Source organism: Podarcis filfolensis (genome assembly GCF_964270895.1).
Source record: "Podarcis filfolensis genome assembly, chromosome: 3".
Lineage (NCBI taxonomy): Eukaryota > Metazoa > Chordata > Lepidosauria > Squamata > Lacertidae > Podarcis > Podarcis filfolensis.
In genome coordinates, this window is record NC_139606.1 from 115977557 (window position 1) to 116120916 (window position 143360).

A 143360-nucleotide genomic window follows, 5' to 3' on the forward strand; every position below is an offset into this window, starting at 1 on the left:
CCCAGCTCCTGCCAATCTAGCAGTTTGAAAGCACACCAGTGCAAGTAGATGAATAGGTACCACTGTGGTGGGAAGGTAAACGGCGTTTCCGTGCACTCTGGCTTCCATCACGGTGTCCTGTTGCACCAGTAGCAGTTTAGTCCTGCTGGCCACATGACCCGGAAAGGTGTCTGTGGACAAACGCTGGCTCCCTCGGCCTGAAAGCGAGATGAGCGCTGCAACCCCATGTAACCGTCCAGGGGTACTTTATCTTTACCTTATACAGTATAAGGTTTGGGGAGAAGAGAGTGTGGGGGTGCGTGGGGGGAAATCTATTTTAACCCTTGCTGGATCCAAGAATTAGAAGGCACTGTGGCATCATGCAGCCCAACACACACAGAGACACAAACTTTCAACACTAGAAAAAGCTTATAGCACTGTAGAACTGGAAGGGACCCAAGCGGTCAAATAGTCAAAAACTCCTGCCATAGGAAGCTTGGTCTTCCACCAAAGGTCTTTAGTGGCTCCTTGCTGCATGCTTCAAATGTACAAAGCAAAGCAGAGACTCTCCTCTTTAAAGACAAGCTGTCATTTCCCCTTTTTTGGCCAATGTGTTGTGGATGCTAACACAACCACAACTCATGCCCAAGAAAGGACCCCATAGGAGGCTTGTGGGGCAAACATAGGAATTTCCTTTTATGTACGGTCAGAGCAATTTGGCCCATCTATTGAAGTGTTGCACACACGGGCTTTCTGCATGTGAAGTAGATCCTTTATCACTAAAGAGGTAGGGTTAGGAAGCTGGAAATAGGTGGGGTTTTTTTGTTTTTTAGCAAAGATCTATAGCACCCGTGGAATTACTAGATGGGTGAGTGTGAACAGCATCTCCCCAGCACTGCAACATTTTGTTGCAGGTGCAGCTTAGCCTGGATATGATACAAACGGAGGTGCCCTGTTGGAAAAGTTCAGTGTTTGCCTGATTCAGCAATCTTCACGCAGACTAGACAGTCAACAAACTCTTTACTCCGAAGGTTAAATTGCTTGGCCTCCCCCTGCCCTTCCCGGGAGATATAACTCAAGGCCTGAGCTGCAAGATGTTCAAAGGGCAACCCCCCCCCCATGTCATCAAGTGACTGGTTCTTCCAAGATGTATGTAACACAGCAACTTTCTTTCCCCTTATGAAATGCTTGAGTTCTACACTATTCAAGAATATAGAATATTTGGCAAACTAATCAGAGCGCTCTCAAGGGAAGCTGCAGCCGTCCCAAGTTTTGTCAAAAACCAAAGATCGAGGGGATCCACATTTTGCAGAAACTTAAGGTCTGGAAAAGCAGCCAAGGGAGTTTGACAATCTGATTTTTTTCTTTTGGAAAGATGGAAAGTGGCTCCAGTGGGTCCCCCCATGGAAAACACATGCACACAAACACAGCCATTAAGCATAAAAGGGATCAGAGCCAGGATAGATGAGGGCTTCCTCTAGAGTAGACCTGGGGCACCCGTGACCAGCCAATGCTGCTGGCTTACAAGCCTCAAGTGGCCATGTTGGCAGGGGCAGATAGGAGCTGGGAGTCTGCAGCTAGGCCACAGGTTTGCCAGGTCTACTCGAGCAGCCTTCCCTAGCCCGATGCGTTCCAGATGTTGTGAATGGCAACACCATCAGCGCCAGCCAGGGCAGCTGTAATCCGAAACATCTGGCATGGAACAGCCTAGGGAAGGCTGCTCTAGAGGAAATGGGCCAGGAAGTGAAGATGCAAAGCAGAAGTGCTCAAACTGTGGTTGCAGAATAGCCAAGAATATCTATACTCAATGCTGCTTTTTTTAAAAAATAAATAAAATAAATTGAGGCTGTTTTGACCAGATGTATTGAACAGAAAAAACAGCTCCTGGCCTAGGAATGATGATGCATTCTACTGATTGTCCTCAAGTTATTTTCATTAAAGGGCCCCATCTCAGCAGCCTGGCCTCAGACCTTTTTGAGACACAATAGACGTTCTTCTCCAAATAAGAGGTGATTGAGAAAGACTGGTCTAAAGCATTCTCTAACTTGGTCTCCCAGATGTTGTTGGACTACTGCTCCCATCATCCATGACTGCTGCCTCTGCTGGCTATGGATCATGGGAGTTGTAGTCCAACAACGCCTGGGAACCTCGAGCATCTTAGAACAAAGCCAGTTGCAGGATCGAAAGCGAGTGAGCCTGCTTCTCAAATGCTGACCCTCAAACTTTATAGACTTTTGCACCAACCAGAAGCAAAGAACTTGCCTGTCAGTTGTGTGCATTTTGCAATCCACATTCCACATCCCGTGAAAACAGAATCCTGTGAAAACACTATGTGTTTTGTTACTACCACAAAATCCCTTAGCTTAGCTTCTTACAATATAGAAATCTAACCTTTAAGGTTTGCCAGAGGGGTCTGTGGTGGGAGAAACATGTCAAAGGTCTACTCATTTATTATTGAGTGATTGATTGCTGGCCTCGGTTCAGTATACCTGAAGGAGTGTCTCCACCCCCATCGTTCTGCCCGGACGCTGAGGTCCAGCGCCGAGGGCCTTCTGGCGGTTCCCTCATTGCGAGAAGCAAAGCTACAGGGAACCAAGCAGAGGGCCTTCTCGGTAGTGGTGCCCGCCCTGTGGAACGCCCTCCCATCAGATGTCAAAGAGATAAACAACCACCTGACATTTAGAAGACATCTGAAGGCAGCCCTGTTCAGGGAAGTATTTAATGTGTGATATTTTAATGAATTTTTAATCTTTGTTGGAAGCCGCCCAGAGTCGCTGGAGAAACCCAGCCAGATGGGCGGGGTACAAATAATAAATTTATTATTAATAATGATTAATGATTAATTAAATTGATACACCGCCCTATACCCGGAGGTCTCAGGGCGGTTCACAAGCAAGACCACAACATATAAAATCAAACCAAAAACAAGAACCCAATAACACCCTTCCAGAAAAGAACCACATTCTAAAAGAGTGTTGGATGTCGACAGGAAAATAGGCTTCCAGGTGGAGAGATCAAAATTAGAAACAGAGCTATTGGAACCCAATACTAAGAATCTATCAAGAATGTATAACTTGCTGTTGAAATGGAATACACAGGATGAGACGGTTAAATCAGTTATGATTAAATGGGCACAAGACATCGGTCATAACATTATGTTTGCTGACTGGGAACAGTTATGGACCACCGGTATAAAGTTCACGGCATGTAATGCCTTAAGAGAGAGCATTATGAAAATGATATATAGGTGGTACATGACCCCAGTCAAGCTGGCAAAAATTTACCACACGCCCAATAACAAATGTTGGAAATGTAAGGAAACTGAAGGTACCTTTTACCACCTTTGGTGGACGTGCCCTAGGATTAAGGTCTTATGGGAAATGATTTATAATGAAATGAAAAAGGTGCTTAAATGCACTTACGTGAAGAAACCAGAAGCTTTTCTCCTGGGCATGGTAGGCCAATTGGTGTCAAGGAAAGATAGGACGTTTTTTATGTATGCTACAACAGCAGCAAGAGTACTTTTAGCAAAGTATTGGAAGACACAAGAACTACCCACACTGGAAGAATGGCAGACCAAGGTGATTGACTACATGTGACTGGCGGAGATGACGGGCAGAATCCGTGACCAAGGGAAAGAGACGGTGGAAGAAGATTGGAAGAAATTTAAAGTTTATCTTAAGAATTGTTGTAAAATTAATGAATGTTAAAATGTCTTGGGTAAAGCAAAACAGAATTGCAGTGACAAACAATTGGATATGAGAAAAAAGATTTAAAGAAAGTGTTATAAGTAATTGAAATTAGGGGTTGCTGGAAAGATTTAAAACAGGGATGCAGAAAGGGGAGGTATGGGGAAGTCGTTGAAAGAAGGTTTAAGGAAAGAAAGGTTAAGAAATTATACGTGTTTATATGTTTGTTTGTTTGTTTGTTTATGTATTGTGTTGTTTTGTCATTTAATATGTGTTGAAAAATCAATAAAAAAATTATATATATAAAAAAAAGAGTGTTGGATGTCAGTAATATCAACCAAAGGCCTGGCTAAAAAGGTATGTTTTTGCCTGGCACCTAAAGGTGTATAATGAAGGCGCCAGGCGAACTTCCCTGGGGACAGCATTCCATAGATGGGGAGTCACTGCAGAGAAGCCCCTGTTCTAAAACAAGCCGGGGTAAATCCTTGGTAAATATTAGAACTTGCTGTGATTTCTAAATAAGCCCAACTCAAGATAACCACACCATGGACTCTTGTGCTTCTTTGGTCGCTGAATTTGAACAACTTGAATAAAAACGGAAGAAAAAGAGAGCAGGAGGCTTCATCGCAGTATTTTTTTTTCTTTCCCTTTTTACTGTCAAAATTCACAAGCAACAAAGAGGCACCTTCAAACACTCTAGTTAAAAAACACTCTATGTCAAAAACACAAAAAAAGACGCAGATCCAAACAGGTCTGCGGGAAAGAAATGGAAGGAAAAATATATTAAGACAGATTCCAATGACAGACTTGCCGGTAACCAGTTCCTCCAAAAGAGGAAGGAAAAAATTAGAGGTCTGGAAACTGTAATTTGTTAGATGCTTCAAAGGTAGCAAGTAATTGCTTTCTAGGTGAAATCTTCTGGCTCCAACTTCAGCTTGCAAGATTCCAAGCCCTTCTCCAACAGTCCTGGGACATCTATGAGTTCTCCCGTTCCCAAAGGGCAAGGAAATAATAACAGCAGCATATTCCATCCCACTGCGAAGGGCATAGGCATCCTTGGAAATCTGCTCTTAGTTCTCGCCTGTATGGACGTATTCCTCTGTGGCTTTCGACACGGTGCTCAGGTACTGCCAGCTCAACGCAGCTAAGAGCATCACGCAGGACAGGTAGATGGGAGAGTAATGGGTCCGAGAGACCAGGGCGCCGCTGGGTAGGCTAACGGATCGGACAGAGGCAATGATCTGCTGTATCTTGCTGGAGGAAGGATCTGTACTTGGGATCTTCTGATGGATCTGTGGGAGAGAAGAACTAGCTTTCACTAAGGCAGCATTCATCCAAACAGCTCTGCTGTTATTTATTGTAACACACCAGAAGTGAAGTGGCCACATTTTATTGCCTTAACACACCAGAATCAAAGTTAAGGTAAAGGCAAAGGGACCCCTGACCGTTAGGTCCAGTCGTGGACGACTCTGGGGTTGCGGCGCTCATCTCGCTTTATTGGCCGAGGGAGCCAGCGTACAGCTTCTGGGTCATGTGGCCAGCATAACTAAGCCGCTTCTGGCGAACCAGAGCAGCACACGGAAACGCCGTTTACCTTCCGCCGGAGTGCTACTTGCATTTTGACATGCTTTCGAACTGCTAGGTTGGCAGGAGCGGGGACCGAGCAACGGGCGCTCACCCCTTCATAGGGAATCGAACCACTGACCTTCTGATCGGCAAGTCCTAGGCTCTGTGGTTTAGACCACAGCGCTACCCACGTCCCAGAAGCAAAGTAGCCTTGTCTTATTACAGCAACAAACTAGTAGCAAATTCACCTCAAAACAAATAAAGCAGGTGTGGCGATCACACAGGGCCCCCGGACATTTGACGGTCTACTGACCCTGTGCCACCACTGTGTTTGCTTTCTTCGCTGCCACCAACCCGTTTCTCCTCACGGGTACACACGGAGTCCAGTCAGTTGGTATCATTAACAAATAATCAAGTTTATTTTATAGGCATGAACAAGCTTATGGTTTCAGTTAGTTTTTCTTGGCAGTTTCTTAATCTTAGTTCCTTAACTGTCCTATTCGTTCCTAACAACTTCAAACTGATTATCCCAACTAACTATCTGACTCCACCTAACACTTCCTCTCATTCTTTCACCACACAACTCGACCAACCCACAGACTTATATCCTCCCTCTTCCTTCTTCAACTCCCAACTCTCAGCTAACTTCCACACAACACCCAACTCTCACTCTAACTCCTCCTATCAGTTTCCACTGGCCAATCACATCACACTCATTTTAACCCTCTCCTTATGACCCACTTAGGAGGCAAACGCCACAGCAGGCAGCCCCCAAATTTGTCTGCCCTTAATTTCCAGCCCCATCAGTAGGTCAACTGACTGAGGTTTGCCAATCTCAAGTTTATAACCACACTATGCAACTTTTAGAAGACGTGAGGTCTTTGTTTGCCCTGTTGATGTTCATTTAAGTTGGGTTCGGTTTTGTAACTTACCTTGAAATGTTGCTGTATTTTATTCTGTATGTTGGCGTAAAACGCTTTGAGTATGGTTCTACCATGGAAAAGAGGCACAGAAATAAAACCTACGGCGATCATGAACTCACCTCTTCCACATACTGGTACATGATGGCTTTAACAGCCTGCATGTTTGTCGCGTCCATCATCAGAGTGACGGCTTGTCCCTTCCGAATCTTCACCACTCCCCGGAAGACTTGCTGGTTGTTGTAGCAGGCAGCCAACGTGGCGATGGCCATCACCTGGGGACCAGGAGTGGAGGGGGGAGAAGAAGAGAAGTCACAAAAACAATCCTGCTTGATTCTGGGCTATCAAAGGTCGTTAGATACATGTTCTCTTGACTTCCATTCATCCCCTTGTGTTATCTGAACTTCATGTGATGTTTTTGGTGTTTCAGTTTGTTGTTACTGTTTTGTAAAATGTATGTATTGTTCTAATAAAGCTTTTTTTTAAAAAAAAGGTCATTAGATACAAATAAATCCAGAGCAATGTACAGCACTCTGCAAAGGAAAGCTTACTAGCACATTTGTAACCTGAAAAAACACAACGTGAAGCAAACACAACTCGAGGTATGACTGTACAGCAGAAAAGCTGCCCAAATCTAAACAGTGCCACTGGAAGGAATTTTGTTTTGTTTTGTTTCTACATATAGCATATATTCAACACAAAAAACAGTGGCAATTTGTTGTTGACAAAGGACGGCTGGACATATAAAGGGCCCCATTACCTTCAGTAGCTTAGGGCCTCATCAAACCTGAATCCGGCCCTGTTAACGGGAGATGAAGGGAAACAGAAGAGCACAACCGAAGCGGGAGACAGCTTTGCAAGCCACGCGCCCCTACCCACCTGCGGAATAGCGCAGAAGTTGAAGACGCTCTGGTTCTTCAGGCGGGACAAATACGTCAAGACGTCAGGGACGTGGTGCAAGGCGTTGGTGATGAGCTCATTCATGCACTGAACGGCCTTGTCGATGTTCTCCGGCTTGGTCAGGTCAGACAGCTTCTTCGCATACTTGCTCCAAACCTGGGAGACACCGAGAAGCTATCAGTCATACAACTGGAAGGGACCCCCAACGGTCATCTAGTCTGACCCCCGTCGATGCAGGATGTGAACTGAGAGTGGCTATGCAGCCCTGCCCTGAGAATTTCCTCTTCCCACTAGTTCTTTGCTTACGTATTTAAGCTTGTGTGGTGTCTGTCTGTTCGTTTGCAACTTTCATTTTATTCCAGTTTTGTTAAATGATTGGTTTTTATCCGACTCGATACATTTTGTCCCCATTTATTATATATTTATTTCGTAAAATCCACACACCACTTTCTTTGTATTGTTTTTAAAAAGCAAACCTCAAAGGGGTTTACAAAGAGAACAAAGCAATACAATTATTGGTAAAAACAAAACAAACAAAAAACCTAGCCGAAAGAAACTATTTTAAACGTTGCAGGTGGTGGGGAATTAAATAAATTCGGCAATAAACTAGAAGCAGATCAAAATACCCAGCAACAGCCTACATATCTAGTTCCTTGTGGGGAGGAGGCTTATTGTATATATATTTATTACTTTTATTTACTTATTAAATTTCTGTACTGCCCGTCACCCAAAGACAGCCCTGTTTAGGGAAGTTTTTAATGACTGATTTATTATTATTATTTTTAGATATGTTTTAAACTGCCTAGAGTGGCTGGGAAAACCCAGCCAGATAAGCGGAGTATAAAAATTATTATAATTATTATTTATTATTTTATAAAAACCACAAAATACATACCATAGTATCATAGCCCTTTTTTAGGGAAGTTTTTAATATTTGATGTTGTTGCTTTTTTATTACTGATATTGGTGTTCTGTTGGGAGCCACCCAGAGTGGCTGGGGAAACCCAGCCAGATGGGCAGGGTATAAATAAATTATATATCATCATCATCATCATCAAATAAAGACAATACCCTACCACACACATAAGAGTTTAAAAGGCCATAGGTTGTTTAATTAGGCAAAGGCCTGGGAGAAGAGGAATGTTTTTGCCTGGCATCTAAAGATATGCCAGGCGAGTCTCTCCACAAGTGGCGAGCCACCGCGGAAAAGGCCCATTTCTCGTGTTCCATCAAAACAGGTGGTCTCCATCCCCTGGACCAAATGTCACAGCTTTCCCTCTCTTCTCTCTTGTCGCCCCTTGCTTTACCTCTTTGGGCCAAAACTCCCGGCCTTCGAGCTCATCCTCCAAGTAGTCCCGGATGATGTTAACTTTCTGCAGAAAAACCCCCAGGGAGTTGGCCAGCTCCGTGTCCTGCCCGACGATGGGGTCTTCCAGCTTCGACGCAGAAAAGAGCTGGGACAGGCCAATGCCCACCAGGCCAGCGACGTAATGGCAATACTAGAGAGAGAAATCAATCAATCAATCAATCCTAGCTATAGCATGGGTTTTTTTGGTTTAATCTACTTATTAAAAGGGCTGCAGCACTTGAGGCTTTCCATCTCCCTCCTTTGTCTGGCACACAGTAAGGGAGGGTTTGCATAAGCACAAACATGACTGCCAGTTTTCCACATCAATGAAAAAAAGCATTACGGCATAAATCTCAAAATAATTTCTTATTGTTTTGCTTTTGCTATTTATTTTGCGTTTTTGTTTTTGAGGCCTTTTCAGTTCATTTGTTTTTGCGACTGTGTGGAACGCAGTTCAGCTACTTGTGTGATTGTGCGACTGACTTCAGGTGTCTTTTAAAAATAGGATAGCTGCTTATTTCCTTGACATCCGATGGGAGGGCATTCCACAGTGCGGGCGCCACCACCGAGAAGGCCCTCTGCCTGGTTCCCTGTAACCTCACTTCTCGCAATGAGGGAACCGCCAGCAGCAATTGGAACAGGACAACGCAATAAAGAATAAGAAACACCCCGAGGAGCAAGGGGCGCACAATTTTGCCCGCCAACTGCTAAATCTATGAAGGACATCCCACACTGCAAGTTGGATCCATTTCAGCACATTTCCTGAACACACAGGTTTCAGCCCCAAGTAGATTCCCTGGGGACCCCTTCCCAAGTCTACTCACCTGGTCCCACTCCTTCTCAGAATCCACCTTCTTCTCCAAAAACTCAGCCATCCCCAGACCCATCTTGTGGCAGATGTCAGCAATCACATCTCGGTATATCTTTGCCAGGTTGCGGAACTCCAAGGAGATCTAAGGCGATAACCACAAGTGACAGGAGGAAACGAAACGAGCCAGTTCAAAACAAGGGTAAGGATGAAGTTTCTGCATTTAAGGGAAACGGACATATACACCTCTTTCTAGGGCCAAAATGTAACCAGTGTGACAAAGGGTAACCAGTTTGATAGTAGGCACAGGTCTACTCAGAAGTCAAGTCCCATCCAGTTCAGTGGAGCTTGCTCCCGGGAAAGCGGTTATGGGATTGCAGACAAAGAGCCCAGGAATTATAGCAACTTGAAGGCAAGGGTGGAGAACCTACAGTATTGGACTACAACTCCCATCATCTCTCATCACTCACTAGGACTGATGGGAACTGGAGTCTGTAATATCTAGAGGGCCACAGTCTCCCTCGCCCCTTGGTTCAGGACCAGATTATTGTCCAGCCGCAACTTTAAGGATGCATTTGATGTCATAACTTTTCCAAGACACCAATTGCCGAATCTTGCCTTCGCACTAATAGGGAACCAGCAGCTTTGCCTCTGACATTGCTCACAAATTCTAAGAAACCCAAAATGTCAGTGTGGTTTTGAAACCAGTGGTTAAAATCAGGTCAGTTGTGAAAGATCCAGCTCGCCATCTTGATGGGACCCAACTAGAAGAATAGCAAACCAAGCGGATGGACTATGCCGAAAGCGCAAAGTTGACCGGAAAACTCGGGAATCAAGAAGATAAAAACTTTACAAAAGAATGGGGGGAAATTATAAGCTATTTAAAAAGACTACTGTAAGCAGATGGAAACACTGGAAGGATTTTGATTTCACTTGTAGTGCAACAATCACCATGGAAAATATGGATTGATATAATAGAGTATGGAAGAAGATGCAGTTTTAATTGATTAGAATGGGACTCCAGGGAGGGGGGAGGGGGGAGTCCTGAGATTCCGGGGAATCTCTGTATATGGTTATGTTTTTGAATTTTTAAAATAATTTTGTATTGTAAAATCAAATAAAAATGATTTTAAAAAAACAAAACAGAACAAAATTTGCACATCTCAAAATGGTACCCAACTACATCCAAACACAGACGGAAACCTGCACTTCATTCTCTGGAAATTTAGTTATATCTCAAGAGGCGTCCAAATACTTAGCAATCAGGTGAGCAATTTCCCAGAATGTGCAGTAGTTAGACCAGTCTAAGATCTGTGTTTATCCCTTGAAGACTGAAGCATCCTCGGAGGCACTTAATTGAATTCGGGGGCCACACTGTTGTTTTTCTCCCCGCCATCCCACCTTAAAAGTGCTGCTAAACCCCCTTGAGAAGAGATGGCTCAGAAAGAGACCATCATAAAACCAACTTCCTATCTGCTGCCAGCAAGCACCCATTTTGCAGATACTATAGCAAACTGGCCATGTCAGGATTTGCACAGCCAACTTAAAAAGACCGCACGAATGCAGGGCCGACTGGCCAAATTGCTCACCGTCGGGAAGTCTTCTAAAACTTGCTTGTCTTTCTCATTGCTGTCCATGTATTTCCAGTCCGGCTGATACAGGTAGGAGTGGAAGTTGTGGAGCATGGGGACCTTGGTTTCCAGGTTGATCGTCATGTCGTCCTCGATCGTGTCCAGGGCTCGGAGCACCAGGTAGAAGATGCACACGGCATGGCTAAGGACGAGGAGGAAAGAGGTCTGAGCTGAAGGACTCTCCTAGCACAGGGGGTGGAACACACACCTTGCAAGCAGGTGGCTTCCCACGTTCGAACCCTGGCATCTCCAAAAAAGGCTGGGAAAGTCCTGCTTGAGAGCTAATAGAATAATCAAATTGGAAGGGACCCTAAGGGTCATCTAGTCCAACCCCCTGCTGCCAGTCAGTGTGGGCAGAACTGAGTTGGATGGAACGATGGTCTGACTCAGTAAAGAGCAGCTTCCTATGTCTCCATAGGTCCTAAAGAGACAGGATATTATTTAGGGCTGCCTCTGAGACCGTTTTAGGACAGAGCCTAGGACTGGCCGATCAGAAGGTCGGCGGTTCGAATCCCTGCAATGGGGTGAGCTCCCATTGCTCGGCCCCTGCTCCTGCCAACCTAGCAGTTTGAAAGCACCTCAAAGTGCAAGTAGATAAATAGGTACCGCTCCGGCGGGAAGGTAAATGGCGTTTCTGTGCGCTGGTCTGGTTCGCCAGAAGCGGTTTAGTCCTGCTGGCCACATGACCCGGAAGCTGTACGCCGGCTCCCTCGGTCAGTAAAGCGAGATGGATCTAATGGTCAGGGGTCCCTTTACCTTTACCTAAGACTGTTTGGTAGCCATCTATCCACCCACAACACAGAATACTCTACTCTGACCGGCAGCAGCTCTCTCCTGCCACCTGGCCCTTTCTACCTGGAGATGGAACCTGGCTTCTTCTGCACACAAAGCAGGTGCCCAGACCATGGAGCGAGGTCCCTTCTCCCCAAAGCATGTGCTACCAAGAGGTTACTCCTCCCCACAAACCAGGCCTTAGATTGGCCTGTGAAATGACGGGAAGCCAAAGGAGGAGAGAGAGAACGTTGTGTTTGGCAACTTCAGCCAGTGGGAAAGCTCTGTGGATCATTCGTTTCTATTAGGAGGGATTGCAACACACAGCTGCAAATAAAGGAACCGAGTATCGGCTCCAGATTAGCCTCCTGGTGCAACTCAAGAGTGCCAGCATCAACCTTGCAGAACCTAAGGAGAGCTGCATCAGCCCAGCGGCCCATCTAGTCTGGGCATCCAGTCTCCTACGGGGAAGCCAAGAAACCATCCAAGAGACCATCATGGCTGCAGCATGATGATGATGATGATGATGATGATAATAATAATAATAATAATAATAATAATAATAATAATAATAATAATTTTATTTATACCCCGCCCTCCCCAGGCTCAGGGCGGCTAACAACAGTAAAAATTACAGTAAAAATATAATGGGGGTGGGCAATTTAAAATACAGGTTAAAATGCAATCTCATTTTAAAAGTAGCCCATAGATCAAAACCATAATGGGAGGGAAACATAAGGGTCAGACTGAGTCCAAACCAAAGGCCAGGTGGAACAGCTCTGTCTTGCAGGCCCTGCGGAAAGATGTCAAATCCCGCAGGGCCCTAGTCTCTTGTGAAAGACCGTTCCACCAAGTCGGGGCCAGTACTGAAAAGGCCCTGGCCCTAGTTGAGACCAGTCTAACCACCTTGAGACTTGGGACCTCCAAAATATTGTCATTTGTGGACCTTAAGGTCCTCTGCGGGGCATACCAGGAGAGGCGGTCCCGTAGGTTCGTGGGTCCTAGGCCCACCCATGCCACCAATTGCAGTTTCCACAACTGGAATTCTGCAGCAGACAGCCTCTGACTGTGGAGGCAGCGCACAGGGCTGGTTGATATCTGAGTTTCAACATCATGATCTATAACCAGCTAAACATCATAATATGCCGATATATAACCATGTCTGAAATAAGGATGGAGCTATGTAGAGGCATTGGCTAGCTTCACGGTTTTTCCTGTATTGTGACTTTTGCCAAGACCTGCTCTTGTGATTTGCTGCCCCTGAGAGATATGAGCCAGCAGAGTTAACAGAGGCTGCAGGAACCGAGAGAAGCATTGGATAGCTTCATGGTTTTTCCCACATGGTGATTTTTGCAAACACACATCATGATTCGCGATACAGTGGTACCTTGGTTCTCAAACTTAATCCATTCCGGGAGTCTGTTCAACTCCCGAAACTGTTGGAAAATGAAGGTGCAGCTTCCAACTGGTTGCAGAAGCCTCCTGCACTCAAGCAGAAGCTGTGTCAGACATCTGGCTTCTGAAAAACGCTCACAAACCAGAACACTTACTTCTGGGTTTGCAGCGTTTGGGAGCCGATTTGTTCGGGAGGCAAGCCGTTCTAGTACCAAGCTGTTCAAATTCCAAGGTACCACTGTATATTGCCAGGTCAATAACTGATATCACGATATGGACTTAAAACCGGTTTTGGACAATATATTGTTATCTTATTTAACTTTCCAAAATTCAGTCCAGTTATTTGCTATTATGATTACAGATCAGCCCCACTTTCCTGGATGAAACACTTCGTTTTTATATATTTAACTGCGCCAACTTGTTAAATGGGCAGCAAGACTGGGTCACCCTCTGCAGTCTGGCTGAAGCAATTTGCAGAAAACCTCCTGCATTTTTTTACCCCACGCAGACACACACACTCCGCTATGTAGAGGGAACGGAGTCATTGTCTGCAATTCGCCTTTCACTCTTTCTCAGAGGCAACTGAATTAAAGTTAATTGCTCTGGAGCAAACCCACGTGTACCCATAAAACAGGGCGGAGGAGGAGGCCCGTTTGCGGTGATGCAAAGGGCAGCTCAGAGAATATCTTGAACTTGCTAAGGTGCAACAGGTGTGTGCTGTGCCAGAATAGGTTGTGAAAGACACAGGCCCAGAGCAAGTAACAGCAAATGTTCAGAATTCAAATAGACAAAATGCAGAGCATGTCAGGGAATTCCAAGAGGTCCAAAGCCAACGATTTAACAGAATCAATTCAATATTTACAGCAACAAAAAAGCAATCTAGATTTCAGTAGGGGCTAGACTGCATGCTGCTGGCTCCCATATCCTTACTCCAGAGGAGACTGGCATTGCACCAGCAAAAGGCAAATGTGAAAGCAGGGTGCTGGACTAGGTGAGCCACTGGCTTATTGAGCAAGCTGTTCTTATGGTCTTAAGAAAGGTTGATGCTGGAAGTTTGAGAATTGTACCAGGAGAATTGTACCAGGAGGCTAAGCCAGATGCAATTCCTTCCTGGAATTGCGTTTTCACCGCCTCCTAAGAAATGGACGTCGGATCTTTTTAAGTTGGTGGAAGCTGCCAAACCACGGTGTTCTCTTGATTTCACAGGCCAACCCAAAACCTTGTTTGGGGGAGGAGCTGTCTGCTCAGCAAGCAGAGCACATGCTCTGGGACCTCCCTCCATGCTAAGGGCACTGCTGTTTGGCATGCAGAAGGACCCAGGTGCAACACCCACCATCTGCTGGGGAGAGCCATTGCTGGTCAGAGCTGACAGCCCTGGGCAGTCAATGGAGAAAACAGCCCAACCAGGCAAAGGCTGCCTTACACAGAACCACAGAGCTGGAAGGAACCCCTAAGGGTGATCTAGTCCAACCCCCTGCAATGCAGGAACTGCAATGACAAAACCTCTATTTAAAAATTTAATAAATAATAATAAATAAAAACCTCTGTCCATTCTATATATTTCCAAGGGTCCCTGGATTTACAGAAACAGTCCTGGTTTCTGATTTGATCCCACAATGTCCCCATTTTCCTTAACATGTCCCTATCATAGCTGTCAATGTTTTCCTTTTTTTAAGGGAAATTCTCTTATTCCAAATAGGATTCCTCGCAAGAAAAGGGAAAAGTTGATAGCTATGGTCTCTATTTTCATCAGAGAAATGTCAGAGGGTGTGGAGTTAGCCAACCCCTAAGCCATCTGAAGGCAGCACTGTATAGGGAAGTTTAATGCTTTGTTATGTTTTTATATATGCTGGAAGCTGCCAAGAGTGGCTGGGGTACATAACAACAACAACAACAAATTATTATTATTATTATTATTAATAATAATAATAATAATAATAATACCCCACCCATCTGGCTGGGCTTCCCCAGTCACTCTGGGCGGCTTCCAACATAATATTAAAATACAGTAATGCATCAAACATTTAAAGCTTCCCTAAACAGGGCTGCCTTCAGATGTCTTCTAAAAGTCTGGTAGTTGTTGTTCTCTTTGACATCTGGTGGGAGGGTGTTCCACAGGCTGGGTGCCACTACCGAGAAGGCCCTCTGCCTTGTTCCCTGTAACCTCACTTCTCGCAGGGAGGGAACCGCCAGAAGGCCCTCGGCGCTGGACCTCAGTGTCCGGGTAGAACGATGGGGGTGGAGACGCTCCTTCAGGTATACTGGACCGAGGCCGTTTAGGGCTTTAAAGGTCAGCACCAACACTTTGAATTGTGCTCATCAGAGAAATGTTGGAGAGTACAGTATTACGAGCCAGCCTTTCTGAACCTTGTGCCTCGGAAGAGTTTAGGACTCTCTCAGCTCCCCAGCCAGCATGTTCAGCACCTGGGGGCTGATGGGAGTTGTAGTCTAGCAAGAGGTCGCCAGATTGCAGGAAAACCTACCCAGGCTTTGCAGCGCTGAAACTTCCAGGCTCCAGCCCCGCAGGCGGTGCCAAGCCGAGCACAGGAGCAAAGCTTCTTTTTTTCGCGATCACTCGGAGCGCACTGCCTGGCACAGGACCTCGATTCGGATTTCACTCCTCCCCCAGGGGGAGGGGAAAAACCCACGAAACTTGCAACCATAACAAAACCCGTGCGCGCGCACGGTTAACCCTTTCCTTGCCAGACCAACGCAGTTAACCCTTTCCATCCTTAGCCAGCGTGCAAGCTTGCCCGCCCCTCGCTCCCTGCGCCCCGCACCCGCCCGGGTCCCGGGAAACTCACCGCAGCTCCCCGTCGAGGGCTTGGATGACGGCGGCGAAGCTCCGGCTGGTCTGGTTCAAGTACTGGTAGCAGCGGCGGAGGCTGTCGCTGAGCGAGTCCTGCAACAAGAGCACAGAGGGCGGCGGCGCGCTCAGGAAACGGGTCCCCCGGGAAGCCAGCGGCGGCGGAGCCTGGGGCTGCTGGAGGCGGTGCGGGCCGGACGCCGAGCGCACCCGGCCCCCGGCCCAGCAGCAGCTGCTGCAGCCGCCGCCCGGCCCCGATCCTCCTGCTGCTCCTCCAGCACGGGGCGGGGAAAGGGCCAAAGTACGCTTGAAAAGGGAGGTTGCGGCTTTGGAGGGGCCGCTGGCCATGGAGAGGGAACGAGGGGCGCGCCCGGGCGCCCGGCTCAGCGGGCCAGCAGCGCGGCCCCCGCCTGGCCCCGTGCCATGGGCGCGGGGGAAAGGATCCGGGGCGCGCGCAGCCAGAGGGGAAGCGGACACACCCACCGCCCCTTCCCTCGGCGGGGAGGGAAGACAGCCGAGGCCGGCCCGCCTCCTTCCCTCCCCGGGCGCCGCGCCTGGCCGACTTAACCAACCCCGAGCGCTCCCTGCAGGCTCTTTGCAAAAGCGCCCTGGGCGAAACAAACTCCAGCTTTTCCTTTCCGCCTCCTTTCCCTTCATTCAAGGGGAAAGAGATCCCCCACCCCACGCCACGAAAGCGCAGCGGGATCCACAGCGCGATCCTAGGCACTTTTAAATTGCCATCTCGTTTCTCGCCGTGTTCGAATCTCCCACCTTTCCCCAACAGCCGGAGGCTCTTCTCCTGCTCCCGGCGTTATCCTCGCAACCATCAACCCTGCGAGGTGGGTCAGGCTCCGAGTGGCGAGAGACTGCGTGCGGACCTGAACCCGGGTCTCACGCGGTCGGGGTCCTAGTCCGACGCCTTAACCACTAAACAGCACTTGGGCTTTACCGTTTGCGCATCTTGGAGCGTATGAAGACTCCTGCGTAACCGAACGGCACTGCTTTTATTATTTCGATTGTTACTTGCTAAATTTCTATGCTGTCCTTCCTCTTAGGATCAGGGGGCAGTTTTCAGTATAAAAGAAATCACAAAAAGACATGACAAACGTTTTCTCCCCACACCCATGCCGAATTTAAAACGTCCTAGTTTGCTAAATTAGCCAAAGGCCTGGTAGAAGAGGTATGGTTTTGCCCGGCACAGTATTGAATATGCAGCTAATAACGAAAACAGCCTTATAAAACTTTTTGCTTGACTTAAACTGAGTATCGCCTTTTATCCAAATAGCAGCCCAGCGTAAGAAGTTGAGTTATTTGGTTGTTGCTTTGTATGCATTGCTTGAACACCAGCTTCTAGGAGTAGGGTGGGATGGTTCATTAGTTATGTGCTGAAATAATTTAATAACATTTATTTAAAGATTGTGTCTTTGCTGAGAAGCAAGTCCCTCTGAGCTTCCTGGCACTTACTTTCTTAGGGCTTAAGTCCCCTGCTGGCTTTTCCTACTTGCCAGGTTAGTGCCAGAGCTGTTCAGCGATGCTGTCTTCAGAGTCAAGATGCCAACTGCTGCACTTAAATGTTGGCGTCTCATGAACCCAGTGTTGGGGGGGAGGAAATCTGTGATTTGGGCCTTCAACTCCCATCACTGTGCGAGCACACAGAAATATACACACCACCAGAAGTGAACACGGATGACAAGAGAGGTAGCCCAACAAAGACCTAGTGGAGAGGATTCAGCAGGGCTGACATCTGCACCCTGGGGGCATTCCCGGGCTCCAGTACCTCTCCCCGTATGAACTGCCCTGAACCCCCGCAATCATCATCTGAACTCCTTCTTCGTGTGCCTCCTCCATGAGATCTGGAGGGTGGCAACACAAGAACGGGCCTTTTCTGTGGTGGCTCCCCGCTTGTGGGATGCTCTCCTCAGGGAAGTTCGCCCAGCACCTTCATTGTATATCTTTAGGCGCCCGGGGAAAACATTCCTCATCTCCCAGGCCTCTGGCTAATTAAACCATATCTGCCCTTTAAAGAGGGTGTGTGTGTTATTGTTTGTTACTATTTTTGTATTTTTACGTTCTAAACCGTCCTGTGATCCTCAGATGAAGGAAGCTTCCACACCTACTGTCTGGTAGCAGTGGCTGGGTCCACAGAGTCACACTCACAGAGTTTTAAATTTCCTACAAGATCCCAGAGCACCCAATGTGGCATCACCTTGGAGCACTGTGGGAAAAGGACATGATGGCGGGTCCCCAGTCTCAGCTGCTCCCACCAGGATGCACAGACTGGCAAGTTGCCAGGGAACCCTGCAGACACAGAGCCAGCCCTGGGACTCAGCCAGACCTTGGCCAGCTAACCCTTTGCACTAAAAGCAGGGCTGGGGAACCTCAGACCCCGGGGTGTGTGTGCTAAACGTGGCTCCCAATCTGGCCCCCAAGGCTCTCCCCAGCCAGTGGGCCCACTCAACCCAAGGGGTGTGTTCCTTTTCGGTCTGGCCAAAACCCCCTTTGACTTGCCTGGATGAAGGATGCAGAGTGGTCTGTGAAATGTGCCTGTAAAAGTTGCTTACCATGCAAAGGGGGAAATTACCGTATTTTTTGCTCTATAAGACTCACTTTTTCCCTCCTAAAAAGTAAGGGGAACTGTGCGTGCGTCTTATGGAGCGAATGCAGGCTTAACAGCTATCCCAGGAGCCATAACAGCAAGATGAATTGCTGCTTTCACTCTTGCTGTTCTGGCTTCTGAGATTCAGAATATTTTTGTTCTTGTTTTCCTCCTCCAAAAACTAGGTGCGTCTTGTGGTCTGGTGCGTCTTATAGAGGGAAGAATACGGTATATTTGTTGCTTCTGCCCCCACCCACCACTGGCATTTGGGCCTCCCCCCGGAAAGGGAATGTGGCCCTGCACTAAAGGAAACGGGTGTGTGGATACTCTGCACATCCTAGGAGAAGGAGAATGCACAATTCCTGCCTTTTCTCTTTAAATTAAATCTTCTGCTCTGGAATCAGAAAGAACTAGCAGCAGGAGGGTCGGGCGTTGGGCAAGGACCTGGGAGACCAGGGTTCAAATTCCCACTCAGCCATGAAGCTCACTGGGTTACCTTGGGCCAGTCACTGCTTCTCAGCCTAACCTACACTACAGGCTTGTTGTGGATATTAAATGGGGAAGGGGAGAACCACATTAAGCTCCTTGGAGGAAAAAGCTTGGAGGTAAAAATGGCAAGAAATAAGTGCAGCAGATAAATAATAAATAAATATGACCACAAGGGTTTTACTTAATTGCCTTCCATTTTCAAAGATTTCTTGGAGAACTTGGGGCAATGTGAAACAGCAATGAGGCGAGGGAGTTGTGCAGGAAAGTTTGGATCCCACATCACTGCATCTGGCATTCAAAGTAGCCCCCCACCCAGCTGCTACTACAAGAAGAAATTTCCATCAAGTGCTCCAAAACAGCAGTTCCAGCATAGTGCGATTTGGCCCCAGATCCTGCTAGAGATATTTGGTGGAGGGAAAGGGCTTTTCGCTTTAAAGAAGAAAGGAAGGAAGAGAAAGGAAGAAAACGGAACAAAACTATTTGTCCAGAGGACAGGCAAGTTGACTGCACATATAAAGTCATAATAAAGAAATATAATTGATACCTTTCATAAAATCTGACAGGCAGCAATTGATAATTAAGGTGCAAGAGTGCTTCTTCATACCATGAGCCAATAGTGATGGTCCGATTTAAGACCTGTCTGGTACTGTAATTTCACAATAAAGAATTTTATTTGATTGCTATAAATTAATATTTTTCCAATTATTTCTTGTCTGTCTTTGTTCCTGCCTCCCCTGCTCCAAATCCTGCATGTCTGACATTAGACTGTGGACTTTGGGAAACAGTATGAATCCATTGTCTCTGGCTAAACGGCTGCAATTAATAGACTAAAGTCGTGTTTTAATATGTCTGAAAATAATTTACAGATTTCAGAGTCTCTCCAGCCCCCCCCCTTCTGAAACCATTATTTCTTCTCTCACTCCCTTGACAAGGTAGAAGCATGGAGCAGGAAAAAACAGAACGGGAAAAGAGAAAATAAGACATACACCCCATACAACAACTCATCTCCATCTTTTTCTATTACCTGTCTATTTTATCTATTAAAAAAATATTTTTATTCTGCTTTTGTGCCTGAACATGAGCGACTCGAGGAGAGTCACAACCAATCCAATAAAAAAACATGCCAAGCTGATGTTTTCGCCACTGAGCTACAGCCCCTTCCCAAACGATGTTTGGGCAGCACCGCTAAATAGAACTTCCATGTTCAGAGGCAGAGTATCACTTAATATGCCAGTTGCTGGAGGGCAGGAAAAACATTGTGGGAATGCAATTTCCTTAATGGCTTGATGATGGGCTTCCTGGAAGTGTCGGTCTGGCTGCTATGAGGTCTTTTGGCCTATAAGGTCCTTTGGCCGCTGGGAGCAACAAGATACTGAACCATCAGAGACTGGCAGTGCTCTCCAGAGTTTCAGACGGGAACATTTCCAGTCCTGCTGAAGAGACACTGAGCATCGACCCTGGGACACTTCAGGCACTGTAACCACCAAGCTAAGGGCCTTCCGTGCCAGCAAAATTAAAAACCAGGGAACAAGCAAATTAAAAACCAGGGAACAAGACAACCCATTCTTTCCACACCCATTCAACACAGTGCACTGTCGCTCACTCACCTGGTCCATCTTGGGCATCACCGTCTTGTAGCCTCCCATCTTAAACCTCACCAGGTTGTAGAGCTCCTCTGGGTGGCCCAGCCATCTCTTGAACAGCTCCATCAGCTTCCAGTCTCACCTGTCAATTTGTGGGTGTCCAGAGCGATAAGATTTAATGAGGACCTGCCCTGCCCAGCCTTCTCCCCAAATCCCTCTTTTTTTCTCCACCCTTTGGAACCAACAATTTCCTTTTCTCCTTTTAATTCTTCTTTCCTCTCCCACTCCCAATTTCTTATTCCTCCTCCTCCTCCACCTGGCTTCATTCCCCTACTCTAGCCTTCCCCTCACCTTTTACTTTCCTTTTTACCCACTCTTCTTCCCACCCACCTGTCTCCTGACTTAATTCACCCCTTCTAGATCCCAACCCACCCTTAAGCCTCCCTCTCCCTGGTTTCTAGTTCCTTTGATGTCGTCCCATTCCCTCCCTACCTACGATCCTGCTGTGTTCCTCTTTCCCACCTGCCTTAATTCGCCCCTTCTATATTCCTGCTTTACCTTACCTGGAGGTTTCTAGTCTCTATGAGATCTTTCCCTCCCTTTGCTCCACCTACCTATATACCAACTTAGGACACCACTCTGTACCACCCCACCCATACCCTCCTTGGAGGTTTCTAATCCCTATTACGTCTTCCCTCCCCTCCCTCCCTGTGATCCTGTAATTTTCCTCTGTCCCACCCACTCCACCCCCCTGGCTTAATTCACTCCTTCTCTGTCCCTCTAACCTTACCCTCCCTGGAGGGTTCCTAGTCCCTATGAGGTCTCCCCACTCCCCTTCCCCCACCTACCTACCTACCTGTGACCCCACTGTTTCCCTCCTGCCCCACCCCACCCCGCCCCCCACCTTATTTCGCCCACCCTTACTGTCCCTATAGTCCCTATGAGGTCTTCACTCCCCATACCTACCTACCTACCTGCCTACCTACCTGTGACCCCACCGTTTCCCTCCTGCCTCCACCCCGCCCCCTGCCTTATTTTGCCCCATCTGTTTCCCCCTGCCCACCCTTACCCTCTCCTTGGGAAGGCTTCTAGTCCCTATGAGGTTTTCCCTCCCCATACCTACCTGCCTACCTACCTACCTGTGACCCTGCCGTTTCCCTCCTTCCCCCCACCTTATTTTGCCCCATCTGCACCCCCCTGCCCACCTTTACCGTCTCCTTGTGAGGGTTTCTAGTCCCTATGAGGGCTTCCCTTCCCTCCCGCTACCTACTTAACTACCTGCGACCCCGCTGTTTCCCTCCTGCCCCCCCACTCCGCCCCCCCGCCTTATTTCGCCCACCCTTATCATCTTCTTGAGAGGATTTTTAGTCCCTATGTGGTCTTCCCTCCCCATACCTACCTATCTGTGACCCCGTCGTTTCCCTCCTGCCTCCCACCCCGCCCCTGCCTTATTCCGCCCCATCTGCACCCCCCACCCACCCTTACCGTCTCCTTGGGAGGCTTTCTAGTCCCTATGAGGTGTTCCCTCCCCATACCTACCTACCTACCTGTGACCCCGCTGTTTCCCTCCTCCCCACCTCTTATTTTGCCCCATCTGCACCCCCCCTGCCCACTCTTACCGTCTCCTTGGAAGGGTTTCTAGTCCCTATGAGTCCCTGGCGGCTCCTCTTCCTCCCTCCCCGCCCGTACAGCCTCCTCTGCCGAGATGCCCGGACAGCCCCGAAGAAAGGGCATCGCCATCCTCCCTCCTCTGCCCCCTCCCCTCCTGTCCCCTCAACGGCCGTCCCCTAGCAGCAGCCAATCAGCGGGCGCCGCACCCGGCTCGGAGGGCCGATAGGCAGCCCGGTGGCCGCGCGGCGCTGGCGCCAGGGCCGCGTCGCCCAATGAGGCCGTCGCGGGGGCTGGCGTGACGGCCGCTCGGCGCCTCCGGATTGGCTCGGAGGCGGCATGGGTGAAGATGGGGCGGGGCGGGGCTTCGCAAGCAGCCGGGTTCCTTAAAGGGGCCGCACGCGCGCCCGCTACTCTTGCGCCGCCGCTGCTTCCTCGTTCCATCATCCTTGCAAAGGTTGCGTGTGACCCCCAGGATCGCTGTGGGGCGAGTAAGGGTGAACGCAGAGACACGCAAATAAACACAAAGGCAATGGTGCAATATATCTAGAGGCGATGGTGCAATAGGAAACCTGGCGTGTGTTCACAAACAGCCAGGAATATCTGTGTTATGTGCAATCTAAATCTCGCCTCGTGGGTACCTGATAATTAAGCTGCGCTACTGCTACTGAGTTACTGCTACGAAGATCATGGCCACTGGTCCCATCACCTCCTGGCAAATAGAAGGGGAAGAAATGGAGGCAGGGAGAGATTTTACTTTCTTGGGCTCCATGATCACTGCAGATGGTGACAGCAGCCACGAAATTAAAAGACGCCTGCTTCTTGGGAGAAAAGCAATGACAAGCCTAGACAGCATCTTAAAAAGCAGAGACATCACCTTGCCAACAAAAGTCCGTGGTTTTCCCTGCAGTGATGTGTGGAAGTGAGAGCTGGACCATAAAGAAGGCTATCGCCGAAGAATTGATGCTTTTGAATTCCGGTGCTGGAGGAGACTCTTGAGAGTCCCATGGACTGCAAGAAGATCAAACCTATCCATTCTGAAGGAAATCAGCCCTGAGTGCTCACTGGAAGGACAGATCTGGAAGCTGAGGCTCCAATACTTTGGCCACCTCAAAAGAAGAGAAGACTCCCTGGAAAAGACCCTGATGTTGGGAAAGATGGAGGGCACAAGGAGAAGGGGATGACAGAGGACGAGATGGTTGGACAGTGTTCTCGAAGCTACCAGCATGAGTTTGACCAAACTGTGGGAGGCAGTGGAAGACAGGAGTGCCTGGTGTGCTCTGGTCCATGGGGTCACGAAGAGTCGGACACAACTAAACAACAACAACAACTGCATATGTGATACTGCTATTATTATGATCACCATTGTGAAAAGGGGGCTATAATGTGCAATACTGAGAGGATGCAATGCTACAGGATGGCCCATGTTTTACGGCCAGGGGTGCCAACTTGAATAAAATATTGCAGCGGAGGTAAACTCCACCCTGCATATAATTGATAAAATGAAGTTCCAGACATGTTCTGGTTTTGGGGTGTAAAAACGTCAGGAAAGTTTGGATGTATGGCAACGCAATGGGAAAAGCAGTTCCAAATCACTATTTTCGGGTTAGGATTCTGAAAAAAAAGCTCAGCAATTCGCGTTTGTTTACCCCAAAAAACTTAACAATCTTGGTGGGGGTTTTTAGCAGGTGTCAGGAATTTTACTTTTTGAAATATGGCAACCCTAGGGGATGTCCCCTTCAAATATTTGATTGGAGGCTCCTAGGAGTTGGCTCTTATCCTGATGGCCTTGCAGCAAATTTCCTGGTGGCCCACTGTCGTCTTCTTGTTTAGCGATCCCTTGTAGCTGAGTAAGATTGTCTTCCATAAACACGGTTTTAACAGTGAGTCTGTAAGTGACTGTGGAGGCCAATTATGGATCCACACGTCCTTCCACAGTGGGGACATTGGTTCCGGGGTGGGAGTTGATCACGGTCTGGATTTGCCAAGCGTGCCTTCCTCCTGGCACGTTTCTCCCTTGCGTCCTGAGTTTGAGTGTCTTCAAAGCCCATGACACCTCTGGTAAAGGCTGTTCTCCAACTGGAGCTCTCACAGGCCAGTGTTTCCCAGTTGTCAGTGTTTATACTACTTTTTTTTTTATTTGCCTTGAGACAGTCTTTAAACCTCTTTTGTTGACCACCATCATGTTTTCCAAAATGACCAGTCCAACGAAGTTGATGTTGAAGAATCATTGCTTCAACACTGGTGATCTTTGCTTCATCCAGTACACAGATATTAGTGGCCCACTGTAATGCGGAGCTAACCAGGGCTATCAGCTGTCTGGTTCCAAAGCGCCCTCCCTGTTTGCATTGAGCCCGGATGGCCCCCTGATTTTCCCCAGAGCTGAGGGTGATGAAACAATTGCTGAGACAGCTAGAGTGCTGGTGGTGAAAAAATCACTCTGAAGCAGACTGAACACAGGTTAGAGCTCAACATGGAGCCTGCCGAACGGTGACAGTGATGGTGAAAAGGACCTTCTTTGTCAGCTCTATTGCATCTGAAGAAAACAGTACCAGGAGACTCTTTTAGATGGTTCATGGTCTTTCTTTTTCCCCAAAAAATTTTTTATTGGTTTTTTCACAAAAAACACACACAGACGAATAGACAAACAAACATAAATCATATCCTTATTAAAACTAATCTAATTAACATTGTTAAGTGACTTCCTCGTATCCCCCAGTTAAATTTCAGTGTATCTCATTATAATGGTTTTCCAAATCGATATTCTTATAAAATTAACTTAATCACTTAACATCTTTCTTTCTTTCCAATTCAGCATTAAACATATTAATTCATCACATTACATATTTAAATCCTGAGCCTATCCGGTATTTGCAAGCTTTTTCTAATTAATTTAACTTAACCTATTTAACTAAGTAGTCATTAAATTTTGTCCATTCTTCCTGGTACTAGATGGTTCATAGTCTTAAGAGAACCACCTTTGCCATAGGGATCTGGGGAGGACCCCAAGATCTCCTGCAATGGTTTTGCAAGGGGTTTTTTTTGCAGATAAAGTCACTCAGATTCGGAAAGAGCTATACTACACCATGGGAGCTGGGCCGGAGTGGGAGAGTGCTAGAGTCCTGTCTGGTCGAGTTGCATGGAAGCAATTCCAACCTGTTACCTCCGAGGATGTGGACAGGCTGCTTGGACAAGTGAAACCGACTGCCTGTCTCCTTGATCCTTGCCCATCCTGGCTCATAAAGACAAGACAGGCAAGGCTGGGCAATGGACTTTGTGGGGTAGAATGCTTCCTCTATGAGTCTTCCCAGTCACCTTTATTAAACCGGTTCTTAACAAAACCATTTTTGGACCTGGCCATCATGGCCAACTATTGCCCAGACTCAAATCTTCCGTTCCAGGGCCAGGTGATTGAGCAGGTGATCGCTGGCTGAGAGAAAGGAGTCTTGTTGTCTTGGCAGCCCAGGACCTCAAGCACATTGCCCAGGCTTGTGCATCGGGGAGGTCACATCAGTGCAGCTAATGCAACAGTTTCACTTCACCCCCAGCAGCATACTCCATTGTCTCTCGGATGCCAACAACAGTAGCCACTCTGGCTGGGGTTGATGGGAGTTGTAACCCATTTTCCATTTAAGGGGAGGTTGCTATGGTTCTTCCTGGAGGATTAACACTGGCCAGCACTGCAGGAACAGTTGGCTATGCTCAATCCCCTCTTAGCCAGCAGATAATGGGGAAAGGGTCCCTCTGCCCGAGAGTCCTGCACTTTAGACACACATTTTCTTATTTACTTCCTACTGGACCTGCTGGGTCACATTTTTTTTGCACCGTAGATAGACGCTTGCAAGCTCGCAACACCCTGGTTTCAACAGAGTTACTTTAATTTACCTCTTCTAATCGCCAAAGTAGGTTGCGAGTTTTCTGCCCACAAAGCAGCCTGGCCTCTTCGTATTTAACAGATGGGTGGTGGTGATATTATTATTAATATAAAAGAAAAAAATAGTCTACACAACAGGATTGTTAAGAACTGAAGCTACAACTCTGCGGAGTCGAGTTAAAGTTCTGTTCTACGACAAGAGCATATTGGGTTGCTGCAACTAACTTTTACTCATAGTGTTCCTGTTGATATTAATGGCCCTAAGATAACCGTGGCTGCTAACTTCAATTAGTCTGCTCTGACAAAAAGTTAAGTGCAACTTCAGGCTCCAGAGAGAGCACAGAACAAGTTGTTCAGTTCCAGGGAGTTTCCTAAATTTCAAACTTGCTGACCTCCTCTTGCAGATAAAAAGATTATGCAAGCATCTTTCGAAAACCTTTCTCTTCTTTTTTTAAAGATTGGAGTCTCAAGACCACCATTTGGGGATTTTTCTTTTTAAAACAACAGGGAATATGCCCTCAAGACAGAGAAAAACTAGAACCCTGGCCAGTGGCGTAGCGTGGGGGGTGCAGGGGGGGCCGGCCGCATCAGGCGCAACATCTGGGGGTTAGGGTTAGGGGGCGCAAATCCACAGGTTAGGGGGCGCAAATCCACGGGTTAGGGGGCGCAAATTACTTGCCTTGCCCCAGGTGCTGACAACCCACGCTACGCCACTGACCAGAGCGCGAACAAAATTGTTCCTGCTTTTGACATTTTACAGGTGTTTAGTGATAAGCATCTGCCCCGCAGGGCGCATTACAACCAAGAACTAAACACAGGTTGTGTTCTTAGGAGCAGTGATATTTTTCCAGAAGGTGCCAGAGCTCACCGAGAACTTCTCCTTCGTTCTCTTAGAATGGTAATGGTGCCCACCTGAGAGGGTCAGCTCCAGCTAAAGGAAGAGCTGTCCAGAAGTGAACATAATGTTGCATACCACCTCAGTCTCCCAAGTGGTGCAAGATTCTAGGGCAGTGGTGGCAAACCTTTTTGAGATCGAATGCCCAAACTGCAACCCAAAACCCACTTATTTATCATAGAGTTGTTGAGCGTTCTTTGGGAGGATTGACCAAAGTTGTTGACCTTTTCAAGGAGCGACGCACAAACGAAACACCTGATTGGCGGGCCCGCATCTCAACCAAACACCACTGCGGGCAGAGCACAATCAAGGAAGCGATACCAACTCAAAGCTGCGTCGGAGACTCTATATAATAATAATAATAATTTATTATTTATACTCCGCCCATCTGGCTGGGTTTCCCCAGCCACTCTGGGTGGCTTCCAACAGAATATTAAAATACAATAGTCTATTAAACATTAAAAGCTTCCCTAAGCAGGGCTGCCTTCAGATGTCTTCTAAAAGTCTGGTAGTTGTTGTTCTCTTTGACATCTGATGGGAGGGCGTTCCACAGGGCGGGTGCCACCACAGAGAAGGCCCTTTGCCTGGTTCCCTGTAACTTGGCTTCTTGCAGCAAGGGAACCGTCAGAAGGCCCTCCACACTGGACCTCAGTGTCCGGGCAGAACTCTAGGGGGCGTTTGACAGTGGTGTGTGTGCCAACAGAGAGGGCTCTGAGTGCTCACTCTGACAAGCTTGCCATAGCTTCACCACCAGTGTTCTAGAGGTTCCAGGTGCTCAGCTGAAGTCTTTGTTACCTTTTGGAAATGAGGCACAGCAGAGACAGTGGGATCTTTATAAGGTAAAGGTAACAGACCCCGGGACGCTCTCCCCAGCCACTCTGGGCAGCTCCCAACATATTAAAAACATGATAAAAGATCAAACATTAAAAAACTTCCCTAAACAGGGCTGCTTTCAGATGTCTTCTAAAAGTCAAATAGTTGTTGTCGTAGTTATGCTTCTCTTCCCCCTCCCCTTATCTTGCAGAGGAACTCATCTGACCAATTCCACCAGCAGAATTCTCCCTTAGATTTTAACCCCGGCCACATTGGAAAGGGGCTCAGGGTGCTGTAGGTCTGGAGTGGGGAAGGATTATCAACCCCGTTCATAGCTGTCAGCCATCCCTTATTTGGCGGGAAACTCCCTTATCCCAGCGCAGTGGCGTAGCGTGGGTTGTCAGCACCCGGGGCAAGGCAAGTAATTTGGGCCCCCTAACCCGTGGATTTGCGCCCCCTAACCCGTGGATTTGCGCCCCCTAACCCGTGGATTTGCTCTAACCCCAGATGTTGCGCCCGGTGCGGCCGGCACCCCCTGCACCCCCCACGCTACGCCACTGTCCCAGCGCCATGTCCCACTCCTGTCCCTTATTGATGATGTCCCTTAAATTTCCCGGGTTTCATGCTCGCCCAGCTCAGGAGGGAAGCAGCGGATTGGGGTCCTCCGCTGCGAGAGAGAGCATTCGCACGAGCTGCCTCGTCTCCGTCTCTCCCTTTCCCTCCTCAGGTCAGGGGCGCGTCGTGAGGAGACGGGTGGCGGTGGGCAGGCAGGCAGGCAGCCCCTCTCTTGCGAGACTTGCATGCAGAAGGGCGGTGCTTCAGCGGCCGCTGCCTCATGCTGGGCTCGTGGGCGGCATGGGCGAGAGTCTCCCTCCCTCCCTCTCTCTTGGGCGGGGAAGGGCCGATGGAACTCCTCGCTCCAAGACGACGGCAGCCCCGACTGCTGCTTAGCATCCCCTCCAACCAGTGCAGCATCTTAATGTAGTGATTTCCCCCTCTGCATCCCCTTCATAACTCTATTTTTATAAATCATTTGTCTATCCATAGTTCAAATTTTTACTACAAGTTTTCTGTCAATCCTACCAAGGTATGTAACTCTTTGCAATAGCTTTCCAAATAAATTATAAACTTTCCCCATTCTTTATTAAAGAGGTCCTCTTCCTGGTTTCTAATTCTGCCTGTACGCTTTGCCATCTCGACGTCGTTCATCAGTTTTGTCTGCCACTCTTGTTTGGTCGGAGTTGTAGACCCTTAGGATCATCTAGTCCAACCCCCTGCAAAACACAGTCAGTCGCAGCAAAAGCAGCATGGCTCCATGAGTGCCGGATTTATGTATAAGTCAAGCAAAATCCCTTATTTTGGCTGCTGATCCCTTATTTTCGAGGCTGCTGGTCCTTTATTTTCAAATCTGTAAGCTGACAGCTATGACCCCGTTCCTTCCTGAGCAACTTTCCGAGGGCGGCATGCCAGCGGCAGTTGGCACCAGAGGCCAAGCTAGATGGAACAGTAAGCACAGCTTTTTAGCTTTGCGCAGGTGGTTTGTTACTACACCTGTTCAGCTTCAAACAACCCTCCCTGTTCTTTGCATAGGTGAGCAGGTGGACAGTGCCAGCCACACCCGCCTGTGGTGTGGGGCAGAGCAAGTGCATGCCACAGCTTGCAAAGCGAACTTTTGGGTAGCGAAAGAGAAGCACAAGCAAATTTTGGAAGACTTCCTGATGATGCACGATTTGGCAGAACCCATTTATTGATTTATTTCATTAAGAATCTAACCGCGAGCTAAAAAATAAATAAATAGAATGAATAAAGACATTTTAAAAGGTAGAGGAAAACAACAAGAACTGTACGATCTGTTCAACAACAACAACAACAACAACAATATATTAATTATACCCCACCCATCTGGCTGGTACTGAAGTCTCATATCGAATATAACTGACCTGTAGAAAGGACTGATATGAAAGTAGAGGCGATGTATGTACTTCTGTAACCCAGGAAAATCTTTAATAAAAACAACTGGGAAAAACAACAATGATATGATCTGTCATGGATGATTTAGATGAGATTCCTGCATCGCAGAGGGATAGACCAGACTGGGGTCCCTTCCAGCTTTACCATTCTATGTTTCTATGATTCTATATGACAACAAAATATAATTAAGATTACAGAATTATGTAACATATATGTAGATGGATGAACTTATTGTTTCCCTCAAATAGACATTGATGAAACTCACGATGGTTTCAATAAATACGTTCATTAAATTTGTCCATGCGTAATCTTCCTCCAAAAGCAATCTGTTCATCGGTTGCAAGAATTCCCATGTCATCTATCCATCAATCAAAAGAGATAATCTTTTTGTCCTTCCAATGTATCAGTATCAATCGTTTTGCAGATGTACAGGGTGTGTAGACTGCTTATAAACTACAAAACTCTCTTAAGCTCTCTTAAATGGTCTGTGTCATCCATTCTTGGCTTTGCAAAGTCCTAGGTAGATCTCGTTGCAACCGAAGAATCTCCTCCCTGCTCTGCCTAGGCTGAACAGGACATCTTGAGCTCTCTTGCACACACAAACCCAACCACCCACATTCTTCTTTTAAGAACAAAGTTCGACAAACCCAAGCCCTTGGTTTTTTTCCAGGTAGCTCAAGCCTTCAGCATTTCCTTGCATTCTGATACAATCACAAAATCCCAATTCTTCAAACCATTCGACCTTTCCCTGGGCAACAAGTTCTGCTCCATACATCATGAGGTCTTCCTTCTTCTGTTACACCGGATTTCTAACCATGTTTCTTTCTCCTCCCCACTTTTTAATCCATTTTGGGGTATTTGTGAGTGAGAGAGCGAGGTGCAAATGTGTATTATTATTATTGTCATACCTCGGTTACAGATGCTTCAGGTTGCGTGTTTTGGGTTGCACACTGCGCCAAACCCAAAAGTACCGGAGTGGGTTACTTCCGGGGTTCGGCGCTCGCGCATGCGCAGGACCACTAAATTGCGCTTTGTTCATGCGCAGAAGCGCCGAATCACAACCTGCGCGTTTGCAGATGCGGCGCTGCAGGTTGCGGACGCTGTGGGTTGTGAACATGCATCCCACACGGATCAAGTTCGCAACCTGAGCGTCCACTATATTATTATTTATTAAATCTGTAGCCCCCCGCCAAACCCGCAGGTCTCAGGGCGGCTCACGGGATAAAATTGCAATATAGAAATGCCAAATGCACAATCCAAATAAAAACAAGAACCACCCAATTATTCCCCCATCCCTGACACATTTTAAAAGTTACAGATAGGTAGCCGTGTTGGTCTGCCATAGTCAAAACAAAAAAATTTTTTTTTCTGCCAGTAGCACCTTAAAGACCAACTAAGTTAGTTCTTGGTATGAGCTTTCGTGTGCATGCACACTTCTTCAGATACATTTTAAAAGGGCATTGAATGTCAGTCAACCAAAGGCCTGGTTAAAGAGGAACCTCTCCCCCCCCCGCCCGCCCTGGCGCTTAAAGGTGTATAATGAAGGCGCCAGGCAAATTTCCTTGGGGAGAGCATCCCACAAATGGTTAGCCACATATATGTGCATTGCAGGGGGTTGGACTAGATGATCCTTGGGGTCCCTTCCAACTCTACAATTCTCTGTTTCTACATGCCCACCCACACGAAATGTCTCCCTTCTCCTAGGGTTTCGTTTGGTCTGCTGATTGAGGATGAGGAATAAGGTTGTCTCTGCACTGTGAACTCACATCAGGGCATATTATTATCATTATCATTATTATTATTATTAAAAAATAATAATATGTCAAGGAGATAATTGCACAACTTTTAGAAGGCATCTGAAGGCAGCCCTGTATCAGGAGGTTTTCAATGCCAGCCAGAGTGGTGGGGAATAAATAATAATAATAATAATAATAATAATAATAATAATAATAAATGCCACTTGAAAGGCCATAGCTTCCCCTCAAACGAGTCTGAGAATTGCAGTCTGCTCACTTGCAGTGAAACTCTTTCAACACAGAGCCTTTGCCACAGCCCCCAGACCCTTGGAAGAAACACGCCCGAGACACATTTCTGTCGAGGAACGAATAAAACTTTAATACAGAAACCAGGAACTTCTCAACATTTATATGGGGCTCTCATTCTCCAAAGAGGCAGAATGCTAAACTTCTGCTGTCTATTGCAACAGCCTTGGCTGCTATACTAACTGAAAAAAATCTGTCTTTCAGACTGAGAAACTCAAAGTTCAACAGCTGTCTCCGTTTTTGTTAGCCCAACATCTTTCATTTAACTGTGGTCCGGCTCACGCTTAACGTGGCCCAAGGCCACATTTCAAACAACAACAACAACCCACCATCACCCAAGCGAGGACTGGGGACATGAATGCCACAATACGATGAGGACTAGCCGCTTGGTAAGTACTCGTCAGTATTAAAACCAGGGTGAAAATGGTTATGGTTTGGGTGGCTTCTCCATAGCAATCATGGGCATGTGCCCGCCCACCCTGCACTGTTCTCTCTTCAAATTTTAGCATCCTAGCACAATCCAACCAGGGGGCAGAGAGGCTTAACCCTTCAACTGCCGCGAGTAGAAAGGTCCTCATCCTCTTCCTGACCAACTTGAGGCTGGCACTGGGGACACCACCAGGTAAGTCTTCTCAGTCCATCTGGGGGACCAAAGGCTTCTTTCCTCACCTGGTGCCCTTCAGGGCATCTCTCTTTCTGGTAGATCTGCCAATGTTGCCTCCCTCTCTGCTGCTTGTTGATGAACCACTCCGAGGTGAAGCGAACAGCATGGTCAAGTAGGGACCTGAGTTCCGGGAGTGGCAGGAGGGATCCGAGGGAGAGTGGATGGATCTTCGCTAGGTACAGGGCCTCGTTCTTAATGATATTCCCTGGGATGAAATGTTTAAAACAGGGTATTTAACAACATCAAAACTTGCTAAAATGTATAGGACAAGATCTAGTGAGTGTTGGAAATGTAAAGAAAAGGAAGGTATCTTTTACCATATATGGTGGACTTGTAAAGAGGTAAAGGTTTTCTGGGAAATGATATACAGTGGTACCTCGGGTTACAGACACTTCAGGTTACAGACTCCGCTAACCCAGAAATAGTACCTTGGGTTAAGAACTTTGATTCAGGATGAGAACAGAAATCGCGCAGCAGCAGCAGCAGCAGCGGGAGGCCTCATTAGCTAAAGTGGTACCTCAGGTTAAGAACAGTTTCAGGTTAAGAACGGACATCCAGAATGAATTATAGGTGAAACTCGGAAAATTAGAATATCGTGGAAAAGTTCATTTATTTCAGTAATTCAGTGAAGCACAGTGGACCAACACCAGCTGATTACATGGCTCCCCAAATCAACACAGACTGTGGAAACTTCACACTGGACTTCAAGCATCTGGCATTGTGTGCCTCCCCATTCTTCCTCCAGACTCTGGGTCCTTGGTTTTCAAATGAAATGCAGAAGCTGCTCTCATCAGAAAAGAGATTTGGGGAGCCATGTCATCAGCTGGTGTTGGCCCATTGTGCTTCATTAAGTCCAGGGTCAACACAGCCGCCTACCAGGAGATTTTGGAGCACTTCACACTTCCTTCTGCAGATGAGCTTTATGGGGATGCTGACTTCATTTTCCAGCAGGACTTTGGCACCTGCCCACACTGCCAAAAGTACCAAAACCTGGTTCAGTGCCCATGGGATTACTGTGCTTGATTGGCCAGCAAACTTGCCTGACCTGAACGCCATAGAGAATCTATGGGGCATTGCCAAGAGAAAGATGAAAGACATGAGACCGAGCAATGCAGAAGAGCTGAAGGCTGCTATTGAAGCATCCTGGTCTTGCATAACATCTCAGCTGTGCCACAGGCTGATAGCATCCATGCCACGCTGCATTGAGGCAGTAACTGATGCAAAAGCGACCCAAACCAAGTACTGAGTACATATGCATGCTTCTACTTCTCAGAAGTCCAATATTGCTCTATTTGCAGTCCTTGTTTTACTGATTTCATTGAATATTCTAATTTTCTGAGATTGTTAATTTGGGGTTTTCAACAGCTGTACGCCATGATCATCACAATTATAACAAACAAAGGCTTGACATATCTCGCTTTGCATGTCATGAGTCTATCTCATATATAAGTTTCACCTTTTAAGTTGAATTACTGAAATAAATGAACTTTTCCACAATATTCTAATTTTCCGAGTTTCACCTGTAAGTTCTTAACCTGAGGGACACTGTATAATGAGTGAAATAAAATGTTTAAAAACACTTTTGTTAAAAAAAACCAGAAGCCTTTTTACTGGGTATAGTAGGCAAAGAGATACAAAAAAAAAGACACTCCTTCAGGTATACTGGGCCAAGGTCATTTAGGGCTTTTAAGGTCAGCACCAACACTTTGAATTGTGTTCGGAAATGTACTGGGAGCCAATGTAGATCTTTCAAGACTGGTGTTATATGGTCTCAGCAGCCACTCCCAGTCACCAGTCTGTCTGGCTCCGTATTCTGGATTAGTTGTAGTTTCCAGGTCGCCTTCAAAGGTAGCCCCACATAAAGTGCATTGCAGTAGTCCAAGTGGGAGATAACCAGAGCATGCACCACTCTGGCGAGACAGTCTGTGGGCAGTTAGGGTCTCAGCCTGCGTACCAGATGGAGCTGGTAAACAGCTGCCCTGGACACAGAATTGACCTGTGTCCAAAATGACTCCCAGGCTGCACACCTGGTCCTTCAGGGGCACAGTTACCCCATTCAGGACCAGGGAGTCCATCACACCCACCCGCCTCCTTGCCCCCCCCCAAACAGTACTTCTGTCTTGTCAGGATTCTACCTCAATCCATTAGCCGCCATCCATCCTCCAACTGCCTCCATCTCACACAGGAACTTCACCACCATTCTTAACCTGAAACTGTTCTTAACCTGAGGTACCACTTCAGCTAATGGGGCCTCCCGCTGCTGCCACGCGATTTCTGTTCTCATCCTGAAGCAAAGTTCTTAACCCGAGGTACTATTTCTGGGTTAGCGGAGTCTGTAACCTGAAGCATCTATAATGTGAAGCATCTGTAACCCCAGGTACCACTGTACATTTTTTTATTGCTTTCATTTTATGGATCAGTGGTCTCCTTAGATAGTAAAATTCATGTCAAATTGTTTTAGGGGTTGTTTTTAACAGTCTGGAATGGATTAATCCATTTTGCCTTACTTTCTATGGGAAAGCACGCCTTGGTTTCAGAATGCTTTGGTTTTGGAACGGACTTCCGGAATGGATTACGTTTGAGAACCAAGGTACCACTGTACTGGGAAGAAAACTAAAGAGATACTGCACAACCCGATACATACCAAGCCCTGAGAAATATCTTTGGTCCAGAAGGGTGTGGCACACAGGTACAGCTTTGCACAGGGCCCCCAAAGCACGTTCCTGATCAAACTCCAAGCTCAGGATGTCAGTAGCCGGCTCAGCGGTAGGAGAAGAACAGCTATGGATCCGGCAGTTATAAAAGACGAGAAAGCCCCCTCCATCAAAATGCAGAACCAGCCTGAAAGTTCAACAAAGAATATCTTATTGTCTTAGAACAGGGGTGGGGAAACATTTTGGTCTCTATGATCCAGAGTCTTATTGTGATCCGGCCAAATCTGAGAAGTAGGGACCACCTGTATGTCAATCAAATAGTGTCAGGTGATTGACAGGTGGGTGGCTCTACTCATCTTTCCAAATCCCACGTGCAGCGTCTCCAAGCATCAGGCAGACATTGGGCTGTTGGTAATCCCTCTACTGTTTGCAAAGGGGTTTAAAGACAATTCCCCCTGCTCTGCTGTCTGCATCAAAGGGGACCTGTCTGAAACCCCTTTGCAAAAGCACTCTTTGAAGCAATGTACCCTTCCTTTTAGCATTGCTCAGTGATGTTTAGAAAAGGGCTTTGCAAAATTGCAGACTGAAGCATCCTCCCCTCAACTCCACCCCGCCCAGCCAATGTTTGAAAGAGGTGGGGAGACTGCTTCAAAGAGCCTGCAGAGGCTCAAAACAGAACCCAGAGACTCTTAAAGAGCTCCACAAAAGCGCTCTTTGAAGCAGCTGCACGGGAGAGAGGATTCTCCTGCAACAGAAGAGAGGACACACTGCACAGACTCCTCTGTCCTCTAGCCCACCTGCTTGCTTAAATTAGAAGTCCAAGCCAGACGGGGCGGATTTTGGTAATATGGCACCCTGAGCAAGGAGGAAATTTTGTGCCCCCATACCTAAATATTTCCTATTTACACAATAATTCTTTTTGGTAAAGTTACATTTTTGTGGATCTTCTCAGTAGGTACTCATATAAATGTTGTTGTTGTTTTGTTGTTGTTGTTGTTTGCCCACTTAGCTTGATGCCTGGTACGGGGAACCGCCTGCACAACCCTAAATCTGGCCCTGACCCAGCCAATCAGCTGGTGGGTGGGTGGACGTGTTTTTGCAAAAATATTAGCCTGTGAGCCGAAGGTTCTGCACCTCTGGTTTAGAAAAAGTGTAAGCTGCTGCCTTGGTCTATTTGCCAGTGCTTGAAATCTATGTCACTGTAGGCTAACACTTGCATTAGGACTTATGACAGTTTTTGCTCACAACTCTGTGCAAACAGGAAGCTACCTGGGCCTATTTTTTTGTGGCATCTGCACAGCGTAAAGGTAAAGGTAAAGGGACCCCTGACCATTAGGTCCAGTCGTGGCCGATTCTGGGGTTGCAGCGCTCATCTCGCTTTATTGGCCAAGGGAGCTGGCATACAGCTTCCGGGTCATGTGGCCAGCATGACTAAGCCGCTTCTGGCGAACCAGAGCAGTGCACGGAAATGCCGTTTACCTTCCCGCTAGAGCGGTACCTATTTATCTACTTGCACTTTGACATGCTTTCGAACTGCTAGGTTGGCAGGAGCAGGGACTGAGCAACGGGAGCTCACCCCTTCGTAGGGATTCGAACTGCCAACCTTCTGATCAGCAAGTCCTAGGCTCTGTGCTTTAACCCACAGCGCCACCCGCGTCCCTCTGCACAGCATAGTAATTATCAAATTTGTACCTGGGAACCGGATCTTTCCAGTCCCCTCTTTTATTAGCCTTGTTGGCCCTTGCAAACTCATTGGCACGGACGCTCCCATACAGCCAAAAGTGGAAGCGTAGCCATTTCCAAGGGGGTCCAGCAGCGTCGTCCATAAATGATGGCAGATCAGCTTCATGCTCCTCCTGCAGGGGGCGCCACGGACCCCCAGAGACGGCCTTGCCTCCTTCCCAACTCTGGAGAATGGGACTGCCTCTGCCATGGCCCATCCCCTGGCTGCTTGACCCGGGTTTGGAAGGTTCTGTAGACGAGCCCTCGCTGCTGGGTGCTGCTTCCTGAACTCCATCAAAAGCCAGGAACAAATTCTTCCCATGGACCTGAAAAAAATCGGGGATATCAGAAGGCATCGTTTTCTGTTTCACACCGTATTCATCATAGAGATGTAAAATTTCAGAAGCTGCGCCTTGGTTTTCAAACGTTTTGGAAGTCAAACGGACTTCTGGAACAGATTAAGTTTGGCGCTTTTGTTTTCGCTATTTATTTTGTGTTTTTGTTTCCGAGGCTTTTTCGGTTCATTTCTGACTGTGTGGATGATAATTTTTATCATCTACGATAATGCCTTATTTATTTTATAGTACAGTACATTGATTATTGCTTTCATTTTATGGATCAATTTAAGTAAAAAAAGGTGAGGTAAAGGACCCCTGGACGGTTAAGACCAGTCAAAGGCGACTATGGGATTGTGGCGCTCATCTCGCTTTCAGGCCGAGGGAGCTGGCGTTTGTTATGTTGAAATTCTTAATAAAAATTACCATATTTTTTAAAAAAGAAAGGGAAAAAAATAATAATAATGCTGTAAGTTGGTGGGCACTAGACTTGACCTAAATTTCTGGAATCAAGTGGGTGCTAGAATTTAGTTAATGCTTGGAGCATTAAAACTAGGTTGGCACACCCAATGTGTTTTTAAGCTGTTGGGCACGTCAACAGCTACTAAAGATAAGCTGCTTTGAAATTTGTATTGGGTGTTTCTAAATCCTCTGAAATTTAGAAATGTACTGTATTAAGTTTTAATTAGGCCAAGCTCAAGATGATGCTTTGAGTGATGTAAAGGGACCCCTGACCATTAGGTCCAGTCCTGGCCGACTCTGGCGAACCAGAGCAGCGCACGGAAACGCCGTTCACCTTCCCGCCGGAAGTGCTTTAGGTTGTGCTTCAGGTTGAGCGTTTTCAGGTTACGCTCCGCGGCGACCCAGGTTGCGTTCCTTTCAGGTTGCAAACGGCCTCCGGAACGGATCCCGTTCGCATCCAGAGGTACCACTGTACACAAGGTATTTGGGGGAGCCAAATGGGTGCGAGACTCACCTGAGTGTCCCGCAGCACCAGCCCCTTCAGATCATCCGGGTTCATCTGCTTCGTGCTTCCCCCTACTTTGGTCACGGCCTGCCCCACAAATGGGCAACACTGAAGCTGGAACCTCTTCACAGTCGGGCCCTCGGGCATCGCTGCACGAGAGGGAGAAAGTTAGGGGGTGGCAGCCGGGTCCCTGAAGCTGAAAGGGGCCAAGTTAAGCACTCAAAGACACAGCTCTTGTGCAATGGACTTTCCACCGACAGGGCCAACTCCAAGCCTGTACTTTTTCAGCAAAATTTTTCAGTAGGGGGCCAGTCCACTGTCCCTCAGACCTTGTGGGGGGCTGGACTATATATATATATATTTTGGGGGGGAAGAATGAATGGATTCTATGCCCCACAAATAACCCAGAGATGCATTTTAAATAAAAGTACAAATTCTACTCATGTAAAACACCAGGCAGGCCCCACAAGTAACCCAGAGATGCATTTTAAATAAAGGGGCACATTCTACTCAGGTAAAAACACACTGATTCCCGGGCCAGATTTAGAAGGCAATTGGGCCGGATCCAGCCCCCAGGCCTTAGTTTGCCTACCCATGATGTACAGGCAGAAAAAATTGTGGAATATAAAGAATAATAGAATCGCAGAATTATAGAGTTGGAAGAGGACCATGGGTCATCTAGTCCAACCCCCACAATGCAGGAACCTCAGCTAAAGCGTCCATGACAGATGGCCATCCAACCTCTGTTTAAAAACTTGCAAGGAAGGAGAGTCCACAACCTCCTGAGGGGGACCATTCCACTGTCGAACAGCTCTTGCCCTCAGAAAGTTCTTCCTGAAGTTTAGTCGGAATATCCCTTCTTGTAACTGCAATCTATTGGTTCGTGTCCTACCCTACAGAGCAGGAGAAAGCAAACTTGATCCATCCTCCATGTGAAAGCCGTTTAGATCGGGGTAGGCAACCTAAGGCCCGGTGGCCAAATTGCCTTCTCAATCCGGCCTGTGGATGGTCCAGGAACCAGCGTGTTTTTACATGAGTAGAATGTGTCCTTTTATTTAAAAAGCATCTCTGGGTTATTTGTGGGGCCTGCCTGGTGTTTTTACATGAGTAGAATGTGCGCTTTAAAAAAAAAATGTATATCTGGGTTATTTGTGGGGCATAGGAATTCATTCATTATTATTTTTCCAAAATATAGTCCGGCCCACCACATGGTCTGAGGGACGGTGGACAGGCTGAAAAAGGTTGCTGACCCCTGGTTTAGACATTTGAAGATGGCTATCATATCTCCCTTTTTCCAGGCTAAACATACCCAGCTCCTTCAACCATTCCTCATAAGGCTTGGCTTCTAGACCCTTGATCATCTTGGTTGCCCTCCTCTGCACACATTCCAGCTTGTCAACATCCTTCTTAAATTGTGGTGCCCAGAAGTGGACACAGTATTCCAGGTGTGGTCTGACCAAGGCAGAATAGAGTGGTACGATTACTACGCTTCTATGCTTAGTTATAGGCAGTTATGAAAACTGTATCACATCACACACTCTCCTCAGGACGGAACAAGCACCCTAGCAAGTTGGTAGATGGTTGCCTCTTCAGAGGCTTGGTGTGGGCAGCTGGTAATAATAATAATAATAATAATAATAATAATAATAATTTATACCCCGCCCATCTGGGTGTCTTCCAACAAAGTATTAAAATACAATGGTCTGTTAAACATTAAAAGCTTCCCTAAACAGGGCTGCCTTCAGATGTCTTCTAAAAGTCTGGTAGTTGTTTTTCTCTTTGACATCTGGTGGGAGGGTGTTCCACAGGGCAGGTGCCACTACCGAGAAGGCCTTCTGCCTGGTTCCCTGTAACTTGGCTTCTCGCAGTGAGGGAACCGCCAGAAGGCCCTCGGCGCTGGACCTCAGCGTCCAGGTTGAACAATGGGGGTGGAGACGCTCCTTCAGGTATACTGGGCCAAGGCCGTTTAGGGATTTAAGGGTCAGCACCGACACCTTGAAATGTATTTGGAAATGTACTGGGAGCCAATGTAGGTCTTTCAGGACCGGTGTTATATGGTCTCAGCGGCCACTCCCAGTCACCAGTCTAGCTGCTGCATTCTGGATTAGTTGTAGTTTCTGGGTCACCTTCAAAGGTAGCCCCACGTAGAGCATGTTGCAGTAGTCCAAGCAAGAGATAACCAGAGCATGCACCACTCTGGCGAGACAGTCCGCGGGCAGGGAGGGTCTCAGCCTGCATAGCAGATGGAGCTGGTAAACAGCTGCCCTGGACACAGAATTGACCTGCGCCTCCATAGACAGCTATGAGTCCAAAATGACTCCCAGGCTGCGCACCTGGTCCTTCAGGGGCACAGTTCGCCCATGCAGGACCAGGGAGTCCTCCATACCTGCCCGCCTCCTGTCCCCCCAAAACAGTACTTCTGTCTTGTCAGGATTCAACCTAATCTGTTAGCTGCCATCCATCCTCCAACCGCCAGAAATGGCCACGATGCAGATGTTCTTGGCCTTCTGTCTGCTGCCCAACACATTAAAATACGTTTTGTAAGGCTGCTCATTCTGGCCTGGGTCCTGCTTTCTGAGCATCTTCAGCTGCAGGAACTGATACTCTGACAGGTGCAACCTGTTTCACATTTGCAAGAAATCTACCTTTTGGTGCAGCAGCGCCTACACTTTTGTGGTTGAGTTTTTTTAAAAAATAATTAAGCGGTGAAGCTCGTGCGGCTGACGTATTCCTGTATTGCAGGAGGTTGGACTATAAATGATCCTCAAGGTCCCTTCTAACACTGCAATTCTATGATCCTATCATCTCCTCCGATTTTCTGGCATGGATACTACGTCCGGAAAGCTTCCGCGTCCAACACGTGTACGTGCTCACACCCCTCTACGACTGCAGACGTCAGTAAGCAACCCCCACCCCCCGCGAACACAATGCTTTGCCGAAGGAAGCCGTGCACACGTGCACCCCGCGTGTCAGAGTCGCCACGCGCATCAGCGGGAAGCAAGTGAACGTGTGAACGCTCCGCGTGCTCAGCCAACCTGGTTTCTCTCTCTCTCTCTCTCTTTTTAGGCTTCTGCGTTCTGATCATGGCATTTTTGCGGAGAGGAATCCGGACTCGGTACCTCTCCAGGGATGCGAAACTGCTTTCGCACTTTCTCAAAGCAGCTGATCCGGCAGACCAACTCAGCAGAGCGCCGAACTGCGCGTCTCCGGAGCGATCGATGTCAGAGCGCCCTGCCTTCCCCGCCTCACCTCTTTTGGGCTCTGCTCTCTCCTAGCAGCTGTTCATGGTGATGTCTGTGAGCAGATGATTTCTCCCAAAATGCCACCTAGAGGTCAGGACAAGTCCCTTCAGGGTTGTTGTCCTCTTGGTTTCCAAAAAAGCACTTTATCACTTTGGGCTTTGTGCCTCTGAGCACGCACAGAGCGTTCCCCCCGCCCCGCGTGGGAGAAAGGTGCTTTTAAAAATATCCAAGGTTCAAGGGATTCTGAGCATGTGCAAATTGCTTTTTTTAAGGAAAAGAACTTTTAAGGGAATGTGGTGAGAGAGGGTTTTCTGAACATGTGCAGAGTGCAAAACAATCAAAACTGCTCACCCCATTTGTCTGCCTTCCTCTGGGACAAGAAGCTACAGTTAGAACTGGATATGGAACAACTGATTGGTTCAAAATTGGGAAAGGAGTAGGACAAGGCTGTATATTGTCTCCCTGCTTATTTAACTTATATGCAGAATTCATCATGCGAAAGGCTGGGCCGGATGAATCCCTAGCCGGAATTAAGATTGCCAGAAGAAATATCAACAACCTCAGAGATGCAGATGACACAACCTTGATGGCAGAAAGTGAGGAGGAATTAAAGAACGTTTTATTGAGGGTGAAAGAGGAGAGCGCAAAATATGGTCTGAAGCTCAACATCAAAAAAAGAAGATCTTGGCCACTGGGCCCATCACCTCCTGGCAAATAGAAGGGGAAGAGATGGAGGCAGTGAGAGATTTTACTTTCTTGGGCTCCATGATCACTGCAGATGGCGACAGCAGTCACAAAATTAAAAGACACCTGCTTCTTGGGAGAAAAGCAATGACAAACCTAGACAGCATCCTAAAAAGCAGAGACATCACCTTGCTGACAAAGGCCCATATAGTTAAAGCTATGGTTTTTCCAGTAGTGATGTATTGAAGTGAGAGCTGGACCATAAAGAAGGCTGATCGCCGAAGAATTGATGCTTTTGAATTCTGGTGCTGGAGGAGACTCTTGAGAGTCCCATGAACTGCAAGAAGATCAAACCTCTCCATTCTGAAGGAAATCGGCCCTGAGTGCTCACTGGAAGGACAGATCGTGAAGCTGAGGCCGCCTCATGAGAAGAGAAGACTCCCTGGAAAAGACCCTGATGTTAGGAAAGATGGAGGACACAAGGAGAAGGGGACGACAGAGGACGAGATGGTGGGACAGTGTTCTCGAAGCTACCAGCATGAGTTTGACCAAACTGCGGGAGGCAGTGGAAGACAGAAGTGCCTGGCGTGCTCTGGTCCAGGGGGTCACGAAGAGTCGGACATGACCAAACAACTAAACAACACCACTTTGGACTTTGTGCCTCTGAGCACACACAGAGCATTCCCCCCGATCCACGTGAGAGAAAGGCGCTTTTAAAAATACCCAAGGGATTCTGAGCATGTGCAAATTACTTTTTTTTTTTTAGGAAAAGAACTTTTAAGGGAATGTGATGAGAGAGGGTTTTCTGAACATGTGCAGAGTGCAAAACAACCACCCCTTTTGTATGCCTTCCTCTCCTTTACATCCTCCTGTTCTGGAAGCTTTGCCCAGACCATAAAACTTTGTCCCTTGGAGAATCTTCGATTCATGTCCCCTACGGCTCACCTGCTCTCCACAGGCTCACCTTCTGAATTCCTTCAGCTGGTTCATTTCTAAAACAGGAATGGGGGAACCTCAGACCTGGTGGCCAAATGTGGCCCCTGTCTCCCTCCTATCTGGCCCTCAGGACGCTCCCCTAGCTACACACCCTTCCCAAGCCGCAGCCCTCATTGCGCTTGGCCATTCCCTCCTCAAATTCTGTTGTGACTAGCTGGAATGTAGCCTATTGTACAAAGTCAAGTTGAAGATGTTGCCCCGCCCACTTTCGCAGCTAGGCCCCGCCCACCACTGTCCTGCGGCCCCCTGGTTAGTTTCCAGGAGGGAATCCGGCCCCTGAGCTAATCCCACCACTTTTCATGAATGAGATCGTGCAAAATAGCCAGAATGAATTGTATGATGAGAGTGAATGTGGCGTAGTAGTTAAGACCTGGGGGCTACGGGTTCAGATCCTCACTCAGCCATGAAGCTCACTGGGTGATCTTAGGCCAATCGCTGTTGCTCAGCCTAACCTCACTGGGTTTATTTCGAGGATAAAATGGGGGGTGGAAAACCATACAGATGTTAAAGAGAACAACAACTACCAGACTTTTAGAAGACATCTGAAGGCAGCCCTGTTTAGGGAAGATTTTAATGTTTGATGCATTACTGTATTTAAATATTTTGTTGCAAGCCGCCCAGAGTGGCTGGGGAAGCCCAGCCAGATGGGCAGGGTATAAATAAATTATTATTATTATTATTATTATTATTATTATTATTACATAGTGTGGTGTGGTGTGAGGGGAGAGACTCCATCAGGCAAGGCCTCCTTCCACCTGCCTTGCCCCACTCTCTGCTTCTCAATGTGTATTGTATTGTTTTATGTATTGTGGCTTGCCATTTTTTTATTGATTATAGTTTAGATATTATTGTAACTGTTGAGTGGATTTCTGTTTAACTTTTATATGTTGATATTATTATTTTATACTATTCTAATGATTGTTGAATGTTACTTTTTTGATGGAGGCTGCTTACTTCAAAGTTATGTATCATTATCACATTTTTGTATTGCATTAGATTGTTATAAGATGTACATTTTTTGCTTCTTCAGCTTGTAAGCTGCCTTCAGTATTGTAAGATAGAAAGGCGGTATACAAAATAAAAATGATGATGATGATATGAATCATGCAAAACAACATAAATGATGTACCTATGCTGAACTTCTGTAACTCACCCAGATTTCAGTTTCTCTTGGTGCAAAATTTGAGTTTTCAACCTGCAAAATGTTTGAAACCATATCAGATCCTGCTTCGCACTGCAAATGTGCTTGCAGTTGCAGTACGTACTAGCAAGTTTTGCTGCTTTCTAATGTTGCTTTCTAGTGTGCGTGTGCATGCGCAGAACTCTGGATTTTTGGCACCCTCATCGCTGCAACGAAGAGATTTTGAGACGCGAAAGGACAAAGAAGGAAGACTTTCTCGATTTGGAAATGAATGCCTGTCCATTTATTTCCGTTCATTCTAACAGGTGAAGTCAGTATGCAGATCGGTAGTCATATTGCATCATAATATAGAGAGAGATATTCACACGTATATATTATAACTTTAAATAATCTTAAACTTGTTCGGGCTCCTGCCTCGCCATCGACCATTCAAGCAAGCATCTTCTTGGAACAGCACCTTTCCACAGACTCTTATCACACTAAAAATACATGGATTGTTTTTATTATTATTATTATTAAAGAAATGGTATGAACGTCACTCAAGGTTATCAACCAGTTTATTGGCCCAAAGATGCTGGTTAATTTCCCTAGCCTAACCATCCAGGGCTGCCAACTAGGGCGAACTATGTTCAAAGAAGTTCAACTTGTAGTTCAAAGTAGTTCGACTTGGAGGTGGTCAACCTGTTTCTGGACTCCAGCACTTCCACCTGCAGGTGGGGCTCACATATTCAAATGCTTCAAACTCCCTGCACATAGAAAACTAACAAGTCAGGGAGAAACATTCCCCTCCAGCCCTCTCCCTGATAAGCTAGTTTTCTAACTGCAGGGAGGTGTCTGTTAACTTATTTATTTACAGCATGGTGGAAGTCTTGCGTAATACAACCTCCCTCCTGCAGCCTGGCGCGGTAAAGGCACAGGTTTGCATCCTCAGCTAAGCTGCAGCATGGGTCAACCTAGAACACATCGAAATTTGGCTGCCACCTCTTTTGTAAAACAAAATACATGGAAATTCAACAGGTGAAGTGTTTCTTGGCACAGAGTGATGAAAACAACGGGGAGGGTCACATTCGACATTTCTCCAGTGCTCTGCAGCCTACCTGGTTACCTGATTTATTTATCTTTAAGAAAAGCCCCATGGGAAGAGTCACAGATTCATAGAATTGTAGAGTTGGAAGGGACCCGAAGGGTCATCTAGACCAACCCCCTGCAATGCCTTACTTATGACATCTACCCCTGGGCATTAATTGAAGCATAGAAAACTGGGGAAGCTAGCTACCAAGTTGCTGGAGATAAGGGTGCCTGCTGATTTTGTTTTTGAGGGAAGTCTTCCCCTTTATACTTTTTTTTTAAAAAAAAATAATCCACATGGATTTGTTTAAAAGTTAATAAAATTTCATGCAAAACCCCCCCAAAAAGAGCAGTTGCAGAATAGAGAGTACCCGACCTTCTCGTGCAAATGGGAAAGCCAAGTTGAGAATGTCGTGAGGTTTGGGGAAACACAGGCAAACAGCAAGGCTGAAGAGAGCAACACATTCTTTTGCAGAAGGGAAGAAACTGCCCACAAACGCCTCAGTCACCCTGAGAGTAAGGTAAAAAAGGTAAAGGGACCCCTGACCATTAGGTCCAGTTGTGGCCGACTCTGGGGTTGCGGCGCTCATCTCGCTTTATTGGCCGAGGGAGCCGGCGTACAGCTTCCGGGTCATGTGGCCAGCATGACTAAGCCGCTTCTGGCGAACCAGAGCAGCACACGGAAACGCCGTTTACCTTCCTGCTGGAGTGGTACCTATTTATCTACTCACACTTTGACCTGCTTTCGAACTGCTAGGTTGGCAGGAGCAGGAACTGAGCAACGGGAGCTCACCCCGTTGCGGAGATTCGAACCGCCGACCTTCTGATCGGCAAGTCCTAGGCTCTGTGGTTTAACCCACAGCGCCACCCACATCCCGAGAGTAAGGTATGCACAGCAAAAAGCCATGAGAATTTCACCCAAGATTTTCTACCCCTTTCATAATTTCAGAAAGCAATTTCTTTCCCCCTGCAAACTGATGGATGGCACCTCCCTCTGACGATGGATCAGGTCCCTGCCTGTCTTTTGCCTCCTCTCCAGGAGAAGGAGCCACCCCTCTCCTCAGACCAGCTGTCAGAGCAAGGGCAATTGCTGCACCCCATAATAAGCCTCCGGAAATGGCTGGAGCTGGAACACGGGATAAATTTTCAGCGCAGCTGAATTTTAGGGCACACGTTTTGAGTAATGTACTATATTAAAAAGAATAGGAAAAAAACAGCCCTGTGGGATGAAAAGTTCATGCCTGTTCCGTCTCCGCAAATTTCGGCATGCTCCGCATATGTACAAAAGGAGGCTCCCTTAGAGAAGCATCTGAATGATGAAAAACATAATTTTAAAAAAATGAAAATACAGCCAAACCCTGGCACTGTCCCCTGGGATTTGTAACCAACATGCTCAACTCGAATTAATGCATGGAAGGATTAAGACCATAGTGTATGCTGTCCTGCAAGGTTTGACAAGGTCACCTCTGCTCACATTCAAAGGGAGGACTATCAAACTCTTGGTTCTCCCACTTTCCACCACACTTGTATCATGTGAACCCTTCCGGTAAGGAGACCGCGTGGCTTAAGCAAACCATCTTTGTGTTTCTATACAATTAATTTAGGAACTTTCACCACTTTGGAACTAATCTTAAGTTTGACTGCCCGTGTTTTCTGACTGATGTATGGAAAAGCACATGAATCTGACCTTTGAAGAGTTTGTAAGTAAACCATTTTTTGACTTGCCAAATCTATGGTCTCTTTCTATGCTAAGGGAATTGGGGAACTTTGGAAGCAACTTAGAAGCGGATATTTTAAAGCCTCCGTTTCCATGCTTGACTTTGCTGCATACATTTGTGATTTTAAATTTCTGCTGGGGCTCTCTCACAAGAGAGTACTCGCCCCCAAACCTGGATCTAGGCATCCAGGGAATTCTCCTTTTATTTTACTGTATCTATATTTTATTTTATTCTTTTCTTTTAACCAAAAGACAACATACCGACAGGTTTATAAGTCTTAATTCCGTTCCAAAAATGACAGCCAATGTTCTCCTGTTAAGGTGTAGAGGTTTGAAGGTTGGTCTTCCCATTTTTGTTACAAGGTGCTTGCACATGTAAATAATTTGCAGCCTCCCCAGCTGCTACAGTTCCTGGAATGTTTAGCGGGGAAGAAGTTACACCATGAGTTCATCCTTGCAAGTGTGACAGCCACAGAGGCTGCAAAGGCTATTTTTTCACGTTAGAGGGAAAGAACAACAGCCCGCAGCAACGTAAACGATTAAGCTTAATGCCCTCACAAATGCCTACCATCCACACAAACATGGCAGAAAAACTACTGTTTCTTTCAGGGAAGGGGAATGAGCTGCGTGAAACTGGCACACAGGGTTTGGCAGAGATTTTACAAAAGCTGCGATGTGTTTTAATTAATGTTCATTTGGTGGCAGAAGGGGATCAGGGGATCTTGGACTCCCTAGCATCTGAAATATTGGAGAAAATGTAAGTGGGCCCTTTATGAAATGCATGGACCTGAGGCAAAAAGCAAATGTCTGCCTTCTAAAAAATGTTCCTGCAGGAAAGCCCTTTGCCACCACGTTGTCGTTTCAGCGCTGGGCACAAACAGATCCAACTTGTGCCTTGCTAACCAAACGCTGCCTTCAGATTGACGGGAGTGCCACTGAGGAAGAACGCCAGCCAGGGTTCGGCTGGGAGAGTCACACAAGGTTTGTGGCCTCAGTTAAACGTCCAAACTTTGGAGCCAGATGAAAGTTCTCTTTGAGGCAGAACTGAAGACTATAACTGGAAAGGTGTTTATGTCCATCTAGATTAGTATTGTATGATGGGCAGCAGCTCTCTAGGGCAGTGCTTGCCAAGGTGGTGCCCTCCGGTGGTTGATGGGAGTTGTAGTCCAAAGACGTTGATCCAGGGACTCTCAAATCTTCTCTATCCCTTGCCATCTGATTCAGTTAACTAGCCATGCTGGGGATCAAATCTGGCTTCTTCTGTATGCAAAATGCACCCTCTATGACTGAACCACTTTAATCTAAAGACTGAGCTGACCCATCTTCTCCATCAATTGATTACAGTCTGGAGCCTGTAAGATTTGCAAAGGAGGGCCAAATCGAACGAGGTCAAGTGTAAAATGCACCAAAAAGCTTTGAGGATTAAGCTTAATAAAGCCATTCTGTTTGCTTTCAGATAGGCAAGGCTGGGCTTGCTTTTGTTTAAATCGGCTCAAGAGCTTTATAGCTCCTTGATGTTTGCAGGAGTGGGAATGCCAGCGTTAAACAGCAGCTTTGCAATATTGTTTTTAAACATGCCAGGATTAGCGTTGGTTAAATGATGGTAATCGTTGTGTCCAAACAAAGCTGATGACCGATCAAGCGAGCTGCTGTTTAAGGACTGTGCCACCTGTGACCTACACTTCAACTCTTCCTTTCAAAAAAGCAAGGGCATTTTGTGTGAGAATGAAGGAGAATTTAATTTGGGGAGGCCATAGCACAAGGAGAGAGCATTTGCCTTGCATGCAGAAGGGCCAAGGTTCAATCAAGGTTCCAAGTCTAGTGTCCAGATCAAGGGAAGTCATAGTACTACTTTATTCTGCCTTGGTCAGACCACATCTGGAATACTGCATCCAGTTCTGGGCTCCACAATTTAAGAAGGATGTTGACAAGCTGGAACATGTCCAGAGGATGGAAACCAAGATGATCAAGGGTCTGGAAACTATGCCTTATGAGGAACGGTCGAAGGAGCTGGGTATGTTTAGCCTGGAGAAGAGGAGACTGAGATATGAGAGCCACCTTCAAATATTTAAAGAGCTGTCACATGGAAGAGGGAACAAGCTTGTTTTCTTCTGCTCTGGAAGGTAGGACTCAAGCCAATGGCTTCAAGTTAGAAGAAAGGAGATTCTGACTAAACATTCGGAAAAACCTTTCTGGCAGTCAGAGCTGTTTGGCAGTGGAACAGAATACCACCAGAGGTGGTGGGCTCTCCTTCCTTGGAGATTTTTAAGCAGAGGTTGGATGGCCATCTGTCATGGATGCTTTAGCTGAGATTCCTGCATTGCAGGGGGTTGGACTAGATTAACCTTGGGTCCCTTCCAACTCTTAAGATTCTATGATTCTATGAATCCCCAGCATCTCCAGATAGGGCTGGTCGAGACCCCAGTCTGCAGATCCTGGAGAGTTGCTGCCAGTCCGTGTCAACAGTACTGAGATAGATGGAGCGGTGGTCTGACTCAGGTCCTGTGTTCCTAAGGGCGGTAGGAAATCCCTCTTTCGGATCCATTCCTGGTGGGAACCTTGGCACAGCTGCTTTGAAAATAATAATAATAAAGATTTATTGATAGCAATGGGTGGGGAGAGGAGGAAGAGGAGGAGACATAATCAAGAAGTCGGAAAGCAATTAAATTAACACTGGCACAGTGCAGGCAGTTGCAAAACTGCTGGATGCACGAGATTCCTCTTGCGACAGTCACTGGGCGTGGTATCCAGAACCCGACAATTCTGTCCCAGGTCTCGTGTCTTTTTCCAGACCCTGAAGTCTTCCACTTAGTGTTTATCTGTGGCATTTGCTGTACAATGCAGCTCCTTTTCCATCCTGGCTTATTATGGGATTGCAGTCCTCCATTCAGGGAAGGAGAAAACCCCAAATAAATCTTAAGTATTCATTCGGCGTTGCAGTCATCGGCGACGGTACCTTGAGAGTCCTGTCCAGCAACAAGTGTTCTTTTGCGCTGTGGGTGGGGACATTTTGACAATCAAACGGGGGTCATGGAGGGACAACGCCCCAACTAGTCCCCCGTGAGTCTACTCACCCTTTGTTTCAAAGAATCGACTGCTGGCAACCGAGTGGGCAAGTACCACCACTGAGAGGAGCCAGATTTGTGCATGGGGGATGCCAGCCGCTGACCGTCCCCCCATCACTCGTAAGTATTGGGGTATAGTTTGGTCCACATGTTCTCTCTTCTCCTCCCGCCTTCGCACAATTCATGTCCATCGCTTTGCTTTTCCAAGATTCGATCATTAAGCTGCGTGGAAAAACCTGGTTGCCAGGGACATTGGGCAAGGTGAAAGATCCGTCGGAGGGGATAGATCTGTTGACAGCTCAGACACACAATCTTGCAGGTATCTGACCTTGGGTATTTCAATGAGGATCAGATGTCTGGAAAACACATTCACACAGCCAATGCCTGCCCTGGGAATCATCTTGGAAATGATCGTCATTCCTGCATTGCAAGGGGTTGGACTAGATGAACCTTTGGGGTCCCAACACTAAAATGCTCTGGTTCTAGGATTCTGTATTTCAGGGAAAGCCAGCGCAAGGGAGTCTTCTCTCCTCCTGGGCCAGAGTGGGGAATTTAATAGCAAAAGCCAACAAGGGTGCTGTCAAAGACTGCAGGGCTGGATTTGTCCATGTGTATACATACTTTTAACTGGAGTTTCTGTCAGCTTCTCTGAAGGCAGTTGTCATTTGAGGCTCTGAAGCGACTGAAGACCTCGTTCGTTCCAAGTGTGGCGGCAACTTCACCGAAGTCTTTTTTCAAAGCAAGCCCCCAAACAAAACCTTTCGACGGCATGATCTGGAACGGTTGTGTACACTTCAATCACCTCCGAAGCACATTCGTTCCCCTCAAAGAATTCTGGGCACGGTAGTTTGCCAAAGGTTGCTGGGAATCCAGACTCTGTGAGGTGTGGACCACAGTACCCAGAATCCTTTGCGAGAAAGAATGCGCCTCGGAGAGGCTTTCAAGGGACGGCCTGCGCCCAGCCGTTGGATCGGGATCTACAGCCCTCAGGAAAGTGGCCGGAGAAAGCAAGCGAAAGGAAACGAAGAAAGCATCGCGGTGTTGTCTGATGGTGGAAAGACGCCTTCGTATCCCGAGCCTGAAGCTGCAGCGCAGAGACAGTTATGCCGTGATAATGTCTCCGTGGCTTTCGCCCAGGACCAGACTGTTCCAGGAGTCTTGCTTGGAGCTGGGCTGCGGAGACTGGCTCATAGATACCGGGTAGCTCTGTGGAGAAAGTTTGAGGCTTGGCATGGGAGAGTGAAGAGCAGGTCCATGTCCAGACATGGCAGCGACTGAGAATGCCTGATTTTGGGGGGTTGTGGAGGTGGAAAGAGAGAGAAAAACAGATTATCAATGGAAGCGCAGGGGAAGGAAGTAATTAACAGCAGCAACTCGCAATTATACACAATAATATGCTTAATAGAGGTGAATTATACCCTAGAGCAAGGGACGCAGGTGGTGCTGTGGTCTAAACCACAGAGCCTAGGGCTTGCCGATCAGAAGGTCGGCAGTTCGAATCCCTGCGACGGGATGAGCTCCCGTTGCTCGGTCCCTGCTCCTGCCAACCTAGCAGTTCGAAAGCACGTCAAAGTGCAAGTAGATAAATAGGTATCACTCCGGCGGGAAGGTAAACGGCATTTCCGTGTGCTGCTCTGGTTCTCCAGAAGCGGCTTTGTCACGCTGGCCACCCAGAAGCTGTACGCCGGCTCCCTCGGCCAATAAAGCAAGATGAGCACCGCAACCCCAGAGTTGGTCACGACTGGACCTAATGGTCGGGTACCTTTACCTTTACCTACATTCTGCATGTGCAAATGGCTTGAGATACCTAAATTACCACATAGCATATATTCAACACAAAAATCGGCTGCAATTTGTTGTTGACAAAGGACAACTGGACATATAAAGTGCCCCATTACCTTCAGTAGCTGAGGGCCACATCAAAGCTGAATCCGGCCCTGTGGGTGGCCATCCATCAGGGACTCTTTAGGTGCGATTCCTGCATTGCAAGAATGACCTGCAGGGTCCCCTCTAATTCTACAGTTCTATGATTCTATAATCGCCCCACAATCTTTTCCTGTTGCCCTGTTCCTCCTGCGGCGGTTCCTTCCTTCCTCACCTGTGGAATGGGCGCCGGGTGCCCGTAATGAGAGGAGATCCCCGGCTCCATTTTGATGGGGTGCATTTTTTCCATGGCAGTTGTGGTGGTTGTCGTGGTGGTGCAGGGGGCAGAGCTGACGGACGAGGGGAGGCTGTCGCTACTGGCAGACCCTGGGCATGGCAGAAGAGAAGGGAGAAGACAACAATGCATTAAACTAGGTCTGTCTTGAGACTGTGCCGGATTCTGTTGTGGTCAATTTTTTCATCCGGGGGGGTGGGGAGCCTTCCGGGTTTTTTTGCAAAGATAACGAACTGGGCATCTGGTGGCTATCCCTTGGGCTTTTAGAACTGCAGCTCAAGTCCTCTGGAATCAGCTGAAATTACATAAATTGCAATGTTGTGATGTTCGGAAAGATGTTTATGGATCATTTATGGAATATTAATTGTGTGGCACCATGGATTTTGCTGTTAACCAGAAGGCTGGTGGTTCGAACTTTCTGTTTTACAATTTAGAACACTCATTTGAACATCCTTAAAATATCAATGACTTCCCTTCTTCTCTTTCCATGGCTCATTTTGCATGTCATAGATCCCTACGTATTTTACATAAACTAAACCATTCAGTATTCCATTATTACATCCATCAAAACTTATTCACACGGCTGACTTTATCTAAATGCTGCCAACCTTTTTCAAGTGTATACAATCCCCCCCCCCCATATTCAATAAACATTTTCCAATCTTCTCTAAATGTATGTTCTTCTTGTTGACGTTTAGAAGACATCTAAAGGCAGCCCTGTTTAGGAAAGTTTTTAATGACTGACGTTTTAATGTATTTTTAATCTTTTGTTGGAAGTCGCCCAGAGTGCCTTTGTTAATTTCATTGTACACAGGTTGTACATTGACAATAAAGGTATTATTATTATTATTATTATCATCATCATCATCAGATGGGTGGGGTATAAATAATAAACTATTATTATTAGTATATTATTATATGTTGAGTTGGCAAGTTGCGCATATTCCATCAGCTTAAATTGCCATTCTTCTTTAGTTGGGACTAAAATTTTATGGTTCTGTGATCTGTACAAATTGTTTGTTTCGGACTTGGGCTGTGAAGCAATATACACATTTTGCGAAACAAGCAATGCTGCCGTCACCTGTTGGCGCCTTGGATTTGTTTAAATTCTTCGGTTTCCGCTTCCTGGTCTGGATTCCTTCCTTCCGCATTGCTAAAGGCCTCGGGACCTAAGGAGACACCAACCTTTTAGAGCATGCACAAAAGCCCAGGAACATTAACCCCTCCCAATATTACAACGGTCCATGGCTAACGGGAGCTGGGCTGCAAAGCCAGGAACTGAGGCAGAACTGTTTCGTAGCAGGTTTTCATCTCACCGCAAGGAAGACAAGCTAAGAACATCTGAACGTAAAAAGTGCTTGCAGGATCCAACCAAGGGCTCATCTAGTCCAGCATCCTTTTCCCACAAGGGCCAACCAGATGCGTGTGGGAAACCCACAAGTAGGATTCAAACACAAGAGCCTTTTTTCCTCCTGTGGTTTCCAGGCAACTGTATTCAGAACCATTGCTGCTTCAAACTGTGAAGGGCAGAGCATGGTCACCGTGTCTAGAAGCCATCAACATCCCTCTCCTCTGTGAATTTTGTCTAATCCTCTTTCAAAGCCATCTAGCTTGATGGCCATCCTGTGGCAGGGAGTTCCACAGTGTTACCATATTTTTCGCTCTATAGGACGCACTTTTTCCCCTCCAAAAATGAAGGGGAAATGTGTGTGCGTCCTATGGAGTGAATGCAGGCTTTCAGGCAGCTATCCGCAAGCCTTTGGAGCGCTCCGAAGGCTTGCGGATAGCAGCCTGCAGCCTGAAGCCAACTGCCGCTGCACTCCCCGGGCTTCAGGCAGGTATCCACAAGCCTTCTGAGCGCAGCAGGAGTTCCCGCTGCACTCGGAAGGCTTGTGGATAGCTGCTTGTTTTGGGGGCTGGGGTCGGGGGAAGCTCGGGCTTCCCCCGCCCCAGCCCCCCGGCTGGAGAGGTTGCGCGTGGCTAAAGAGGAAGCCAAGACAGCCAGCGGGATGGATCCTGCTCGCTGTCTTGGCTTCTTTGCTCTTTGGGGCTGGGGGGGGGGGATAATTTTTTTCCCTTTATTTCCCCCCCTAAAAACTAGGTGCGCCCTATGGTCTGGTGCACCCTATGGAGCGAAAAATACGGTAACTGTGCACTAATTGAATAAGCGTTTTCTTTTCATTTTATGGCCGAACAAAATTAAATAGTTCCACAACGCATGTCACGCCACAGAGAAAAGCCAAGCACGGGCAGTAGTTCCATGGTGCCATGTACACTACATATTCCATGTTCCAGAGAGACTGCAAGATGTATGTTCTTCTTTGGTGTGCTGCTCTTACCTCGTGGAGGGAGGGTGAGGAAACAAATGGAAGGACTGAACAAAATAAAATAGTTCCTCAACACACAGGAAAAGTCATTTTCGTACACTACATATCCCATGCTCCAGAGAGACTGCAAAATGAATGCTCTGCTTTGGCACGTTGCTCTTACCCCGTGGAGCTTCATGTATAAACCGCAGGCATTACAGACTGGCTCGCCTTCTGCATTCCGGCGCCACAGCGTGGTCGTAGTGGTATGGCAATTGGCGCATGAGAGCCCGATCCGACGGGAAGCCGACTGCGGGAACAAGGGTCGGAAGCGAGAACAAATGGCTGTTAACTCACCAGTGGCCTTGGACAAACCATTCTTATTTAAGAATACCTAAAGTCTGCAGAGGTCGGGTTCCTGTCTGTGGTCACCTCTAGATCTCACACAACCCCTGTTCTAAAACAGCTGCTGGTTTGTTTCTGGGCCCAATTCGAGATGCTCACGGTTTGGGTTCAAAGCCCAAAACGACTCGGGCCCTAAGCATCTGAGAGACCGGCTCCTTCCCTACAGATCCCCTCAGGTATTAAGATCTGCAGAAGGGCCCCCCTTGGTTGTTCCTTCACTCTCAGAAGCTCAGCTGGAGTGGCCTACGACAGGGCCTTCTCTGCAGCGGCCCCTAAGTTGTGGAATTCCCTCCCCATAGATGTGCCCCTAGCTTCCTCACTACACAGCTTTTGCAAATGCTGAAGATGCAACCTGGATAGCTCAGTTGGTTAGAGCATGGTGCTGATAATGCCAAGGTTGCAGGTTCGATCCACTTACGGGACAGCTGCATATTAATGCATTGCAGGGGGTTGGACTGGATGATCTTTAGGGTCCCTTCTACCCTGACTTTGGACGTCTGAGACGTGTGTTTTCAGGGCCCACCCTTTTCCTGTCCCTGCAACCCCTTACAAAAGGCGTTATTCAGAATGTCAGTTTGCACGACCCACTAACAAGCCAATAAAACAACACAGCAACCATCAATTGCACGTTCCTCCAAAATCCAATGAAAACTAGTTTAATTAATTTAACAAAACTGATGAACTTGATCCAGGGATGTTCAGAATCTGATAGTCATTTACATCTCCAGAAACCGCCTACTGTCTTTTTTACTTTACTTTTTACTGTCTTCAAGCATCTTAGCGCCTCCTAGGTAATCCTACCGCCACTAGGGGGCGCTACTGTCCACGTTGGGAACCTTTGTATTAAATCAGGTCCTCCCTTAAAGAGGGCATGTATTGCGGTGAGACCTGGAAAACCGACTCCCTGTGTTGTGGGTGGGTACGATTGGTCAGCCACAACACCCGATTGGTAGGTCCCTCGAAGCTGCGTGCAATCTGGCCAATGGGACGCAGTTTAAACTGTTTGAGGGACCTATTTATACCCATGCACATGACCCAGAGCTTCCTCTTTTGGTGTGTGCATTCGGAACACCCGCCCACCTCTCCCTACTTTTAGGGCTTTGACCTTGCTATGCCGTCGTGTGTTGTCTGTCATTGGGACAGGGGCACGGCAGGAATTTACCCCATTTGGATGATTGGCTGTTGCCATTTGTGTTTCGCCTGCCGCGTAGCAAATCGTCACAACTTGTAAGGTTGCGGATAGGCTCTGGTTCAGGTGATAGGGATGGGAGAACGCTCTCGCCATCCCTATGTGAAGGGTATTCCATTAAAGGAATCCAGGGATTCGATGGTTTGGTCAACCCCTGTGAGGAGGCTGTGCCCATGCCTGAGTCCAGGGGGGCATTTGGGTGGTGGAGATAGCCTGTTCCCGGCTTTCTGCTTATCCAGGTGTTTTCACCCTTGGCTGATCTATACTGGAACCCTGGGTCAGCGCTACCTGCATGGCAGGGAGCTAGTCGAACCAGAGCCTATGCAACCAGTCACTTTCTGTAATCAATAAAGTCGTGGTCTAAATTCTGCCAAAAACCAAAAATTGAGTCAAGTGTGAATTTATTTAGGGGAGAGGTTTCTGGGTCTGAACACGCAAAAATATAACAAGCAATGATGCAATATCATAAACTCGGAAATGGGAATTTCTAATTGGCTGTCAGCAACTGAGATCACGCTTCCGGGCTAAGTTCAGAGATGGCATCCTAGGTTGGCGCAGGCGTTTCCTTACCAGCCTCCTCTGGGGTTTGATCAGTGGTCGGTTAATGCCGTTTATCTTGTGGTAGAGACCGCAAGCGTTGCACAGGTAATGGCCGGTCCCGTCTCTCCGCCACAGCGGGGTGGACATCGCTCCACAGTTGACGCATTCCCGGCCTTCAGAGTAATCGTCATAAAAATCTGCAAGAGAGAAAGGGGGAGAGAAAGAGGAAGCAAAAGTTGGTCTCTCAGAATCATAGAGTTGTGGCATTGCAAGGAATCCACTGCGATGCAGGAATCGCAGTGAAAGTATCCCTGACAGATCCAACCTCTGCTTAAAAACCTCCTGAGGGAAACCGTTCCACTGTCAAACAGCTCTTACTGTCAGAAAGCTTTTTCTGATGTTAAGTCAGAATCTCCTTTCTTGTACAGTGGTACCTTGGTTCTCAAAATTAATCCGTTCTGGAAGTCCGTTCCAAACCAAAGCGTTCCAAAACCAAGGCGCGCTTTCCCATAGAAAGTAATGCAAAATGGATTAATCCGTCTGCGCACACATGGGTTGCGATTCTGCACTTCTGTGCATGTGCAAAGAACAATTTAGCGCTTCTGCGCATGCGTGATCTCCCGAAACCCGGAAGTAACCCATTCCAGTACACAACCTGAAGCATCTGTAACCCGAGGTATGACTGCAATGCAAAATGCATTAATCCGTTCCAGACTTTTAAAAACAATCCCTAAAACAGCAATTTAACATGAATTTTAGTATCTAACAAGACCATTGAACCATAAAATGAAAGCAATAAAAAATGTACTGCAGTCACACAACCAATCAATCAGTAGCTGAACTGGATTCCACACAGTCACAAAAACAAAACCGTAAGAGCGGCAAAAACAAAAATGCAAAATAAATAGCAAAAACAGGCAGACCTCAGCATAAACACTCAAAACGGAAGCGTAACACTCAAAACAGAACACATTCAGCTTCTGAAAAAAGTTTGCAAACCAGAACACTTACTTCCAGGTTTGCAGTGTTTGGGTTCCGAGTTGTTTGACTACCAAGGCGTCTGAGAACCAAGGTATCACTGTAATTTGAAGCCTTTGGTTCGGGTCCTACCCTCCAGAGATGGAGAAAACAAGCTTGTTCCCTCTTCCATGGGACAGCCCTTAAGATATTTGAAAGGTCCGTATAGTTAAAGCTATGGTTTTCCCAGTAGTGATGTATGGAAGTGATTGCTGAACCATAAAGAAGGCTGATCACCGAAGAATTGATGCTTTTGAATTATGGTGCTGGAGGAGACTCTTGAGAGTCCCATGGACTGCAAGAAGATCAAACCGATCCATTCTGAAGGAAATCAGCCCTGAGTGCTCACTAGAAGGACAGATCCTGAAGCTGAGGCTCCAATACTTTGGCCACCTCATGAGAAGAGAAGACTCCCTGGAAAAGACCCTGATGTTAGGAAAGATGGAGGGCACAAGGAGAAGGGGACGGCAGAGGGCGAGATGGTGGGACAGTGTTCTCAAAGCTACCTGCATGAGTTTGACCAAACTGCGGGAAGCAGTGGAAGACAGGAGGGCCTGGCGTGCTCTGGTCCATGGGGTCACAAAGAGTCGGACATGACTAAACGACTTAACAACAACAACATCCAATCTCCTCTCAGTCCCCTCTTCTCCAGGCTAAACATAACCAACTCCCTCAACTGTTCCTCATAAGGCTTGGTCTGGAAATGCATTTCCAGTTCAGGCGATATGCAGAATCATAGGCAAATCTGAGCTGCCCAGCGGCCAAGCAAGCTAAGTGCATATAGCTCCAGGAAGGAAGATTCAAAGCGATTACAGTTCTTGATTTCACTTTTCGATTTAAAAATCTATAAGCCACCTTTCTGGACCAGGTACACCCAAGACAGTGACCAAAATATAGGCACTGGGGGGGGGGGATGGGACAGAATTACGATACATATATATCACAAAATGCAACTATAATAAAACTGTATTGATACATTACAGGAAGGTATTCAAAAGGCTGAGTGCCACACAAGACCTGTTCCTACATTGTATGGAACGGATCTCCTGATAAGATGATAGATGCAGGAGTGCAGATGGGTACAACATAAGGAGATAAATTCCAAAAAGTGAAAATCCCTTGAGCTTTTTTTTTTTTTGGCAAAATTGTTGAGCTTTTCTTGGGGGGTGGGGTGGGCAAATTTGTTGCAATTTTTGGGTTGTTGTTTTTTTGCAGAATCTGCCCCCAGAATGAAGTTTCCACCAATTTATTTAGGAAAATTGCCCCCCGAAAATCAACACTTCCAATACAGACTGCCAAATGCCTGGGTTTTCTCAGGCATTTTAGTCGGTTTTCAAAAATTCTGCCTGAATGCCATTTTCACAGGGCAAATCCCAGCTACGTCCAGAAAACTCTGAATGTATGGCGGCCTTATCTTAGGTATCCTGGTCCCAAAGCTGTACAATGGTACCTCGGGTTAAGAACTGAATTCGTTCTGGAGGTCCGTTCTCAACCTGAAACTGTTCTTAACCTGAGGTACCACTTTAGCTAATGGGGCCTGCCGCCGCCGCCGCACGATTTCTGTTCTCATCCTGAAGCAAACTTCTTAACCCAAGGCACTATTTCTGGGTTCTGTAACCTGAAATGCCTGTAACCTGAAGCATCTGTAACCTGAGGTACCACTGTACAGGACTTCTTTGTGCAGTGGTACCTCAGATTAAGAACTTACCGTATTTTTCGCCCCATAGGATGCACTGCCCCATAGGACGCACCTAGTTTTTTTGGGGGGGGAATAAAGGGGAAAAAAATTATTTTCCCCCCCAGGCGCAGGGGCTGGCGCGGGGGAAGCCTGAGCTTCCCCCGACCCCAGCCCCCAGAACAGGCTGCCGCCCCAAGCCTTGTGCGCCCGGCGGGACCTCCTGCAGGGTGCGCGAGGCTTGCCGACATCTGCCCGAAGCACGGGAGGGCTCCGCAGCTCGCCCCGTGCTTCGGGCTTCAGGCTGCCGCCCCAAGCCTTGCGCGCACCGCCGGGCACGCGAGGCTTGCGGACATCTGCCCAAAGCAGGGGGCGGGCTCCGCAGCTCACCCCCTGCTTCGGGCTGCAGGCTGCCGCCCCAAGCCTCGCGCGCCCGGCGCGACCTCCCGCCGGGCACGCGAGGCTTGCGGATAGCTTCCTGAAGCCTGGAGAGCGAGAGGGGTCGGTACGCACCGACGCCTCTCGCTCTCTAGGCTTCAGCGAAAGCCTGCATTCGCCCCATAGGACGCACACACATTTCCCCTTCATTTTTGGAGGGGAAAAAGTGCGTCCTATAGGGCGAAAAATATGGTAATTCGTTCCGGAGGTCCGTTCTTAATCTGAAACTGTTCTTAACCTGAAGCACCACTTTAGCTAACGGGGCCTCCTGCTAACGCCACTGCACGATTTCTGTTCTCATCCTGAAGCAAAGTTCTTAACCCGAGGCACTATTTCTGGGTTAGCGGAGTCTGTAACCTGAGGCGTATATACCCGAAGTAACACCGTATAGGATCACCAGCGCAAATTATCTTTGCCTGCTTGCTAACGATGCAGCCACTAGGGGGAAGCATCATCCCATTCTAGGCCAGAAGAATGGACAGGGCAAGTTTCATAGAGAATCCTAGAATTGTCAGGTTGGCAGGGAACCCGAGGGTCACCTAGCCAAGTGGTGGCAAATGCGTGCGTCCAAAACCTGCAGCCCTAGTGCCCTAGTGGGCAGGCAAGGGATGTCGCCCCGCCCCCACCTCCCAGCCAGCTCCACTTCTGAGAGATCCCCGCCGCCACTCCTCCTTGCAGGCAAGGCTCCAAGCCGTTCGAGCTCTAAGCTGTTCGAAAACTGAGGTACCAGCGCGAAAAATAGGTTTGTGAGAGACTGGTGGAGGTTTACTGCTTAAACAAATGTTTCAGACAGCAGGAGAAAAGTCTCAAGGGTGTTATTCCCAGGTGCAGATGTGTAAAAAGTCCTGTCCCACCCCCCCACTTTTTTGCATTTATTAGAAAGTTTTCTGCACACAGAAGCTCCTGGTGGTTTTGTGCACATTTTTAGGACCCAGCTTATTTCTGCAGTCATAAGTTGCTTTGAACAGCTATTAATACTGAAACTGCGAGAAGGGATACTGCTCTTGTGCTCCTGTCCTGCTTGCCAGTTTCCTGCAGGTATTTGGGTTAGTCAAAACCCTCGCATTGCAGGAATTGCAATTACAAAACCTCTAGTTAAAAGCCTCTGTCCATTCTACTACAAGCACCCCTATTTTCCAGGGACAGCCCCAGATTTACAGAAGCCGTCCTGATTTCTGATTTGATCGCAGAATGTCCCGCTTTCCTTAAAGGTAAAGGTAAATGGACACCTGACCATTAGGTCCAGTCATGGTCGACTCTGGGGTTGCGGTGCTCATCTCGCTTTACTGGCCGAGGGAGCCAGCGTACAGCTTCCGGGTCATGTGGCCAGCATGACTAAGCCGCTTCTGGCGAACCAGAGCAGCGCACGGAAACGCCATTTACCTTCCCACCGGAGCGGTACCTATTTAACTACTTGCACTTTGACATGCTTTCGAACTGCTAGGTTGGCAGGAGCAGGGACCGAGCAACGGGAACTCACCCCGTCGTGGGGATTCGAACCGCTGACCTTCTGATCGGCAAGTCCTAGGTTCTGTCATTTAACCCACAGCGCCACCTCTGTCCTGCTTTTCCTCAGGACGTCCCTATTTCCACTGGAGAAATGTTGGGAGGGTAGGGAGTTATGCAACCCCTGAGCCATGGAGATCTTGAGAAGACATCTGAAGGCAGCCCAGTAAAGGGAAGGGGCTTTTTTTTTAAAAAAAATGCTTAATGTTTTATTATGTTTTTATATATGTGGGAAGCTGCCCAGAGTGGCTGGGCTAACCCAGTCAGATGGGTGCAGTGCCGGATTTACATATAAGCTAAACAAGCTTATAGCTTGGGGCCAAAAAATTTAAGGAAAAAACACACCTGGATGTACGTTTCCAAAATAGAAGATAAAAATAAAATAAAATTAAACCTATATGCAGCAGCAGTGTTTTGTGTTGTGTAGGCTCCTATGATGTAAGTAATGGGCCCCGCCTGCTAGCCTGCTCCCTAAAATATCACCGGTTTGCTCATTTCTATATATAGGGTGCCTACATTCTGCATGGACCGGTTGCACGGCAACATGTGCAAATGGCTTTAGATACCTATTAGGTCCATAAATTACCATGTAGCATATATTCAACACAAAAAACAGCGACAATTTGTTGTTGACAAAGGAGAGCTGGACATATAAAGGGCCCCATTACCTTCACTAGCTTAGGGCCTCATCAAACCTAAATCTGGCCCTGGATGGGTGGGGTATAAATAGTACAATGATGATAATAATGATAGAATAGGACGTCCCTATTTTCATCAGAGAAATGTTGGAGGGTATGCTCTTCTTATGTTATTAGGAAAATAATCCTAAGCGATGCCCCTGCCATCTGATATGCTCTGGATTTATATGTGGCCCAGGATTTATAACCAAGCAGTAACAGAGGGCTGTTTGTGCTGCACACTGCAATTCTTAGGCAGAGCATACATAACGTCCAGGCCCAAGCTGATAAGAAACGCATTTCTTCTTTTCTTTGGAAGAAATTCAGCCTCAGTCCTGTGCCAGACAGAAGCTGGAATCACTTGCAAAGGGGGGAAAAACTGGCTGTGGAGCGGAACAGTTTAAAAATAACAGCTGCAGGCCTTGGAGGCTGCAACGCATCAAATCCCGCCCTGCTAAGTGTGCTGTTGGAATGAACTCGCTCTCCTTTCCAAGATGGTACAAAGCAGAAGTTGAGGTCCACCAAACCAAACATTCGCCCAGCCTAGGGTTACCAGACATCCCCGTTTCCCAGGGACAGTTCCCGGATTTGCGAATAAGTCCCCGGACAAATTCCATCCCCGGAATGTCCCCGGATTTCATCTAATGTCCCCGGGAAACGCAGCAGCGGCAGTCTCAGCAGCCTGGAGCAGTTGGCTCTGTGTTATGTACTGAGTTGAATAGGATCCAAATTGCAGCAGTCTGATTGGTCCTAGAACAATAGGATTCAGAATGCAGCAGTCTGATTGGTCCTAGAACAATAGGACCCAGAATGCAGCAGTCTGATTGGTCCTAGAACAATAGGACCCAGAATGCAGCAGTCTGATTGGTCCTAGAACAATAGGATCCAAAATGCAGCAGTCTGATTGGACCGCAGGAGCCACCCAATCCAACTCCAGGTGGAAGTGAATCCGCAACCTGATTGGCCTACAGGAGAATCCTGGAATTAGCCAATCATGTGGGGCCCATTGTGTAAATAGCAGATACTTTGGGGGAACTTCTATTCCTCACTACTATGAGCTGAATAAAGAGCATGGAATCCACACTCGACTCCGAGTATATTTCACTCTGGCTGGCTTCAGGAGCTGCTCGGAAATCCCCATATGATGGTGGTGTAGAGGCTCTAAGATGCAGCTTCTAGGCTGCCTCCACCTTCCCTGACCCCAGCAACTAAGTTGTGAAGGAAGGCTTCATGCTGCCTATTGGAGCAGCCTCCCAACTCCTACTTGTGTGCAAGTAAGGGCAGGGTGGGGATCTCTCAGCTGTGAAGGGAGGCTTCACGTTGCCTATCAGAGCTTGCTTGCAAGCAGGAGGGGCCAGGGATCTCTCAGTTAGGCAACAGGTAGCCTCCCTTCCCTGCTGAGGGATGCCCGCTCTCTCCTGCTTGCACACAAGTAGGAATGGGATTGGGGCTGCTCCCGTGTTGCTGCTGACCTTTAAAGCCCTAAACTGCCTCCGTCTTGTATACCTGAAGGAGCGTCTCCACCCCTATCTTTCAGCCTAGACACTGAGGTCCAGCTCTGAGGGCCTTCTGGCGGTTCCCTCACTGCGAGAAGCCAAGTTACAGGGAACCAGGCAGAGGGCCTTCTCGGTGGTGGCGCCCGCCCTCTGGAACGCCCTCCCAGCAGATGTCAAGGCAATAAACAACTATTTGACTTTTAAAAGACAACTGAAGGCAGCCCTGTTTAGGGAAGTTTTTAATGCCTGATGCTGTATTGTTTTTAATATTCGGTTGGCTGGGGAAACCCAACCAGATGGGCGGAGTATAAATAATAAATTATTATTATTATTATTATTATTATTATTATTATTATTATTATTATATAAGAGAGGCATCGTGCTGCCTGAGAGATCCCTGCCCCCTCCTGCTTGCACGCAAGTAGGAATGGGATTCGGGCTGCTTTGATGGGAAGGAAGGTATTGCGCTGCCCAAGCCTCGCTGCTGCTGCCGCCGCTCTCAGCCCTCCTTCTCCGCCTTCAATGCCTGACCCACTGTGCATCACTTCCCAACCACCACCACTGAAGAACCCACAACTCAGGGGCTGCCCAGGCTCATGGAGAAAGGAGACAGAAGCTTCGGAGGGAGGGGAAACATGGTGGTTGAGGTCAAGGCAGCGTCTACCCCTCTGCCACCGCCTTCGCTGCAGCATCAGTGTCCCGAACATGTAGTAATTAATTAATTAATTAATTAATTAATTAAAGTGTTCCCGAATTCATTGGAAAAAATCTGGTAATATGTGCATGGAGTCACAAACGAATAAGAAACAAATAAATGTTCCTTGAACAGGAGTGGTAAGTCACTGTCAAAGATCACTGAAATGGAGGCAGAATGCTTTTCCACACTCAATATCCTACACAGGCGAGATGATGGGTGCTCCAAACGTCGCAATAGGGTGCTCAAAGCACAGCAGCAGACAGTACAGTTCTTCCAGGATAATGAACTGTTTCAGTGATAAATCTTCATCAGCCAATTAATAGTCACCAAAGGTACATCAAATGGCCATGGATCAGCTATCACTAAAAAGTGTACATTTTTTAGTGATAGCTGATTCATGGGCATGTACTGTCTGCTGTTCAGAGTGTTCTGTTTTGCAACACGGGATTTTCTTTGGTGCATATGTCCAGAGGTAGCTGGGATTTGCCTGTCAAAAATAGCGTCCAGGCATCAATCACACAAATAAGCATAAAACATCTGGGGAAACCTGGGCGTATGGCAACCCATGTCGGAAGTGTTCCTTTTTATTCCCCCCCCCCCAAAAAAATAGCTCAAAAACTCAATTTCTTTTTGGAGAACAACTTATGTGTCCGGTTGTTCACTTTATGAAATATGGCCTTGCTGCTTCCAGCTGTGCAGGTAGAACATAGCCATTGCGATTAGTAGATGGTCTAATCATTGGGGATGCTCTTCTGATGTTCTGATGCCTTCTCCACCACACAGAATCCATCACATGACGTGGCACACACACACTATTTGAATGGCAATGGTGTTCAGATTGGGGGGGGGGGCGGCCCCTGCAGGGACCTCGGTCCCTAGGAGTTGACTCCTATGGTAGCAGGTGAGGATTCTTTTCATGACAAAGGACTCAGGTACATGGGTCAATTTTTGTTGTTGTTTAGTCGTTTAGTTGTGTCTGACTCTTCATGACCCCATGGACCAGAGCACGCCAGGCACTCCTGTCTTCCACTGCCTCCCGCAGTTTGGTCAAACTCATGCTGGTAGCTTCGAGAACACTGTCCCACCATCTCGTCCTCTGCCGTCCCCTTCTCCTTGTGCCCTCCATCTTTCCCAACATCAGGGTCTTTTCCAGGGAGTCTTCTCTTCTCATGAGGTGGCCAAAATATTGGAGCCTCAGCTTCAGGATCTGTCCTTCCAGTGAGCACTCAGGGCTGATTTCCTTCAGAACGGATAGGTTTGAACTTCTTGCAGTCCATGGGACTCTCAAGAGTCTCCTCCAGCACCATAATTCAAAAGCATCAATTCTTCGGTGATCAGCCTTCTTTATGGTCCAGCTCTCACTTCCATACATCACTACTGGGAAAACCATACCTATAACTATACGGACCTTTGTTGGCAAGGCGGTGTCTCTTACAACATTAAAAAATGCATTATAAAAATGTGACGCCAGAGGGCGCCGCAGAGCAGCAGTCCATCGCCAACGATAAACTGCATTTTTATAGCGTTCTTTCTATAGCGTTTTTCATATCAGCGCAGATCCATCCACAGCGCCAAACCCCTCACCTGCTTCTTGCAAATTTTAAAAGAGGAGCTGCAGAGGCCACTGGACTCAGAAGCCTGTTCTCTGTGCCAAGAGCAGCAGGCAAAGGTGTCTCAATTTATGGCTTTCAGGTTCTGGCAGCGGCTCTAAATCCTGTCATTATGAGGCCTTTTGACACCGATTCTTTCCCGTGGGTGTCCCAACAACTTGGAAAGGAAATGCTTATTCAAGGCAGCAAAGGGTCTGGAGAGCTCCTGTCCAGCAACAGAACAATAGCTGCAGCAGGCAAGCACATTCCGTTCAGAAAAGATTTATGTTGCTCTTGGAGCTTTTTTTAAAAAAACCCTTTCTGTCGCAGGGAATATTTGCTCTCCCGCTAATTGATGCTTTTGAATTGTGGTGCTGCAGGAGACTCTTGAGAGTCCCATGGACTGCAAGAAGATCAAACCTATCCATTCTGAAGTAAATCAGCCCTGAGTGCTCACTGGAAGGACAGATCATGAAGCTGAGGCTCCAATATTTTGGCCACCTCATGAGAAGAGAAGACTCCCTGGAAAAGACCCTGATGTTGGGAAAGATGGAGGGCACAAGGAGAAGGGGACGGCAGAGGACGAGATGGTGGGACAGTGTTCTCGAAGCTACCAGCATGAGTTTGACCAAACTGCGGGAGGCAGTGGAAGACAGGAATGCCTGGCGTGCTCTGGTCCATGGGGTCACAAAGAGTTGGACATGACTAAACGACTAAACAACAACAACAACAACAGGAGAGTCAAGAACTTAACACTAAGTTCATGGAGATCCACGGATGTTGGAAGATTCAGGATGGTTAAAAGAAAGGTCTTCTTCACTCAGCACATAGTTAAATTTTGTCTCTGAAAAGTTTTACACACATCATTTGGGAAGACAGGCAAACTAATGCCAGTGTACTGGAAGAAGCAAAGATCACCAGCGCTGAAGCAACGATTCTTTGACATCAACCTCGTTGGACTGGTCATGTTGTTTGGATGCCTGATTATTGTCTTCCAAAGCAGTGGTACCTCGGGTTAAGAACTTAATTCGTTCCAGAGGTCCATTCTTAACCTGAAACTGTTCTTATCCTGAAGCACCACTTTAGCTAATGGGGCCTCCTGCTGCCGCCGCGCCGCCAGAGCACGATTTCTGTTCTCATCCTGAAGCAAAGTTCTTAACCCGAGGTACTATTTCTGGTTTAGCGGAGTCTGTACCCTGAAGCGTATGTAACCCGAGGTACCACTGTATTCCGAACTGAAAAATGGAAAGCATAATTCTGGTGGTCAGCAAAAGAGGTTTAAAGACTCTCTCATGGCAAATCTAAAAAAAATGTAGTATAAACACTGACAACTGGGAAACACTGGCCTGCAAGCGCTCCAGTTGGACAACAGCCTTTACCAAAGGTGTTATGGGCTTTGAAGGCACTCAAACTCAGGACACAAGGGAGAAATGTGCTAAGAGAAAGACACGCTTGGCAAATCCACACCGTGATCAACTCCCGCCCAGAAACCTATGTCCCCACTGTGGAAGGACGTGTGGATCCAGAATTGGCCACCACAGTCACTTTACGGACTCACTGTTAAGACTGTGGAATACAATCTTAGCTACGAGCAGTGGCGTAGCGTGGGTTGTCAGCACCCGGGGCAAGGCAAGTAATTTGCGCCCCCTAACCCGTGGATTTGCGCCCCCTAACCCATGGATTTGCCCTAACCCCAGATGTTGCGCCCGGTGCGGCCCGCCCCCCCTGCACCCCCCACGCTACGCCACTGGCTACGAGTGATTGCCAAAGAAGAAACTGTGGAACTCTTTCCCACAGGAGGCAGTGATGGCCACAAACATGGATGGCTTTAAAAGAGGACTTGACTGATTCATTGATGGCTACTAGCCAGGACGGCTGTTCAAAGCAGGCACCGGAAAGAGCACAGCGAAGGCACCTGTTAAAAAAATAATGCTTAGACAAGCCTACCCAGATATTTAGAAAGTTGATGCAATCTTCTAACTGTATATTATACCCGAAATCTTTGGAATAAATATGTGAATTATTTGAAGAGCAATTGTAATAAACAGATTACACTAGTAGGATTACAAGAAATTTTGTAAGGAGGAATATATGAAATATTGCAAAGAAGGTTATGAAGAGAGTTATTAGTTAAGATAACTAAAAGTAATAGTGAAATTAAGAAACGTAAATTAAGTGGAAAAGACTGGAAAATTTTCAGATGTGATTGATGGAAGTAAAAAAAAATTGTGTAAGATATGAAATTGTGTTAAATGATTGTTGAAAATGATATGTTAAAAACTAATAAAAATATATTAAAAAATAGAAAGTTGATGCAGGTTTAATAATAATAATAATAATAATAACAACAATAATAATAACAATAATAATATTTATACCCCGCCCATCTCACTGGGTTTCACTAGTCACTCTGAGCAGCTTACGGCATATATAAAACAATTTTAATTTTGTTTTAGCCTTTTTTGTTTTAAAAAAAACTTTTAAAAAGTTGTCAAAATTATTGTCGTTAATTTTTTTTATGGATGATTTTTATCGTTTTATCTTTTTGTGTGTGTGTAAACCGCTTTGAGGTTTTTTCGTTTGGTTGGTTGGTTGGTTTTTTTTTACGATCCACCGTGGTACAAATGTTACGGCATTTGTTAAATAATACAGATTGAATAAATAATAAAATGGTGAAAACGAGAAAAATAAAATAAAAATAAACATCATCACTCTGTGTGGCAACCGTTTTAATTTGAGGCCCTAATTGCTATTCTTTTCCAATTTCTTCTTAGCCACCCAAAAACCAAAGAGAGAGAGAAAGTTAAGTTTTGTGCAAAAAAGGAATCCACAGTCCAGCCACAAGAGGGGGTTGGTGAGCTGCCTCCCAGGTACCCAGTTCAGGCACTGATGGCTGGAATCTGCCTGTTCCACCATCAGTTATCTGGACTCCCTTTCATCAACCCAGCTGCTTTCATCTCTAGCCTCCTCCCCAATGCCAACGGGCCTTCCTTCATCCTCCCCTTGGCGCTCTGTTTACAGACAGAGGGAAATTTAATATCAACACACCCAGATGGACAAATCGCCTCGGCGGAGGAGGGATATGTGCTCTCCTTAAGAGGCTCCGTCTAAACAGATCTCGAGAGGAGCACTTCCACAGAGTCCTGAAACCCAGAGAAGCTGCTCTTCCGTCGACAAATTGCTACGATAAGGGGGTGGCCTTGGTGCAATGGTGCCCAGCCCTGCGAAATCCTGCAAAGATGAATGTCAAGCAAGGGCTGGGGGAAAGGGAGAGGAATGTCAAGGTCTTCCTGCAACCTGGAAAATATCCCGGCTGCAGAGCATCCAATCTGTGCACACCTGTTCTCTGGGTGTTTTGGGTAACCTCCTCCGCCCCAGTTCCTTAGGTATCAGGCCTGGCGTGCAATTAACGAACTCGGTGCTTAAATTCTGCTGAATGCACATTGCATAAGTGTTGGTTTAAATGAAAAGGACTGGCGTATTAAGTAGGGCCACATAAGCAGTGCCGGATTTACATATAAGCTAAACAAGCTATTGCTTAGGGCCCCACTCTCTTGGGGCCCCCCAAAAAATTAAAGGGGAAAAAACCTGGATGTACGCTTCCAAAATAAATTACCATATAGCATATATTCAACACAAAAAACAGCGGCAATTTGTTGTTGACAAAGGACAGCTGGACATATAAAGGGCCCCATTACCTTCAGTAGCTTAGGGCATGGGTAGGCAAAGAATTAAGTAACTAAGCAGTCCAACAAGGGCTAAGCCAGGGGTAGGCAACCTAAAGCCCGGGGGCCAGATCCGGCCCAATCGCGTCTAAATCCGTCCCGCGGACAGTCCAGGAATCAGTGTGTTTTTACTGGCAACTTAATATTGGTCCTGGTGACCCTCAGTTCAACCCGAAAACGGATCCCTACTCTCAGGATGGGCTCAGATACTCAGCCTCCTTCCGCATGGCTGGGAATGATAATAATAAAAACCCACCTTTCGAATTCTGCAGAATTAAGTGCAAACACCTGCCCTGGAAAACCCCGTGCCCTCCTTTTCTTCCTTCAACACTTTTGTGTTTGGAAACATGTCCAGAAAAAATACCCCCCACGCATGATTGATTTGGTCTGCTGGAGAAAAAGGAGACTGCCTAGAGGTTTTCTTTTCAAACTATCCAGGATGTGAGCTGGTTTTGACATTAAAAAATAAAATAAAGCTCATATGGTTCTGGGGTCTTTTAGTTTTTTTTAAATGATGGCTTAAGGCACTGTATCACAGGTAGTAGTAAAGCCAGCCTAGACCGACTCAGTGCTCTCCAGATGTTCTGGGCTACCATTTATTGTTTACTTGTTTCAAATAGATCTATCTATATATATTTGATGGGCCGCAGGTGGCGCTGTGGGTTAAACCACAGAGCCTAGGACTTGCTGATCAGAAGGTCGCCAGTTTGAATCTCCGCGACGATGTGAGCTCCCGTTGCTCGGTCCCTGCTCCTGCCAACCTAGCAGTTTGAAAGCACGTCAAAGTGCAAGTAGATAAATAGGTACCGCTCTGACAGGAAGGTAAACGGCGTTTCCGTGCGCTGCTCGTGGTTCGCCAGAAGCGGCTTAGTCATGCTGGCCACATGACCTGGAAGATGTACGCCGGCTCCCACGGCCAGTAAAGCGAGATGAGCGCCACAACCCCAGAGTCGGCCACAACTGGACCTAATGGTCAGGGGTCCCTTTACCCTTTACCTTTATATATATTTGATTGTTAGGTGAACGCCCCCTCCCACTAAACCTCAAAAGTGATTACAAGAAGAATAAAACAATGAACTAAATAATTCTAAACCCTGAAAGATCAAAATAATTAAAATCAAGGATAAGCTAAAAACCAGATTAAAAGACACGTCTACATTCTACGTCAGGACATAAGATGTTGACTGCTGGGTGCGGCCAATGGCACATCTCGTTCAGCCTCCTGTTCAAAATACTGGAATAAATCATAGAATAGAATCAAAGAATTGAAGAGTTGGAAGGGATCCCGAGGGTCATCTAGTCCAACCCCCCTGTGATGTAGGAATTTGTAGCTGTCCCATACAGGGATCAAACTTCAAACCTTGGTGTTTACATGCTCCACGCTCTAACCAACTGAGTTATCCATGCTGGAGAAGAAGTAGTGACCACTTTGAGGTTTGTTTGTCTACAATCCAGCAGTATAACCAGATTTATGAAATGAAAAGCAAACAAACGATACAAGCAGTAAAGCTTTGAAATCACCAGAAATCACTGCTTCCTTTAGTGCCAATGACCTGCAGTCATGCTTCGTGTCCAGAATCAAGAGTTTCGCCATGGCGACCTCAGCCCTGTAATCTTCCACCCATCTAAGGCTGAATCTCACCCATTCTGTGATGGATTTGTCTTAATTCTCATAATCGAAGGCTCGCAATTCAATGCTTCATCCTGCAGAGGGCAGTACTGCATGCAAAGGCAATGTCTTGAACACACTGCAACCTGAGCGTTGAAAAAATCCCGAGCCTAGCTTTAGAATCATGAGATTTCCACCCACCCGGCTTTTTTGTTTGAAAGAATGCTTTTAAGTCTCCAAGTCAATAGGTTTCGCTTAAGCCGGCCTTATTTAGAGCTTTGTTCGCACAGCCTGGAAAAGAAAATACATGAAAGCTGACAATCGCTCACATAAGCATAGGACTTAACGGGCCGGGTTGACCGGGAGGTTGGAGCAGGAGACCAAAGTCTGAAAAAGTTGCATGGCAGCATTTTGAACCAGGAGCCCTTGATCCAAATCAATTGCCTATAGGATTTCTGCAAAGCTCCTACGCCAGATGTCTGCAGAGCTACAGGGTGGGGCTGGGATGGGCAGTCTGGAGGTTTGAGTGGTTAAAATTTAACTAAGAGCACTCAGCGAGGAGACAACCCCAGCAAGAACCCCAGCTTCCTCATTCTGTCCCAGGACCAGCAGTTGAATGAATGTGTAGGACACATCAGACCAGAGCTTTCCTTTGATACCAGCCCAGTCTTGAAGAATCTGGAGCCTTTGTACGTTAAAACAAACAGGATTACTTTTGTGTCCGACCTGCCTTTGATGGCCTTATCAGAAATAGTTCACATATTTAGGTCTGTCTGTCACAAGACGCCCTTGCCACCAACTGTGCATTTTGGGGACTCCTACAGAATGTAAGCGCTGGAAGACAACTTGAAGATCTTCCCACAAGAGTCCACTATCGGCCCCATGAACCCCCAAATTTGGGATCCTCTCCAAATCCGTGCCAAAGTTTTGCAGTTAAAACACTGCCGCCCCCCCAAAAAAAACCTCTGCAAAACTTTGGCACAGGTTTGGAGAAGTCCCCAAATTTTGCTTCCACAATCTGCAGACACAGTCTGCACAGGCCCCATAGCCCTTCGATTCGGGGCACGTCTTAAAAAGAGTTCTGACGAATGCAGAAATAAAATAAATAATGTTTTCCACCGCTAAGATTAGATCAACACTTCCCAGAAGCTTACAAATGAACGAAAATTCAGCCGTCACCCAATTATGGAAAACATAGCTGATCATATGGGCAGATGTGTTTTTCTGAAAACAACAATAAATTGGTCTGAAGCCAAATGCACAGAGTTTTATTTTTAAGAACACAAGAAAGGTAAAGGACCCCTGGACGGTTAAGTCCAGTCAAATGTGACTATGGGGTGTGGTGCTCATCTCGCTTTCAGGCCGAAGGAGCTGGCGTTTGCCCACAGACAGCTTTCCGGGTCATGTGGCCAGCAGGACTAAACCGCTTCTGGTCCAATGGGACACCGTGATAGAAGCCAGAGCATATGGAAACACTATTTAACTTCCCACCACAGCGGTACCTATTATCTACTTGCACTGGCATGCTTTAAACTGCTAGGTGGGCAGGAGCTGGGACAGAGCAATGGGAGCTCACCCCGTCATGGGGATTCGAACCCCCGACCTTCTGATCGGCAAGCCCAAGAGGCTCAGTGGTTTAGACCACAGTGCCACCCACTTCCCTAGAACACAAGAAAGAGCCTACTGGATCAGTCCAATGGTCCATCTAGTCCAGCATCCTTTTCCCACAAGGGCCAACCAGATGACTGTGGGAAACGCACAAGCAGGATTCGAACACAAGAGCCCTTTCTCCTCCTGTGGTTTCCAGACAACTGGTATTCAGAAGTATTGCTGCCTTCAACTGTGAAGGCAGCACACTGCCATCACGGCCAGGAGCCAATAATAGCCCTCACCTCCATGATTTTTGTCTAATCCTCTTTCAAAGCCATCCAGGTTGATGGCCATTCCTACCTCCTGTGTTAGGGAGTTCCACAGTTCAGCTATGCACTGCGTGAAGAAATACCTCCTTCTCTGTTCTGAGTCCTCCAGCCTTCAGCATCCCCACGCCTATCTACAGGCAGTCCGGGGGACGGATCATGAAGGCAATTGGGCCTGATCTGGCTTGCGGACCTTAGTTTGCCGACCCCTGCCCTAGAACATCCCCCAGAATCCTTTGCAGAATCCACAAAGGGGTTGCATGGGAGACATGCAGGGGTCCATAGGGAGTTGAATCTACATAGAAGATTGTTCCCTGAAAGTAGACGAATTGGGAGCAGCTATCGCTGTGGGACGTGGGTGGCGCTGTGGGTTAAACCATAGAGCCTAGGACTTGCCGATCAGAAGGCTGGCGGTTCAAATCCCCGTGACGGGGTGAGCTCCCGTTGCTCGGTCCCTGCTCCTGCCAACCTAGCAGTTCAAAAGCACGTCAAAGTGCAAGTACCGCTCCGGCGGGAAGGTAAATGGCGTTTCCGTGCACTGCTCTGGTTCGCCAGAAGCGGCTTAGTCCTGCTGGCCACATGACCCAGAAGCTGTAAGCCAGCTCCCTCGGCCAATAAAGCGAGATGAGCGCCACAACCCCAGAGTCGGCCACGACTGGACCTAATGGTCAGGGGTCCCTTTACCTTTACTATCCTACTTTATTCCCAGAAGACACAGGGCAGGAATCCTGCTTCAGAGAAGTATCTCAGGCATAGCTTCTTCATCTGTGAAATGCGGGGCCATTAATGGCTGATTTCCCCGTGTTGTTGTGGGGCAGCAAAAGCTGTTCATCTGCTTCACACCCTATAGACCAGGGGTTGGCCACCTAACAGCCATGGGCCACAAGAGGCCCATGGGGGTCATTTAACCGGCCCATGGATCTCTGCCGCCCACTCGGTCGGCTCCCGTGCGCCACACTACACCGGCGTGGAGCACAGTGGAGACCGCCTTCCACGACGAGGGCTTGCAGCCAATGGTAAGCTGCGCATGCCTCCTCCGCGCTGGAAGGAGCGCTGGAAATAGTGCTTGCACATGCGTGTGTGCACACTCCGGCACACTGCGATGTCTGCAGGTCCGTGAACCGGCCCAAGCCACAAAAACTTTGCCAATCCCTGCTATAGACCATCGCAAAGGATCAGCTGAAAGGACGATCTGGTGCTTTCAGTCACGTGGAGTTACTCTTTCAAGACAGCACATATTCTAAGAGCCAGCCCTTTTAAGGATCAAGGCAAAAAGATCACATCCTGTTGACTTCCTGGGACGGGAGGGAAAAAACATTTCCAAGAAAACCATCTCTCCTCCTCTCACACGGCTGCCCTTGAACTTTGGCAGCAGCGTTGCTGGAGTGTTTCCTGCGCAGGAAACATGGAAGGAAGAGCAAAATAAGGGGCGTCGTCTTGCCAGAGAGCCTGGGCGGGGTTTGCTGAGAAAGTGGGCGGGGCTGAGAAAGGGAAGCATTGCGCATTTTGAGCAGCCAGCTTTTCTCATGAAATGCAAGGAAGTGAACAGGAGCTCCAAACGGCCCTTGAGTTATAATCCCCAGATTTGTACGGCTGCGTAAGATTGAAGAGTCTTAAGCAAGCATGAGAGAAACCTGTATCCGGGAACATCAGCCTGCTAAGGGTCTAAATCTCAAGGTGTTTAGGGCTTTGTAAATGAGAGGTAAAGGGAAGCGGGTGGCGCTGTGGGTTAAACCACAGAGCCTAGGACTTGCCGATCGGAAGGTTGGCAGTTCGAATCCCCGTGACGGGGTGAGCTCCGGTTGCTTGGTCCCTGCTCCTGCCAACCTAGCAGTTCGAAAGCATGTCAAAGTGCAAGTAGATAAATAGGAACCGCTCCGGTGGGAAGCTAAACGGCGTTTCCGTGCGCTGCTCTGGTTCGCCAGAAGCGGCTTAGTCCTGCTGGCCACATGACCCAGAAGCTGTACGCCGGCTCCCTCGGCCAATAAAGCGAGATGAGCGCCGCAACCCCAGAGTCGGCCACGACTGGACCTAATGGTCAGGGGTCCCTTTACCTTTAAATGAGAGGTATTTAAGCATATGTTCAACTGTCCCACTAAGTCATGGGTAGGCAAACTAAGGCCCGGGGGCCGGATTAAGCCCAATAGCCTTCTAAATCTGCCCTGCTGATGGTCCAGGAATCAGTGTGTTTTTACATGAGTAGAATGTGTCCTTTTATTTAAAATGCATTTCTGGGTTATTTGTGGGGGATAGGAATTCGTTCATTCCCCCCCCCCCAAATATAGTCTGGCCCCCCACAAGGTCTGAGGGACAGTGGACTGGCTTCCTGCTGAAAAAGTTTGCTGACCTCTGCACTTAGGTCTATGGGATGCTGGACTACATGGGCCAATCCAGCATGCTCTCCTTATGTTAATCCACAAAAGAAGAAATGAATAAATGCATGGCTCAAGCAGTGCATCTGGTTCACAACTGGTGCAAGGCTATATTAACATTATTAATAACAACGGCAACATGCATTTTTTTTTGGCAACAGCTGACAAGTATCTGCAGGGGTCAGTTCCAAACTCTGCAAATACACTGACCTCCCCGTTAAAATAGCCCGGACCGGAGTTATCAGAAGGAAATAAAACTTTCGGGCTCAATTGATTGGGCTTTTTATCTAAAATAACAGACATTATAAGATAGGGGGAAAGGTTTTCGATAAGGAAGAGAATCAAAGCAGTCTTGAACCCAGATCAGATTGGGGCAGGAGAGAGAGAGAGGAGTGCAAGGCAAGTTCAAACTCCTCCACCCGCCCAAGCTGATCGATGAAATCCTTGTGGCTTGGGTCATTTGGTTATGTGTGTTGCCAGGGGGTTGGGGGGTGGGAATCCGAACCGCTGCTAAAGTTGGGTGAACTTTGAAACACCAGCGTTTATTCTGCGATTATCATTAACTTGGTAAGCTGGTCCCTATCGATCAAGTCTCAGAATGGAGGTGCCAAAGTTTGAATGAGTTGTTTGGAGGAGAGGTGCCGGAGAGAGGAGAGAAGGCAAGAGGGGAGGAAGGGATGAAGAAAGATGGCAAAGGATGAGAGGAAGGGGAAGGAGAGATGGACCTTCCTAAAGGTAAAGGTAAAGGGACCCCTGACTGTTCAGTCCAGTCGTGGCCGACTCTGGGGTTGTGGCGCTCATCTCGCTTTATTAGCCGAGGGAGCCGGCGTACAGCTTCCGGGTCATGTGGCCAGCATGACTAAGCCGCTTCTGGCGAACCAGAGCAGCACACGGAAACACCGTTTACCTTCCCGCCGGAGCGGTTCCTATTTATCTACTTGCACTTTGACGTGCTTTCGAACTGCTAGGTTGGCAGGAGCAGGGACCGAGCAACGGGAGCTCACCCCTGGAGCTTCCCAAATGGAACATTCCGTGGAGAAAGACGGCCCTGATTGGCTGATATCACAGAGAAGTGGGGAAGGCAGAAGGCCGCCATTGGCTGAGCTGCTGCTATTGCAGAGGGAAGAAAAACAGGCAAAAGGGAAGAGGAAAGGAAAGGGGGAAAGATGCAGAAGACTTAAAAGGCAGTAGAGTCGTCCAAAAGATTGCATAGACCATGGTGTAGGTGGGAGATGATGCTGGAGAGCACAGATCCAGGACTCTTTTGAAAAGATGATGCCATCTTCCACGGCTGACTGACAGACCTTACTTTCCCTAAGCACTGAATGAAGTGATGAAGAAGCTTTCAAGCATTGCTACTTTCTGTGGCAGATTAGCATAGAGGAAGTGGAAGGAAAATAATCAAGCAGAGGCTGGGTACTTCTTTCCTTTTCTTAAAGTGGGTTCCACCTTCACACTAGTGGTTTATAAAGGCTACCCATTCTTTGCAAAAAATTGTTTGCATTTCTGATAAAAACTAATGGGTAACATTGCAGCTTAAACTAAGTGGCTCCAGCCTGCTTTCCAAAGCAAACGTATGCAGTCAGAAATAAGCATGACTGATCAAAGGAAATTAATACTGGGACTTGGGAGAAATGACAGAGAAGAAGTCAGAAGAATAGTTTGGGTGGACAGGGGAAACTGGGAAGGAGGAGAGCTGAAAGTAGCCAGGAATTGTGGAGGTGAAATGTAGTATTTGTTTGTAGACAAATGTTTGGGGATATAGATCTTCCCCTCTCAACAGCTCCAGGAAAGTAGATTTCTATTATACCCATTTGACAGATTAGCAAACTGGGTTCATACAACTTTAGATGGCCTAAAGCTACAGGACCGAGGGCCTTCTGGTGAACTGCGAGAAGTGAGTTTACAGGGAACCATACAGAGGGCCTTCTTGGTAGTAGCATCTGCCCTGTGGAACAGTCTGCCATCAGATGTCAAGGAAATAAGCAAGTACCATATCATAGTTTTTAATGTTTGGTGTTTTTTCATGTTTTTAATATTCTGTTGGGAGCCGCCCAGAGTGGCTGGGGAAACTCAGCCAGATGGGCGGGGTATATTATTATTATTATTATTATTATTATTATTATTATTATTATTATTCAATGAGCTTTCGTGTTTGCATGGGAGTGCTTCTTTTTTCTTCTTTCTTTTCTCTCTCCCCTTTTTATTATTTTGTTCTCTTTAGATATTAGCTTTGTTTGGTTTTTATTGTATTTTGTGTGTGTGTGTGTGTGTGTGTGTGTGTATCTCGGGTTACATACGCTTCAGGTTACATGCGCTTCAGGTTACAGACTCAGCTAACCTAGAAATAGTGCTTCAGGTTAAGAACTTTGCTTCAGGATAAGAACAGAAATCATGCTCCGGCAGCACTGCGGCAGCAACGGGAGGCCCCATTAGCTAAAGTGGTGCTTCAGGTTAAGAACAGTTTCAGGTTAAGAACAGACCTCCGGAACAAATTATGTACTTAACCTGAGGTACCACTGTATATATGAGATGCGCTTGGTTTTTATTGTATTATATCTTGAAAACCTTTAATAAAACTGAGTTTTAAAAACCTGATGAACTTGATCCAGTGATAACCATCTTCTGAAAGTCCTACAGTGCTAGACAGCACTCTATAGCTGTTGCAACACAAACCCTGGGTATCCTCAGCAGTTGTTCAGGAATTCCTCAACGAGAAGATTGGTTCGCAAGCTTACCCCCCCACTCCCTTGCGTTTAAACTGCACTGAACCTGGGACCTTCTTGCTTGCAGAGCACTCAGCAGAGATCATTCGCCGCCCCACCTCACCCCTTGCAAACACCCGGTTGGCATCCAGCAGTTGGCATTCAGCTACGTTTTACTCAGCGTAGACCCACTGAAATTAATGAACATGACGTGTGCTAGATCTATTAATAGCAGCGTTAATATCTAGTTGCATGCCAGCCCTGGAGTCAATGAGTTTGCACAGCAGGATTTCCAGTGATAAGACATAATTCTATGAAAGATGCACACACAATTCTTTCTTTTCCTCTGCCTTCTATTTAATCGACCCATCTTTGCTTTGCTGGCATAATCTAAACAGATAACAGGACTTAGCCGTTTTTCAAATGCAGAATGCAAGTTCCTCCATCTCTGCTGTACTCGAACTTCTGCCACTGTTTTAATCCATCACTTCCTGCCTCTCATTGTTCCTCCCTTCTCACTCCCTTGCCATGCTGTTGTGCAGGGGTCAGCAACCTAAGGCCCATGGGCCGGAAGCGGCCCGTGTTTGACCGGCCCACGAGCCGCCCTCGAACCGAGGTGGCTGCTCTTGCACTGTGCTAAACTGGCGCGGCATGGGGACTCGCTTCTGCGGTGCCGAAAATCGCATGTGAGCAGACGCAGAAGCTGAAAATCGCAGGCACGCACACTCACGCACGCGCACGATCCGGCCCACGGAGGGATCTCCTCAGGACCTATCTGGCCTAGGCGAGATAAACCTTGCTGACCCCTGCTGTGCAACCTGCCTTCTTTTTTGCTCCGTTGCTCCACCCTGACCTCAACCAAACCCAAGATTGTGACATGACACTACAAAAACCCTCCAATGGAGGTTGCGTGATGACAGCCTTACATTTTTATGCATGCGGAAGAAAGGCCGCATTGCAGATAGCAGGCATTTCCATGTAGCCATTAGCAATGTATATACCATATAGGCCTTTCTGATGTGTCATATATCGTGTATATGACACTATATTTTAACAGAAGCATAGTCTCCAGATTGAGGGAAGTCATAGTACCACTCTATTCTGCCTTGGTCAGACCACACTTGGAATACTGTGTCCAATTCCGGGCACCGCAATTTAAGAAGGATGTTGACAGGCCAGAACGTGTGCAGAGGAGGGCAACCAAGATGATCAAAGGTCTGGAAACCAAGCCTTATGAGGAACGGTCGAAGGAGCTGGGTATGTTTAGCCTGGAAAAGAGGAGATGTGATAGCCATCTTCAAATATCTTAAAGGCCGTCACATGGAAGAGGGAACAAGGTTGTTTTCTCCTGGAAGGTAGGACTCAAACCAATGGCTTCAAGTTGCAAGAAAGGAGATTCCAATTAAACATTCGGAAAAACTTTCTGACAGTAAGAGGTGTTCGGCAGTGGAGTAGACTCCCATGAGAAGTGGTGGACTCTCCTTCCTTGGAGGTTTTTAAGCAGACGGTGGATGGCCATCTGTCATGGATGCTTTAGCTGAGATTCCTGCATTGCAGGGGGTTGGACTAGACCACTGTATTACAGCTACTTTGAGATCTTGTATAGGGTTAGGGTTAGTCATTAACAGTCGTCAGCAGGTTTACCACACCTATCAGCCAATCACCCATTCCCACCACCCTTCTGAGTAATACCCCTCCCCACCCTCTCACTATATACAGTGGTACCTCGGGTTACCTACTTAATTCGTTCCGGAGGTCCGTTCTTAACCTGAAACTGTTCTTAACCTGAAGCACCACTTTAGCTAGTGGGGCCTCCCACTGCCGCTGCGCCACCGCCACACGATTTCTGTTCTCATCCTGAAGCAAAGTTCTTAACCCGAGGTAATATTTCTGGGTTAGCGGAGTCTGTAACCTGAAGCGTATGTAACCCGAGGTACCACTGTATAAGAGTCTGGTGACTTTTGTTTCAGTGTATCTGAAGAAGTGTGCATGCACACAAAAGTTCATACCAAGAACAAACTTGGTTGGTCTCTAAGGTGCTACTGGAAGGATTTTTTAAATTTTGTTTCAACTACAGCAGACCAACACGGCTACCTACCTGTAACTACCTCACAGGGTTGTTGTGAGAAAGAAATGGGAAGGAGTACACTTCACTGAGCTCCTTGGAGGAAGAAGCAGGATATGAATGCAATAAAACAATAAGAGAAGCAGCCCACTGGATCAGGCCCAATTCAGCATCCTGTTCTCAGAGTAGACAACCAGATGCCCACAAACAGGACCCGAGTGCAAGAGCATCACATACATTACTTCTGATATCACAGGCAATCCCTCAAGTCATGGTTCTCCCCCCATGACAACCCTGCAAGGTAGGTGAGTGGGTAAAGGTCATCCACTGACCCTTCATGGCTGAGTGAGGATTTGAAGCCTGGACTGTGGCCTCCCACCCACCTTTTTGAGACAGGGTCCTGCTTTCAATGCCACAGTCCAGCCAGAGAAAGTGAGAAGTAGGTGAAAATACAGCTCAAATGGCACCCAAACATGGCAGCTGTCTACCAGCTCCATCTGGTATGCAGGCTGAGACTCTACCTGCCCATGGACTGTCTCGCCAGAGTGGTGCATGCTCTAGTTATCTCTTGCTTAGACTACTGCAATGCGCTCTGCGTGGGGCTACCTTTGAAGGTGACTCGGAAACTACAACTAATCCAGAATGTGGCAGCTAGACTGGTGACTGGGAGTGGCCTAACACCGGTCTTGAAAGACCTACATTGGCTCCCAGTACGTTTCTGAGCACAATTCAAAGTGTTGGTGCTGACCTTTAAAGCCCTAAACAGCCTCGGCCGTGTATACCTGAAGGAGCGTCTCCACCCCCATCGTCCAGCCCGGACACTGAGGTTCAGCTCCGAGGGCCTTCTGGTGGTTCCCTCATTGCGAGAAGTGAGGTTACCAGGAACCAGACAGAGGGCCTTCTTGGTGGTGGCGCCCACCCTGTGGAACACCCTCCCATCAGACGTCAAGGAAATAAACAACTATCTGACTATTAAAAGACATCTGAAGGCAGCCCTGTATAGGGAATTTTTTTAATGTTTGATGTTTTATCGTATTTTTAATATTCTATTGGAAGCTGCCCAGAGTGGCTGGGGAAACCCAGCCAGATGGGTGGGGTATTAAATTTTTAAATAGAAAAACAGAAAAAGAGTACAGTGGTACCTCGGGTTAAGAACTTAATTCATTCTGGAGGTCCGTTCTTAACCTGAAACTGTTCTTAACTGAGGTGCAACTTTAGCTAATGGGGCCTTCCACTGCTGCTGCTCCGCTGGCACACAATTTCTCTTCTCATCCTGAGGTAAAGTTCTTAACCTGAGGTACTATTTCTGGGTTAGCGGAGTCTGTAACCTGAAGCCTGTAACTTCCCCCATCCCCAGTGAGCAACCTGGATGCTTTAGCTGAGATTAGGCTGGTTAACCCTTGGGGTCCCTTCCAACTCATTCTAACCTTTAGCTACTCATGTACAACAACCAGGAAGCACCACCAGCCCCAGGTCCCAGCTGCTCCTCCTCTCCTTGAGAATTAAGGCCTGCTGTGTACCCATTAGCAGTTTACATTTAGGATTCCCACCTCCAGGGAAGCTAAACTCAGAAGACTTGGCGCCTGCCTCTTAAATTAGACTGGCACCTTGATCCCAAACATTCACACTGGCTCAGCAAACCTCCAGGTCAGGTTTGGTCATCAACACTTGGAGATTGACTGTCCTTATTAGCAAAACCCCTTTCCATCTCCTGCCTCCTGAAGGGCCATTTAAATGTCAAGAAATGCAGGAGAGAGAGAGACCAATTACTGCTCCTTGGTTGCAGAGAAGGCCTCTGCGTGCAGAAAACTGAGCACAGATATCCTGCAAAATGATGAGATCAATCCCGTTTCCCAAGGAACTCTAGGAACTATTGTGCTCTGTCTCCTAACAATGCTTGGTGCCCTTTAAAAACTACAGTTTCCGGGATTCTTTTTGGGGAAACCGTGACTTGTTAAAAGTGGTGTGTGATAACGTGTAAACCAGGGAATGTAGAACTTGCTTTTTAGCAGAGCTCTTTGCCATGCAACCAACCAGATCCTGGTGCAAAAGAGAGCACTTTGAGTGAAAGAACACTGGTTTAACTATTAACCCCTTTTCCCAGGGAGCTCTGGGAATTGTAGTTCTTTGGATCCCTCAGATTGGGAGACTGAGGGAAGGGGACGAGGCTCGGCTCCCAGGTGAGAGCTGGGCAAGTTCAGTCTTCTGTATGTGGAATAAAGATGTGAAGAGCTTGATATTATTATACTCTTTTCTCCCCCTCTCTCATTCGCTATTTCTTTCTTTCCTTTCCTTTTTTCTTTTTCTTGTTCTTTCTCTTTCTTTTTCTCTTTTCCAGTTTCTTTCTTATCTTTCTTTTTTTAGATTAGTTTGGCTGTTATTGAATATCAAGTGAAAAACTTTCAATTCAAAAATGATTTTAAAAATAGATAAATAAAAAGGAATCATAGCTCTCCGAGGGGAACAGTGGATCTCTCATGGCACCCTTAACAAACTACATTTCTCATGATTCTCTGAGGGAAGCCATGGCTGTTTAAAGCGATGCGATGCTGCTTTATAAACCCAGATAGGGTCTCTCGGTTTACAGTCTGAGAGATGGGATTTGGAAGAAGAAAAAGAACTATATTTATAGTTCCGTTTCCGCCATACCCATGGGAGGAGAGTAGTGTTTACCGACTTCTGTGAGCATGCCCCCTCCTTCCATGGGCAGAAGTTGATTCATTCATAGAATCGTAGAGTTGGAAGGAACCCTGGGGGTCATCTAGTCCAACCCTCTGTGATGCAGGAATCTCCACTAAAACACCCATGTTGTTGTTTAGTCGTGTCCAACTCTTCGTGACCCCCTGGACCAGAGCAGCCAGGCACTCCTGCCTTCCACTGCCTCCCCCAGTTTGGTCAAACTCATGTTAGTAGCTTCGAGAACACTGTCCAACCATCTCGTCCTCTGTCGTCCCCTTCTCCTTGTGCCCTCCATCTTTCCCAACATCAGGGTCTTTTCCAGGGAGTCTTCTCTTCTCATGAGGTGGCCAAAGTATTGGAGCCTCAGCTTCACGATCTGTCCTTCCAGTGAGCACTCAGGGCTGATTTCCTTAAGAATGGAGAGGTTTGATCTTCTTGCAGTCCATGGGACTCTCAAGAGTCTCCTCCAGCACCATAATTCAAAAGCATCAGTTCTTCAGGGATCAGCCTTCTTTATGGTCCAGCTCTCACTTCCATACATCACTACTGGGAAAAGCATAGCTTTAACTATACGGACCTTTGTTGGCAAGGTGATGTCTCTGCTTTTTAAGATGCTGTCTAGGTTTGTCATTGCTTTTCTCCCAAGAAGCAGGCGTCTTTTAATTTTGTGACTGCTGTCACCTTCTGCAGTGATCAAGGAGCCCAAGAAAGTAAAATCTCTCACTTCCTCCATTTCTTCCCCTTCTGTTTGCCAGGAGGTGATGGGACCAGTGACCATGATCTTCGTTTTTTTGATGTTGAGCTTCAGATCATATTTTGCCCTCTCCTCTTTCACCCTCAATAAAACGTTCTTTAATTCCTCCTCACTTTTTGCCATCGAGGTTGTGTCATCTGCATATCTGAGGTTGTTGATATTTCTTCCGGCAATCTTAATTCCGTCTTGGAATTTAAAACCTGCTAGGGAGGAGAAAGGTCCATCTCACCTCTTGGGAGGTAGAATGGACCCCTTGATAGATGATATCTCCTATGTCAGGCATTGAAAATCCAGCTATGAGGTTCCACCTATTAGCATGCAAGAAATTTTAGGATCAAAGGCCTGTGACTCACAGTGTTCAAGCAGATGTCTTGTGCTACAGTTATTTGACTTTTTAAATAGGAAGTTAGGCAGAGGTGCTGTAGAGATTGCCACAGCAAAAGGCATTCCTCCTGTTCAGTTGCCTTAGGAGGATTTTTAAAAAGCACACAAGCAGGGTAAATGGAAAAAATGCTTCTCTCCATATGTTCGCTGACATTTAATTCCCTAAAACCACTCCAGGGTTCTTTTTGCACCTTTCCTTCCCCACAGCTGCTCAATTTTCTCCCTTAATGACCACCGTTAGCTGTTCCTTCCAACTTTTTGGCCTTCCAACACCTTGAGAGTCAGCCTTGGGGCTGAGAATTGCAGCGATGCTTGTAAGTAAGCACCCTCCAAGGGCATGGTTCATTGTTTTCCTGGAGTAGCAATCATAGAATCACAGAACTGTAGAGTTGCAAAGGGTCGCGAGGGTCATCTAGTCCAACCCCAGGCAATGCAGGAATCTTTTGCTCAAGGTGGAATTGAACCCTTGACTCTTGAGATTAAAAGTCTTGTGTTCTACTGTCTGAGCCACTCTAAACACATATGTACACTCTGAACATACAATGCCCATTTGCAGCTGAAATATCCTGGTTGAATAATGGTGATGATGGTGATGATGATTTATAATCACACATTTCCACCAGACCAGGACTCAAAGTAACTTACAACACAGATAAAATACAGAAAGCTAAAAACGTTTAAAAAGAGAATTGGTTCGCAAGTAATTAAAAATACTTTAAAAATCTATTAAAATACACATGATAAAAACAGCACAGCACTCTTTGTGCCAGTTGGCGATGCATTACTCAAGGAAGCCCTCTAGGAGATTAGTCTTGAGTCTTCATTTGCAAGGGAAGTCCTGATGACTTTTAAAAGAAGAAATTCTCCAACACTGGCAGGGCGCAGTATGGTGCAGTGGTTAAAATCAAGAAAGTATGATGACTTTATTGAATTGTATTGGTTGCCTTGCTGAATTTTTTGTTGTTGCTGTTTCCTTTATTTATGTGCCACTGTATTTGATATTATCGTGATTCCTACATTTGTTGTTTTCAGTGCTACTGTGATTTTCATGAGCTGCTTTGAGCTCAAGCAGGATTCAAACATTAAAATCAAATCCAAATCAAATATTTTATTGTATTTTAAATATTTTGTTGGAAGCCACCCAGAGAGGCTGGGGAAACTCAGCCAGATGGGTGGTGTATAAATAATAAATTATTATTATTATTATTATTATTATTATTATTAAGAAAGAAGAAAAGCCCAATTTCACTGTTGGGCAGAGCGTGTTGCCCCTGCTCAAGAATGTATAATTGGAGCAATTCCATGGTGCTTATCCCTGCCTCCCCTTCCTCAGTCATCTCCACTTTGTCAAATTTTGGATTGTAGGTTCCTTGGGGCAGAGACCTGACGTCCCTCCTATTCTCAGCAAAATGCTACGCACACTGATGCTGTATTGACAACAAGGACCAGCTTTAAAAAAGCGGCTCTAATGCGTGGATGTGTGTACTAATGCGCTTTTAAGAAGGGAACCCCTCCAAGGCAAAATCAGGACAAAATAGGAGCAGTGAAATGGATTAGAAGCTATTTGAGATCGTCCTCCAACTGTATGATTCAGTTTTCTCTTCCCTTTGGCGATCACTCGTAGCCGAGTAAGATTGTCTTCCATAAACACAGTTTTAACAATGAGTCCATAAGTAACTGTGGAGGCCAATTCTGGATCCACATGTCCTGGGGACCACCAGAGAAATTTGAATTGAATGGGAGATTCACAAGTGTCCTTGCAAATATAAGACCTTGAAAAGGTTTATGGACTCACATCATAGGAGCTTTAAAATCCCAAAACATTATTATTATTTTTGCAATCTGCCAAGAGTGGTCTCCTTTCATTCTCACCCCGTTTGGCTCGTGTATTTCAAACATATCTCTGGCAGTGGCGTATAAAAAAGTGCTGGCAATTGCAACATGAACAGGACTTCATTGTTGTTATCTGCAGAGCTGAAGCCTCTCCTAGAATAAACTGTTTCCAGCCAAGGAAAGCTCAGAGGTTTCCTCGATTGAAAACAACGCACAGGATGACCCCCTGACCCCTATTCCAAAGCACAGAGAAACATGGAGAGCACAAGGAATGGATGCAAAACAATGAGGGCTAGCTGCTTGGCAAGGATGAGTGTGGGACTGCGTGTGCTGCAGCAAGTTTTACATTTCTTTCAGAGCTACAATGTCACGCTCTCTGCTTGCTTGTTTATTAATTCATTTACAAAATTTGCTGGTAGCTTTACCTTCAACCCAAAGCAACTTACAACCAAACAGCTCCCTAAATGTGATTGTCAAGAATTCACTGGGGTACATCTCTCTCTCCCCTCCCAAACAATTAAAAGTGTAGGCATCTATTCATAAAACTGCTCTGCGGTTGCTTATAATTCACAAGTGAGCTCCGAAGTTCAGCGGACTTTGGGTAGCCACGGATGTGTACGAGGTAAAGGGACCCCTGACCATTAGGTACAGTCGTGGCAGACTCCGGGGTTGTGCGCTCATCTCGCTTTATTGGCCGAGGGAGCAGGCGTACAGCTTCCGGGTCAAGTGGCCAGCATGACTAAGCTGCTTCTGGCGAACCAGAGCAGCGCACGGAAACGCCGTTTACCTTCCCACCGGAGCGGTACCTATTTATCTACTTGCATTTTGACGTGCTTTCAAACTGCTAGGTTGGCAGGAGCAGGGACCGAGCAACGGGAGCTCACCCAGTCGCGGGGATTTGAACCGCCGACCTTCTGATCGGCAAGCCCTAGGCTCTGTGGTTTAACCCACAGTGCCACCCGGGCCCTTGTGTACGAGGTACAAGAATGAAATAGCATTTACAGCAGTGCACAGGTGCCTTAACTTGAAATATCTGGACTTATTCTGCCCGCAGTCCCCCAATATTTTAAAAAGGCTCATTTTAAACAAATGAAAAATTGGCTGGTGAGCTGATCACGGCGGCTGCAGAATTTTGAGGGATACACAACTAGAAGCAAGCAAGAACCAGCTCTACCTCTACCCCATTAGTCATGATGAGCACGCCCCACTTATTTCAGTAAAATGGGGAAGGGGAACCTATACATCCCCCTCCCCGATGTTGTGGGACTCCAACTCCCAACAGCCACAACCAGTTTTACCAATGGGGTCCAGTCACAAAAGACACAAAGCACTGCTTTGGAAAAAACACGCACACAAAATATTCTAGTTTACGCTGAAAGTATCAGGAAACACAAATTATCGATGAAAGAAGAGTGGCAAATGAAATTAATGGACTATGCAGAATTAGACAAATTGTAAGGAAGGATTCAAAACCTGCTGGATCAAAGGTTCTTAGAGGACTGGAGTAAATATTTGAACTATCTGAAAAGCAGTTGTAATAAACAGATTACGCTAGTAGGACTGCAAGAAGTTTTGTAAGGAGGATTATGCAAAATATTGCAAGGAAGATTAAGAAGAGAATATTAATTAAGGATAATTAAAAGTAACAGAGAAATTAAGAAATGCAGATTAAGTGATAAAGAATGGAAAATCTTCAGAGGTAGTTGACGGAAGTCTTAAAAAAATTGTATAAGATAAAAATGTATGTTAAATGACTGTTGGAAATGGTATGTTAAAAAATTAATAAAAATGTGTGTGTGTGTGTAGATATATATATATGAGAAAGCACACTACCCCCAAGCAAACCACATTTAAAAAATGATTTATGTCTTTATTTTAACCGTAACGGCAGCAATTTAATTATCATTGAACATCACACATAGAAACCTCCCCAACACATATCTGAAAATGACTCTGTTCAGTTGAAATCTGCTCTTAGAACAGCAATCTTCAACCTTTTGTGATCCAGACCTGCCTTAACCCCAAACATGCATCTAGGAACCTGTTTCTCGATTTTTCATCATATTATCTGCAACATGGTAGTGCCAGTGTTCCAGCTCACTTGAGATCTGGTCACCGTAATGCAGCAGCCAGCCCACACTGAGGACTAGTGCCTTAGATTCAATTTGAGGTCTGTGTTGGAACACCAGGAACAGAAGAAGCAACAATAATGTTGTCGGTGCACCTCTTGAATTTAGGAATTTGCTCTCTGGTCAGAGAGTGTTGACTTCAAATCCTGGCACTTTTCATTTTTTCAAAAATTCATCATGGTCTTGCTAATTTTCTCCTGGGAAGGAACATTCGCATGAACCAAGCCGGATGTGAAGGCAGCTGCAGCTGTAGCAAAAATTGTGGGTTGAATCTGCCACAATCAAGGGAACACTGCCAGGGACTGTTTTCAGATTATGGTCTTCTGTTGGCCGAATCTTAGAATTCTGCTTGTAGAGGAAGGCGATAGGAACCGAAACCAGAGGCTGGTTATTTGAAAAAACATTCAGCACCAAGGCAAACAACACTCTGAGTTGAATTAGCACTGCTGGCTTCCATTAGACTTACTGCAGTACAGAAGAGGAGATCTCATAGATCCCAAACAAATAACACTCGTCTGCCTTTAAGTATTAAGTATATGGCAAAGCCCTCCACTAGCATGCTGTGGGTATTTCGGACAACCACTTCTAAACCTCCTAAATTATGAGCCAGCCTGATGATCTAATGGTCTTCAGTGGGGATGCACACAGTGGTACCTTGTTTCTCAAATGCCTTGGTTCCCAAACGCCAAAAACCTGGAAGTAAGTGTTCCGGTTTTCAAACGTTTTTTGGAAGCCAAACATCTGATGTGGCTGTTGGCTATTGTTTCTGGGGCGCCTGCACCAATCAGAAGCTGCACGTTGGTTTTCAAACATTTCAGAAGTCAGACAAATTATTATTATAAATTATTATTACTATTCAGGCAGCCATCTCATCTCACCAAAATGGCCTTGTATGGGGTGTTTTGAAATGGCAGCAAATGGTTAGTTATTTAATCTCCAACTCCTTGAAAGATTCTATCAAAGGTGTCTCCGAAAAAATTTACATATCACTTGGGAAGACAGGAGAACTAATGTCAGTGTACTGGAAGAAGCAAAGATCACCAGTGTCAAAGCAATGATTCTTCAACATCAACTTCACTGGACTGGTCATGTTCTGCGGATGCCTGATGATCGTCTTCCAAAGCAACTACTCTATTCCGAACTTAAAAATGGAAAGCGTAATGCTGGTGGTCAACAAAAGAGATTTAAAGACTGTCTCAAGGCAAATCTTAAAAAATGTAGTATAAACACAGACAACTAGGAAACAATGGCATGCGAGCGCTCCAGTTGGAGAACAGCCTTTACCAAAGGTGTCATGGGCTTTGAAGACACTCGAACTCAGAACACAAGGGAGAAACGTGCTAAGAGGAAGGCACACTTGGCAAATCCTCACCATTATCAACTCCCGCCCGGAAACCAATGTCCCCACTGTGGAAGGACATGTAGATCCAGAATTGGCCTCCACAGTCACTTATGGACTCATTGTTAAAACCGTGTTTATGGAAGACAATCTTACTCGGCTACGAGTGACCCCCAAAGAAGCAGCAGGAGCTAGACAGACAAACATAGAGATACAAAGACAGGGTCATTTCCAGTTGGCTTGGATGTGCAATTCTGCCTTCAGAGCGTGGGAGGGAGCGGAATGGTCAAGGTGCATCCAATATGGGTTTTCAAATTCCGATTGACACAGGAAGCTGTTTTTACCATTGGCCCATCTAGGCTGGACACTCGTTCTACCTGGAGACACCCAGGGATGGAACCTGAAATCATCTTCTGGCAACCCTCTACCACCAAGCTAAGTCCCTTGCCCACAGCTACTAACAAGTGAGAACCTATAAGAAGTGCAAATTGGTAGCAACTGTAAGCTTAAAGACTCTTTAAGTTCAAAGTTTAAGTATGGTATCTCTGGAGCCTCCCATTTAAGAAGGGAGAGAAACCCAACTCCTGCCTTCCTTAAATCCCTACTAAGGAGAGCAGCCAAATCCAATTGCAAGCAACACCTCCTGTCTACCAGTCAGAGGTTCCTGCAGTTGCTATTTGAATGATGTATAATTACAGAAGGAAGGGAGCCAGGTTTCTAAGGGGGGTGGGTCCTATTCTCCTTCTCAGCCGGCCCAAGCAAACATTTGCATGTTCCTTTTACAGCTCTGCCAGCTCTTTTTCCAACACAAGCCAATAAATTGTCCTTGTCACATCAACAAAAGGCCATGATTGAACACAGTGTGTTTGTGTTGCATGTTTGGGTGCGCTTGGAAGGGCTGACCTATCAGGCCTTGCAGCAAAGTACAAAGTCACAGGCATTACCTGCGCATTGAAGGCCAGACCCAGGAACAAACAGCTGCATCCCAGCAGAAAATCAGCAGGGAGCCTGAAAATTAGGAGGCAGTGATGTCCCAGGGATTGCGCCTAAAGCCAGAATCGCATATAGTTAAAACACATTGGGTGCAACAGTGGGTGGGATTGCCAAAGTCTCCCCTCCCCCCCCCCCGCCCCAGACAACAGCTCCTTTTTATTTTTAAAGTTTGCCCAGCGCGTAAAGCTGAATGCACACAAGTTAAATGCATGCAAGTTGCGGGTTTAATACATACAGTGGAACCTTGGTTCTCGAACGGATTAGTTCACGAACTAATCGGCTCCCGGACACCAAAAACCCAGAAGTGTGTGTTCCGGTTTGCGAACGTTTTTTGGAAGCCGAACGTCCGACGTGGCTTCCATTTCCGTGCAGGAAGCTCCTGCAGCCAATCGGAAGCCACACCTTGGTTTTAGAACGTTTCAGGAGTCGAACGGACTTCTGGAACGGATTAAGTTCGAGAACCAAGGTACCACTGTATAAACTTGCATCCAGCGGGTGCAGAATGCAGCAGCAAGGCTCCTCACGGGGTCCCTGCCATGGGAGCATATTCACCCAGTGCTTTTCCAGCTGCACTGGCTCCCGGTGCTGTGAGTACAGGGTCAGATTTAAGGTGCTGGTTTTGACCTTTAAAGCCGTTCATGGCCTAGGACCCTCGTATCTACAGGACCGCCTCTCCTGGTATGCCCCACAGAGAGCCTCAAGGTCCATAAATAGCAACACCCTAGTGGTCCTGGGCCCTAAGTAAGTTAGATTGGCTTCAACTAGAGCCAGGGCCTTCTCAACACTGGCTCCGGCCTGGTGGAACGCTCTGTCTCATGAGACCAGGGCCCTGCAGGATCTGATTTCTTTCCGCAGGGCCTGTAAGACAGAGTTGTTCCACCTAGCCTTTGGCTTGGAGCCAATTTGATTCCCTCCCCCTCTTTCTTTTTTCTTTTTCCTTTCTCCTCCTGTGATGAGGCTGCATTTTAATATTTTAATGTTTCAATATTTAATGTTGTATTTTAATCTTGTTTTTAAGTTGTAATCATTCAACTTGTTTTTATTATTGCTTGTTAGCCGCCCTGAGCCTGGCCTTGGCTGGGGAGGGCAGGGTACAAATAAAAATGATGATGATGATGATGATTAATAGTTTGACTTCACCCCCAAAGGCATACTCCTGCACTCAGACAGATGCCAACCACGTAGGAAGCTATCTTATAGCAAGCCAGTCCATTGGTCCATCGAGTCCAGTAATGTCTACACTGATTGGCAGCAAACTTCAAGCGTTTCAGGCAACGGTTTCCCCCAGTTCTACCTGGAGATGCCAGCAGGACTGAGCCTGCATGCAAAGCAGATGCTTATCCACTAAACCGTGGCCCTTCCTTATATCAATTGCATTTATATCACACCTCTCCCCCGAGGAGCTCAATGGGACGTACATGTTTCTCTCCCTCCCCATTTTATTTTCACAACAACCCAGCGAGGTGGGTTAGGTGGAAAGTTCATGATAGGCCCATGGTCACCCCAAATATCCAAGTGGATATTTGAACCTCGGTCTTCTGTGTCTTACTCCAACACTCTAAACAGCAGAGATGTCTGAGGGTATCCTGGGAAGTCCAACCAACTCTGAATACAAACCCCATCCAGTGCCGGATTTACATATAAGCTATAAGCAAGCTGTAGCTTAGGGCCACACTCTCTTGGGGGGCCCCAAAAAAATTAAAGGAAAAAACAACTGGATGTACATTCCCAAAATATAAGATAAAAAACAAATAAAATAAAACCTACATGCAGCAACAGTGTTTTGTGTTGTGTAGGCTCCTATGATGTAAGTAATGGGCCCCGTCTGCTAGCCTGCTCCCTAAAATATCACTGGTTTGCTCCTTTCTATATATAGGGTGCCTACATTCTGCATGGCAACATGTGTAAATGGCTTGAGATACCTATTAGGTCCATAAATTACCATGTAGCATATATTCAACACCAAAAACAGCGGCAATTTGTTGTTGACAAAGGACAGCTGGACATATAAAGGGCCCGATTACCTTCAGTAGCTGAGGGCCTCATCAAACCTAAATCTGGCCCTGACCCCATCAGAACTGGAGCAGAACCTAAATCCTATTGAAATGTTTCTGAGCATTTGGGATCATAGAATTGTAGTAGAGTTAGAAGGGACCGCGAGGGTCATCTAGTCCAAACCCCTGCAATGCAGGGATCTTTTGCCCAGCGTGGGGTTCAAACCCACGACCTTGAGGTCTCATGCTCTCCCAACTGCCCTAAACACAGCTATTGGCCCAGACACTAAGCAGTCTCGAGTGTTTTCATACGCACCTAAAGAAAACCCGTTCAGATCATGTCACAGGCTCGAATTCTCCAGCATCTTGTGTAGCTAACCACATGCCTACAGAATCCCACAAGCAATAGTGTTCTCCCCACTGGGGATTTCCAACAAATGGGACTCAGGGTCATCGTGCTTCTGACACGGGACTGGGAACATAGCCATTGTGGCCAGCATCCATGGACAGCCTTATCCTCAAAGATAAAGGACTGACCACACTCAACTCCTGCACCAGCCTGTCTAAGCGATTAGGAACATAAGAAGAGCCTTCTGGATTCGAACACAAGAGCCCTCTCCCCTCCTGGGGTTTACAGCAATTAGTATTTGGAAGTATCTCTTTGAGGAAGAGCAGAGCAGTCATGAAAACCTCTCCTCCGTGAATGTGCCTAATCCTCTTTTAAAGGCACCCAAATTGGTGACCATCCCTGTCTCAAGTGGGAGGGAGTTCCACAGCTGAACTACACCACTGTGCAGAGAAGTGCTTTCTTTTTATATTATTATTAATTTTTTTCAAAGAATAGAAATTAAACAAAGAACAATACATAACAGCATAAGAACATTTTCCAAAATGAAAACTAATAAAAATAAAAAGAAAGAAAAGGAAAAATAAAAAAATATAAAGACAAAAGAAAAGAATAAATACTTTTCATAACCCGGAATATTACCAAATTTTGCTTCAAATACTACAATATATAAATCTTAGTTAAAATATTACAAAAGACTTCCACCGCATTCACCGCACATCTCTTAATTGTCTTACTTGCATTTATATCTGTTCTTGAATCATTTCCCTTCCTTAGATTCTTAATCAATCAAATCTTTATGTTCTCTGTATTCTCCACAAGGTTAGTCTAGACACAGCCAAACTTTCGTATTTGAGCTCTGCTTAATCATTTAAACATTTCCATTATTTCCGAATTAAAATTTTTGACTTATGCCTTATTAAATCTGTCATTTTTGCTAACTCCAGGTACAGTGGTACCTTGGCTTACATACGCTTCAGGTTACAGACTCCGCTAACCCAGAAATAGTGCTTCAGGTTAAGAACTTTGCTTCAGGATGAGAACAGAAATCAGGCTCTGGCAGTGGCGCGGCAGCAGCAGGAGGCCCCATTAACTAAAGTGGTGCTTCAGGTTAAGAACAGTTTCAGGTTAAGAACAGACCTCCAGAACGAATTAAGTACTTAACCCGAGGTACCACTGTACTCACAAAGTTTACTTAACCATTCCCCCTTTGTTAAGAAGTGCTTTCTTTTGCCTATCCAGCTTCATTGTATGGCCTCTGGTCCTAGTGTTATGAGAGAGGGACAAATACTTTCTTCTGTCCCCTTCCTTCGTGCCATACATGACTCAGAAACTTCTATCATCGTGTCACTTCCGAATCGCCTTTTCTCCAAACGGAAATGTCCCATTTGGAATCAAGGCTCTCCACCAGATCCCCTTCGTTCTCTGAAATCTTAAATCTGGGGATATGTCTCCTTGGGTGTTTTAAAGCAAAGGTTTGATGGCCATCTGTCATGGATGCTTCAGCTGAGATTCCTACATTGCAGAGGGGGTCCCTTCCAACTTTGCAGTTCTATGATATCATCTGAGAGATGGACCTCCTTCATTGATCACTGGCCACAGTGATCCATGCGACGGTCACCTCCAGGCTTGATTATTGTAACTCGCTCTACGCGAGGCTGCCCTTGAAGCTGACCCAGAAACTCCAGCGGGTGCAGAATGCCGTGGCGAGGCTCCTTACAGGGTCCTTGCTATGGGATCACATTCATCCAGTGCTTTACCAGCTGCACTGGCTCCCGGTGGAGTACAGGGTCAGGTTTAAGGTGCTGGTTTTGACCTTTAAAGCCCTATGCGGCTTAAGACCCACGTACCTATGGGACTGCCTCTCCTGCTATGCCCCGCGGAGGACATTAAGCAGTGGCGTAGCGTGGGTTGTCAGCACCCGGGGCAAGGCAAGTAATTTGCACCCCCTAACCCATGGATTTTAGCACTCGAGCCAGGTAGGGGCAGAGAGCTGCGAGTGCGAGCGCCCCCCCCCCAGATGTTTTGCCCGGTGCGGCCGGCCCCCCCCTGCACCCCCCACACTACGCCACTGACATTAAGGTCCACAAATGACAACACTTTGGAGGCCCCAGGTCACAACGTGGTTAGATTGGTCTCAACTAGGGCTAGGGCCTTTTCAGTACTGGCCCTGACTTGGTGGAATGCTCTGTCCCAAGAGACTAGGGCCCTGTGGGACTTGACATCTTTCCGCAGGGCCTGCAAGACAAAGCTGTTCTGCCTGGCCTTTGGTTTGGACTCAGTCTGACCCTTATGTTTCCCTCCCTTTATGTGATCTATGGGCTACTTTTAAAATGAGGCTGCATTTTAAATTGCATTTTAACCTGTATTTTAAATTGTGTTTTTTTCCTATTATGTTTTTACTGAAGTTTTATTGGTGTTAGCCGCCCTGAGCTCGGCTCTGGCTGGGGAGGGTGGGGTATAAATTGTTATTATTATTATTATTATTATTATTATTATTATTATTATTATGGCACCCCACTAATTCAATGTCTCCTCCCTACCCTTCACCCAGGAGATTTGGCTAGCACCAACTACGGTGTTGTTCTGCCATACAGGGAAGAGATATATTTGCAACATTCCATGTCTTAAGGTGCTGTAAGTTTGTTGCTTCTGCCTGTTTGAAAACATGATTTCCAATTCACTTTTTAATTTTGTTACATGTACCTCTCACATTTCCTCCAAGCTGCTCAAGGTCTCCCGCTCCCCATTTTACCTTCACAACAACCCTGAGAGGTAGGTTAGGGCTAGGAGTTAAGGTAGGTTAAGAATGGCTTGAGGTCCTCCAGAACAGCGATTGTGGAATCCAACCTTTGTCTCCCAGGTTCAGACACATCAGAACCACATCAAAATGCTTAGTCTCCCTAATTGATTTCACTCCCAATTTCTTCCTTTGCAACAGGATGTTGTGGTGTGTTTGCGTACGGGCTGGATTTCTTGAGCAATCTGGTAACCTTCTTATTGCTAACAAAGTCTCTGGAGATTAGAACCCTACCTGTCAAATAGTTTTAATTCATTTCAACAAAAGCTCTAAAGTTAAAGGAAAGAAGAAAAAATATGGCATCTTTAGCAGCAGATTGAAAATCACCCCATGGCCTCAATGAAGTGTTTAGTTGCTTCCATCCTTACAGGGAAAGAAACTCTTCACCTTCCCTTTGTATCCTCAATCAAGCAGGAAGCTTGCTTTTCCCCAGCCTGGAGCTACCAGATCATGGCCCCACCAACAGACTGCTGGGTCTTTAGCAGCCTTAAGGCAAGGCATGCTCAAGTTCAGTCCCTCTGCATTTAAAAGAACTAACAGTAGTGATGTATGGAAGTGAGAGCTGGACCATAAAGAAGGCTGATCGCCGAAGAATTAATGCTTTTGAATTCTGGTGCTGGAGGAGACTCTTGAGAGTCCCATGGACTGCAAGAAGATCAAACCGATCCATTCTTAAGGAAATCAGCCCTGAGTGCTCACTGGAAGGACAGATCGTGAAGCTGAGGCTCCAATACTTTGGCCACCTCATGAGAAGAGAAGACTCCCTGGAAAAGACCTTGATGTTGGAGAAGATTGAGGGCACAAGGAGAAGGGGACGACAGAGGACAAGATGGTTGGATAGTGTTCTCGAAGCTACGAACATGAGTTTGACCAAACTGTGGGAGGCAGTGGAAGACAAGAGTGCCTGACGTGCTCTGGTCCATGGGGTCACAAAGAGTCGGACACGACTAAATGACTGAACAACAACAAACATATGCATATAAAAAAACCTTTGAAACCTCATAGCACTGAATCAGGTTTTCCCTCAAACCAACAACTGAATAGTATTATTTGTAAGTGATAAAATGTGAAGATTTTTATGGTTAAGGTAAGCGTGATTTTTTTTTAAAAAAATGGTTAGAAATTATGATACATGTAAAGTGCTAAAGATGAAGTAAAATGAAAATCAGGTAGGGGGGACTTGGGGAAACCCACCTAACAATGTTTAGAAAAAATAAGGCTAAGACAAGAATTTGGTTGTATTGTTTGTTTTTCTGTTTGTGTTGTCTATTTGTGTTATAAAATGAATAAAATTTTTGAAGGAAAAAAAACCAAAGCCAACAACTGAAGGAAAGGCATTCTCTCTGAAATCAGCATCATTCAGATTTTTGTTTTTACTTAGCAAGACAGATGGATCCAGAACTTTAAAAAAGAAAGAATTAGCTCTGTTTATATTTTCTTAAAGTGGAATGTACGATGTTCCCAATTCTTTTCCTAGAGTAGCCTTTTAATTACTATTCATGGTTAAGTTAACTCACACTCAGGGAAAAGAAAGATTTTTTAAAATGTCCTCATTTTCAGAGATAACATCCTTCAAATAACCAAGTAGTAGAATATTCAGAGTTCACCTAAATGTATGAGCAGGAAACAGCAGTTAGCAGTAAGGATCACAATAGCTAAGAACTGGGGAACAGAGAGTACACGTGAATGCTTTGATAAAAGTTTGGTCTATAGTAAAAATGACTTGTTATAAAAGCACACACATAAATCAGCCCAACAAGTTTACAGAAAGATGGGCATTCATCGTAAAGCTTTGGAACAACAAGTTTAGCAACAAAGCACAACTTTATGCAGCCTTCCATTTCAAGAATCAAAGAATCACAGAGTTGGGAGGGATCCATGAGGATCATCTAGTCCAACCCCAGCAATGCAGGAATAAGAAGCTGTCCCTTATGCAGATCAAGCCTGCAACCTTGGAGTTATCAGCACCACACTCTAACCAACACAAACGCTGTTAGCATTTGTGAACAGATGCTTTCATTTGCTTCCTTGCACCTTATTTGTTCGCATTTACGATTTTGCCGTTAAGCATAAAAGTATTATTTCAAAACGCCCTTTTCTCCAGATAAATGTTTCAGTTTGTTAATTGGTTAGATGCCGGTCAGTTCAAAATCAGCATACAGCCATACCTCGGGTTAAATATGCTTCAGGTTGAGCGTTTTCAGGTTGCGTTCTGCAGCGACCCAGAAGTAATGGAACGGGTTACTTCCGGGTTTTGCCGTTTGCACATGCGCAGACACTCAAAATGACGTCACACGCATGCACAGAAGTGGCGAATCGTGACCCGCACACGCTCAGACGCAGGTCGTGTTCTGCTCAGGATGCGAACGGGGCTCTGGAATGGATCCTGTTCGCATCCAGAGGTACCACTGTACTCGAAACCTGCTTAACAATGTAGCTTTTTTCTTTCTTTCTAGAAAGACCCTAACTAAATGTAACTAAAGGTAACAGAGAGATCTTACCTAGGTTGGGGTGTCTAGTCCCTCCTGGGGTCCCCCGGTTCTGGAGGTTATGGAGCATGGGGTTGTCGAAGGGTGAGGAAGTCCAGGTGGCCCCCAGCTCTGGGGCCATGTAGCTCGCTGGGTAGGGGCTGGAGTAAGATCCACTGAAACTGCGGGCGTATTGTTCCCTGCTGTTGGCCGTGATGCTGAGAGGGTTGCTGTACGTGGCCCCCTCTCTGGAGGTGGTGGTCGGGATGGGGGAGCCGGTGGCGAAGGAGAACCTGGGCGAGACGGACGGGTGCGTCGAGCCGGGGTTATACGAGGCGCTTTCGGCTCCGGGCTGAGTCCAGATGGAGTGGCCGGAGGGGCTGCCTTGCTGCGATGAGGCGGACCCCTGGAGGTAAGGAAGGCTGGGAATCATGGTGCCGACTCTCGTGGTCGGGATGTAGACAGGGGAAGTGGCAGCTGCGCTGTGCATGAAGCCACTCGCCCCTTCGTAGGCCTGAGGGCAATGGTTGGCAGCCATGGCTAAGCTCTGGTACATCTCTGGAGGAGCAGGCGAGATCCAAGTTGGTTAGAGGGAGTGAGAGTCTACCTCCAAAATCAAGACAGGAGGTGACCCTGCCGTTCCCAATCAGGTCCAGGATGAGAGGATAGGGTGGGGAAAGCAGTTTTCCGGGTCCTAACAGGTCCTAACTTTCAAGGTGGTTCCAGGCATCAGAGCCAGCAGTGGCTTCCGTGGTCTGGCATTCTTCTCTCCCTTCTGGGCCTGGTTCACACCTATATAGGAAGGGGAAACAGAATGAGACATGCGGGTAAAGTGTGGGTATGGGGGGAGAGAAAGAGGGAGAGAAAAGGTGGTTCAAAAAGGCTCCCCTCCCCACTTAAGGCAGGTATAATAAACTTAGGGAAGGTGAGAGACAGTTAGAGGGCACCACCAGCACAGCCAAACCTTTTTCCCTGGGGCTATAAGGTAAAGGTACCCCTGACCATTAGGTCCAGTCATGTCCAACTCTGGGGTTGCGGCGCTCATCTCGCTTTATTGGCCGAGGGAACCGGCGTACAGCTTCCGGGTCATGAGGCCAGCATGACTAAGCCGCTTCTGGCGAACCAGAGCAGCGCACGAAAACGCCGTTTACCTTCCCGCTGGAGCAGTACCTATTTATCTACTTGCACTTTGATGTGCTTTCGAACTGCTAGGTGGGCAGGAGCAGGGACCGAGCAACGGGAGCTCACCCCGTCACGGGGATTCGAACCGCCAACCTTCTGATCTGCAAGTCCTAGGCACTATCCCACTTAAGGCAGGTATAATAAACTTAGGGAAGGTGAGAGACAGTGAGAGGGCAGCACCAGCACAGCCAAACCTTTGTCCCTGGGGGTACAGATGCTGCTAATTGGACCGTCTGGCTGTTTGATCTGAAATCACATCACAGCAGCAGGTTGTGCTTTTGGGAAAGGGAGTGAAAATAATAAAGGATTGAAACTGGAGCCTAGAGTTAGGTAGGTTAGGAATGGCTTGAGGTCCTCCAGAATAGCGATTGTGGAATCCAACCTTTGTCTTTGGTGGGGTGGTGAGAAAATGGAAAAAGTTTGTTTTGGGGGGGGGAGGCAGGCAGCGGAAAGCAGGTGAGCAAAGGTATGAGACGGTTTGCACACAGAAAGATGGGAGTCGGATAGGTCCCGGTGTGCTGTGTCATAGGTGTATACTTTTCCTGGAAGGATAAAATTGTAGAGTTGAGAGGGTACGCCGAGGGTCATCTAGTCCAACCCTTCGAGGGAGGAATTGCCGCTCTGTGTACCAGAGTTCCGTTTGAGGCTCACTTCAACACAGAAATTGGATGTCTGGAAATTGTGCGCATGCTCAGGGATGAAAATGCCACAGGCCACAATTCCTCCCAGGTTCATGACTTCTGTGCGTGCTCAGAGGGCGAGGAATGTTCATTACAGAGCTATTCCTTGCAGCCTTGAACAACACCCCTCTCCCCGCTTGTCAAAACGCACATTTGTGCACACATCAAAAGGCAACTGTAATGACTCATGATTTTCTCCTTTGGAGTTAAGATCTGCCAGTTCTGCCCAACCACACTTAAGAGAGGCAAGCAGTAGGACCCACGTGGGATGTGCATACTGCAAGGGGGGGTATAATTGTGCGCAAGAGCACTGCAACACATGCATGGAACACATGTGTGACCCCCATCTACAATGCATTTACATCTACATGTTCAAAACAGCAGCAGGAAATGCAGGACAGGCTAACAAACATGAATTGCTCGTCCTTCTGTTGATGCAGGAGAATATGAAGGTCTTGTTTTCCTGTTCTTAACCTTCATGTCCTACCATTCCTCCAAGCCTCCTGCATTTCATCCTCACCACAACCCTGCGAGGTGAATTAAACGGAGAGGGTGCAATCGTCACCCAGTGAGCTTCGTGGCTGTGGGGGATTTGAACCCAGAGTCTCCCCAGCGTAAGTGTAATTACAACTCTAATCGCTGTGCCACAATGTCTCTCCAGGGCCTTTGGAAGCCTGCCCCGCAACACAAAAAACTAGTCCCCTTCAGCAGTCTGCATTTTGCACGCAGGCACCAAGGGAGCGAGGGATGCGGGTGGCGCTGTGGGTTAAACCACAGAGCCTAGGGCTTGCCGATCGGAAGGTCGGCGGTTCGAATCCCCACGATGGGGTGAGCTCCCGTTGCTCGGTCCCTGCTCCTGCCAACCTGGCAGTTCGAAAGCACGTCAAAGTACAAGTAGATCGATAGGGACCGCTCCGGCGGGAAGGTAAAGGCGTTTCCGTGCGCTGCTCTGGTTCGCCAGAAGCGGCTTAGTCATGCTGGCCACATGACCCGGAAGCTGTACCCGGCTCCCTTGGCCAGTAAAGCGAGATGAGCGCCGCAACCCCAGAGTCTGCCACGACTGGACCTAATGGTCAGGGGTCCCTTTATCTTTACCAAGGGAGCGAGGCCACCTCTAGTCCCTTCTCAAATGGTCTCCTCAACACATAATGCCTGAAACAGAGAGGACTAGAATCTTCTAAAGGGCAGGGGCTGATGGGGTCACTGAAAAGGATTGCATTAGGAGACACAGGAACTAGCAACCTACTTCGAACACAAACACAATCTGCTTTCCACACTTGACTCTTGCGCAAGGCGATGGGCCGGCAACCTTTGGGCATGTGCAAAGTGTCGTCCCCTGACTGCTGAACAATCACTGCCGGACTCTCCAGCTCCCCACCCCCACCATCTAAGCATGTGGACTTTGATAGCCCTGACTCCCAAGGACTGCAAGATCCAGTCCCTGAAACCTCTCGCAAAAGCCTCTTTCCCAAAGAGATCGGCCAGTGTTCATGTCTAAAATCGAGCTCTTCTCAAAAATACACTGAATTCGATTTGAATTTAGAGACCGGTTCCTTCGCCGCCCTCCTCAGTCTCTCTCTCCTGCCAATGGGCCCCAAAGGAGATTCTCGTGGAAATGAAACGCGAACGGAGTTTAGGGGATTTTTATTTTTATGGATAAGGGTGGCTTCTCTTTTAAATCGGATCATACGCGGTCTCAGCTCCCCCCCGCCAAAAAAAATGTTCCCAGCATGCCCGCTGTTTTTGCGCCAAGGTGAAGCGAACAAACCCTCTCTTTCCAGATTTTCCAGGTTAATACGAATTAACACTCCCCCCCCTTCCCACTCCTTATTCCCCGTAGGTGAAACCGAATTCAAGCGTCGCGAAGTTTCTTCCCCAATTATCCCCTGCTGCTCAATAACTGAAGAAATAAACTTAAGTGGGGAAAGCTCCCCCCCCTTTTTAAAAAGTAACTTGAAATTTACACAAGTCTGTCTGTACGAAACGCCCGCAGCATTCGTTCAAAGTTTTAGCCGTTTCTGTTCCAGATTTATCAAGCAGATAATTAGAAATCGGCTGCCCACAATTTTTCCTTTAAAAATAAATAAATCATACCCTTACATTGATTCACTCATGAATCGGATTGATCTAATATATTTTAGCAATCTCCTCCAGAAAATGTTTGTAGAACTAAACTCTTCAAAATAATGAATATTTTTCTGACGACGCAGGAGCAAATCTGAATTGCAACGTGCACAAATATAAAATCGTGGACGGCGATAGTGCAATTACGCACAAAATAATGCGGTTTAAGGTATAACCTTCAGCGTTGCAATGCAGCCTTGAGAAGCGTACGGTTTATGATCACACAAAATAGCACGACGAGCAGGAAGCACGAACACGCTCCAGCCAACTTTGAACACTTCAAAACTGAGAGCAGGAGGTCGACTTAAAACTTCCTAGCAAACGAATGTGTGTCCCACTACATTTCTCCCAGCGGGGTTTAAAAAAGGTGCTTTTGCAATTCTGAAATTCAATTAACTTCAACCCAGATGTAAATAAAGAAACCCCCACTTTATATGTAGATGCAAATAGTTGGCAGAAGAAAAAGTGAGTTGGGTTGAAAACTTTGCAAAATTTAAAGGTATGTGTATGGGGGGGGAGAATCCAAATAGGATAAACATACTAGAAATATTTGGAATGGTTTTGTTTTTTTTAATCTGTCCTTACAGGGGTTTCCCCCCCATCTCCCTCTTTTAAGAACGGAATGTTTTTATTATTACATTTTACGAAGGAGATTTGAACGCGGGGAATAAGCAGAGGTTTATTCACTCACTTGGCCCCCCTGCTTTACTTGGAACCGAGCGATTTACTCGGAACGGAACCCTCTTTTTACGCGGAAATCACAGTAAAAATAAGAATACTGAATCAGATCCTCTGAGTGGCTCCGTGCCGCCCTCAAAAGGGGTTTTTAACTTCCGCGCTTAAAATCAGATATTTGTTGCTCCCTGCTTTTAAAAAGCGATCACAAAAAGACAGAGACTGTTTAGGAAATAATAATTAACTATTTTTTTTTTATTTTTTTTACAGAGCGGTGCCTTAGTGGCGAAGAAAGAAATAGTAGCTCTACATTTGAAACCGCACATTTTCGTTTTTTAAAAAATGTTTCTTATTGTCGCCCCCTCCAAAAAAACAAAAAACCACACATCCCTGTTTGAGAAGCGAGAGAGGAAGAAAAATCACCTTTTGAACAAGAGCTGCCCTTTAAAAAATGAAAATCTTCCCCGTTCAATGAGAATCTCGATCAGCAAACCTAGAGTTTACAAAGTAGCCAATGATGATCTAAGGCCGCTTGGATATTTTATTGCAAACAGTTTAGAAGTTTTATTACTCTCGAGCGGCATATAGGTTTTGTTACACAAATCTTATAAATAATTAAGTAAATAAATAAATAAATATAGTAGCAAGTAGCTAAAAAGAAGGCAAACAAGGAAGACTTTCAAAACAGCAAGGAGACCTGGGAGAATATTAGAAGAATAGCAATAATAATTCCTATTACGCCCAGTTCAGCCCCATCGATTTCGACACGACAACTATCAATCCAGCTGAGCTCGGAGTTTAAAAGTTTTCACGTTTGACTGAATCAATCCCGCATCAACCACTACTAACCTTAAGAGGGGGATAACTAGAGGTATAGGAGATTTGCGCAAAAAAGAGATAAAATCCTGCCGAAACTACCGCGATGGGATTATTTATAAAAAATTGGGTAGGATTTAAGCAGCTTAATTTTTCACTTTTCTAAAAAGGGACCCTCGTTGCGTTTCCCGTCGCTGATTTCTCCTCCTCTCTTTTTTTAAGCGGGAAGAATGTCTGGTTTGTGGGAACCAAGGGAAAGATATAAAAATAAAAGCGAACGGAGATCTAGGGAGCTGGCGAGGAGGAGAAGAAGGAGCGAGAGAGAACGAGAAGGGGCGAAATGAAACTGGAAATGAGAAAGAACGAGAACGTGGAAGCTGGGGGTCGTGGAATCCTTGCAGCGCGATCCTAAGCTCGTTTTACTCGCCTCGTTGGGTTCAGCGATCCGTATTCCCGGGGGAACCCGCATGGAGAAGGTTACAGTTTCAGTTGCGAAAGGAAAGGCCGGGTTGGCTGCGGAGAGGGAGAGACTGGAGAAAAAATATATCGGAAGCTATCCAAAGTAACAGTGGATCCTGCGCAAAGAGGGAGCGACATTTGCTGCCCTAAGAATCCAGCGTCAGACGAAGCGAAAGACGACCAGATTTTCTCGATCCGCGTACATTTAATATACCCAAAGAGCAGTCTTTCCCTCAAAGAATTTGGGGCACCGTAGTTTCCCCCTCGCAGGGTGACAATTGCCAGCAGCCCATCCTAAACTACAGAGCCCAGAATTCTTTGAGGGTGGGTAATGTTCTTTGGGCGTCCTTTCACTGCGATTCCTGCGTGGCAGAAGGTAGACTAGATGGCACTTGGAGATCCCTCTCCACTCTACAGGTCTACGGTTCTATAAAGGTCCAGTACGCGCGCGCGCAAAATATATATATCTGGGAATATATCTGGCGAGGAGAAAGCGGTGGTGGCGGCGAGCAAGGGGAAAAAAATAAAGAAAAATGGTGAGAGGTCTGCAAGAGAGAGATAGAGATCTAACCGACCTGCTTTCTTCCGTCTCCGTTTGCCTGCTCCGAGTCGGGCTCTCTTCCCCGCGAAGCCGGTTCCACTCCGGAGCAGCGCCGGGGCGCAGCCTGCCGTGCTAACGCCCGCGCTCCGGGGGCCAGGGAGCCTTGATCACGCTGGGCACCCAGCTGAGAAAGCCCGCAAGTGGCCCGCGGGAGGCTTCTGGCCCGTCTCTGCAGGCTGCCTGCCTCCGGCGGCCGCAGGAGCAACACGCCTCGCTCCTGCCGGAGGAGAGAGAGAGAGAGAGAGAGAGAGGCAAAGGCGTCAGGCGCCTCCGGCCCAGCCCCCTCGGCCAGGACCTCAAGCAGGGCTTCTGCTGACGCTTCCCACCTCTTCCCTCCTCCTCCCGTCCTCCCCCTCCTCTTTCCCTACTTTCTTGCCTCCTGGCCTCGCCACACCATAGGAACACACAGGGAGTTGCTTTCCCATGACTCAGACCATTGGTCCAGCCAACTCAGTAGCGTCTGCACGGGCCGGCAGCAGCAGGGTTTCAGGCAAGGAGGAGGCACCCTGCTAGCGTCGCAGCCACGGAACAGCTGGCACGTTTGCAAAGCCAAGCAGGGTCTGCTCAGGTTTCACATTGGATGGGGCACATCGGGTTGAGAGGGGGTTGGCCTAGATGACCGTCGGGGTCCCTTCCAACTTTAAGATTCTGTGATTCCCAGCCCTGCCTGGAAATGCCATTGGGAACTGAACCTGGCACCTTTTGCTCCTCCACTTTCCCAAAAGATGCGTTTTTGACGTGGGAGTGTATCTGCTGCGCAACTGAGCCAATCTTCATTCCTTTGGGGGCGGGGGATGGAAACTATGTGTATGTGTAGGTAGATAGATAGATAGATAGATAGATAGGCATTAGGGCCAATATTATTAGGTAATACAGTATAGCACCCTGAACAAGGACAAAATTCCTCCGCTCCCCCACCTAAATATTACTTATTTTCACAAGAATTCCTTTTGGTACAATTGCTTTTTTAATGGATATTCTCATTAGGTCCCTGAATAAATAAAGGTCTTCTTATTATTGTTGCTGGCACCTGTCTGTCTTGGCAGAGACCATTACGGGAGAGGCATGCTTTGTTGCAGGCAGAGGTGTCCCATAGTGGTTTATTCCTAATAATAATAATAATAATAATAATAATAATAATAATTTTTATTTATACCCTGCCCTCCCCAACCAAGACCAGGCTCAGGGTGGCTAACACCTGATATAAAAACAAATTGATTGAAATACAACTTAAAAACAAGATTAAAATACAACATTAAAACATTAAAATACTGCCTCATTTCAATGGAAGCACAAATCAAAAACTTTTTGGGGGATGAAAACGTCAAGTCTTCACCAAGGCTAACTCTACACTCTTCCCAGTGCTCATTCTTCTGCTGGTCACTATTATGGATGAGTAACCTTACTGGTTGTCTCCAGGCTTTGTGGCATTTCCACACAGCCGGGCCAGCAAGTCCTTGGGGATCCCGAAATTTTCCATTCTGTGGACATGACCCAGCCAGGATAGATATTGCTGAGACAGGAGTGGGAACATGCTGTGAGTGTGGACCTCAAAAGGATATTGTGGCATTGGGAAAGATCCAGAAAAGGGCAACTGAAATGATCCAGAGGTGGAACTTTCTTTAAGAGATCGCCCAAAGTCCTTGAGCTTTCCTTTGGAGATCAGCCAGAGTTGTAAGCTGAGCTTTTGGGAGGAACATCTCCAGAACTTGCTTAGCTAGCTTTTTGTAGGAAGGACAGCGCCTGTGATGGCCTGGGACTCTGGCTCGGACTCAGAACCAGATCCTTTGCCTCAGGCATCATCTGAACCAAGTCTGGGACCTGACCCTGAAGAGTCCCAGTCTGCACAGGTTCCCCTGCAACAAACACCAGCTGGGCCAAGTCAGGGGCCTGAGCCTGCCCTGGCTCCAGATGTGGGGATGACCTCGTTGCCTCCAGCTGGGCCATCACTTACAGCTGCTCCACTACCAGTTGGGTCAGGGGAGGCTGAGGCGGCCTCTGGGTCTAGTAACCCACTAATGTCTCTTGAGCTGCAGAGACTGAGGTCTGAGAGAAGGAGAGACCTGAGTACTCGCAGGAGGAGTGCTTGCCTTCAGGCTAAACAGGGAGGTGAGTGGCTGGGGGATCAGGACTAGCCGTTACCCTGACAAAGATAAAAGGCTGTCGGACCCCGCCCCAAGTTGCGGAAGCAACATTGCTGTATGCCAGACCCTGCCTGTGATTCTGTACTTGTTCTTGCTTGGTTTCCTGCCTCGTGTCCTTCCTTGGCCCTCTCCGACTGACTCCTAGCAGAACCTCTGGATTCCTGGACTGCATTTCACGGGTTACCCTCCAGGCCCAGCACAGCGCTTGTGCCATCTTGAGGTCCCCCCCCCCGTGCCACCCTGCAAACCCCCGGTGTGCCCCTCCCACCTTGTCCCTGCCTTTCTATGCTACTGAACTCCCGAAAGCTCGATGATGGGAAATTCAGGACAGATAAAAGGAAGTCCTTTTCTTCATACAGCGCATAGTTAAGCTATGGAACTCAGTTCTACAGGAGGCAGTGTTGGTCACCAAGCTAGATGGCTTTTATAGAAGGTTAGGCAAATTCATGGTGGCGCTGTGGGTTAAACCACAGAGCCTAGGGCTTGCCAGTCAGAAGGTTGGTGGTTCGAATCCCCGCGACGGGGTGAGCTCCCGTTGCTCAGTCCCAGCTCCTGCCAACCTAGCAGTTTGAAAGCACGTCAAAGTGCAAGTAGATAAATAGGTACCGCTTTGGCGGGAAGCTAAAGGGCATTTCCGTGCGCTGCTCTGGTTCGCTAGAAGTGGCTTAGTCATGCTGGCCACATGACCCAGAAGCTGTACATCAGCTCCCTCGGCCAATAAAGTGAGATGAGCGCCGCAACCCCAGAGTCGTCCGTGACTGGACCTAATGGTCAGGGGCCCCTTTACCTTTACAGGGATGGCTACTAGCATAGAAGCCAACTTCTAGGGGCTGAGGTCCCTCCACCCACCCCGTAAAATATTTGAGGGTGCTGGGGTCCCCCAAAAGTTGATGGTCATCATTGCCATTCAAATACTGTGTCTTGTGACTGATTATGCAGGGCAGGGTTATTAAATACATAAAATTTAAAAAGCCTGATTGGCAAACCTGGATCAGACCTTATTGCATCCGGACTGATATCCAGAGCTTAATCCACACACACACACAAAAAAAATATTGATAGTTTTCAGTGAGGAAGTGAAAGAAAAGAAAGAAAGCAACTAACAAGGAAAGCTTGAAATTGTGACCCAATATGATATATGGGTGTGAAAGTAATACAGCTATTCCAACAAATGCAAGATTATGAACAAGTCATTATACTATTTATAAATGGATTCCAAACGTTGTTATATTTATCCATGCACATTCTGCGCCTAAAAGCAATCCATTTGTATGTTGCAAGAGCTGTCATGTCTTCTAGCCATTGATGGAAGGGGGCCATGGTATTCTCGTAGAATCAATAGAGTTGGAAGGGACCACGAAGGTCATCTAGTCCAACCCCTGCAATGCAGGATTTTTTTTGCCCAGTGTGGGGCTCAACCAACAATCCTGAGATCAAATGCCTCATGTTGTACTGACTGAGCTATACATTTCCAATGAATCGATATCAGTTATTTTTTAAGGGCAGAGGAAGTCCGTCTGCGTGGACACAAGTCTTCAGAAATCCCATTAACTTGCACTGAGGAACCAAAATAGCCATAATTTTCTTGTCCATGAGATTTGCAGACTTGCCAGCCTAGCCTCCTACTTGGGATTGAAATATGCTCAGAGTCGAGAGTGGATTTCATGCTTTTAATTCAGCTCATAGTGGTGAGGAGGAATGGAAGTTCCCCCAGAATGTCTGCTTTATATACATTAGTAAGTTACACAATGGGCCCCACGTGATTGGCTATTTCCGGGATTCACCTGTAGGCCAATCAGGTTGCGGATTCACGTCCACCTGGAGCTGGATTGGGTGGCTCCTGTGGACCAATCAGACTGCTGCATTCTGGACCCTATTGTTCTAGGACCAGTCAGACCACTGCCTTTTGGATCCTATTCAACTCAGTACATAACAGAGGTTTAGCCCTGCTAACTTGCAGACAGGAGTTTGGCATTTTGGCAACTAAAGTGGCATATAAATTAAATTTAAAAAAAAATGGAGACAGAATGTATTAAGATAGCAACTTTTCATTTATTTATTTATTTTTTAAAAAACCAGTGTATGAAAACCAGCAGTAAGGAAATGATAAATCATGGTTGCCCAGAATCAAGGGCTGCTTTTTCCTGTTATCAGTATTGAAGGCTGCATAATAATGGATGATATCCCTCCCTCCCCCCCCTTTTTAATGCAGCAGTATTGCTCTCTTATTACCCTATTAACCTTTAGACCCTTCTGTCTGCCTGACGTATAATCACATGCACAGGTCCAACCAAGGACGACAGAGAACAGCCTCAGGGCACGTGATACCAATCCCTTGCTGAAGCAAAGTGGGGGGCTGAGGGGTCATGGCCTGGATAAGAGACTGCTGAGGAGTAGAGCCCCATACCCCCACCCCCAATGACTCTGAACTTTGTCTGCTGGGATAGCAAAGATTGGTAGAGTTGGAAGAGTGCTGGAGGAGACTCTTGAGAGTCCCATGGACTGCAAGAAGATCAAACCTATCCATTCTGAAGGAAATTAGCCCTGAGTGCTCACTGGAAGGACAGATCCTGAAGCCGAGGCTCCAATACTTTGGCCACCTCATGAGAAGACTCCCTGGAAAAGACCCTGATGTTGGGAAAGATGGAGGGCACAAGGAGAAGGGGGTGACAGAGGACGAGATGGTTGGACAGTGTTCTCGAAGCTACCAGCATGAGTTTGACCAAACTGCGGGAGGCAGTGGAAGACAGGAGTGCCTGGTGTGCTCTGGTCCAGGTGGTCACGAAGAGTCGGACACGACTAAACGACTAAACAACAACAGCAGAGTTGGAAGGGACCCCCGAGGGTGATCTAATCCAAGCCCCCTGCGATGCAGGAACCTCAACTAAAGCACCCATGACAAATGCAAACTCAATTCTCGGTGTTATGTACTGAGTTGAATAGGATCCAAACTGTAGCAGTCTGATTGGTCCTAGAACAATAGGATCCAAAATGCAGCAGTCTGATTGGTCCTAGAACAATGCAGCAGTATGATTGGTTGGCAGGAACCACCCAATCATGCTCCAGATAGAAGTGAATCCACAACCTGATTGGCTTACAGTAGAATTCCGGAATTAGCCAATCATGTGCAGCCCATTGTGTAAATAATGTATATAAAGCAGATACTTTGAGGGGACTTGGATTCATTCCTCCTCACCACTATGAGCTGAATAAAGAGCATGAAATCACTTTGTGACTCTGAGTATATTTCACTCTGTGTGCTGGTTCTTAAGTACCCCTAAAGGCATCACCCACACAGGGAGGGATAAGCAAGTGGGGAGTGGAACCCCCAAATTTTGTAGAAGGACAACAGAATTAAGTAACTAAGCAGTCCAGCAAGGGTTAAGCCATGGGTAGGCAACCTAAGGCCCGGGGGCTGGATCCAGCCCAACTGCCGTCTAAATCCGTCCCACGGACAGTCCAGGAATCAGCATGTTTCTACATGAGTAGAATGTGTGCTTTTATTTAAAATGCATCTCTGGGTTATTTGTGGGGCATAGGAATTCGTTCATTTTATTTTATTTTTTTCAAAATATAGTCCAGCCCCCTCCCCAAGGTCTGAGGGACAGTGTACCGGCCCCCTGCTGAAAAATTTTGCTGACCCCTGGGTTAAGCACTCGTTATGGGTGCCGAAGGCACTGACAGACAGCTGGAAGAGGGGAGAATGCAGAAAACCAGGAGTGGGGAGGTGGAATGGAATGGAGTGTTCTGGCTGGGGGACTCCATGCTGCAACATTCTCTTGCAGCTCCCAGTGGTTGTACAGTGGTACCTTGGGTTACAGATGCTTCCGGTTACAGACGTTTCAGGTTACAGACTCCACTAACGCAGATATAGTACCTTGGGTTAAGAACTTTGCTTCAGGATGAGAACAGAAATCGTGGTACGGCAGCGGGGTGAGGCCCCATTACCTCTTAACCTGAGTGGTACCTGAGTGGTACCTCAGGTTAAGAACAGTTTCAGGTTAAGAACGAACCTCCAGAATGAATTAAGTTCTTAACCAGTGGTACCACTGTAATGCGTTTGTTAGAGCGCTGCAGCTCAAAAAATACAAAGGAGACTGCTCTGAAGAAAGAAGTAGCCTTTGTGTGATTCATGGGTCTGATTTGTCAATCCAGATCAGACCTGATTTGGACTGGACCCAATCTGTCCTGCGCTGGAACTGAATCCAGATCACAGCCTGGAAAATGCAAATCCTTGACATTCTTTGGGTAGCCCAAATGGCCAAAATGTTCTGTGAACCTCCCTGAGATCTTTGGAAGAAGAGTGGTGTATACAGACAAACATATGAATACAATAAATTTGGGTCTATAGGATTGTGAATTTTGCAGATGTGCTAGTCCCTACATAAGGGATTAATCCTGTTGTTGTTGCTTTTTGACAGCTAGATCAAGGAATTTTCATGCTAACAACTTTAAACTTAAAAATGTTTCAAAATGGCCATAAAGTTTTGTTTCTGTTTTTTTTCATATGGGGCATGAAATTTGGAGCGATGGTAACCTCTCGGGATAGTATTAAGTGTGTCACACTGCAGGCAAGTAGGTATAGGGGTTTTTTGTTTTGGTGGCTATCCCCTTTTAATTTTTAAAATTAAAAAAGCCACAACTTTTTTTGTTGCTTCATCTAGGTGGATGGAATCTGGAGATGACAGGACCTCAAGAGTGTATTAACCCTGCCAAACTGAAAACAGGTAGCTCAAGAGAGTGTGTGTGTTAGACACTCTTAAAGGTTTCTCTTTTTCAAGTGTGAATAAAGACAGATGTGGAAAACAGCTGTAAATAAACCTAACCTAAAAAGAAGAGCCTTTTTTTGAAGTGCGGGCAAGAGGACTATTAAGACAACAAACTTAAAACAAGGGTGGGGCTAGGATTGATTGGGAAACGATGGAAACAAAAAGGTATATACTGGGAAGGAGACAAAAGACAAGCTAAACAAATGCCATCAAACTCTTTCCACAAGACAGAACTTACAAAAGAGTTCTGCATTTTAAGATTTCCCCATTTCTGCAACCCCCATGCCCTGTGAATGGAGAGGGTTGGGTCTCTTGATAGCTCTCTAGGCTACAGCTCTCATTAAGCAAAGTCCCTCTCCTCTCCTCCCCCTCTCCCTCTCTCCTTACCCTGGCATTCTCCTTATATAGTGTTGTAATTGCAACAGTTTGGAGACAGTCTGTCTGGGGTTTTTTAGAGATCATATTTATCTACGATGGGCACAAATCATTACACTCAATAGTGATCTGCAGTTGCCTTGGCCTGATCTGGACAAGGGCCCAAATTGGCCCAATTTGGTTTGGGATTTGGCTGAATCTGGTGCTCAGCCCTTATAAATGGGGTGTGTGTGGAATGGATGGGCAGAAGCAGCAACTCTGAGGAAGGAGGGAAGGTCATTCTCTCTCTCTCTTTCTATCTCTATCTCTCTCTGTCTCCAATTTATGTACAGTCCTTTATCAAAAGATCCCAGGGAGGTATACATCATAAGCCCATGCAATGGGCTGGAGAAAGTAAACGGGCTGGAAATGGTTCCTGAACCACTTTTGAAAATCAGAATGGTTTGGGCAAATGGCCATAGCTCAATGGTACAGCTTCTGCTTTGCATGCAAAAGGTCCCAGGTTCAATCCCCGGTGTCTCCAGATAGGACTGGGAAAAACTTCTTGCCTGAAATCCAAATCCAAACCCTGAAGGGCTACTGCAAACCAGTGTAGACAAAACTGAGATTGATGGGTCAATGATCTGACCTATTATGTGCAATAATTCTTAGAGGGTTTTTTTTAAAACAATATGTGCAGTTTGTGCATAATACCCGAGGAGCCTGTCTGTTGCCACATCAGGTCTAGAACTGTCAGTTCAGGAGCACCTGAGGCCTAGGGGCAGGCCCTGGTGATGTCATGGGTTGGGTCTCCAGTGATTTCATGGGGGCGGAGGCAGCCCCTGGTGATGTCATTAAGCAAATCACATGAACCATTAGCCACAGGGAGGGTGGAGAGGAGACTCTCCAAAGGGTCTATGTAATAATTTGCAGCCTGAAGCTTGCAATCTGCATGCAGTTTTCTTAAAAAAATTTTTTGTTAAGGTGCTCTCGCCCAGATTCAAACCCTCCCCCTGCCACCTAGAGGGCAGCAGGCAATCCGAGACTCCAGGTCAGCCCTGAAGGTCTAGCAACCCTAATCAGGTCCTTCTCAAACAATTCAGATTATCTCCTCTGGGAGGTACCCAAGTCACTTTGTTGGGGGTAGGGGGTGGTTGCCTAGATCCTGGTTCTGATCTACCCATTGACTAAGTCAAAATAATATATAATCCCATCATCATGGCAGAGGCCATTCCTAGACCAAATGACGCCCTAGGATCCTAGCATCTTCAGTATCACCTCTCCCCCCTGTTTGTTCAGCAATGATGAATACCCTCTATCCCAGCTTATTTTGCAACCGACACACAATTCTCATGCAGGATTGCTTACACATCTGTGGAATGGGCTCCAGAGCTGCAACAGTTTCTTCTAATAATAATAATAATTTATTATTTATACCCTGCCCATCTGGCTGGGTTTCCCCAGCCACTCTGGTCGGCTTCCAACAAAACACTAAAATACAACAACCTATTAAACATTAAAAGCTTCCCTAAACAGGGCTGCCTTTAGATGTCTTCTAAAAGTCTGGTAGTTATTTTTCTCTTTGACATCTGTTGGGAGGGCGTTCCACAGGGTGGGTGCCACTACCGAGAAGGCCCTATGCCTGGTTCCCTGTAACTAATAATCCTGTAATAAGAATCCTTTTAAAAATAGAATAAGAATGGTAATGCAATGCTGGCTTTGCATCTCCATCTTTACAAGTGAATATGCACTGTTTGCTTCAGCTGTTGAGTGGAAGTTTCAGTAAATCATCTGTGATGGGGAAACCCTAAACTCCTGAGCCCAGCGCAGAATAAGCCTGCCCATAATTCTGGCCCCGATCTTGCCTCATTCTATACCGTTTTATCATTTATGCATTTCTACAAATCTTCTCAGTAGCTAACATATAAGGGCCTTTTCTGTGGCGGCCCCTAAGTTGTGGAGCACCCTCCCGAGAGAGGTTCGCCTGGCCCCTTCATTGTACAGATGCCAGCAAATGCTGAAGATGCACCTTTTTACCCTGACTTTGGACACTTGAAATTAAAATCATAGAAATAAGGTAGGTCCTAAAAAAACATGGATGCATTGACCAGTCAAAAACAGTCAAAAACAGGTATTATCAATATTCAAAATGTGATTAAAATCAACAGTAGCCAAAAAGAACTAAAACACACCTGACTTCTACGTGCCTGGAGAGGCCTGCCTAAGCAAAAGCTTTTAAAGTTTTTAATTATTGAAATTAATGGTTTCCTTCCACACTGCCTGGATGGTCACAGTGAGGTGCTGATAATGCCAAGGTTGCAGGTTTGATCCCCATATGGTACAGCTGCATATTTCTGCATTGGAGGGGGTTGGACTAGATGATCATCAGGGTCCCTTCCAACTCTACAGTTCTATGATTTAATGCTTTCCTTCATTTTTGGTGTACAAGCACCAGTACGGTATAAAACACATAACAAAGGAACAAGAGTTGCATCAAAACGTTATCTACTTAGAAGACCACGATCCACCCAAACAAATCAACTGAAAGTAAATCGCTCGGCTACAAAAAAGTTTTATGTAGAAGTAAATTATTTAAGACTGGGGTCTCGAAGCTCATCAAGACTGAAATCAAATGCAAACTGCGATCTAGCATGGGCTGCAGATATACCTTCTTTTAGTTTATCTTTGATTTATTTCCTAACCTGAAACTAAGCTGACCTGCTGTTTAGCTTATTATGAGATTGTAAACTGGTCTTATGCTTCTCCACCCCCCCCAAAAAAACCCTGTTTACAATTGTATTTAAGTGGATTGTTTGAATTGTGTTAACATCCTGGGACCTTCAAGAGTCAATGAAACCCAATAAGGCTGTTGTTCTCAACACTCCCTATTACAGATTACTCGACAGCTGCTGAGAGTTTTGGAGAACCACCTAATGACTTTCCCCTGCCCGTAGTAGCAATTGTAATGTGCTGTGCTAGGTGCTGTATGATTTTAAATTGCATTTTTATCCCTTCCTTGTCTCCTGTAATGCATTTTATTGTATCACAGTTTGAATCCTATAGAATAGAATTGAAACCACAAGTTTTCTTCACAGACATGCCCTGGACCACTTCCAAGTTCATGGACCACAGTTTGGTAACTTCTGCTGTAAAGTTCAGGGTTCTAGGCTGGGCTACAACACCCTCCTTTACTTTGAGTAAGTTGCCACCGCTTGGTCTCAGTTTGCCCTGTCTGTGAAATGGGAACAATTGCATTCTTCATAGGAGAAAGAATCACTGTGGTTCTAAAGCACATTCATATCAGAGCTGTGACATTAATCATGGAGCTGCAGAATGCATTATCTATGACTTAATGGTGTCTGATCTGGCTCCAGCGCCAACATTTTGCTTTGCAATTCGAAGGGAGAAAATTAAATGTCTTATTATTTTTTTTAATGGTGGTTTCTGCTCTTCCAGGAGGCAATAATTAATTTTTTCCAAGGAGAATATCGAGGCTTGCATAATATAGTGTTCAACGCAGCGTCTGGAAAAATTGCACGCGGTGATTACGGTGGTCGGCTTCTGTTGCGTATGAAGTTTAGCGCGGGTGTGTAAAAAAAAAAGTGAGGGGGGGGAGCTACAATCTTTTCGAGATAAACAGGCAAAGAGTAGAGAATCGGCTGTGAAATTGAGACAGACTCTTTAACAACAGCCAAGAAGAAGTGGGGAAAAGTCTGCGATCGTCTCGAGGTCTAGCTTTAGGCTGAAGGAGGCAGAGATGAAGGCGCAAAATTACGCATATATATACTGTATATTTTTCAGAGCGCGGTGTCGAAAGACCGGCTGAATCTGTTTGAAACGTTGCAATGAGCAAAGCCTTTCTGACGCTCCAGGAAAATGGGTGAATTTCCTATAAACTGTAAGAGTAGTCTTTCATTTTCTTCGAAGGGAATCCTCCGTCCTCGCGGAACGTGGCTGTAAGAATATAAAACATATACACATACTCCGAAATAACAGGATGGTATTTTTGCTCTTAAGAAACCTAACGGCCTGATCCATCCATACTATATGCGTTTACTCGGAAGTTAACTTCATTCCACTGAGGATTTCTCGGTAGGGTTGCGCCAGGTTTGCCCGCCGTCGGATTACTCCGAAGTAAGTCCAGTTGATTTCTATGGGGGAGTCCCATACCCGGTAGTAGGATGCGTTGAAATCAATGGAACTCCCGAGTAAGGATTTATACGGTGTGATTGTAGTTTCTTATGGAATATTCAATAAGAAGAGGGTTTTTGTTTTTGTTTTGTTTTTAAAAAAGAAAGAAATGAAAGAACGGCAAATACATTGAATGTGCCTTAATTCTATACATTGTAATAAGATAAAAACAAACTAGTCTTAATATCTTTGCTGAATATAAAGATACGTGGGAAAAATAGATTTTTAAATGCATTCGTTAAACAAAAAAACAAACAAATAAATAAATATACAGCCGTAGATATTTCATAAGGAAACCTCTCTATTATTATTATTATTATTATTAGAATTTATATACCTCCCTATACCCGGAGGTCTCAGGGCGGTTCACAGAGCAAAATCAAAATATAAAACCACAAAATATATAATCAAAATAAAATCAATAACCAAATAACTCCCGTAAATGCAAATTTACCCCCGTAAATTCCGTGAATGCAATGGAAAATAATGACTTTTTCGGTTTTTAGCCCTGCTGCTTAAAATTTATTCCAAAACTTCCTCGTTATTAATTTGGTTTTTAAGGAAAAATGCTTCTTCCTTTAGAGGTAATATTTTTACAACATGACACACGCACGAAAGACGGAACAGTGTAAAATCTGCAGCGCTGGGGGTTTTGCCGCCTTTTGCAGAAGAAGGCTTCTCTTGACACCGAGAAAAATGAATTTGGACTTCGCCCAGTCTTGTTTAAAGAAGGGGGGAAATCTTACGGAAAAGCTGCGGGAATGATATACACCGCGTATAGGAAGAGATCGAGTTGATTTCTGCTGGGAAAGAAAAGAATCGAAGAAAGTTAAGTAGAGATAAGAAAAAGTGCCAATAAACTGAGAAAGGACAAATTATGAAAAAGAAAGAAACGTTTACTTGGAATAAAATTCAATTGTTTTTATTGTATTTATTTTATTGTATTTATTTATTTATATATTTATTTATTATTATTATTATTATTATTCCGCCTGTTATCTAAAAAAAGTGCAAGCGACTTGCATTTAAAAACATAATCATAAATACATCATACAATAAAAGAAAACAAGGAAAGTCATATAAAACATTAACATTTTTAAGTAAATTAAATGTGTTGTATGGGACTTGCTTTCAAGTAAGATTGCATCCAGAGAAATTGCCAAGGGCGCAGTCTCATGCCTTTTGATTCCCAGCGCAAGCCGTGGGGCTTACTCCCGAGAAAACGTGGCCAAGATGGTGGTGCATGTTCTATTTATTTCAGGGGGGAGGGGAAATATAAGCACCTGCTTAAACCTCTCCCGCCGAGATCAGTGGGACGTTAAGCTTAGTTAGAGAAATGGCTTTGCAAAATCTGTATCTGTTTATTTACAGGCGCGTTGATGGTGGTTCCTCGACATTTAAAAAAATTAATCATAGTAAAAAGGGCGATATGTAAGTCATAAAATACGCTCATTGAAATCAATGGGGTTGTGAAACTTTAGTCCATTGGTTTCAAAAGGTCTACTCGGAGCATTACTGATATCACCGTATGGCAATTAAAAAAGAGTGTCCAGTCTGATGAATTTCCCAACTTCTTTTTGATTATTTTCGCCAACACTTTAGCAAATCTGATCCTCTGCTATCAGAGAACCAATAGGTCCGGGGGCCGGGTGGAATTGAAACTGCCCCAGTGAGATTCGGGGGCGCCCTTTCTAAGACTTTGGCACCACCCGCGCCAGTTAGGTGAGCCATACAAAGTTTTAAGAGGACAGGATCGCATCCATTACAAACCCAGAGAAGGGCTGCGCTCCTAAACCCCACTTAGCTGGGAGCAAGGCCCATGGGGTCCTTACTTTCGGGGTTAGGGCCGCGCCGCAAGTTCCCTGGAGAACTCGGCGGGATAGCCTTCCCCAATCAGTCAGTATTCATCGGATCGCAGCTTTCGACAATCTGGTTATTTTGGATTTTCAGCTGGCTGGGACCGCGTGTTGGTGTTACAGATCCAAGCAACGTTTGGAGGGCGGCCGGTTTTCCAAGGCCGCTCGATCCGGTGGGGAGGAATTAAATGCGCACCTACTCAGAAACGGGGGGCGCAAATCTCTCAGGAGCGCACGCAGAAATTCTCTTGCGCGACCGCCAAGCAAAGCGTTTAGGATCGCGGCCTTAGGCGCCGCCCAGTCGCCTACAAACACAGCACCAATTTAACTGTTAATCCGGATGGGGCCCGTCTGCTTTATATTGGGATACTGAGGTTAGGATCCCATTTTCACGTAGTGTTAGCTGGCAGATTATTATCTGGTTATGGGATGACAATTAAATACAACTTTCATTTTTAGAAAGAAAGAAAGAAAGAAAGAAAGAAAGAAAGAAAGAAAGAGTGAGTTCAGGCTCTGTGATCCTCTCCAGGTTTACTTGGGAGTAAATCCAACTGCAGTTAATGGGCAGTTATCACTGAGAAAACGTGTATAGGATCTTTCTGAGACTTCAGCGCAGTCCTGTCCTTTGAAAATTAAACCCCATTGAATTCCAGGAGAGGTGGGTGTAGAATTGCAGCTTTCGCTTTCTAAGAAAAAGGCACAGGATTTGAGGGAGTGTTCGGGTTTAATCCGCTGCACACTTTCTTGGGAGAAAAGGGGGCAGGATCCTACTACGGTACTTCCTACGGAGTAAGGAACACAATAGGTTTTACTTTGGAATAAACTGTGCAGAGACTCGTTCAGCTTAGTGGGGTTTACTTCTTGGCAAAGAGACACAGGATCAGTTGGGATCCCTTTGTTTGATCTTTCCAAAATCAAATATTTAGCATCAGGCTGTAAAAATGTTTATCTGCCCTAATGCATTTGAAGAAACAGACAAACAGATCATCTGGAGCCGCTGCGGGATTTGCTACTTCGTATAATTCACGTTTGTAATGTGAATTAGTGAGTTTGGGGTATATCCAAATAAAAGAGGGACTCTTCATTTCTTGAAAGTAAATCTCTGCTGATGTCAGTCATTTCAAGTGCTCGGCATCAATAACTATTGCTCTCCACTAATGCAATCCTAAACATATTTACCGGTACTCAGAAGTAAGTGATGACTGAATTCAGTGGAGACTTAACTAAGTGTGATGGCAGCCCACATTTTATTTGTTATTTACATTTATTAATATTATTTTTATATCTTGTAAAGGGTACTTTGTAAAGGGTTAGGGTTAGGGTTAGGGTTTACAAAGTATCTGAAGACGCAACAAAGCGAACTGGACTCCTTGGCAGGTTTTGAATAAACATTCACAAACTTTTTATTGATAATAATCAGCTAAATAGTTTGAGGATCTATACAGCTTTGTAACATGCAGAAAACAGCATTCTTAGAGAAACCAAAGACTGGAACTGAGGGAAGTCGGGGTGGGGTGCGGTGGGTGGGTGGGTTTTGTGTGGGAGGGGGGGAGGGAGGAAAAATGGGGGGGGACAAGGATAATATGTTTTTGGATAATATGTCTTCTCTTGTTATAATTTTGAATAATAATAATAATAATAATAATAATAATAATAATAAAAAATATTGTTTTTATATCCCACCTTCCCTGCAAGGAGTTCCGCTGGCACATTTGACTCCTCACAACAACCTTGTAAGGTAGTGACTGTCCCAAGGTCACTCAGGGGCTTCATGGTCGAGTGGTGATTTGAACCCTCGTCTCCCAGGTCCGACTCTCTAGCCAATAGATCTCATGTTGACTCTCATTTTCAAGAATAAATATCCAAGCAGAACGTCACGGACATAGTTGCTCTCTCCCCCTCCCTTCTCCCCAAATACTCATTTTTTTATTTGTTTGTTTGTTTGTTGACACTATGCGCAGGCCACCTTTCAACAGAGGTTCTCTAATTTGTTCCCAAGACAAATATGCTAAAATCCTGAGTAAATCCTAAGCAAATTTACCCTTGATTTCAGGGGAGAATTCCTTGCAGCCTGTATGACGGGTCTGCAAGCACGTCTACTCAGAGCGAAGCCCTATTCAGTTCAATGGGACTGGAGATGTTTTAATTTTAAACCTCAGCTTACCTAATGCATAAATTGTGCAATTAGTGGGGCATTTTTTAAAAGCTACATCAATCGCCACTCTGTCGAACCCCTAGCAACTTGCTCCAAGCTCTTTCGTTCTTTTGCAACTTTCCTCTCAGTTAAATGGCCCAGCCACGTTCACACGAGAAACCGAATTAAATCCGAAGCGCACAACAACAGACTAGCAGCAATGCAGTACTATAAATGACACTAGGTGTTTCCCCTTCTGCTCCTCGCCATGTCCCCCTTAAATCTTCTTTCGAGGGTTCTCTCAAAGGACAGTTTTGGGGAGGGAGTAGGCGCACCCAGGGAGGAGGGAGAGGAGAGCGGGCAAAGTTCCCTGGCACACGCAAAAATCCTTGCTCTGAAGGAGCGAGGCAGCTGGATGCGGCTGCCACCGCATTATTATTTTCTTTTCAAATACATTTGTATTTTTATGCATAAATCTTATTCTCGTGAATACATTACTCTCATAGATCTCTGTTTGGCTACAATCTGCATTCGAATTTTCATTTTCGTTTTCCTATGGAGAATCTCAAAGCAATTTCACAACACGACAAACAGGCAGATGTAAAATTACTGCATCTATAGGAACAGTTTTAAAACACTGGCATATTCACACACACACACACAAAATTAAGCTCTGGCCAGCTGAGTATCAAAACAGGAGAGAGGACTCTGCGCTCAGGATTGGCTACAGCCCCCGAAACCACTTTTCTTTCAAGAGTGACCCGCATAAAGTCAATGGAGCCACTTCAGAGCGCCTGATCTGAGACTCTGACGCACCCCTTGCTTCCTCTGCCTTGATTCTGAGCTCAGGAGCCCAACCGGGTCGCCCAACGAAGTGGGAAGCTGGCAGATTCGGGGCAGGTGAAATAAAACACTCCTTCATCCCTCAGAGTTAAGCTGTGACGGTCACTGCGGGAGATGGAGTGGTGGTCACCAGATTGGACCAAATAAATTCAATTCAATTCAATTCAATTCAATTCAATTCAATTCAATTGCAAATCTCTCGGTGATCTTTGGATGAAGGGCGTATAGAAACGCAATGCAATAAAATAGAGAAATTCATGGAAGAGACGATTATCAGTGGTTACGCCCTGCTTTACTGTCTGAATGCTAGAAATCACCAGCAGGAAGATTTGCTCTTCTGCTCACGTCCATGGGCGTAGCCAGGATTCATGGGTGCTTTTTCTTTGGGGGGGGGGAACCTCGTTTGCTTAAATATTTTTATTGATTTATTTGATTTCTGGGAGGGGGCAGCTGCCCCTCTGCTCCCCCCCCAGCCACGCCCATGCCCAGGTCCTGTACAGTGGTCCTGTACGAACTTAATTCGTTCTGGAGGTCTGTTCTTAACCTGAAACTGTTCTTAACCTGAACCACCACTTTAGCTAATGGGGCCTCCCGCTGCCGCTGCGCCAGCAGAGCACCACTTCTGTTCTCATCTTGAAGCAAAGTTCTTAACCCGAGGTAATATTTCTGGGTTGGCGGAGTCTGTAACCTGAAGCGTCTGTAACCCGAGGTACCACTGTATTTGGGCTTCCCATTAAAGGCACGTGGTTGGCCACCGTGAGAAGGGGATGCTGGACTAGATGGACCACGGGCCTGATCCCGTATTGGCCCCATTTTAATACAATAATTTCCACCCTGCAGATTTAAAGATGCGCCTGAACCACCACTGAGTCTGCAACCCACCGTATCGTGGCCTGGCCTGGTTTTATAGGACAATCTCCCCTCCACCCCCTGCATAGCTGTCAACGTTTCCCTTTTTTAAAAAGGGAAATTCCTTATTCCGAATAGGATTCCTCGGAAGAAAAGGGAAAAGTTGACAGCTATGACCCCCTGCCCTATTCGCGCCTCTCAGCTCCCTCTCCTGTAAAACGCAATGATTTGCCCCGTTCCCTTTCTGCGCGCTCTCCAATCGCTTCCCGCTCCGTCCTCTTCCGCCCCGTGTAAACGGCGCCTGCTCCGGTTTCCCCTCCTGCGCCGGAGCCAGGCCGCCCTCCCGGGGGGATATTAATGAGGTGTCTGCTGATAGGAAGCGCGCCGGGGTCGCCGGACTGTCTCTGCCGCTCGGGCGCAGACTCCCAGGCGCTGGCTGGGGGCAGAAGCCAGGCGGCCCCGATCCCCTCGCTTCTCTCCGGACTACGGGGAGAGGAGGCGGCGGAAGAGAAGCAGCGCTCCTGCCCCGCGGAGAAGAAGCGGGCCTGCTCTGAGCACGGCTTCATTCCGGACATGTCTCACCATGCGATAAGTGTGACTCAGAGCATGTGCAGAGCGCATTCCCGCTAAGCAGGACGCCGCGGGAGAAACGAAGGCGAGGCTTCTGCGGCAAGGAAAAAGGTAAAAGGCGGATCCTCGTGAATTCATATGATTTTTTCATTCAAATTAAATAAAACCACCATGATACTGTAGACCATGTCTTACTCTGTAGACAGCATCAAAAAAATCATGCATCCACTATTTTGTGGGGCCGCAGGGGCGCAAAAACATGATTAAAAAACACGGATCCTCATGGATCCTCATGATTTTTGCACAAGACCAGCTCAAAGTCACCATCAGATCAAACATCATGGCCAGGGGCACAGCATCCACCACAAAAATCACGGATCCACGGCTTCCTGGCCATACCGTGGCCCCAAAATGTGGTTTTGAAGCACGGATCCTCATGGATCTTCACATTTTTTGCATTGGGCCAACCCAAACGCACTGTCAAATCACATATCATAGCCAGGGGCACAGCCTGCACCACAAAACCTCGGATCCACGGCTTCCTGGCCATACCGTGGCCCAAAAACGTGGTTTTGAAGCACGGATCCTCATGGATCCTCATGATTTTTGCACAAGACCAGCCCAAAGTCACCATCAGATCAAACATCATGGCCAGGGGCACAGCATCCACCACAAAAATCATGGATCCACGGCTTCCTGGCCATACCGTGGCCCAAAAACGTGGTTTTGAAGCACGGATCCTCATGGATCCTCACACTTTTTGCATTGGGCCAACACAAACTCAATGTCAAATCACATATCATAGCCAGGGGCACAGCCTGCACCACAAAACCTCGGATCCACGCCTGCCTGGCCATACCGTGGCCCAAAAACGTGGTTCCGAAGCATGGATCCTCATGATTTTTGCACAAGACCAGCCCAAAGTCACCATCAGATCAAACATCATGGCCAGGGGCACAGCATGCAACACAAAAATCACGGATCCACGGCTTCCTGGCCATACCGTGGCCCAAAAACGTGGTTCCGAACCACGGATCCTCATGGATCCTAATGCTTTTTGCATTGGGCCAACCCAAAATCACTGTCAAATCACACATCATAGCCAGGAGCACAGCCTGCACCACAAAAAACTGAGATCCACGGTTTCCTGGCCACACCATGGCCCAAAAATGTGGTTTCGAAGCACGGATCCTCACGGATCCTCACAGTTTTTGCATTGGGCCACCCCAAACTCACTGTCAAATCACACATCATGTCCATGGGCACAGCCTGCACCACAAAAAACTCGAATCCATGGCTTCTTGGCCATACTGTGACCCAAAAATGTGGTTTTGAAGCACGGATCCTCATGGATCCTTACGCTTTTTGCATTGGGCCACCACAAACCCACTGTCAAATCACACATCGTAGCCAGGGGCACAGCCTGCACCACAAAAAACTCGGATCCATGGCTTCCTGGCAACTCCATAGCCCCAAAACGTGGTTTTGAAGGTCAGATCCTCACGGATCCTAACGCTGTTTGCATTGGACCACCCCAAATTCACTGTCAAATCACACATCGTGTCCAGGGGCACAGCCTACACCACAAAAAGCTAGGATCCACTGTTATCTGGCAACGGCATGGCCCAAAAACGTGGTTTTGAAGCACGGATCCTCATGGATCCTCACACTTTTCGCATTGGGCCAACCCAAACGCAACATTAAATCACACATCATCTCCAGGGGCACAGCCGGCACCATAAAATCACGGATCCATGGCTTCCTGGCCACTCTGTGGCCCAAAAACGTGGTTTTGAATCACGGATCCTCATGGATCCTCACGCTTTTCGCATTGGGCCAACCCAAACGCACCGTCAGATCACACGTCGTAGCCAGGGGCACAGCCTGCACCACAAAAATCACGGATCCACAGCATCCTGGTCATACCGTGGCCGAAAAACATGGTTTTGAAGCACGGATCCTCATGGATCATCACACATTTTGCATTGGGGAACCCCAAATTCACCCTTTATTCAAATATCTTGTACATAACCACAGATCTGACCACAAACATCTGTCAGCATCGCCCTTGAGCCAGTGTCACCAACTGGACTCATCCACTTCAGCCCCGACTGAGCTAGGCTAGCTGGGTAGCACTTCCAGAGACCACCTTCTGCACAGGAACAGGTCAAAGTGCTGTGGACTTACAGCTTAGAGTTGTGAGCACCGGATTCACTCCAACAAGAAGACAGTCGTCGCACAGCAGAGTCTAGCAGAGCATAAACGACTTGGAGAGCAGCTCTGTAGAATATCTTCTTTATTCTATCTACAACTATTATACACAACTATATACAGAGCTAAATGAGGTCTAAGCATAAATGAATGCTAAACTGCACTGAGTGTCTGCAGCTGCTCTTAGCAGCAACCTTATCTATACACACGATCTCTAACACTCAGTCTCTCTCTCTCTCCAACACACTGACTGACTGACTGACTGTTTGATGTGGTGCTGGAGCAGAATAAGTAGAGAGCAGAACACTCCTCCTTCTCTCTGGAGAATCACCAGACTCATCAGGAGATTCTTGGATATGGGAGGGGTGAAATCTCCTCAACATCATGGATCTACTGCTTCATGGCCCTGGCCAGATGCTACCCTGGATATATTGGCCAATTTTTAGGTGGGTGTGTCTGGATGTAGGAAACGGAGTCAGCTGAATCTCTATCCATTAAAGATGGGCGCCCAATGGCTGGGCCAGAATGATTTCAGTTCGGTTTGCCAGCTCCCAGCTCTTCATGGGGCGCAATAGTCACCTGTAGCTGCCATCAGGAGTCCCTTTGTGATCCTGGATGCTTCTGTCTCTATGGAGGCATTGGTCACAAATGTAGCCAAACTGGAATTTTTGAATCTATGTCAGGTTAGGCAATCGGTACTGTACCTGTCCTTTTCCAACCTAGCCATGGTGATCCATGCAGTAGTCACCTGCAGACTAGACTACTTTAACTTGCTGTACACCTGAGCTGGGGAGTGCAGGGTATAAATGTGATAGAGAGTGAGAGAGAGAGAGATGCAGGGCTACCCTTGAGACTGCTCCAGACAGTGGCGTAGCGTGGGGGGTGCAGGGGGGGCGGGCCGCACCGGGCGCAACATCTGGGGTTAGGGCAAATCCATGGGTTAGGGGGCGCAAATCCACAGGTTAGGGGGCGCAAATCCACGGGTTAGGGGGCGCAAATTACTTGCCTTGCCCCGGGTGCTGACAACCCACGCTACACCACTGGCTCCAGAAACTCCATATGGTCTAAAATGCAGATGCATGAGTTCTTACTTGGACTTTGTGGAGAGCCCACATTCAGTTGGTTGTTCATCAGCTGGATTGGCTCCAGGCGGAGTATCGAATCAGGTTCAATGTTTTGGTGCTAATCTTTAAAGCCCTAAACAGTCTGTGACCTTTCTTATCTGTGGGAATTATCTTCCAATACACCCCCCATGAGTGTGACGCTCATCTAACAGCAACCTACTGGTGGTCCCTGGCCCAAAACATATCCAGCTGTCCTCAACCAGAGCCTGAGCCTTTTTGGTGGAACGCTTTGTCTAACGAGACCAGGGCTCAGTGCAATCTATCTCAGTTCTCTCACTTGTCATGGTGAATGGGCTTGCACATTCCTATGACCCTTGTGAGCGAAGCGGTTGGGAATCTCGTACTCCCAGCAGGGTCACCCAAGGCGGTAAGGTCAAAGAAAATTAAATATGCTCAGAGTCCTGTAGTGATTTCATGCTCTTTATTGCAGCTTGTAAAACAGTGACTGAATTTCCCCCCAAACCTCAGGCTTTTATATACATTATTTACACAATGAGTCCCGTCTGACTGGCTGATTCTGCTTCCCTCCTGGATCCTGATTGGTCTTTTCCTGGAAGCCAACCAGTTCTTGCATTCTAGGATCCTACTTGCCTATTGTTCTAGGATCCAAGCTTAGTACATAACAGGGAAGGAGCTAGACAAAGAATGATCCAAGAAGTCCTCAACGGCAGAACAGGTGGGTGATAACAAGCAGTGTGTTACAACAGCTCTGAAGGCGGATGAAGGCTGCAGCAGATAGGATCCACCAGTTCGTCGTGACTACTCATGCCATCAGAACAGAGCCCTACTGCGAGGGCTGTGCGTTGGTCAGCGTGCACTGATCTACACACATAAAACAAATTCACGCACAGGCGTCTTCCAAAAACCCAACCCCCCCAAACCCTCCCCCCATGGCAATCACTAAATGGCTACAGGGGCAGGAATGTGAAGCCCCTAGTCATGAACCAACACATGAGCGGTCAGTCGTTCTGACTCAAGGAATGAGGCAGTTGAGCAGCTCAGCAGCTGTATCCATGACTGAGCAGCCCTTTTTAGGATCCACTATGCTCACCCCGAAAAGGGGAAGGGGCTGGAAACGGTGCCCGAAACATAGTATGCCTCTCTTTTTCCCTGACTGGATTACCGCGCCCAGGTGGAATCTCTTTTCCCATAGTTTGAATCCATTATTCTGCATCCTAGTCTCTAGAACAGCAGAAAACAAGCTTGCTCCCTCTTCAACATGACATCCCTTCAAATATTTAAACATGGCTATCATGTCACTCCTTAATCTTCTCTTCTCTAGATTAAACAAATCCAGCTCCTTAAGTCTCTCCTCATAGGGCTTCGATTCCAGACCTTTTACATTTTGGTCACCCTCCTCTGGACATGCTCCAACTTGACAATATCCTTCTTCAACTGGACACAGTATTTCAGGTGTGGTCTGACCAACCAGAATAGTGTGGTAGCATTCCTTCGCTTGATCTAGACACTATACTCGTATCGATGCAGCCCAGAATTGCATTGGCGTTCTTAGCTGCCACATCACACTGTTGAGTCATATTCAGCTTGTGGTCGACTAAGACTCCCAGATCCCTTTCACAGGTACTGTTGTCAAGCCAAGTGTCCCCCACCTGTGCATTTCATTTTTTCTATCCAGGTGTGGTACCTTACATTTCTCCCTATTGAACTCCATATTGTTGGTTTTGGCCCAGCTCTCTAGGCCAGTGTTCCCAACCTTGGGCCTCCAGCTGTTTTTGGACTACAATTCCCATCATCCTTGACCACTGGTCTTGCTAGCGAGGGATGATGGGAGTTGTAGTCCAAAACCAGCTGGAGGCCCAAGGTTGGGGAACACTGCTCTAGGCTATTCAGGTCATTTTGAATTCTGACCCTGTCCTCTGGTGTATTAGCAACTCCTCCCAGTTTGCAGTCATTTGCAAATTTGATTAGCACGCCCTCTGTTCCATCATCCAAATCATTTATAAAAATATTGAATAGCACCAGGCCCAGGACAGAACCTTGTGGAACCCCAATAGTCATTTTTTCCCAGGATGAAGGTGAGCCACTGATGAGCACTCTTTGGGTTCAGCCCGTCAACCAATTACAAATCCACCTAACAGTAGCTTTGTCTAGCCCACATTTTACTAGTTTTTTTGCAATAATATCATGGGGGACCTTTTCAAAGGCCTTACTGAAGTCAAGGCAAGCTGGTACAAGGGAAAGCAGGATTGTAATTACCGTAAAAATTACTGATCACTTTGAATCAGCAGTCTCAACCTAACCCGCTATGTGGGGAGAGCCACGTGTTCCTTTGGAAGGCAAGTGGAATACAGAGTGATATACTGACAGCTGTTTTAAAAGATGTAACTGTAACTTAAAATCCAGTATCAGAAAAAAATAAAAATAGATGGTCCCTGTGTGGATAGTCATGTTTGCATGATGGGGTTCTAAAATCAGTCCTGAAAGTAAACTGATTGAGAATGACACACGCATAGCTTTTGCTCTGCCATTAACAAGGTGAGCTGAAGCAAATTCTTGCCTCCCTTTGGGCTTAGCAATATTTCCTACAGCATTCTTGTTGAAGGGCATTGGAGAGTTAGGTGAGGGACACTTTTCTGTTTTTCCATCAAGCCCCCAGACAAGAATGCTACAGCATCAGCCCCAAACACTCAGTCTCATAACAAAAAATACTCAACAGAGTTAGGGCTGAGGGTAGGGGAAGTACAATCATGATCTTTCCAGTCCTCTAGAAGCTGACCCTTTTGGTCATTTTGGTCATGGAGCAAGATATCTGTTCCCAAGTTTAAAGATCTAAACAAGTAAAGAACAAGCTTGCCCTTTACATGCAAAAGCCCTGAAATTCAGCCCTTTGGGCAATTGATCATGGGGCTGGGAGGAGGGAAGTAAGGACTAGCACCTTCTCTGCCCTCCACTTCCAACAGCTACACTGGAAAGTTTCATGATGGGGTTCGATTTGAGAAGCTGAATGTTTATAAAGGCACTTAGCCAATTTCTGCCACATAAATTCTGAACAGAAACACTCTGCAGGTTCAGCCCCCAAAAGAAACTGCTCTATGGTCTCTGTGTTGGGAAATGGGAACAGATCTTGCTCATCACCAACCCTCCCTCCGCAAATCAGTATCACTATGAGGCTGAACTGAACAGCTTGCTCCAGAGTTTTAAGAGATACGTTTCTGTGGTGTAGTGGTTAAGAGCGGTGGACTCTAATCTGGTGAGCTGGGTTCGCTTCCCCGCTCCTCCACATGCAGCTGCTGGGTGACCTTGGGCCAGTCACACTTCTCTCTGAACTCTCTCAGCCCCACCTACCACACAAGGTGTCTGTTGTGGGGGTGGAAGGGAAAGGAGATTTTTAGCCACTTTGAGACTCCTTCAAGTAGAGAAAAGCAGGATATAAAAACTAACTCCATAAATAAGAATTCTATGGAAAAGGACCATCCCTGCCATGATGATGAAAACTATATGTTTGGATTTTGCTGTATTATACCAACCTGTGGAATATGACAGTTTGCAGTTTCAAAATCTATTTGACCACAGTGGATTGACAGTCTGGACACACAAAAACCTCTGGAAGATCTTTTGAATCAATGCCTATGCGAAAGCAGTGATACCAGTCCTTGCAGTTTCCTTCACAGTAAACCATAGTTAGGTCACCACTGGGCCTCCTGCACCCTTCCTTCAAGAAACATAGTGACCAGCAGCCTTCAAACAAGGAAGGTAAAATATCTGAGCAATAGGTTAGTGTATCCTTCCATCCCTCTGGGCATGATCGAGACACAGTAATGTAACTCTCGTTCAAGATTTGTCTCTTCTTGGGAGGAACAGCATCAATTTCCACTTGAAAATATTTGTCTTGTCCTTCAAAATAGGTTTTCCCACAGTACTGTCTTATTTCTTTTGCAATCCAGGGTCTAATGGCAGCCATATCCTTTTGTATGAACTGTAATTGGGCAGCAGAAGCAATCAGATGGGCAATGGTACATGTGAAAGGACCGTAGTCACTGGAATTACCTTGCCTGGGTATATCAGTTGGTGCAAAAAATGACCAGCTGCAAAACTATAGGGATATTTTGAATCCATCTCATACAGACATGCTAAGAAGCATGTTATTGCATCATTCACAGAGTGATTCAATCCATGTTTGGAATCTAGATAGAGCATGGTCTTCTTTTTAAAAATGATTACTATCAGTATCCAGTGGACTTCTCTGTCATTTACTTGAATAATCAAAACATCTTTCCTTAGCACTCCAAATCTCAAACAGTTCTTCAGAACTTGCACTGACAATCTTTGACATATCTGCATGAAGTGGCAAGTACGGTAAGTGGGAAAATTGTTCCATCGTGACCTAGCTCTTTGGCCATGATCACCCTGGAGGCAAGAAAGGCATCTATTATGCGATCATTTATCCAGTTTGATCCTTTCAGTGTGTTTATGTCATAGTCATACACACAGATGTTGCCAACTGAACCCACAAGTCCCATGGTTTGTAGACTGAGTGTGGGGAAGGTACAGTTGTGCCATGGGGGAACTGATGTACAAATCAGTGATTTGTCCAAACACTTCTCACTTTGTGTTGAGAATATGGGGCTGCTATCAAAAGAATTAATATTGGTCACTGTTAAATCCTCTTTCCCACTTTTTGGAGTGGAGGTCATCTGAGGCTGAGTGCTTTCCAGGTGTCTCATAGTCAGTTGGTGATCTTAAGGAGTCCAACCCCTCAGCAGCCTGCACTGAATCAGATGCTGGAGCTACTGTTATCTATTCTTGCAGTCTGGGGAACTTTCTTCCCGATCTACTCTTCTGTCTTTTATTTCACTTCAACTGTGTGAGCTGCAACTGGCAAGGCTTCCCTGGTTCTGGTGGCATGCCGATAGATTTTGTGGCAGGTATAATATGGTAACAAGTCCTGGATGATGGGTGCACACACAATGTCCTGTACGGACTGTGCATGCATGGCAGCCCGTATGGACACCGCGCGTGCGGCAGCCCGTATGGTCGCCAGGAGAGTGGCTGCCCGTATGGCCCATACGGTCGCTGCGAGAGGGGCTGCCTGTACAGTTGCCGCAAGAGCGGCAGCCCACATGGACGCCGCACAAGCGGCAGCTAGTACAGCGACCGTACTGTCACTCTCCCCCCAGCATGGCACCCCGGGGCACCATCACCCTGCTGCCCCTTCGTATGCCCCTGCAGTCAATCAAATGTACTATGAACAATCTGAAGTCATGCTGGGCACAATTCACCACTAATCCTGTTCTTTTTCTAAAAACACGTGGTGGACTCCAGGAAAGCTGTCAGCAGGAACCATGATGCCCATGGGCACCACGTTGGAAACCCCCTATTTCAAAGTTTGCACTGACAAAATCTGTTGGCAAGAAAACTTGCCGTTAAACCTCCATTTATAATTACCACCCCCGCAAAGCAACCAACTTTTGTCCCAAAACCATTTGTAGCTGAATTGACGCAAGACAGGTAATTGTTTTTCATGGTTACTTTGGTGGGCTCCATCTAGTTGGTTTGATAATTTACATTCACAGGTAAGATCATCACAATCTCTGCCTTGGATATTCTTGAGGTTTAGCAGCGTCAAAAATTTCCAGGTGCTGTTCTTCACAGTGAAGGAGCACTGCGCAGAGAGGAAAAACTGTGCAGCGCCTCTCCAGCGAAGCAAAGCCTGGAGAGCAAGAGGGATCGGTGTGCACCAACCCCTCTCGTTCTCCAGGCTTCAGGCGCCTATCCGCAAGCCTTCGGAGCGCAGCGGGAACTTGCGCTGCACTCCAAAGGCTTCAGGCGGTTATCCCTGAAGCCTGGAGAGCGAGAGGGGTCGGTGCGCACCGACCCCTCTCACCCTCCAGGCTTCAGCGAAAGCAACGTGTAGCCTCTGGAGCGCGGAGGGAGAGCTCCCTCTGCGCTTCGGAGGCTTCGTGTTGCTATCGCTGAAGCCAAGGAGCCTGCATTCGCTCCATAGGACGCACACACATTTCCCCTTAATTTTTTGAGGGTAAAAAATGTGTCCTATAGAGCGAAAAATACGGTAGTCATATATTCTCCTATCGGCTCTAATAATAATATTGCAGTGGTGACATTAACAGTGCATTTTTGTGATTTTTGTAGTGCAACTCATGATTTTTGTGGTGCAGGCTGTGCCCCTGGCTATGATGTGTGATTTGACAGTGAGTTTGGGGAGCCCCAATGTGAAAAGAGTGAGGATCCTTGTGGATCCGTGCTTCAAAACCACATTTTTGGGCCATGGTATGACCAGGAAGCCGTGGATCTCAGTTTTTTGTGGTGCGGGCTGTGCCCCTGGCCATGATGTGTAATTTGACGGTGAGTTTGGGTTGGCCCACTGGAAAATGCGTGAGGATCCATGAGGATCCATGTTTTGAAACCACGTTTTTGGGCCACGGTATGGCCAGGAACCCGTGGATCCGAATTTTTTGTGGTGCAGGCTGTGCCCCATGGCATGACGTGTGATTTGACAGTGCGTTTTGGTTGGCCCAATGCGAAAAGTGTGAGGATCCATGAGGATCCGTGCTTCAAAACCACGTTTTTGGCCTGTGGTATGACCAGGAAGCCGTGGATCCGTGATTTTTGTGGTGCAGGCTGTGCCCCTGGACATGATGTGTAATTTGACAGTGAGTTTGGGCTGATCTAGTGCAAAAATCATGAGGATTCATGAGGATCCGTGTTTTTTAACCATGTTTTTGCGCCACTGCAGCACCACGAAACAGTGGATGCGTGATTTTTTTGGTTCTGCCTACAGACTAAGATGTGGTCTACAGTATCATGTTGTTTTTATTTTGTTTCAATATAAAAATCATATGAATTCACGAGGATCTGTGCCTCAGATCCATGTTTTTGTGGTGCTGCAGCGCGGCAAAGTGTTGGATCCACGTTTTTTATAGTCCAGTTTGTAGGCGTGCCTTCTAGGTGTGATTCGACACTGCATTTGTTGGAGTTATTTTTTAAAAAGTGGAGGATCCATGAGGATCTGTGTAGATCCGCCTTTTACCCAGACCCCTGCGGCAACATGCTTACTCAAAAGGAAGTCGTTTAAAGACTGTCCTCTCTGCACCCCCCAACACTGCGCTCTCTCTCTCTCTCTCTCTCTCTCTCTCTGTGTGTGTGTGTGTGTGTAAATATCTGCTTGACTGCCTGTTCCCCACTGACTAGTGCGTGTGTTTCTGAATGTGTGAATATATCTCTTATATCTCTCTTTGGCGATCACTCGTAGCCGAGTAAGATTGTCTTCCATAAACACGGTTTTAATAATGAGTCTGTAAGTCCAATTCTGGATCCACACATCCTTCCACAGTGGGGACATTGGTTTCTGGGCCAGAGTTGATCACGGTGATGGTTTGCCAAGCGTGCCTTCCTCCTAGCACGTTTCTCCCTTGCGTCCTGAGTTCCAGCGTCTTCAAAGCCCATGACACTTTTGGTAAAGGATGTTCTCCAACTGGAGTGCTCGCAGGCCAGTGTTTCCCAGTTGTCGGTGTTTATACTACATTTTTTTAAAATTGCCTTGAGAGAGTCTTTAAACCTCTTTTGTTGACCACCAGCATTACGCTTTCCCTTTTTAAGTTCTGAGTAGAGCAGTTGCTTTGGAAGACGATCATCAGGCATCCGCACAACATGACCAGTCCAACGAAGTTGATGTTGAAGAATCATTGCTTAGACACTGGTGATCTTTGCTTCTTCCAGTATACTAGCATTAGTTCGCCTTTCTTCCCAAGTGATGTGTAAAATTTTTCAGAGACACTGTTGATGGAAGCATATCCTGCCCTCTTATGAATGCATGTGTGTGTATGCCTTTGAGCCTATAGCATAGAATCATAGAACTGTAGATTTGGAAGGTACCCCCCTCCGGTTCATCTAGTCCAGGCCCCCGCAATACAGGAATCTCAGCTAGCCTATATAAGAAGAGCCACAGGGGCCAACCAGAGGTCTATGGAAACCCCACACGCAGGACTCAAGCACAAGAGCTTCCACTCTCCATGGGCGTAGCCAGAATTTATGTTGGAGGGGGGCAAGGCACCCACCAGAAATCCTCCTCAGTCTAGCTAGCAGATTGCAAATGAAACGTCTCAACAACAGTTGTATTCATTCAACTTGTTTTTATTATTGCTTGTTAGCCGCCCTGAGCCTGGCCTTGGCTGGGGAGGGCGGGGTATAAATAAAATTTATTTTTATTAGTAACAGTTCTTTCAAATTCCTTAGAGAAATCTGTCAAAATTTTCCTACAATTTCTACTTAAGTATTTTTATTGATTTACCTGATTTAATGGCTAAGTAGACACCTAGTAGGCACCATTAATTTGTCCACCAGTGCCAGATTTACGTACAAGCTAAACAAGCAATAACTTAGGGCCCTACTCTCTTGGGGGCCCCAAAAAAAATTGAAGGAAAAAAAGCTGGATGTACATTTCAAAAATATAAGATAAAAAACAAATAAAATAAAACCTACATACAGCAACAGTGTTTTGTGTCGTGTAGGCTCCTGTGATGTAAGTCATGGGCCCCACCTGCTAGCCTGCTCCCTAAAGTATCACTGGTTCAATGGCAAAGCTCTGCTACTCGGGGCACGCATCCCGGAGCGTGGCACGCCTGTGGGGTGTGTGGTGCACATCCTGGGTCGTGGTACGCCACTCGCGAGGGCGTGATGCACCGTCCAGAGGGGCGTGGCGTGCATTCTGGGGGCATGGCGTGCCACTTGTGGGGGCGTGGTGCCTGGTGCATGCATGGGAAGGTGCACGGCTCATGTCCGGGGAGGCCACCGCGATGGTACCCTACTGGAATAGTGGTGTCGGGGGTGGCTAACTCCCTCTGCACCCCCATTCCTTTGCCAGTGCGCTGGTTTGCTCCTTTCTATATATAGGGTGCCTACATTCTGCACGGACTGGTTGCATGGCCACATGTGCAAATGGCTGGTGATACCTATTAGGTCCGTAAATGACCGTAGAAGAAGAAGAAGAAGAAGAAGAAGAAGAAGAAGAATTTGGATTTGATATCCCGCCTTTCACTCCCTTTAAGGAGTGGCTAACATTCTCCTTTCCTTTCCTCCCCCACAACAAACACTCTGTGAGGTGAGTGGGGCTGAGAGACTTCAGAGAAGTGTGACTGGCCCAGGGTCACCCAGCAGCTGCATGTGGAGGAGCGGAGACGCGAACCCAGTTCCCCAGATTGCAAGACTACCCCTCTTAACCACTACACCACACTGGCTCTCATATATAGCGTATATTCAACACAAAAAACAGTGACAATTGGTTGTTGACAAAGGACAGCCGGACATATAAAGGGCCCCATTACCTTCAGTAGCTGAGGGCCTCATCAAACCTGAATCCGGCCCTGGTCCAACCCCCAGGTTGGTGATCATCGCTGCCACTTGTGGGAGAGAGTTCCACAGTTTATATTATGTGATGTGTGAATGAATTTGTTCCAAATGTCGTTGCACCATAGATATGTGTAAAGGCTGTATGATATAGGCAGCTTTATTTTCAATTCTTTCCCTAATGAAGATGTGTAAGCTAGGGGCTCTTGGCACGCCCTGCATGTTTATGTTGGCCCCACCCAGTTTGGTCCAGCTCACCACTGGCATGTGGCCCCTGATGGCTGACTAAGCCTCAAATGTGGCCCCAGGGTGGGTTGAGCTCTGCACGTGCCTACTTTATTGCCTAAGTGTGTATTGCATGTTGCTCTGGAAGAAGGCTCCAGTTTTGGATTTTACGCACAGTATTGGCTTCAAGGCTCAGCCCTGGCATCGGTCAGGCAATAGCAAAAGCAAGAGCACCGCTGGGCATGTGCAAAGTTGCTTTTCCTGCCTGGCAGTGTGGCTGTCCAGCAATTCCAGACGGGGAATCTTTCCCAGCCCTATCCGGAGATGCTCGAGTCTTTCAGCTGGAAGGGATATAAACACACACAAGGAAACAAACAAGCAAATACACACTTAAACCTTTCCTTTATTTCCTCTCCCTCTTCCGCAATCGCCCAGAATGGGTTCTGTGTGCCCAACGAACAGTCCGTCCTAGGTAAAGAAGACATCGTGACTGGGGTCTCTCCTTCACAACCTCCCCCAGATGAGCTCAGCTTTCCAGGAATTTGGAATATGCTACAGACTGAGATTCCTAAGTGGTTATTGGACCCACCGGGGCTCTGAGCTGCTCTCTGCGCAAGGTCTCTTGTTGCCGGGCTGCTGTTTTGGGGTGTGTAGCAGGAGCCTTGCAAGGACTGAGCAACCCTTACCTCTTTTTTAATCCAATGCACAGATTTTGTTGTTGTTTAGTTGTTTAGTCGTGTCCGACTCTTCGTGACCCCATGGACCAGAGCACACCAGGCACTCCTGTCTTCCACTGCCTCCCGCAGTTTGGTCAAACTCATGCTGGTAGCTTCGAGAACACTGTCCCACCATCTCGTCCTCTGTCGTCCCCTTCTCCTTGTGCCCTCCATCTTTCCCAACATCAGGGTCTTTTCCAGGGAGTCCTCTCGTCTCATGAGGTGGCCAAAGTATTGGAGCCTCAGCTTCAGGATCTGTCCTTCCAGTGAGCACTCAGGGCTGATTTCCTTCAGAATGGAGAGGTTTGATCTTCTTGCAGTCCATGGGACTCTCAAGAGTCTCCTCCAGCACCATAATTCCAAAGCATCAATTCTTCAGCGATCGGGCCTTCTTTATGGTCCAGCTCTCACTTCCATACATCACTACTGGGAAAACCATAGCTTCCTAATCCCGTCACATGCTGGCAAGTTGCCCACGAAACAGAAGGCAGAGGGTTGGTGGTAAAGACAGGAACAGGCTTAATTTGCAGTTATGCCCCTCCTTCCACCACAACCATCATCATTAATTGCATTCACACCCCACCTTTTTCTCAAAGGAGGTCAAAGTGGCATACATGGTTCTCCCTCATTAGGTTCCCACAAGGTAGGTAAGGCTGAAAGGCAGTGATTGGCCCAATATCACCTAGCGAGCTTTGCGTGGTTGAGTGGGGATTTGAACCCAGTTTCGCTGGTCCTAGTCTGACACTCTTAAGCCAGGGGTCAGCAAGGTTTACCTCGCCTGGGCCAGTTCACTCCAGCGGAGATCCCTCTGTGAGCTGGATCATGCGCGGACCTGTGATTTCTGGTTTCTGCGTCTGCGCAGACATGATTTCCGGCGCCGTGGAAGCGAGTCCCCGTGCTGTGCTGTGCTGGTTTAGTGCAGTGCGTGGGGACTCACTGAGCAGGTGGTTCGGTTCGGGGGTGGCTCATGGGCCGGTTAAACAACCCCCGTGGGCCGCTTGTGGCCCACGGGCCTTAGGTTGCCGACCCCTGCTCTAAGCAATGCAGCACACACTGGCTCTCAAATGCAAATTCTGGGCTTGCCTACACTTCTGCTTGTTCCATTCCTAAAAAGTACAGGCCTGAGAGGCTTTTTGTATGTTTGGTGCTTTCTAGATACACTCTGTTTTGTTTCTCCTGCCGCTTTCTCTAGGAAAACACGCTGTTTACCGCTGATTTGGAACACACCTCCGTCCATGGGAAAAAAACGATTGACATTTCTATCCTACCTTTATCCCAAGGGAAAGGAGTGGGCACACACGGCTCTCCCACTTTAATCTTCACAACAGCCCTGTGAGGTAGGTTGCCTTGAGAAGAGGGTGACTGCCCTAAGGTCGCCCTCAGTGAACTTCATGTCTGAGCAGAGATTCGAACCCGGATCCTCCAGGTCCCTAGCCTGACACTCTAAACCACGACTACACCATCCTGTTCATGAAACAAACTCATCTCCTTTCTGCCACATTCCACTCCACAGCATGCTCCAGTTAGTGGCAATGTCCGGGTTAGACATCAGAGCATTAAGTAGATGTCTAACCCACACCTCCCTCTCCCCCCAACCCCGCTTCTCATGGATCTCCAAGGAGACCTTGAGATGTCTGGCCTTGGCGGAAGAAAGTCTGCAAGGGCCTTCAAACCAGATTTGTCTTACTCTCCGCCACCACAGTTCAGCCACCGTCTCTTTGTCTAGACTCTAGACAGAACGATTTGCGCATTCTACAGTACAAGACCGGGGCGGGGGGGGGGGCTGATTTTTTCCCTCCCTCTCTGGTAGATAAAATGCAAATCCTTCCAAACCTACGCAGAGGATGGAGACCACCCTACGGGACTGGGACCCTTTGGCTTGTTCAGATAGTCCAAACAAAAGATAAACAATTGATTGCAACAAGCAACCCCACTCCGACACCAATGTCAATAGCACTGAGAGATATCTCTTGAGTTGGTTAGTGACTGGTGCCCTTCTTGAAGTGGTCCCCCTCCCCCTGGTTAAAGGAGAGTAAGAAAGGCCACAGGCATCTAATTGATTGTTAAGGTTGTTACACAGATTAGATAACAGGAATCCAGCCAAGAGAGCTTATCAGGGGCTTCGTGATAATGGTAGAAGCCCTGGAAGCAGTTTGATGAGATCTAGGGAGATGAGATCTAGGTAACTGAGCCGGGAGATAATGGTTGGAAGGATAATGCATTGTGAGGGTCCAAGCCCCATTCCTAGAGAGGTGATCAGAGAAGCTGATCAGCTCTGCCAGGAAACCCTGGTCTTCTACACTGATGGAGTGCAGGGTGGGGACCAAAGGTGGACAGACTATCCCAGAAGGAGCACAATGTGTCCCCTGTCAGAGGTTCTTCTTCTTCTTTGACGACCACTCATAGCCGAGTAAGATGGTCTTCCATGAACACGGTCTTAACAGTGAGTCCATAAGTGACTGTGGAGGCCAATTCTGGATCCACCCGTCCTTCCACAGTGGGGACATCGGTTTCCGAGCAGGAGTTGATCACGGTGAGGGTTTGCCAAGTGTGCCTTCCTCTTAGCAAGTTTCTCCCTTTCGTCTTGAGTTTGAGCATCTTCAAAGCCCATGACACCTTTGGTAAAGGCTGTTCTCCAACTGGAGCGCTTGCAGGCCAGTGTTTCCCAGTTGTCGGTGTTTGATACTACATTTTTAAAGATTTGGCTCGAGAGAGTCTTGAAGCCTCTTTTGTTGACCACCAACATTACGCTTTCCATTTTAAAGTTTGGAATAAAATAGTTTGCAACCCCTACAACTTATGCTGGTGCTCCAACCCCACACCCAGAGTCAGGGCCGACCCTACCATTGGGCAAGTTGATGCAGCAGATTTGTGAGGTGCATGGAGGGGCAGGAATTGTTTAGCTGGGTTATTTTCATGTTCTTACTCCCCAGGGAGGGGACAAACACTTGTGAAATGTTCTGCTGGAGAACACCAGAAGACCCTGGCTGCTGTAATAAAGGAAAATCTGCCCTTATTACCTTATGGGGGACACAAGAGCCCTTATAAAGTCCTTTGTAGGTTCTCCATCAGTCAGAGAAAATAACAGAGGCCAACCAGAGTATATTGAGAAGCAAAGCAGCTCGTAAGCCTGATCTTTATTGACCTGTTGCAACAGGGTGCTCCCCTCACACGCAGGAAAGAAGGAGGACCCAGAACCAAGGTGTGCCTGCCCTTAAAAAGACATTTTAAATTGCCTTCCCTGGAGCTCAAGACCACCCCTCCATACATCATGCATACATCACAGAAGGGATGCAACCCAAGATCACCCCCCACAAACATCATACCTACATCACAGAAAAGGTGGTCTACAACAGAAATTTGAATATTGTTGCTTTTCCTGTCTGCCAGGTTATCTGATAACGCCTTATCTGATTGCCTTTCCTGGTAGCCTGCCCATTCGTTTGAGATGGTGATTACCCAATTCCTGAGACAATGGGGAGGCTCCCCCACACCCTCCCTCCTTGCAGAGAAAACATTTGTTCAGTTTGGGAGTCAAAATGGTTTCAGGGCGGTCTTCCTGTGCTGCTCTAGACATGTGGTCCACACATCTATGTATGCGCTTGGTTGGTACATTTATGAACATTATATATATATATGTATGTATGACCTTAAATTTTTTGTTTCATTGCTGAATCAGGCCAAAGGCACATTTAATCCAGCACTCTGTTCTCATGTGGTCCAACCAGGTGCCTCTGGGAAGTTCTCAAGAAGGACTTGAGTTCAACAGCTTTCTGACCACTGCCTTGCAACTGGTATTCAGAGGTTAATTGCCTTGGATAGTGGAGGCATGGGTGTAGCCAAGGGGAGGCAAGGAAAAGGTTGCTGATCCCTGAAGTATATATTCTTGCAGCCCCAGTCATAGCTGCTTCTCTCTGTCTCTCTCTTTTTCTTCCCGAAGGTGGGAGAAGTCGAAAGTGAAAATGGCCAGACCTTGTCTGCAATTAAACCAGGAGACTCTGAAAAAAAAAGAAAAAGAAAAAGGGGAAAAGTAAATTGAGTCCACCAGAAAGCCCGTTTATTAGATTCTTTTAATTTTTATGTTCATTCTCATAATCCACCGCGTCAACGTGTGGCAGATAAGGAGAATCATTTGTCTTGTAAATGATACCCTGCCCAACCCCCATCCCTTCTCATGGGTCTGAAGCAGCAATCATTGATAAATGGAATCAGAGGAGCCACATCGCTTAGTGGAAGTCCTGAGGAAAAGCGGGGCATTCTGGGATCAAATCAGAAACTGGGACGGCTTCTGTAAATCTGGGACTGTCCCTGGAAAATAGGGACAATTGCAGGGTCTGTGTAGAACATTCAAAGTTTGATCCTTGGGGTCTCTAGCTAAGGACTTCTAAGTACGTTTCCGAGCACAATTCAAAGTGTTGGTGCTGACCTTCAAAGCCCTAAACGGCCTCAGTCCAGTATACCTGATGGGGCCTCTCCACCCCCAATGTTCAGCCTGGACACTGAGGTCCAGCTCCAAGGGCCTTCTGACGGTTCCCTCCCTGCGAGAAGCAAGGAGGAACCAGGCAGAGGGCCTTCTCAGTAGTGGCACCCACCCTGCAGAACGCTCTCTCATCAGATGTCACGGAAATAAACAACTATCTGACTTTTAGAAGACACCTAAAGGCAGCCCTGTTTAGGGAAGTTTTCAGTCTTTCTGTGCTGGGCCTGGGGTAACCTGTGAAACATGGTACAGGACTGGTGCAGAATCCAAAGGTTCTGCTAGGAGTCAGTCCGACAGGGCCAAGGCAGGAAACCAGACAAGGACAGGGGCAGGATCTCAGGCAGGATCTGGCATACAGCAATGTTGCTCCCGCAACCTGGGCGGGGTCCGACAGCCTTTTATCTTTGTCGGGGTAATGGCTGGTCCTGATCCCCCGGCGACTCACCTCCCTGTTTCGCCCAAAGGTGAGCACTCCTCCTGCGAGTCTCTCCTCCTCGCAGACCTTAGTCCCTGCAGCTCGGGAGACGTTGGTGGGTTACTAGACCCAGGGGCCACCTCAGCCTCCCCTGACCAAACCAGTAGTGGAGCAGCTGTAAGTGAGGGCCCAGCTGGAGGCAACGAAGTCATCCCCGCATCTGGAGCCAGGGCAGGCTCAGGCCCCTGACTCAGCCCAGCTGGTGTTTGTTGCAGGGGAACCTGTGCAGACTGGGACTCTTCAGGATCAAGTCCCAGACTTGGTTCAGATGATGCCTGAGGCAAAGGATCCAGTGCGGACTGAGGCTCCTCTGGTTCCGAATCTGAGCCCGAGTCCCAGGCCATCACACTTTGATGTTTTATCGTGTTTTTAATATTCTGTTGGGAGCTGCCCAGAGTGGCTGGGGAAACCCAGCCAGATGGGAGGGGTATAAATAAATGATGGTGATGATGATGATTTAAAGATCAGCCTCTGGCTTCCTGCATGAACTGAGAATGTCCGCCAGAGTGGTGCAACAACCAAACCCTCCTCCCAGCAAAATCCAGGAATTGTAGTTCTGCATGTGGGAATAGGGGTCTCCTGACAAAACTTCAGTCAACTACAGCTCCTAGGATTTCTGAGATGAAGCCAAGGCTTCAAGTTACAAGAAAGGAGATTCTGACTCAACATCAGGAAGAACCTTCTGATGGTAAGAGCTGTTCGACAGTGGGAAGGTCTCCCTCAGGGGGATTGTGGACTCTTGGAGGTTCTCAAGCAGAGGTTGGATAGCCATCTGTCATGGATGCTTGAGCTGAGATTCCTGCATTGCTTGGGGGTTGGACTAGCTGACCCCTGGGCTCCCGTCCAACTCTACAGTTCTATGATTCTGTGAAGCCATGGCTGTTTAAAATGGTATAATGGTGCAGTGTGGTGTAGTAGTTAGAGTAGTGGACAAGGAGCTAGGACAATAGGGTTCACATTCCCACCTGGTCATGAAGCTCACTTGGTTGACCTCACAGGGTTGAATGGATGAATTTTATTATTTCGGTCGCAGACCAGTTCCAGCCCACATAATAATAATAATAATAATAATAATAATAATAATAATAATAATAATTTATTTCTTTATACCCCGCCCTCCCCAGCCAAGACCAGGCTCAGGGCAGCTAACAACCGATAAAAAAACAAATTGATTGAAATACAACTTAAAAATAAGATTAAAATACAACATTAAAACATTAAAATGCAGCCTCATTTCAATGGAAACTCAAATCAAAAACTTTTTTGGGGATGAAAACATCAGGTCTTCACCAAGGCTAACTATCCAGACTGGATCCATATCCATACTATACATACAATATCAAGGAAGTCATAAAACACGATAGGGATACATTTGAATTTGCAATTAGGTATACCAGGGATAATACAGATATAGCAACAGTTAAAAATACATGTAAATTAAAACTTAGCCACTAACATATAACCTAAAATTATCATTTAAAACCTTAATCATTATGATAGCGCAGCTTGTTCCCTAAGTTTTATGGCAATCACACAGAATTTGGCTACCCTTAACATGATCTCAGGATCCTTGTTCTCTACCAGGGATTTTAGATATTGAAGTCTGGATTCATTTGGAGATTTTTGCATAGCAGGGGTAATAAATACCGAGGGTATATCCCCGTAGAAACGGCAGTGTAACAAGGCACGAGAGACAGTTTCTACCTCCATCAAGCCGCAGGGGCAGACTCATTCAGCGTATGGCTTACCCTCAAATCTGCCCTGCAATAAGGCAGACGGCAGCACAGGGTTGTTCTGTGGATTAAATGAGGAGGGGCAGAACCATGTAGGCCACTTTGAGCTCCTTGGAGAAAAAGCTAGGATAGGCAATAAATAAATAAATTTATTTGGCGTGCTAAAGCAGCCCTCTGGATGGCAGCCACAGCTGAGAACCTTTAGCTAAAGAATTTGCACTGTTTCCTCAAACTGTCCTGGGGAGTTTTGCAGGAGAGGAGAATAATGGAGGGCAAAACATGGAAGTGGCTTTAAAAAAAGAAAAGAAAAGAAAAGAAAAAAGCTCTGGATCAGATTTACTTAAGAAGTGTGTTGTTTGCCTTTGGGGGAAACAGACATGTTGTACAATGAAAAGGCAGAGAGAAACATTAATCCCAAGCAAACAGTGACGCCCAGTGTAAAGACAAAGGCACCATTGCCTCTCTTGGCATAGTTACGAAGAACTTGAGAGTGGCAGGAGGCCTTCTGCTCAACAAATAAGAACGGTGAACACAGGTCTTGAATCAGAACTGTACTTCCTTTAGCTCATTGTTGTCTACACTGACTGAGAGAAGGGTGGGGACCAAAGGTGGACAGGCTACCCCAGAAGGAGCACAATGTGTCCCCTGTCAGAGGTACTTCTTCTTTGGCGATCACTCATAGACGAGTAAGATGGTCTTCCATGAACACGGTCTTAACAGTGAATCTGTAAGTGACTGTGGAGGCCAATTCTGGATCCACATGTCCTTCCACACTGGGGCCATTGGTTCCCAGGCGGGAGTTGATCACGGTGTGGATTTGCCAAGCGTGCCTTCCTCTTAGCACGTTTCTCCCTTTCGTCCTGAGTTTGAGTGTCTTCAAAGCCCATGACACCTTTGGTAAAGGCTGTTCTCTAACTGGAGCGCTCGCAGGCCAGTGTTTCCCAGTTGTCCGTGTTTATACTACATTTTTTTAAAATTTGCCTTGAGAGGGTCTTTAAGCCCCTTTTGTTGATCACCAGCATTATGCTTTCCATTTTTAAGTTTGGAATAGAGTAGTTGCTTTGGAAGATGATAATCAGGAA

General features: G+C 46.7%; 3 protein-coding genes across 6 annotated transcripts; all 3 read right to left on the reverse strand.

Moving 5' to 3' along the window:
• Positions 1–4298: 4298 nt before the first annotated feature.
• FDFT1 (farnesyl-diphosphate farnesyltransferase 1) lies at positions 4299–22339 on the reverse strand. 2 transcript variants are annotated; one of them, XM_083605228.1, is made up of 9 exons: positions 22101–22339; positions 20506–20623; positions 15812–15909; positions 10800–10983; positions 9227–9355; positions 8362–8553; positions 7034–7210; positions 6277–6429; positions 4299–4960 (listed from the first exon to the last, which is right to left on the reverse strand). In XM_083605228.1, the coding sequence occupies exons 2-9, from the start codon at positions 20605–20607 to the stop codon at positions 4739–4741; spliced, it is 1257 nt and encodes a 418-aa protein (XP_083461354.1). In that variant the 5' UTR covers positions 20608–20623; positions 22101–22339; the 3' UTR covers positions 4299–4738. The 2 variants fall into 2 exon arrangements, with proteins under 2 accessions (XP_083461354.1, XP_083461353.1); XM_083605227.1 differs by lacking the exons at positions 20506–20623; positions 22101–22339 and having other exon boundaries at positions 15812–16247.
• A 9391-nt stretch (positions 22340–31730) lies between these two features.
• NEIL2 (nei like DNA glycosylase 2) lies at positions 31731–41223 on the reverse strand. 3 transcript variants are annotated; one of them, XM_083605496.1, is made up of 5 exons: positions 41146–41223; positions 38036–38175; positions 36695–37050; positions 34993–35189; positions 31731–32553 (listed from the first exon to the last, which is right to left on the reverse strand). In XM_083605496.1, exons 2-5 carry the CDS (start codon positions 38171–38173, stop codon positions 32234–32236), a joined length of 1011 nt encoding a protein of 336 aa, XP_083461622.1. In that variant the 5' UTR covers positions 38174–38175; positions 41146–41223; the 3' UTR covers positions 31731–32233. The 3 variants fall into 3 exon arrangements, with proteins under 3 accessions (XP_083461622.1, XP_083461623.1, XP_083461624.1); XM_083605497.1 differs by having other exon boundaries at positions 41062–41201; XM_083605498.1 differs by having other exon boundaries at positions 38036–38222; positions 41146–41163.
• A 3126-nt stretch (positions 41224–44349) lies between these two features.
• Positions 44350–104583, reverse strand: GATA4 (GATA binding protein 4). The gene is made up of 7 exons (XM_083605411.1): positions 104255–104583; positions 97777–98535; positions 56568–56734; positions 54588–54713; positions 53179–53266; positions 52038–52189; positions 44350–51223 (listed from the first exon to the last, which is right to left on the reverse strand). Exons 2-7 carry the CDS (start codon positions 98297–98299, stop codon positions 51041–51043), a joined length of 1239 nt encoding a protein of 412 aa, XP_083461537.1. The 5' UTR covers positions 98300–98535; positions 104255–104583; the 3' UTR covers positions 44350–51040.
• Positions 104584–143360: the final 38777 nt, after the last annotated feature.

Coding starts and splice junctions, on each gene's coding strand:
- FDFT1 (XM_083605227.1), bottom strand. CDS start 16,161: ATGGCCAGCGGCCCCTCCAAAGCCGCAACCTCCCTTTTCAAGCGTACT. Junction 10,984..15,811: donor GCCCTCGACGGGGAGCTGCG/GTGAGTTTCCCG, acceptor CCTCGTCCTTAG/CCATGCCGTGTGCATCTTCT. Junction 4,961..6,276: donor TGTACCAGTATGTGGAAGAG/GTGAGTTCATGA, acceptor TCTCTCCCACAG/ATCCATCAGAAGATCCCAAG.
- GATA4 (XM_083605411.1), bottom strand. CDS start 98,299: ATGTACCAGAGCTTAGCCATGGCTGCCAACCATTGCCCTCAGGCCTAC. Junction 56,735..97,776: donor GACTAGACACCCCAACCTAG/GTAAGATCTCTC, acceptor TCTCTCTTGCAG/ATTTTTATGACGATTACTCT. Junction 54,714..56,567: donor TCAAACCCCAGAGGAGGCTG/GTAAGGAAACGC, acceptor TTGTTCCCGCAG/TCGGCTTCCCGTCGGATCGG.
- NEIL2 (XM_083605496.1), bottom strand. CDS start 38,173: ATGCCCGAGGGCCCGACTGTGAAGAGGTTCCAGCTTCAGTGTTGCCCA. Junction 35,190..36,694: donor TGGAAAGATCCGGTTCCCAG/GTACAAATTTGA, acceptor TTGAACTTTCAG/GCTGGTTCTGCATTTTGATG. Junction 32,554..34,992: donor AAGATATTTCTCAGGGCTTG/GTATGTATCGGG, acceptor ATTTCATCCCAG/GGAATATCATTAAGAACGAG.